The sequence below is a fragment of the Hyperoodon ampullatus genome (genome assembly GCF_949752795.1).
Source record: "Hyperoodon ampullatus genome assembly, chromosome: 7".
Classification (NCBI taxonomy): domain Eukaryota; kingdom Metazoa; phylum Chordata; class Mammalia; order Artiodactyla; family Ziphiidae; genus Hyperoodon; species Hyperoodon ampullatus.
Window position 1 is genome coordinate 8,126,256 of NC_136920.1, and position 132,620 is coordinate 8,258,875.

At 58.8% G+C, this 132,620-nt stretch overlaps 15 protein-coding genes across 28 annotated transcripts; 8 read left to right on the forward strand and 7 right to left on the reverse strand.

The window, feature by feature from the left end:
* Window positions 1-3,199: 3,199 nt before the first annotated feature.
* On the reverse strand, window positions 3,200-5,686 carry LOC307056041 (glutathione S-transferase P-like). Its single transcript, XM_079708458.1, has 6 exons — window positions 5,658-5,686; window positions 5,108-5,214; window positions 4,918-5,005; window positions 3,800-3,903; window positions 3,598-3,702; window positions 3,200-3,434 (listed from the first exon to the last, which is right to left on the reverse strand). The coding sequence occupies exons 2-6, from the start codon at window positions 5,198-5,200 to the stop codon at window positions 3,246-3,248; spliced, it is 579 nt and encodes a 192-aa protein (XP_079564584.1). The 5' UTR covers window positions 5,201-5,214; window positions 5,658-5,686; the 3' UTR covers window positions 3,200-3,245.
* Window positions 5,687-12,055: 6,369 nt separating this feature from the next.
* CABP2 (calcium binding protein 2) lies at window positions 12,056-17,129 on the forward strand (the record flags this gene model as incomplete). 3 transcript variants are annotated; one of them, XM_079709299.1, is made up of 7 exons in its annotated part: window positions 13,049-13,105; window positions 13,664-13,837; window positions 14,414-14,444; window positions 15,302-15,436; window positions 16,140-16,249; window positions 16,363-16,510; window positions 17,104-17,129. In XM_079709299.1, 7 exons carry the CDS (start codon window positions 13,049-13,051, stop codon window positions 17,127-17,129), a joined length of 681 nt encoding a protein of 226 aa, XP_079565425.1. The 3 variants fall into 3 exon arrangements, with proteins under 3 accessions (XP_079565426.1, XP_079565425.1, XP_079565427.1); XM_079709300.1 differs by lacking the exons at window positions 13,049-13,105; window positions 13,664-13,837 and adding an exon at window positions 12,056-12,220; XM_079709301.1 differs by lacking the exon at window positions 13,664-13,837.
* Window positions 17,130-23,643: 6,514 nt separating this feature from the next.
* Window positions 23,644-25,637, forward strand: CDK2AP2 (cyclin dependent kinase 2 associated protein 2). Of its 2 annotated transcripts, XM_079708156.1 has the most exons (4): window positions 23,644-23,967; window positions 24,273-24,373; window positions 24,461-24,593; window positions 25,124-25,637. In XM_079708156.1, the coding sequence occupies exons 1-4, from the start codon at window positions 23,886-23,888 to the stop codon at window positions 25,189-25,191; spliced, it is 384 nt and encodes a 127-aa protein (XP_079564282.1). In that variant the 5' UTR covers window positions 23,644-23,885; the 3' UTR covers window positions 25,192-25,637. The 2 variants fall into 2 exon arrangements, with proteins under 2 accessions (XP_079564282.1, XP_079564281.1); XM_079708155.1 differs by lacking the exon at window positions 23,644-23,967 and having other exon boundaries at window positions 24,147-24,373.
* A 2,315-nt stretch (window positions 25,638-27,952) lies between these two features.
* Window positions 27,953-40,084, forward strand: PITPNM1 (phosphatidylinositol transfer protein membrane associated 1). The gene is made up of 23 exons (XM_079707719.1): window positions 27,953-28,045; window positions 29,534-29,748; window positions 29,834-29,955; window positions 30,161-30,385; window positions 31,861-32,187; window positions 32,265-32,360; window positions 32,442-32,549; window positions 33,267-33,328; window positions 33,424-33,674; window positions 33,992-34,181; window positions 34,281-34,388; window positions 34,625-34,782; window positions 34,871-35,076; window positions 35,533-35,703; window positions 36,373-36,537; window positions 36,766-36,914; window positions 37,034-37,144; window positions 37,582-37,698; window positions 37,912-38,060; window positions 38,147-38,296; window positions 38,376-38,559; window positions 38,850-38,978; window positions 39,608-40,084. The coding sequence occupies exons 1-23, from the start codon at window positions 27,968-27,970 to the stop codon at window positions 39,869-39,871; spliced, it is 3,735 nt and encodes a 1,244-aa protein (XP_079563845.1). The 5' UTR covers window positions 27,953-27,967; the 3' UTR covers window positions 39,872-40,084.
* A 624-nt stretch (window positions 40,085-40,708) lies between these two features.
* Window positions 40,709-46,755, reverse strand: AIP (AHR interacting HSP90 co-chaperone). 2 transcript variants are annotated; one of them, XM_079707641.1, is made up of 6 exons: window positions 46,624-46,755; window positions 43,684-43,863; window positions 42,166-42,444; window positions 41,600-41,776; window positions 41,356-41,497; window positions 40,709-41,023 (listed from the first exon to the last, which is right to left on the reverse strand). In XM_079707641.1, the coding sequence occupies exons 1-6, from the start codon at window positions 46,720-46,722 to the stop codon at window positions 40,818-40,820; spliced, it is 1,083 nt and encodes a 360-aa protein (XP_079563767.1). In that variant the 5' UTR covers window positions 46,723-46,755; the 3' UTR covers window positions 40,709-40,817. The 2 variants fall into 2 exon arrangements, with proteins under 2 accessions (XP_079563767.1, XP_079563766.1); XM_079707640.1 differs by having other exon boundaries at window positions 40,818-41,023; window positions 41,364-41,497; window positions 46,624-46,739.
* Window positions 46,756-52,275: 5,520 nt separating this feature from the next.
* Window positions 52,276-57,593, forward strand: TMEM134 (transmembrane protein 134). Of its 8 annotated transcripts, XM_079708657.1 has the most exons (8): window positions 52,565-52,907; window positions 53,092-53,180; window positions 53,873-53,948; window positions 54,380-54,469; window positions 54,621-54,697; window positions 56,806-56,850; window positions 57,066-57,119; window positions 57,201-57,593. In XM_079708657.1, the coding sequence occupies exons 1-8, from the start codon at window positions 52,734-52,736 to the stop codon at window positions 57,352-57,354; spliced, it is 759 nt and encodes a 252-aa protein (XP_079564783.1). In that variant the 5' UTR covers window positions 52,565-52,733; the 3' UTR covers window positions 57,355-57,593. The 8 variants fall into 8 exon arrangements, with proteins under 8 accessions (XP_079564788.1, XP_079564785.1, XP_079564786.1 ...); XM_079708662.1 differs by lacking the exon at window positions 54,621-54,697 and having other exon boundaries at window positions 52,276-52,907; window positions 53,873-53,937; XM_079708658.1 differs by lacking the exon at window positions 53,092-53,180 and having other exon boundaries at window positions 54,275-54,469.
* Window positions 57,594-63,658: 6,065 nt separating this feature from the next.
* Window positions 63,659-66,462, reverse strand: LOC307056231 (calcium-binding protein 4; the record flags this gene model as incomplete). Its single annotated transcript, XM_079708796.1, has 6 exons — window positions 63,659-63,687; window positions 63,800-63,947; window positions 64,296-64,405; window positions 65,458-65,601; window positions 65,682-65,712; window positions 66,106-66,462. The coding sequence occupies 6 exons, from the start codon at window positions 66,460-66,462 to the stop codon at window positions 63,659-63,661; spliced, it is 819 nt and encodes a 272-aa protein (XP_079564922.1).
* Window positions 66,463-68,524: 2,062 nt separating this feature from the next.
* GPR152 (G protein-coupled receptor 152) lies at window positions 68,525-69,961 on the forward strand (the record flags this gene model as incomplete). Its single annotated transcript, XM_079708405.1, has 1 exon — window positions 68,525-69,961. Exon 1 carries the CDS (start codon window positions 68,576-68,578, stop codon window positions 69,959-69,961), a length of 1,386 nt encoding a protein of 461 aa, XP_079564531.1. The 5' UTR covers window positions 68,525-68,575.
* Window positions 69,962-75,454: 5,493 nt separating this feature from the next.
* On the forward strand, window positions 75,455-79,987 carry CORO1B (coronin 1B; the record flags this gene model as incomplete). The annotated part of the gene is made up of 10 exons (XM_079707700.1): window positions 75,455-75,652; window positions 76,052-76,174; window positions 76,279-76,408; window positions 76,575-76,756; window positions 76,845-76,964; window positions 77,659-77,763; window positions 77,845-77,990; window positions 78,172-78,229; window positions 79,060-79,338; window positions 79,511-79,987. The coding sequence occupies 10 exons, from the start codon at window positions 75,455-75,457 to the stop codon at window positions 79,634-79,636; spliced, it is 1,467 nt and encodes a 488-aa protein (XP_079563826.1). The 3' UTR covers window positions 79,637-79,987.
* A 70-nt stretch (window positions 79,988-80,057) lies between these two features.
* Window positions 80,058-82,949, forward strand: PTPRCAP (protein tyrosine phosphatase receptor type C associated protein; the record flags this gene model as incomplete). Its single annotated transcript, XM_079707720.1, has 5 exons — window positions 80,058-80,091; window positions 80,270-80,327; window positions 80,371-80,414; window positions 80,622-80,758; window positions 82,144-82,949. The coding sequence occupies 5 exons, from the start codon at window positions 80,058-80,060 to the stop codon at window positions 82,759-82,761; spliced, it is 891 nt and encodes a 296-aa protein (XP_079563846.1). The 3' UTR covers window positions 82,762-82,949.
* Window positions 82,950-83,115: 166 nt separating this feature from the next.
* RPS6KB2 (ribosomal protein S6 kinase B2) lies at window positions 83,116-88,688 on the reverse strand (the record flags this gene model as incomplete). Its single annotated transcript, XM_079707988.1, has 15 exons — window positions 83,116-83,538; window positions 83,738-83,850; window positions 83,950-84,057; window positions 84,141-84,218; window positions 84,363-84,425; window positions 84,968-85,075; window positions 85,193-85,283; window positions 85,368-85,458; window positions 85,537-85,637; window positions 85,744-85,801; window positions 86,888-87,035; window positions 87,584-87,652; window positions 88,000-88,120; window positions 88,217-88,431; window positions 88,611-88,688. The coding sequence occupies 15 exons, from the start codon at window positions 88,686-88,688 to the stop codon at window positions 83,346-83,348; spliced, it is 1,635 nt and encodes a 544-aa protein (XP_079564114.1). The 3' UTR covers window positions 83,116-83,345.
* Window positions 88,689-90,823: 2,135 nt separating this feature from the next.
* CARNS1 (carnosine synthase 1) lies at window positions 90,824-98,299 on the reverse strand (the record flags this gene model as incomplete). Of its 2 annotated transcripts, XM_079709210.1 has the most annotated exons (10): window positions 98,276-98,299; window positions 97,801-97,827; window positions 96,202-96,475; window positions 95,311-95,400; window positions 94,573-95,060; window positions 94,167-94,341; window positions 93,996-94,081; window positions 93,066-93,297; window positions 92,692-92,972; window positions 90,824-92,050 (listed from the first exon to the last, which is right to left on the reverse strand). In XM_079709210.1, the coding sequence occupies exons 2-10, from the start codon at window positions 97,801-97,803 to the stop codon at window positions 90,824-90,826; spliced, it is 2,856 nt and encodes a 951-aa protein (XP_079565336.1). In that variant the 5' UTR covers window positions 97,804-97,827; window positions 98,276-98,299. The 2 variants fall into 2 exon arrangements, with proteins under 2 accessions (XP_079565336.1, XP_079565337.1); XM_079709211.1 differs by lacking the exons at window positions 95,311-95,400; window positions 97,801-97,827; window positions 98,276-98,299 and having other exon boundaries at window positions 96,202-96,469.
* A 5,395-nt stretch (window positions 98,300-103,694) lies between these two features.
* On the reverse strand, window positions 103,695-109,238 carry TBC1D10C (TBC1 domain family member 10C; the record flags this gene model as incomplete). 2 transcript variants are annotated; one of them, XM_079707662.1, is made up of 9 exons in its annotated part: window positions 103,695-104,373; window positions 104,671-104,825; window positions 106,338-106,527; window positions 106,652-106,717; window positions 107,412-107,526; window positions 107,731-107,837; window positions 107,925-108,032; window positions 108,258-108,357; window positions 109,090-109,238. In XM_079707662.1, the coding sequence occupies 9 exons, from the start codon at window positions 109,236-109,238 to the stop codon at window positions 104,026-104,028; spliced, it is 1,338 nt and encodes a 445-aa protein (XP_079563788.1). In that variant the 3' UTR covers window positions 103,695-104,025. The 2 variants fall into 2 exon arrangements, with proteins under 2 accessions (XP_079563788.1, XP_079563787.1); XM_079707661.1 differs by having other exon boundaries at window positions 106,652-106,735.
* Window positions 109,239-110,563: 1,325 nt separating this feature from the next.
* On the forward strand, window positions 110,564-113,863 carry PPP1CA (protein phosphatase 1 catalytic subunit alpha). Its single transcript, XM_079708462.1, has 7 exons — window positions 110,564-110,662; window positions 111,188-111,319; window positions 111,476-111,706; window positions 112,346-112,450; window positions 112,896-113,119; window positions 113,202-113,336; window positions 113,416-113,863. The coding sequence occupies exons 1-7, from the start codon at window positions 110,608-110,610 to the stop codon at window positions 113,524-113,526; spliced, it is 993 nt and encodes a 330-aa protein (XP_079564588.1). The 5' UTR covers window positions 110,564-110,607; the 3' UTR covers window positions 113,527-113,863.
* Window positions 113,644-120,084, reverse strand: RAD9A (RAD9 checkpoint clamp component A; the record flags this gene model as incomplete). Its single annotated transcript, XM_079707721.1, has 10 exons — window positions 113,644-114,583; window positions 114,672-114,879; window positions 115,634-115,771; window positions 115,863-115,927; window positions 116,021-116,327; window positions 118,590-118,689; window positions 118,777-118,891; window positions 119,322-119,450; window positions 119,900-119,970; window positions 120,051-120,084. The coding sequence occupies 10 exons, from the start codon at window positions 120,082-120,084 to the stop codon at window positions 114,488-114,490; spliced, it is 1,263 nt and encodes a 420-aa protein (XP_079563847.1). The 3' UTR covers window positions 113,644-114,487.
* Window positions 120,085-132,620: the final 12,536 nt, after the last annotated feature.

The window sequence follows — 132,620 nt, forward strand, 5'->3', positions numbered from 1 at the left end:
AGTCTGTAACTGCCACGTCCCTTCTCCCAAGCTGGGGAGCAAACCCAGTCACCAGTCTTTAAATGTTCCAGCCTTTATACTGGAACCTGTCCCACCTCCACCCTGAGAGGGTGGAAGCCTAACCTTTCTCTTAGGGTTCCTGTCCCCCTATAATTAGGGTGGGGTCACCAGAGTTACCAGCTGCCTGCTGGTAACTGCAGCCACTCTGGACCAGGATATAAAAAAATAGGAGTTCAAGCTGGGAGAGTTGTTACAAGCACAGGCTCTGAGGCCAGAGAGCCTGGGTTCGAAACCTGGCTTGGCCTCCTAACCAGCTGCATGTCCTTGAGGAGGTTACTTCACCTCTCCCTGCCTCGATTTCCTCATCTGTAAAATGGGGATATTAATAGCATCCACTAGGTGGATTCTTTTGTGAGGATTAAATGAATAAATATATGTAAAATGCTTGGGGGCATTGCTTGGAGGAAACTCAGTCCCAGGGTCACTTGTCACCTCTCCAGCTGGAGGGGCTCCCAGTCTCTCCCCCACCTGGTGATCTCATCACCCCCATCCTTGCTGCACCAGCTTACACCAGACACCCAAACTGGGGCCCTGCCAGTCCCCTGAGTCCCTCCTCTCAGCGGCAGGGGCCTCTTCTAGCCACCTTCCTGGGGTCACGGAGCCACACAATCAAAAACACTCAGCCCAGGGGTGGGGAATTAAAAAAAAAAAAAAAAAAAAAAAGCACTCAGCCCAATCACCCCAAAGAACGTGGAAGCAGTTGGCTGCAGGAAGTTTTTTTTCTTTCTTTTTAAATTTATTTTTGGGCCGCACTGCACTGCACGTGGGACTTTAGTTCCCTGACCAAAGAGTGAACCCACGCCCCCTGCAGTGGAAGTGCGGAGTCCTAACCACTGGACCACCAAGGAAGCCCCAGGAAGTTTTCAAAAGAGTAACTTTCCTCCCACTGTCCTGAGACCTGCAGGACGCCCGCGTGTCCCCCAAGCCTGCTCTGTGGCCTCGCTTGGCCACTGTCCCCTCTACCTGTGCCGTGAACCCCCGTGGCCCAATCTCTGCCTCCAAGGCAATGGGGGCTCAGGTTCTATGCTGTCCTCTCTGAGACCAGTGGGCCTTCCTGGGGGTTTCCCACCCAAAGAAACCAAAACTGCCCACCAGCCCCCAAGATCTAATGCACAAAAGACCCTCTTCACCAGGCTTCTGCTGGAGTCTCTCAGGCAGAGGCTCCTTTAAGGGGCAGCCAGGCATCCAGACCAGGAGCATCAGGCCCAGGACATCCCCACGGCCCACCCACTCACCTGCGCATGAACCTGGGAAGTCATTCCGCTCTCCAGGCCTCTGTTTCCCTTTCTGTAAGATGAGTGTGTAGACGTAGGTGGTGCCTGAGGCTCCCTGAGCACTTACAGGCTCAGATTTCTAAAAGTCCTCCTTTCTGCTCAAAAGCCTGCGGTGACCCCTGTGCCCCGGGGTGAACTCCAAGTCCTTGGCCTGGCAGGCAAGGCCTCCACAGTGGCCACCAGTGCCCCTGCCCACCTGCCGGAGCCTCTGGCACCTGCCTGGGCCTAAGTCACTCCTGCTCCTGAAACTGGCCTCCTGCCCACTCCTTCGGCCCCAGCCCCCTCCCTTCTTCCCTTTCCGAGGACCACCTAGGAGTTCCTCAGCCCTGGGTTTGAATTCCAGGTCTCCCGTTGATAAGCTGTGTGGCCTTGGACAAGTTGCCTTCCCTCTCTGAGTTTGGGTTTCCTCCCTTGAGGGGGTTAAGTGCAAGAAGTCCCCAGTATGGGGCCAGAATGGAGCGGGGCCACCAGGTCCGTGAACTGGGACAGGCCTGTGATAGGAGACCCTTATGAAACAGGCTCGGTCGATGGGGGTGAGCAGGGCACTACTGAGGCCCTGCGGCCTCCCCCATGGAGATAGAGTGTCCCAGACACAAAGAGGCAGCTCTTGCTGGTGTTTGCACACCCATTTCCTGACGGGTAAAGGTGAGTCAGCACCTCACCTGGGGGCGGGGGAGACAGAAATTAACCTGATCGGCTCTCTGACCTCAAAGGAGGAGGGTTGGAGCCGAGACCACTGGGCAGGCCAGACCCCACAGGGTGGAGCTACAGGAGAGGGGGAAGTGCCCAGGGCACCTGGCCACAGCGGAGGGGCAGCGAGCTGAGGGCTGAAGGGGCGTGGCCATGGGGGTGGCGGGGAGAGTGGGCGGCCGGAGGAGACCACAGGAACAAAGGCTGGGAGGGGCCGGAGGGCTGGGCTGTCCGGAGAGCTGAGAGCAGCTCTAAGGGTGAACCAGGCAGGGGGGTGGGGAATGTTCTGGAGACAGGAGAGTTCATTTCTAGGAGGGCCTGGCAGGCTCCTCAGGCTGCGGACTTTGCCTGGAGGGCAGCAAGAAGCCATGAGAGCTCTGCACCGGGAGTGCCAGGCATTCTGGAATTATCTGACTCCACGTTGTCCAAAGAGCCAGCGGGAGGGGCCGGACAGGCTGAGGGTGCCACAGGAGGCAGGAGGCGGTCACAGTCTTTTGGGAGGGGAGAGATGGGCTGGGACGGGGCAGGTGGCAGGGTGCTCCAGCCAAGGGCTGACAGAGGCTCCGGGAGCTGGAGGAGACCCTTGACCACGCCCCCACCCACCCACCCCCGCCCCCGGCTTCCCAAGCAGCATGATGCGCCCAGAGCTCCCAGGTCTGCCTTCAGCCATACACCTGGGCCCTGCCTGCGGGTGACTGTGGGGGACACAAGAGAATGGACAACATCAACCCTCACTCGGGTGAAACACCCAAGCAAGCGTGTCACTCCCAAGCGGCATGTGTGCACAGCACCTGAGTGTGCAGAGACCAACCGCCCTGCCTGTGCCGGACGACAGAACTCATCACACAGAGGTCAGGGACTGTCTGTTCCCTACACGGCGGCCCTTCTCCCAGATGGAGATGGTTCCCAGGTTGCCATAACCATGAGTACCCCTGGGGAGGTCAACCCCTTCCTGCAGGAAGTTGTCCAGGGTAGATCTTTGGGGTTTGAGATCTCATCTTCCTCTCTGGACTTGGAACTCCTCTTTGTCTCCCGGCAGCTCTGGGGACCTACGGCTTTTCCAGGGCCCAGCCCAGCCCTCATCTTCCGAGACGCAGCCTGGGAAGGGGTCAGAGGGCCCCCTGTGGCCACCCGGTCCCTCAGTGACCACAGCACAGCGTTCCTCTCACCGTGTTTATTGGTCCCAAGGGCAGCCCGTCTGCCAGGGGAGGCCAAGCGGGCTCATATCTTGCGGCTTCCAAAGACGGGGCGGTTCACGTGCTCCGGGGAGGCCAGGAAGGCCTGGAGCTTGGGCCGGGCGCTGAGGCGGGCCACGTAGGCCGAGAGCAGGGGGAAGGAGTCCAGGCAGCCGGGGACCAGGACCTGGTGACTCAGCAGCAGGTCCAGCAGGTTGTAGTCTGCGAAGGAGATCTGCAGGACAGGGGGTGGGAGGGGGTTTGAATGGGGTCAAGAGAGAGGGGGGCTACTGGGGGCCAGAACTCTGGCTACTCCAGTGAACCAGTCATGGCCCTGCTCTGGTCTCGGTTTGCCCTTCTGAGAAATGGACCTACAATGGGCTGGACCCAGCACTCACCTGGTCGCCCACGATGAAGGCCCGACCCCCTTGGTTCTGGGACAGCAGGGTCTCAAAAGGCTTCAGGTGCCCCGGCAGCTCCAGAACATACTGGGTCTTGTCCGCCTGTTGTGAAAGGGAGCGATGCCCGTGGTGGCCCGTGGCATGTCTGGCCCGGGCGGCCTCCCAGCCCCAGCCCTGAGTGCAAGCCCGGCCTGCTCACATGGCCGTGATGGATGATGTGGCTGCAGTGCCTGCGGAGGTCCTCCACACCGTCATTCACCATGTCCACCAGCGCTGCCTCCCGCTGGTCTTGGCCGTAGAGCCCTGGATCAGCGGCCAGGCAGAGGGTCAGGTTCTGTCCAGGCTGATACCCCGCTGCTCCCCTCTCCCCCAGAAGCCTGCAGGCCTCAGGACTGCAAAACCAGGTCCCCTGCGTTGGAGGGTCCTCTTTGCCCAACTCTGCTGCTCCCATCTCCCCGAGCCCAAGGAACATACCCAGCAGAAGCCCACGCTTGTCTTTGAGACCACACCCTGGGTCCCTGGGAGTCGGAAATTCCCTGCCCACATCGCCCCAAGCCCTTCCTCCAGGTTGTCCCCCTGCAAGTGTGGGCCAAGCCTCTGATCATGCTTCCCTAGGCCAGAGGAGTGGCCGTTTGCGGGGCCTGGACGGAACTCGGCTCTGCAGACTGGTGTGTCCCTCTGAGTGCAGGAGAGCGTGGGACGGGAGACGGGGAAGCGGGCCGCGGCTGGAGGCCTCTGTCCTCTCACCCTGGGGCTGCAGAAGTTAGGGTGGACCTGGGCCTGGCTGATCCCACTGCTCTTCTAGCCTCCTGGGACACCCCCCCGCTCCCCGCAAAGATAGCCAGTGAAGAGGCAGCCACCTCCCTAAGCCACATTCCCGCCACCCTTGAAACAGGCCACAGGCCTGCTCACTGTGTGCATGGGTTTTCCAGATTCAGGTGAGGCCAGAGCAGGAAGAAACGGGCAGGAGGTCTACTCTGAAGCTCCTGGGCACACCCACAGTGGCTCTAGCCTACAGCAGCACGCACGTGGCGGCTGGTGACTGCCTCTGAGCTGTCATCCAGGAAACAGGCACAGTGAACCCATGTGGACCGGCTGGAGGGTAGCCAGAGCTGTATGGCCCCTTCCCCGGGGGGACCGGCAGCCCCAGCCCTATAACCCAGAACCCTCCTAACTCAGGCCCTGCCCCTTCCTCTAGGGCCATGTGGCCTGCCCTCCAGCCACAGGACCGGTGGCAGCAACTCAGGCCCCAGGACATCTTGGCGGGACCCTTCAGGTGCTTTTCTGGACTGGGCTGCCTTCGACCTCAGGACTCACCAAAGGAGCGGCCCAGGTGTCTCAGGATGGCATTGGACTGGTACAGAATGAGGTCTCCATCCTGGAATTTGGGGAGCTGCCCGTACAGCTGGGAGGGGGAAGGGCTCAGTGAGGGACGTTGAGCTCAGCTGCGCTGCACCCTCGTGCTGCCCCGTAAAGGCCCCACTGCTGCCGCAGCACAGTCACTCACACAGGAGGCCTTGAGTGGGCCCTGCAACCAGGACTCCTTGGTCACCACCTCTTCCTTCCAGCTCTGGCCCTGGTCGGCCAGCAGCATGCGCATGGCCTCGCAGCGCCCTGGGGGAGGGGAGGACGGGGTGTGGGGATGGGCAGAGACCCCAGCCTCACAGCGCTCTGGGGAAGTCGGGAGTATGGGAACTGGACTCGGGGACAGGACAAACTCTAGCTTCCGAGCCTGCTGCGGAGCAGATGGACCGTGGAGAAAGGGTGGAGCCCCCCGCGTGTCTTGCGGGGGGCGGGGGAGAGGACAGGGAGGCAGCCCCAGCCCACAGCGCCCCAGGAAAGGACCAGAGACAGATGGATAGAGCGCACCGCCCTGGGCCCCAGAGAGGATGAGGCCCGGGCCCGAGATCCCGGCCCCGCCCCCCGGGGGGTCCCGCCTCCGCCTCGGCCTCGGCCTCCGCCTCCGCCTCCGCCTCCGCCTCGGGCAGTCCAGACTGGAAGTCCTGCTGGGGCCCCTGTCTGTGCCCTTCGCCCTCCTCAAGGAGCAGGGGCCGCACCTCGGGCCGGGAAGTAGACGATGGTGTAGGGCGGCACTAGGAGAGACACAGACAGGACGATGAAGGGGGACCCCCGCAGGCAGGCAGTCTGGGGGTCGGACTGCTAGGATAGGGGGTGGCTCAGCCGGCCCCTCCCCCCACCCGGTCCAGACCGTACTCACTAACGGCGGCGGAGTGCAAGTGCGGCAGGAAGTGGGGAGGACCCGCAGGCCTCATATTTAAGGTCCTGCTCCACCCCGCGCCCCACCCCAGGAATCTGCCAAGTCACCGAGCGGATCTTGATCTCGGTCGGGGCGAGGTGTGGGTGTGGTGAAGCAGGGCCGGAGGAGCGCACCTGCCCTCTGCAGGGGTGCACCCTGCCTGATGCGCAGTGGCTTTACAAGAGGCACCCACACTTAGCAGCACCCAGTCGCTACACCTGCTCACCGCCCCCGAACACACAGCATCCTCAGGGCCCCCAGAGGGCCGGGACTGAGCACCCCAGCACCAGCACACAGTAGGTGCTCCATAAATGCTTTTTGCTTGAATGGATGCTATTTCAATAAACACCCATTTCCGCATCCTCTCTCCTTGATAATAATAGCAAACCCTTAGGGACTGAGGGCTGCCTTGAGAACTTTACACATATTACAACCCTAAGACCTGGTCCTGTTCAGATCCCATTTTACAGAGGATGGAACTGAAGCACAGAGCGACTTTCCCAAGGTCACACAGCTAGTAAACAGGTCTGGTTGGCTTCAGGGGCCTCACTTTTAACCCTCATTCTTTCTTCTGCAAGGCCTTGTAGTCTCCAAACCGTTTTTGGACTGAGTCGAAGTACTCTGTACTCTTCAAATACAGACCGAACCTGGGGATACGGGGGATGGAAAGACAGGCAGACTGGAATGAGCAGGACCTCCTGGACCTGGCAGGGCTGCGTCCTTCCAGGCAGAGCCTGCTCCCGTCTCCCTGCGGGCCCCTCTGCACCCACAGCCCTGTTCTCCTGGCTGCCCCTTCCTGGTACTGGGGGGGGGGGGGGCGGGCAGGGGGCGGTCCTCCTTGGGAACTGGGACCTGACTGAGCCTGGCCCATCTCAGCCTGGTTTTCCCGTCAGAGCCACGAGGAAAGAGGAAGGTGTCCAGGTGTAGAAGTATCCACCGCAGTCAAGGGAAAACACCAAACGCAGTTTATCAGGAACACTTCTTAGCCTCATTGGAGCCCACAGCTGCCTGGGGCTGGGAGGGGATGGGGGAGGTGGCCCAGGAGCCGGGATCTATCCCTGACTCACAGCTGGAGTAACATCTGCCCAGCACTTAGCAGCTTACAAAGAGCTTTTGTATAAATGGTTTCATGTCATCTCCATCACACCCTGGGAGGGAGGGAGGAAGGGAGGGAGTCCTGTTCCCATTATGCAGAAGAGGACCCCAAGGTTCAGAAAGTTTCCGCCACCTGCTTTGCCCTGGAGCACACACGCGCTCCTTTTGTGCACAAGCATCACAGACCTGGGAGCGTGGGAGACACCCTGCCATCCAGCAGGCCGGCCTCCTGCCAGCTCACACACCCTCCAGCCATCATGCTCGGGTCCCCTGGAGAAGCTGTCCCCCAGGCTGGCTTGACCCTCTGCTGTGGTGTTTCAGTGGCTGCTTTTACCCATAGCGCTCTGGCTCCACCGGCCCAGCCTGTGGTCTAGCTCTGTGGCCACCCTACGGCCTCCTCCTTCGGGGCCCAGAAGCACAGCTTGAGAAGCCAAATGGGGCAGGCACCTCCCTGTGTCCATCCCCCACCTCCAGTCCATGTGTATATCAGCACCTGTCTTTGGTGGGTTTTAAAATATATATAAGTGCTTCGTTGCTACATAAAATTCACCCTTATAAAGGGTACATTCTACGGTTTTTAGTATATTCAGTGCTGTGCAATCATCACCACTAATTTCAGAACGTTTCCATCACCCCGAAAAGAAACCCTGTACCCATTAGCCATCACTCCTCATCCCCACTCCCCCATCCCTTGACAACCACTAACCTATTTTGTCACTATGGATTTGCCTCTTCTGGATATTTCATGTAAATGGAATCATACACTATGTGGCCTTTCGTGTCTGGCTGCTTTCACTTAGTAGAGTGTCTGCAAGCTTCATCTGTGTTGTAGCACATGTCAGTACCTCATTCGTTTTTATGGCCAAATAATATTCCATTGGTTGGATATACACATTTTTCTTACCCATTTAAACATTGATGAACATTTGGATTGTTTCATTTTTTGACTATGAGTAACACTGCTATATACATTTGCGTACAAATTTTTGTGTGAACTGATGTTTTCAATTCCCTTGGGTATATACCGAGGACTGAAGTTGCTGAGTCATATGGTAACTCATTTTGAGGAACTGCCAAACTCTTTTCCAAAGTGGCTGCACCATTTTATAAACCCAACAGCAGCATATGAAGGTTCCAACTTCTCCCCATCCTCACCAATTGTTATTGTCTGTCTTTTTTCACTTTAGCTATCCTAGTGAGCGTGAAGTGGTGTCTCAATATGGATCCGTGTATGGTGCTTACCAGGTGCCAAGCCTGGGTTTGGCTTGTAGGGAATGGAGTAGAGAAGGAGACATCGTTTGCCATCAGAGGAATCACAGCTCAGCTCAGAGCAGGAGGAGATAAATAGACACATGTTTTTAAATTTAATTTTATTTTTTTTAGAAATTCTTTTTGGGCTTTGTTTTTATTTTAATTTTATTTTATTTTATTATTATTATTATTTTTTTTGCGGTATGTGGGCCTCTCACTGTTGTGGCCTCTCCTGATGTGGAGCACAGGCTCCGGACACACAGGCTCAGCGGCCATGGCTCACGGGCCTAGCCGCTCCGCGGCATGTGGGATCTTCCCGGACCAGGGCACAAACCCGTGTCCCCTGCATCGGTAGGCGGACTCTCAACCACTGCGCCACCAGGGAAGCCCTGTTTTTATTTTTATTTATTTATTTTTTTGGCTGTGCTGTGCAGCATGTGGGATCTTAGTTTCCCGACCAGGGATCAAACCCGAGCCCCCTGCATTGGAAGCGCAGAGTCTTAACCACTGGACCACCAGGGAAGTCCCCACTTCCTGGGTGGATAGGTGAATAAAGAAAAAATCTTTATTCACACATTAATTAGTGTGTCTCAGCAATGAGTGGGCTGGACATCATGAGAGACACTGAAATAGATAAGATATGGTCTCCACCCTAATGGACTCTTTGAATGAAGACTATAAAGACCTACACCAGCAGTCCATCCACCCAGCCATCTATCCACCTCCACCTATCTATCTGTCCATCCATACACGCATCTACCCGATCATTCAGCCATCCAACAACCAAACATTAGACCAGCAGTCCATCAAAACATCCACCTCTCGGGACTTCCCTGGTGGCGCAATGGTTAAGCATCCGCCTGCCAGTGCAGGGGACACAAGTTTGAGCCCTGGTCCGGGAAGATCCCACATGCCGCAGAGCAACTAAACCCGTGCGCCACAACTACTGAGCCTGCGCTCTAGAGCCGGCAAGCGACAACTGTTGAAGCCCGCGTGCCACAACTACTGAAGCCCACATGCCTAGAGCCCATGCTCTGCAGCAAGAGAAGCCACCGCAAGGAGAAGCCCGCACACTGCAACAAAGACTAGCCCCCTCTCACTGCAACTAGAGAAAGTCCGTGCGCAGCAATGAAGACTCAACGCAGTCATAAATAAATTTAAAAAAATTTTTAAATGAACAAAAGGCATCCACCTCTCCACTTACTCACCTACTACTCATTTACCTACCGAATCATCCTCAACTTGTCTATCCATCCATCTTTTCATTCACCCGCCTATCCATCCAGCCAACTGTCCATCTGTCTATGCAACCGTTTAACCACTAGCCCATCACATCACCTACCTATCCTTCCATCCAGTCATCAACCCAGCTGTCCATCCATTCATCCATCCATCTGTCCATCTATCCATCCAGCTACTCAATCATCCATCCTTCCAAGCACCAACCATTTAAACACCAATCCATCAAGTCATCCTCCCACCCATCCAACCACCCACCTATCCACCCAACCATCCATCCATTCATTTGTCCACCACTGATCCACCTGGTCATCCTGGACACTGGAGCTGGGCACGAAGGCTTTGCTCCTTCACTGAAAATACTTCTACCCTCTATACCCTGACCAGTTATAGTCCCCACTCCTTTGGCTTATACTTTGGGACACACATTTCTCAACACTTCCCACCTTCTTAGATGGTTATTTAGACGTGGAATCTTTCATCACATGTGACATCCACCATTTTTTGAACGCTTCTTATGTGCTGGGAACCTGCTAGGCCTTTTATCATTTAATTTTCACAACGGCACCATGAGACAGATACTAGGTCCACTTCCACTTTCCAGATAAGGAAACTAAGGCTCAGGGAGGTGAAATACCTTGCCTAGGGTCACACAGCAAATGCATGGGGGAACCCAGGCCTGTAGGCCCTTTCTATGACCTTGCAGAAACAGGAGCATTCCTGTCTCTGAGGGATGTTTGTGGTGCTTCCGGGGATGCAGTGCACTCCTGGCCTCGGGGAGGAGATGTGACCCGGGGTGCAGAGGGGCTGCAGGACGCTGAAGCTGAGCCTCCAGATGATCAACGTGAATGGTCACAATGAGTCCTTCCCACCCCCGACCACCGGCCGGCGTCCACTCGCCTCTCAACCCTGGCCTTTCCTTAGGCCCTCAGACCTGCCCAGGGCTTTGTGGAGGATGTTCCCTCTGCCCGCATGGCCACCCCGTCTTCACGTGGTCACTCCCTTCATCCCCCTGACCTTGGCTCACAGGTCACACTGCCTCAGCCCCCGGTCACCGCAGGGTCCCCACGCTCCTCCTCTGACTGCCTGTCAGGCCCTCCCCTGCCCTTGCTCCTCCACAGCCAGTCTGAGGCAGGGACTGGTTCCCAGCACCCGGGAAGGCACACAGCAGGGGCTTCACCAACATTTGCTGAAGACAGTCTCTGAAGTTTCCTCCAGCCTCTTGCCACCATCACCCTTTCCAGGGACTACCACCCCTGCCTCCCTCCTGAGGGCCTCCACCCACAGACCCTGCTGGATGCCGGCGCCCGGAACACTCCACGTTCACAGCTGATCCCTGCCGGGGATGCTGGCACTTGCCCAGGGCCAAGTTAAACATTGGTGAGCGATGCCTAGAAGGCCGCCCCATCCCCCCTTCTCCCCCAGGAAGCCTTCCTGATGCCTGGGTCTGTGCCCCCAAGCACTTGGAGGCTGTCTCTTGGTCCTTTTCTGAATTAGATGTGCCTGAGAGCAGGGCCTTCAGGGCAGACTGGGTCGTTCATGTGGCCCCAGCAGCCGGCCCGGGGCTGGATCCCGGCAGACCTCGGATGTTTGCAAAAGAAATACGTGAATGGATGGCCGTGAGTGGCCGAAAGAGGCCAGAGCCACCAGCTCAGGTGGCAGGTGCCTGGTGGGATCTGGTTCCCTCGGACAAAGGTTGATGCGGGGGGCAGGTGAATAAATCATGAGGGGCCTGGAGCAGGGCCGGGGCAGGACGACTGACCTCATTCGGGGAGGTGAGGGGCAGGCAGCTGCGCGGTAAGTGGGCTGGGGCATAACAAGGGGGCACAAGAGGCCACTGCGGGCTGCCTGGCCTACGAGGTCGGCAGAAGCTAAGTGGGAGGTGCTGGCAGGAGGTGGGGAGGTGCAGAGGTACCCCGGGGCTCTGGGTGGGGGGAAGGGGGGAGGTCTGGGGCAGGGCTTGGGAGGGGTGGTCTTTCCAGAATCCAGGAGCCATCCTGGGAAGGGGGATGGTGGGGAGAACAGGAAGGGCAAGGATGGACAGACACAAAGACAGACCAGTGTGAGAAATAGTCTCACGCAACAGAGGGATGGAAGTGACAAAGAAATGGGGCATGAGTGGGCAGAGAGACCCACAGAGACACAGCTGGACAGATTGTCAGCAGAGGGCAGGGGGTGGAGAGGGGAGGGCAAGTGAGACGGACAAAGAGAGACACCCACGGAGCAGAGGGGGCAGAGCAGGGCAGAGGACAACACAGAATCAGGGGTGGAAGAGGATGTGGGGAGACGCAGAGCCCATGAACCAGAGAGGCCGGTGTGATGCGGAGGGGCCCGGGGGGGCGTAGTCTGTGGCCAGCATGAGGGCGGCAGCTCAGGGGAAGGCTAGGATTTCAGGGAGGGGCTGTGCGAGGGGCCTGGGGAGCTAGGAAAGACAGGAGCCTTGGAGGACCTGGGGGCCATCAGCCCGCAGAGCGAGGAACAGGGAGAAGAGTAGCAGGGGCCCTGTGGGGACCACGTCCACAGCTGCCCACTAAGCTGTCCTTCCGCAGGACCCTGGAGAGTGGAGTGGGGCAGTGCCCCGCAGCCGGCAGGAGGTGCCAAGCCCTTGTCTCCATGGCCTTTCCCCAGGGCCCGGCAGATGGCAGCCTCCCCACGGGGGACCCCAGCCCCTCCGAGGGCACTCCAGGGCCTAGCCGGGCCCCTGCCAGCCCAGCAGCCACCAGACGGCGGGCTCTCCTCCAGGAGCTGGAGACCCAGGTGCAGGCCGCCTATGGGCAGGTAAAGGGGGCCGGGCTATGGGGCCGTCCTCAACAGGGGGCCCGTGAGGGAACAGTGGGGATGCCACACCCCAACCGGGGTCCGCTGGACCAACCCAGGGCTGAGCCCAGGGAGGGGACCTCGGACGTGCACAGTGACAGAGGGGTCAGCAGTCACTCAGCTGCCCAGAAGGGAGGCTGGCATCCCTCCCCCACCTCTGCCTTCACTGAGGCCCGCTTCCAGCCCACAGAGCCCAAAGTCAGCTGCCCTCGGCTCCTTGCCCAAGTACAAGGGGCAGGGGGCAGGTCCAGGCAGGTGTGCCGAGGGCAGGCTGGCTGGGTGGATGCTCTGAGGTGAGAGCAAGGGTCCGGCAGGGAGGGCCAGGGGCTTCCTGGGTCTGCTGTTCTGGGGACAGATGACCCAGCCCGCTCTAGCACAGAAGCCACCTGGTTTCCTCCTCCCAGGTCCGGGCCCTGCTTCTGAAGACATTAAATCCCTCCTGATTAGAAGAGATTAGGGGTGGTGGTGGAGGGAGAGGGTCCTGGAGAGGGGGCGTCTGGAAGACCCTGAGGAGTGAGCATGGGGAGGCTGTGCCTTCCAGGGGGGCCTTATGCCCCGAGTGGCCCCCCTCACCAGCAGGGATGCTCAGAGATAATCCCAGATTAGGACCCAAACCCCTGTGCCCAGGGCTCCCCGCCTGCCCACCCACACCCGATCTCCCCCACAAAACCCTAGGAAAATCCCCTGCAGTGCTCCCAGACTCTCACTGGGAGCGGCTGGGGGCTGGTGGGAGCCCACAGCATCTGCTGAGGCCCAGCCCTGGGCTACCCCCGGGACTCCAGGCCTGGCATGGTTCAAGGGTCCATGGGAAACTGTGCCAAGCGGCCCCGACACCAGGGGCCTAAGGTAGGAGGGTCAAGGGGGAAAGCCAAGGCCAGGAGGCTGGCTGGACCCTGAAAGGCTCTGGTGGGGGGTGGGGGCAGAGCCCTGTGTGAGGCTGAGCTGGGGTTACAGCGCAGCTGGGGCATGGAGGCCTGGGTTCCCACCACCCTAGCCTGAGATTTTCCCTGGCAGCCCCCAGACTCTGGCCCATCCTGGTCTTGGCTCCTGCAGGCCACTGGGCCTCCCCTGCCAAAGCTCGTCAGGCCCCGCAGCTGCCCACTCAACTGCCCCATCCCTGCTGCTACCCTTGCCATCTGCTCGTCAGTCCTGGCCTGGGAGACTCAGCACATGAGCTCAGGGTCTCACTCTGCTATTGGCTCTCTGAGTGACCGTGGCCAAGTCTCTTGCCTTTTCTGGGCCTCGGCTTGCCCAACTGAACAGTGAGGGGGTGGACCCTTCCAGCCTAGAGTGTTGCTGACGGTGAGGGTCCACTGTTCTGTGCTGGGTTCTAACGACGGGAGAGGCTGGTGAGGGAGGGGGGAAAGGGGTCACTGTCCCAGCTCATGGCCGGCTCTGCTGCAGGACTGCTGGCAGTGGCCTGGCTCCCCGCCAAGGGGGTCCCGCCATGGCCTGGGCCCCAGCCCGGAGGAGCAGGGAAGCCCTGGGCCGGGTGTTCAGGGCCACTACTCCATGCTCAGTAGCCTGGTGGGGCCTGCCTGCGTCTTGCTGTGGCCCAGCGTCGCCGCCACCCAGCTCGTATGTACGGTCACCACCTGCCTGCCGCCCGTGCCCACCTTCTCCTTGAGTGGAGGGAGAGGATTGAGTGGGGATCTCAGAGCAAAGCACACAGATCCAGGGGTGTAAGGGGCAGACAGGAATGGAGAAACAGACATGGGATCAAACACAGGGGAGACCCAGGGAAACATGCCAGGAAAGAAAGAAGAGGAGGCAGAGAGCAATCCAGAGAAATGGCAGAGACAGCCACCAAGACGATGGTCAGGGAGGGGACAGGGCTCCCCGGAGAGGGACAGAGAGAACAAGAGAGACACATGCTGACACTGAGGCCCCCATGGCCAAGCCCAGGGTTCTGCCTAACCCCAGATCCATCTCTGGCTAATGGAGCTCCGGCCCTAGAGGAGGGTGGGCACGAGGGACAGGGAAGAGGGGCCAGGTGCCCAGGCCCATCAACAGGAATGGTGGGAGGAATGGGTCGGAGCAGCGTCACTGCTGGCTCTGTGGCTGCATGTTGTAGGGGGCCCCAAAGGACAAGAAGGAAGGGATGCAGGTGCCTGGGGGGTCCAGGGAATTCTTAACCCCTCTGTGTCCCCTCAGGACCGGGAGCTGCGGCCAGAGGAGATTGAAGGTAAAGGGTTGGGGAAAGAACTAGAGTTTCTGGAGTGCGGGGCATTGGGTGGGGGTCTGAGCAGGCTCCAGGAGGAGCAAGAAGGCCGCGGGGGATCCGTGCGAGAATATGGGGACAAGACTGAGCAGGGAGGGGTTGAGAGAACCCCCAGCTGTCAGTTCCCTGGTCCCACTTGCCAGGTGGGTCACAGTCCCCTTTTTTTATTTGTTCATTCAGCGAACACTTCCTGGGTGCCCACTGTGTGCCTGGCCCAGTGCTGAGCACTGGGAAACGTGGCAAACTGGACAGATACGGCCTGTGTCCTCTGGAGTCAGACGTCAATAAGTCAACTACAAGTACAAATGGTGCTAAGTGCTCTCAAGGAAGTGAACAAATGGGCCAGAGGGGACTGAACTGAGAGGGAAGACCTCCTTGAGTAGGTGACTTAAGGACCAAAGAGGAGGGGAGTGTTCCAGAATGTGAACTCCATGAGGTCAAGGATTTGCTTCTCCCTCTCCCTTCCTTCCTTCCTCTTTCCTTCCTTCCTTCCTTTCTTTTTCATTCTTTTCTTTCTTTCTTTCTTTCTTTCTTCTTTCCTTCCTTTCTTCCTCCTTTCTTTCTTTCCTTTTTCTTTCCTTCTTTCTTTTTCTTTCTTCATTGCCATATTCCCAGTACCTAGAGCAGAGCTTGGCACATAGCAGATGTTCCTTAAATATTTGCAGAATGAATTAAAGGAATAGCATGTACAAAGGCCCTGAGGCAGCAAAGAGAAATGGGTGTTTAGAAAGAGGAAATGATTGGACCAAGGGGAGAAGGTCCAATCCAGGATGGGGTCCAGGGGGACGTGGGGGAAGGACTGACTCTTCCCTGCCTGGCAGAGCTGCAGGCCGCCTTCCAGGAGTTTGACCGAGACCGGGACGGCTATATCGGCTGCCAGGAGCTGGGAGCCTGCATGCGGACACTGGGCTACATGCCCACGGAGATGGAGCTCATCGAGATTTCACAGCAAATCAGTATGTGCCTGAGACCTGCCCCACCCCCAGTTCTCCAGAGGCCATGCCCATGGCCAGGGCAGCTGGGCAGCCCAGGGAACAGAGGTGTCTACACAGGTTGGCCCCCAGAGCTCAGGACCTTGGTCATTCTCAAGGCAAGCTCTCTGCCTCCAGAGAATCTCACCATCCCCTAGGATGTGGGTGAGTCAAGGACCATGATGCCCACTTTTAGGATGAGGGCAGAACTCTTATTATCCCCATGAGGAGAAGGAAGTCAGTTCTTAGGGAAGCGTGGGTGCTTAGCAAAGTAAGTGGATGGAGCCAAGATCTGAATGCGGGCAGCCTACCCAGAACCCAGCTCTTTCTCTATGCTTCATTCCCAACAGAGGGAAAACAGGATTAAATAAGAATAGAAAGCCAAGGAAAATCAGTGTGTAGAAATTCTCCACACTGAGGCTCTGAAAGGTTAAGTGACTTGCTTAAGGTCACAAAGATAGATCATTGGAGCCAGGACTTGAGCCCAACTGAACTCTTCAGAAAAATTAAGAAAAGCCCTCAGGAGACACAGATGACCCCGCCTGTGAGACCCAGAGGGAGGGAAAGGCCCATTTAGTGGGGCAGGGGAGAGGGACACAGGCCAGAAGGGGAGGACAAAAGGCAGAGGACGCCAGGGCTGGGCAGGGGTCTCTGATGGTCCCAGGTCTCTGATGGGCGTGGCCCCCAGGTGGCGGGAAGGTGGACTTCGACGACTTTGTGGAGCTGATGGGCCCCAAGGTGCTGGCGGAGACTGCGGACATGATTGGCGTCCGGGAGCTGCGCGACGCCTTCCGGGAGGTGGGGTCACCGGGGCTGCAGGGGGCGGGGCCTGCTTGTCTGCTGTGAGTGAGGGGCTGCGCGAATGAACGGTTTGGTCTGTGACCTGAATGCCGCAACCAACGCCGCCACAGTTCGACACCAACGGGGACGGCTGCATCAGCTTGGGTGAACTCCGGGCGGCCCTGAAGGCCCTGCTGGGAGAGCGGCTCAGCCAACGGGAGGTGGACGAGATCCTCCATGACATTGACCTCAACGGGGACGGCCTGATCGACTTTGAAGGTACCGTCCACCGCTCACCAAGCTCAGCACCGCTCGCCCTGGGAGGGTTTTAACGGAGGAAGAGCCTTAATCCGTGTGTGCCAGGCGCTGTGCTAAGCACGCCTATGTCCTCTCCTAGGTAATCATCACGGAAACCCAGGAGGAAGGAACTCTTGTTATCCCCATAAGCAGGAAAAGAAAGTCGGTTCTTAGGGAAGCGTGAGTGCTTAGCGAAAGAAGTGGATGGAGCCAAGATCTGAATGCGGGCAGCCTACCCAGAACCCAGCTCTTTCTCTATGCTTCATTCCCAACAGAGGGAAAACAGGATTAAATAAGAATAGGAAGCCAAGGAAAATCAGTGTGTAGAAATTCTCCAAGGTAGGCCCCAAAGTGTTCCTGGCTTCCTAGCAGCCAAAGCAAAGAGGAAAATAGGTTCAGTTACAAGATTTGGTTTTTCTCCCTGTAAGACGAAGCCCCTCTTCCTGGCCTATTCCCTACCAGATTCAGGGGACTCCCTTGCACGCCCTGCCTTGACCACACCCCCTCCCACCTCAAGGCCAGTATATTAGCCTCACTCCTGGGGAGTCCAGAAAACATTGGCTTTGTCCTGGCAGAGTTTGTGCGAATGATGTCTCGCTGAGCCTGTACAGAAGCTGGAGGCAGCAGACAGGACTTGGCACCAGAGCCACTGCCTGCCAGTGTGTTCCCGGAGCCCCCCGCCTCCAGCTGGGACCCTCATCCTCTTCTCCCTGCCCCCGCCTGTGTGCAATGCCCTTGCCTACCCTCACCTCCACCCCCACTCGTCCACCAAGCCCCCATGCCCGTCTCTGTTTCTCTGACAATAAAGCATCTTTGAGCAGCTTTCACCACTCGTTCACCCTGCAGGTATTTGGCCCCCAAAAGTGAAGTCCCCTCGACTGTGAACTTTGGGTGGGTAGGGGCCCTCCCCGGATCCTGCACCCAGCCCAGAGCAAGTGTTGGGAAACGTCCCCAGATGAGTAAACCCAACCTGCTTCTCCCAGAGCTGGGTGCGCGGTGGCCCCTCATCCTGTGAAGGGCTCCTGCCAGACCCCGGATGACATGGGAGGAGCACGTGCCTGAGGGCTTTTCCCAAGCTCCATCCCATTTCCTCCTAGAGGGGTGCTGCTCGGTGCTCCCTCTGAGAAAGAACTTGCTGGTCGGCTGGGAGGGGTGAGTGAGCTGACAGGCCTCTTCAGGACACACCTCAGCTTTGGGGCTGATGCCTCGCTCTTCCCGGGAGCCCCCAGCCACTGACCAAGCACATAGGTGGTCTCCGCTCCGAGCTCCCCTCCAGGTTAGCCGAGGTGTGGTCAGGTCAGCCTCGAATCAGAAGCTGTCTGCCCAATCCTGCTTCACCGTGCGTCCTCTTTTTTGCATCCCTAACTTCAGCTTAGTGTCTGCCTCCTGGGGAGACCAAATGACACATCTCCTCACTCCAACCCTGCCACAGTCTTCGTAACCCCATGTGCCATATTGAGGAACCCCAGAGGCCGGGTGTCAGCGACTTGCTAGAGGTCACGCAGCTCCGCTGCCATCTCTCCCCTCCAGGCCATGCAGCGCGTGCTGCCCGATTTTTCTTCCTGAAATGCCATTTGCGTGTTGTCACACTCTATACAGAAAATGGCCATGATCCCTCATTGCCCCCAGGCTGATCTGGCCTCTTTGCCTGGCACCAGAAGGCTCCGGGAGGATGAGGAACTGGCATACAGTCACACAGCTTAGGATGAAGCAGAGGTGGGACTTCACCCAGGCCTGGGGACTCTAAAATCACAGTGCCAACAAGAAAGGGCACCTCCAGGTCAGAGTAGACCCAGGACAGGCCTCGCCCTCTCAAGCACTGCCTGACCAGACGCCGTTCCCACCTGCTGGGAGGGATGATGGGCTTGACATCCAGGTCAAGAAGGGGGAGGGGCTTTCAGTGCCTGTGCCTGGTCCTCAGCATTGCTACTGCCAACAGATGGCCTTCAGACAGAGCAGGCGGGCAGCCACCAGCACTCTGCTCAGCCTGGAGCTTGGAGCCCAAGGTGCCAGGGCTGGCTGCCGCAGCCTCAGACCACTTGCCTGGCAGATCACAATTAATGCTTAATCCTCAATTGGGTGATCTCTCCTGCCAGTCGGGCAGGCTTGGGGCTGAGGAGGAGTTGCCCCAGCCCCGCAGCTTGTCTGGGAGTCATGGCCCACACTCCCTCCCACCACCCTCCACTGGCTGGCACAGATGGCCTTGCTGCCTGAGAGGTCTGTCCCCTCTGCAGGGGCTGGGGAGAGTGATGGACAGGTGCCAGGGGAAGACCAGAGCAGGCTCAAGGTCACCCTCCCACGGGTGGCCCCAGCTTGTCAGGCCTTGTGCCTGGAGTAAGGGAGGGGGGATGGTTGGGGGGGATGACCTTAATTGGCTGCCATGTGTCTGCTGGCATCAGAAGTGCCCACAGTTCCCCCAAATCTCACACTTGCCCTCCCACCCCAGAAAGGCTGTTAGCTCAGAAGTTCCAAACAGACACAGCTGGAGCAGGCAGCAGGGCTGGGAGGAACAGGAAGCAGGCAGCGACTGTGCAAGCCAAGAGCCCCTTCCCTGCCTAAAGTGGGCACCTGACACCCAACTCCACTGACTGTTGCCAGCTGGAGCAGGCCAGAGCTACGGGGTCTTCTGGTTTTCCAAGAGAAGCTGTCAATTGAGATTTTTACCTTAAGTCCACTTTAAATAGTTGGAATATAATATACATTCAGTAACATGTACGAATGTAAAGCTCAGTGGATTTTTACATGTATATGTACCCGGGTAACCATCACCCAGATAAAGATATTACATCCACTTATTTTATTTTAGAGTAGTTCTAGGTTTACAGAATTATTTTGAAGATTGGACAGGGAGCTCCTAAATACCCCACATCGAGCTTCTCCTATGTGTTAGTCAAGGTTCTCCAGAGAAACAGAACCAATAGGAGGGGTGTGTGCGTGTGTGTGTGTGTGTGTGTGTGTGTGTGTGTGAAGATATTTATTGTAAGGAATTGGCTTGGGTAATTATGGGCACAGAGCAGTCCCCAGATCTGCATTCAGCAACCTGGTGACACAGGAGACCTAGTGATACAGTTCCAGCCCAAGTCCGAAGGCCCAAGAACCAGAAAAATCAATGTTGTAAGTTCCAGCCTGAGAGCAGAAGAAGACTGATGACCCTGCTCAAAGGTCAGGCAGGCAAAATTCCCTCTCACTCAGCCTTTTTTTTTCCATTCAGTTCTTCAACCCACATTGGGAAGAGCCATCTGCTTTACTTAGTCCACAGATTCAATGGATGTTAATCTCATCCAGATACACCTTCACAGACACACCCAGAATAATGTTTGACCAAAGGTCTGGGCACCCCATGACTCAGTCAGGTTCACACACAAAATTAACCATGACACTCTATTAACATCTTACGTCAGAATGGTACCTTTGTCACTGCTGATGAACTAATACTGGCACATTAACTGAAGTCCACATTTTATGCAGATTTTATCACTTTTTCCCTTGTTCTGTTCCAGAGTGCCATCCAGGACACCATGTTACATTAGGCATCACGTCTCCTTAGGCTTCTCTTGGTCATGATGGTTTTACAGAATTTCCTTGTTTTTTTAAATTATCTTGACAGTTTTTAAAATTTTTTTATTTATTTGTTTGTTTATTTATTTATGGCCGCATTAGGTCTTCGTTACTGCGCACGGGCTTTTTCTAGTTGCGGCGAGCGGGGGCTACTCTTCGGTGCGGTGCGCGGGCTTCTCATTGCCATGGCTTCTCTTGTTGCAGAGCGTGGGCTCTAGGTGCACGGGCTTCAGTAGTTGTGGCACGCGGGCTCGGTAGTTGTGGCTACTAGCAGGCTCTAGAGAGTAGGCTCAGTAGTTGTGGCGCATGGCTTAGTTGCTCTGCGGCATGTGGGATCTTCCCGGACCAGGGCTCAAACTTGTGTCCCCTGCACTGGCAGATGGATTCTTAAGCACTGCACCACCAGGAATGTCCCTCTTGACAGTTTTGAGGAGGACCAGTCAGGTATTTTATAGAATGTCCCTAAATTGGGATTTTTCTGATGTTTTTCTCACGATTAGAATGGGGTTCTCATCCCAACATATGAAGGGTGCATACTATCAACATGACATCACTGATGATGTTGATCTTGATCACCTGGTTTAAGGTAGTGTTTGTCATGTTTCTGTACTGTAAAATTACTCTTTTTCTTTCTCCTGTTACATACTATACTCTGGAAGGAAGTCACTATACACAGCCCGCGCTTAAGGGGTGGGGTGGAGCATTATAATTCACCTCATTAAGGGCTGAGTTTCTACATAAATTACTTGAAATTCTTCTGTCCAGGAAGTTTGTCTCTTCTCCATTTATTTATTTGTGCAATCATTTTTACATCAATATGGACTCATTTATTTTATACAAGTTATAATCTAGTACTATTTTTTTTATTTTCTTGCTCAAATTGCTCTACCTTTAGCCATTGGGAGCTCTTTCAGTTGGCTCCTGTGTCCCTCTGACATACCACCATTACTGTGGGTGTTTGGGTTTGGGGGGTTTTATTTCATTTTAGCATTTTCTTACTTTCTGGCAATACTAGATGCTTCAGAATCATCTTGTATATTTCCTGCCCCAGTCTTAGAATCTGCCATTTCTCCAAGGAACCCTGCTTCATTTTATTGGAGAATGGTATTCGAAACCAAGATCTGGGTGCAAGCTTGCTTCTAGGCCCTCTCAGCTGATAGAGTGATGAGATATATATGTACACTAACCTGTGAACATAGAAATTTTAAAATATTTCTGTATGTAACCAACTGTATTTATATCAAGCTAAACATGAGTTCCTATTGATACCTCCAACTCTAATCCATTACCACATGGATCATTCTAGCCTCCTCCTCCTCCTCACTTATCTGTAACTTCTCATTCCAACAGTGAGAAATCACCCATTCTACACTGACATAATTTTTGATTCCACTGTACACGTGTAGTGGTTTCCGAATTGTTAACCCACACCCCCATGGAAACCACGTCATCAACTAGGATCCAGTGCTTATGTGCAGTGCTTTTTGTCTTTTTCTTACAGACACCACTCATTTTCAGACTAGCACCTTATTCCCCCACTCCCTTCACTGAAGCTGTTTCATACATTTGTGATACAGTTTGATTCTTTTGTCATATTCTGCATTCCATCTTGGGATCCCCTGACCTCCTAAATGATTTTTTAAATCATTAAAAAGTGTTTGTGGGCTTCCCTGGTGGCGCAGTGGTTGAGAGTCCGCCTGCCGATGCAGGGGATACGGGTTCGTGCCCCGGTCCGGGAGGATCCCACATGCCGCGGAGCGGCTGGGCCCGTGAGCCATGGCCGCTGAGCCTGCGCGTCCGGAGCCTGTGCTCCGCCTCGGGAGAGGCCACAACAGTGAGAGGCCCGCGTACCACAAAAAAAAAAAAAAAAAAAAAAAAATCGTGATTAAAGCTCACTCTTTGACAAATGCTTAACGTCTTGTATTTACCATAACAGTATCATACAGAACCATTTTACTGCCCTAAAAAAAATCCCCTATGCTTCACCTATCCAGTTTTACCCCTCACCAGCCCTTGGCAACCAGTACTTTGTTTGTACCTTCTGTATAAGTTTTCCTTTTCCAGGTTGTCGTACCATTGGAATCATACGGTATGTGGCTTTTTCAGATTGGCTTCTTTCACTTAGCAATATGCCTGTGTCTTTTCATGGCTAAACATTTCCTTTTATTGCTGAATAATAGTGCATTTGATGGAAACATCACAGTTTATTTGTCCATTCACCTATTGAATACCACCTCCTCTGGGAAAATTTCTGTGATGTCACAAGGAAGGCCCCTTACTCTAATTTCCAATGCGCCCTGTCCCAGTCTCCACATTGTCTTACTCTATTGTGTGGCTTTGCTTCCCTGTCTGCCTCTCCTTGAGACTAGGAGCTCCTTGAGGACAGAAGCCATGGCCAGTTCATTTCCATATCAGTGTCCAGCACAAGGCCTGAGATGGAGGATGGAGTCAGAAAATGTTTGTTGGGTGAATGAATAAATAAATGTCCTGGGGATGAGGAAAATCTACAGACCTGGGGGCATGATAGATATACAAGGCCAGAGAGGTTTTGAGAAGTAGCCTGGGAAAAAGGGTTAGTGTTTGGCGGACAGTCTAAGGTCTAGAGTTGTGAGGAATGAGATTTGAGATGAGGGGTCTGGGTGGAGAAATGGATAGGAAAGAGGAGAATGAAACAGTAAGCACTTTATGAATATTCACTTAATCCACACAACCACCCCAAGAGATAGTTATTATTAGCGTTCCCATTTTACAGACGGGGAAGCTGAGGCCTATTGAGGTAACTTGCCCAAGGGCAAATCGCTAGCTGAGGTGGTGTGACATTCGAACAGTCAGTCTGACTCCAGATGGTGCTGTAGTCCATGATCCAGGACGGCGCATGGTACAGGGCCTGGCATGCAGTTAAGTATTCAAGGTTAGCTGTTCCTGCTATTGTCATTATGAGGTACCGGCGTGGGGCCTTGGGTGGGTGGGAGGTGGGGTGCAGGTTGAGGAGTCTTTGAGGTCGCCCTTGGACCTTACACCAGCCTAGACCCGAGATCCAGGCAATTGGGAGGAAGCGGCGCATCAACAGCGTTGGTGACGGACCCGTTGCCATGGGAACAAACGGAGGCCTCAGGAGGGCGCATGCGCCGATCGAGGACAGGTTGCTGAACCGGTGAAAGGTGACGTAAAAGCGCATGGGGTGGGGCGCAGGGTTGGGAACGTCAAAGCCCTGCGTCCTCTGGCACCCAGGGCTGAGGAGAGGCGCGCGCGCGCGCGCGCGCGCGGCGGCGGCGGCGGCGGCGGCGACAGTAGCCCAGCTGGACTGGGACCGGGCAGCGGGAAGCTGACGTACGAAGCAACGTGAGTGAGGAGCGAGGGCGGCACCCGAGCCCGAGAAGCCCGGCTCGGCGCGAACCGCGGCGGACCAGACCCAGGTCCAGGCTTCCGAGGCCCCGCCTCTCGGATTTTGGGACTAATCGGATTGAGAGCGCGCCGGCCTGGGCCGCGAACTCGCCAATTGCGGAGGGCGTCGGCCACCGCCCAATCCGAAGCAGACAGGTGCGAGGTCCGGAAGGCGAAGACCAATCAGCAGCGGTTGCGGCCTGTTGGGGCCGGTCTCGGCCAATGAGAAGGCCCGAGTGACATCTTCGCGCGCCAATCGGGAGTGAAGGAGCGTTCGTGCCCGCCCGCCCTTCCGGCCTGAGCTCTATTTACCAGGGGCGTGCTGCCGGCTTGCCAATCAGAGTGCAGCTGAGTGGCCAGGCAGCCAACCCGGGAGGAGCGGCCGGCCGGCGTCTGCCGCACCCAGGAGTTGGGGATGTCCTACAAACCCATCGCCCCCGCCCCCAGCAGCACCCCCGGCTCCAGCACCCCTGGGCCCGGCACCCCGGTCCCTACAGGTGAGGATCCAGCTCCACCCCTGCTTGCCTGCCCGGGCGGTCGAGGTCTCGAAGAGAAGACGGCCTGAGTTCTGCAATACTGGGCCTGCCGCCTACCCTCGCTGAGCCTCAGTTCGCTGGCCTGTGAAGTGGGCGTGGTCACGTAAGGGCTTGTTGGTGAAGCGCAGGGGGAGGGGTTTGTCCTGAAGTTTAGCAGCCTGGAATGAAGCCCTTTGGAGGGAATCGGGCGAATCTGGTCCGGGGCTTGGAACGTCGGGGCGAGGCGTCCCTGCCCCGCGCTGACCTCTTACTGGCGCATGTTGCAGCCGGAAGTGTCCCATCGCCGTCGGGCTCGGTGCCAGGAGCCGCTGCCCCTTTCAGACCACTGTTTAACGACTTTGGACCGCCCTCCATGGGCTATGTGCAGGTGAGTGGAGCCGAGGGATTGCCTATGGATGGGGACTGGGGGCCCCTTCTTGGCCTGAGCTCACCGCCCTGTTCTCTTTTGACATAGGCAATGAAACCACCTGGCGCCCAGGGCTCCCAGAGCACTTACACCGACCTGCTGTCGGTCATAGAGGAGATGGGCAAAGAGATCCGGCCCACCTATGCTGGCAGCAAGAGCGCCATGGAGCGCCTGAAGAGAGGTAAGTGAGGCCAGGCCCACCGCCCCTGCCCGGGAGACAAACACTGGACAGCCCTTCACTAGGTAGGGAAGGAAAGACATCTGGAGGCCACCTGAGCCAAGCCTAGACTAGGGCCAGGATCACTATCCAGAGAGGCGGGGTTTTTTGGTTTGTTTTTTGTGTTTTTTTTGCCACGCCATGCAGCATGTGGGATCTTAGTTCCCTGACCAGAGATCGAACCCATGCCCCCTGCATTGGGAGCGTGGAGTCTTAACCACAGGACCACCAGGGAAGTCCCCCAGAGACGCGTTTTCAATTGAATTGACACTGAGTTAATTTCCAGGGAAGGACCAGGGAGTTTGTATTTCAACAGGGCAAATTTGAGGATTAATCTCTGAACCCCTAATCTCATCCAGCCCCTCATTAGATTATAGTCCCTTTTACTGAAAGGAAAGGGGGTGGAGAGGGAGGGTGTTTTCCACTGGCGGGTGAACCTGGGACTGTGGAGGGTCGGTGAGATCCTGTATGTTACCTCCACATCCACACCCCAGGCATCATCCATGCCCGGGCCCTAGTCAGAGAGTGCCTGGCAGAGACAGAGCGGAACGCCCGCACGTAACAGGACTCGACTCCGCCTCAGCATCTGGACCTTTCCTGGCCACTGCAGAGCACCTGCTTCTCCCTGGCCTTCACCCCGAGTTGCACTTCCCATCCTGGGCTTCCTGTCCTGTGTCCTTTGGTGGGTGCCCTCCAGGAACCAGTGGGCGGCTCTCCAGTCGGCAGCACTAACTGGAAACCCCCTAAAGAGTTAGCAGCGAGGTCACTGTGAATCCCACCCATGACCTGCCAACAGTGCTGATCCAACTGGAGCTTTCTCCTTTCTGTGGCCCCCACCACTCAGCACTTACCCAGGACTTCTCACCACTTTTCCCAGACCCCTTTTCCCCAGCAGGGCCTCAGAAGGCCTGTCGCCTCCCTGCCCTGTCTCCTGGGCCATGGCGACTCTTTTCTCAGTGTGTCTTTTGCTAAATATGCCCTTTTTGTATAAATAAAAGATAATTTGGAGTTGTTCTCTCAGCTCGTAGTTTTTCTGCGTCTGGTGCTTTTGCTAAGCCTGGATGGGCGGAAGGTGGGGTGCAGTGGGTGGGAGAGAGGCCCACGGAGCCTGGCTTTGCCTTGCCTCCACTGTCCATTGACCTTGAGTGGAACCCTGCCCTTCTCTGGCCCTCAGCCTTCCAGCTGTAAGTAGTGGAAAGGGTTGAGCTCCAGTAGCTGAGCGCCCTGCCCTCCTTCACGTGATGCCACCAGGGGGCAGCGCAGGGCCTTGGCTGCCTCCACAGCTGGAGGGCACTGTCTCCAGCCTGAGCCTAGAGGGTTCTTTCTCTGGACTAGCAGTGCCTAGCTGGTGGAAATGCCAGCTCACTTAAGCCACACCCTCACATGCCTTAATGCCCTAACATCCTAAGCTCGGAATCAGCCCTGGAGGCTCTGAATACACCCCATCTCTGAGTCCTCAGAAAGGGAGCATTGCTGCTTCCCTCCCCACAGGACCTGAGAAACAGTCAAGGAGAGAGAACTGGTTTCCAACATGGGTGAGACCCAGCTCGGTGCTGCCATACACTGTCCCAGTGCCTTGTAGCTGACTGGGTGTGGTCCCAGGAGCCCAACCCTAGGCTGTCTCAGCCTTTGCACAGGACTTGTGGACCCAGAAGATATAGGTGGGGAAAGCCATGGGTCCCCATTCAGGGACTAGTGCAAAGATTTGGAGTGACTGCAGGCCTCTGCCTGTGTGTGTGGCAGAATGACCCTAGAGGTCTGGGGCACTGGAACCCCACCAGCTAGGTAGAGGCAAGTCAGAGACCAGCTTCTGGCTGCACTTTGGACGGCGAGGCATTTCCCCCACCCTGGGCCCCAGGATCCAAGGGCCTGGGAAGTTGGGAATGGGACTCTGTCATATTTCCATAGCACACAGGAGGGCTGGGCCAGGGTGGAGGTGGGAACCCAGAGTGCTTTGGGGATCCCAAAGAATACAGCGGGACTAAGAAGCGCCAGCCTTTGGAGAAGGGCCTCTTCTTCCCCCGTCGCCTAGGGGAAGGAAGAATGGGGCCGCCCTCCTCCGCCGCGGGCGGGGCTGCCCGGACCCGGCCCGGGTTGGGGGGAGGGCCGCCGGGCCCAGGAAGGGGGCGGGGCGGCCGCAGTGACGCGGCGGGCGACGGGGAGGGACAGCAGGGGCACCGGCGGGCAGACCTGGAGGAAGGTCGGGGCCATGGGCCCGCGCTTCGCCTCCAGAGGGTCCGGCCACCGCTGGAATCCGAGGCCGGGGCTCGGGGCGCTGGGGGCTCTGACCCGCCGCCCGTCCGCCCCCGCCCGTACCGGGTGAGGGGCGCCCGCCCTAAACTAGAGGTGAGCCGGGACGTTGGCGGGCGGGCCAAGAGCACGGCGGGGGACGGGGACGCCGGGGAACAGAGGGAAGTGGAGACAACGGGGGCCTCTCGCCTGCTCAGTAGGTGCGAGGTGTAGGTAGGGGCTGCAGCGAAATCGGGGCGCAGGTGGACGGAGGGGGGTCTCTCAGGGCGGGGGCCCGTGGGATACTTCTGCCTCAGCCCAAAGAGGGGTCAGCCCTCGGTAAGGATGATGGGGCGGTTGCGTAGACAAGTGCCGGGGGTCCAGAAAGGATGCTGGGAAGGGGAGAGTTGGGGACTGGGCTGCCGGCCAGGGTGGGGGAAGGCAGGTCTAGGGGGCGGAGGTGTTAGTTATCTGGTCTTTGAAGGTAGGTTCGGGGGCGGGGGGTGGGGAACACTGACAGATGCTGAGAGGAGGGGTGCACGGGGCTGCTCCGCGTAGAGGCACCCCGGGGGACAAGGTTCTAAGTGGACGTCCAAGAGTGGGGGACACGGGACCGGCTCGGGGAAAGGGATGCAGAGGGCGGGCCCCGAGGGGCCGGTTGTGGAAGGCGGGCCCGGAAGGAGGGGCCCGGAGGTTCCTGGGGGCGGGTCCCCGAGGGATGCCGTTCCGAGGGGCTTGGACGCGGACGCGGCCGAAGAGGCGAGGCTGGCCAGCCAGCCCGCCGGCCTGAGCCCGCGGCTCCGGGGGGCCAGCGTCAGCGCGCGGTTGCCGTGGCGATGGGCGGGCGGGGGGCGGGGGGCGGGGGCTGCGCGGAAAAGAGGTCAGCGCTCAGCCTCGCCGAGGCTCCCGGGCCCCCGCGGCGCTGGCTGCAGAGCTGGGCTCGCCTCTGCCTCCCCTGCGGCGAGCCCGGGCATGGGGTCGCCGGGCCCGAGCCCCTCGGCCCTCGCGCAGGGCTCGGGGCCGCGCGCCGCCGCCCCGCACTGACGGCCGCGCGGTGTCCTGCGCCAGCGGGAAAGGAGGCCGCGCACCGCCGGCCGAGCGCCTTCAGGATGCTCATCAAGGAGTACCGCATTCTGCTGCCCATGAGCCTGGACGAGTACCAGGTGGCCCAGCTCTACATGATCCAGGTGAGGGCGGTGGGAAGTAGGCGACCAAGGCGCGGGGTGGGGGGAGGTATGCTTCATGTTGGGTATCCGCAGGAGCGCGCAGGCCGCACCTGGGACCGGGGGCCGGGCCAAGCTCAATCCCCCTCCAGTCCCGCTCTGGGGCTTGGAAGGGCTCAGGCCAGAGGAGGAAAGAGAGCTTCCCCGGTCGGATGTGGGGGAGGGGTGGTGGTGGTTAAAGTCTGTGGGAAGAGCGGCAGGAGGGCCTAGTGGTGCCTCCCCACGCCAAGTGCCCAGCCCCTCCTGTGCGCTCAGCCCCCATCTGACCTCCTTTAATCCTCCTTAGAATGTGTAATCCTTTGGGAGTAAGTAAAGCAACGCATGAGGATGCAAAAGAGCGGGAGGCAGAAAGTGGGGAGCGGTCCCAGGTGGTAGGGAAAGACTGGGAGGGGTTCCCAGAGGGTGAAGGACCTTGGCAGCCCCAGGCGGTCAGGGAGATGGGCCGAGGATCAGGCCCCAAATCTGTCATAGAGAGGAGCAGGCAGGGACCCCAGATGCTGAGGTCTGGGCTAAGAGGAAGGGGGTAGAGGTCTGGCCCTGGACGTCGGGAAGAATGGGCCAGAGCAGGCTCTCAGGGAGGGGAGAGGGTTGGTGCCCGTTCCAGACGTACTCCCCAGAAATGTGGGACCAGAGTCTGAGCAGGCAAGGGGGCTGGGATCTGGCGTCAGAGGGTTAAGTGGGCCAAGTTCAAACTCCAGAGCTACGTAAGGACGGGATCTGAGTGCTCTCCAACTATGAGGGGTGTGGCAGGAGCTGGTGTTGGGGTCCTAGAAAGGTGGGGGCCCCTTTTACTCTCCTGGATTCTTCCAGCCCACCCACCCTGGCCCCGTGCCGGCAGCACACGCAGCATGCGCCCACCTCAGGAGCTTACACTGGCTTCCCCTCTGCCTCAGAATAGTGCCCCCACCTCACACCTGCTCAGCACCCTCCCTTCCCCCAGGTCATCTTCAGATCAAGGTCATGTCTTCTCATTGAGGCCTTCCCTGACCATCCCATCAAAATTGCAACGCCCAGCCCTATCCCCCTTACCCTAGTCTGTGCTTTCTTTTTACCACAGCACTTAGCACCTTCTGATTTGCTTTTTTTTTGTTTTCTGTCTGTTATCTGTCTCCCTCCACTGGACGTAAGTTGCACAGGGGCCTGCAGGGGTCTTTGTTCTGTTACATCAACAGATCCCAATTAACATACTCTGAAACAATGCCTGGAATAGAGCAGACAACAAATACTTGAATGACTGAATGAGTCCTGGCTTGCAGAACCCCATAGGGGACTGGACAGTGGCTGTAATCCTGACCCCAGGAGCTACAGGGGACCAGGGTCGGGTTTCAGAGAGTTAGAACGGCTGGGACTAGGGCCTCAGAGCTGCACAGGGGACCAGGCCTAGCTTGGGATCCCATCCCAGGAGCTGATCTGGGGCTGAGCTGCCCGTTCTACTCTTGCCCTGGGCTGCAGAAAAAGAGCCGAGAAGAGTCAAGTGGTGAGGGCAGTGGCGTGGAGATCCTGGCCAACCGGCCCTACACGGATGGGCCCGGTGGCAGTGGGCAGTACACACACAAGGTGTACCACGTGGGCTCCCACATCCCAGGCTGGTTCCGGGCACTGCTGCCCAAGGCCGCCCTGCAGGTGGAGGAGGAATCCTGGAATGCCTATCCCTACACCCGCACCCGGTGAGTGGGTGGGGCAGGTCTGGGGCCCGGAGGGGAACAGCCCTGGCGGGCACAGCCGTGACCCTCACCCCCACCCTCTGCCCAGGTACACCTGCCCCTTTGTGGAGAAATTCTCCATTGAAATAGAGACCTATTACCTGCCTGATGGGGGGCAGCAGCCGAATGTCTTCAACCTGAGTGGGGCTGAGCGGAGACAGCGCATCCTGGGTGAGGCCTGGAGCCAGCGAGGGGGACCGTGGAGTCCCTCTCAGGACACCTGCCACCTCAACAGGCGGCCTCTGACAAGTCCCAGGGTCTCTCCCGGTCTAGGCTTCCTGTGCATGAAAAGCTGCCCTCCCAATCCCGAGGTGGGGGAGGAATGGCAGGGGCCGGAGGGGGCTGGTGTTGCTCAGTGCTGCCGGAACCCCCCCAGATACCATCGACATCGTGCGGGACGCAGTGGCCCCAGGCGAGTACAAAGCGGAAGAAGACCCCCGGCTGTACCGCTCGGCCAAGACAGGCCGAGGACCGCTGGCTGATGACTGGGCACGCACAGCAGCCCAGACGGGGCCCCTCATGTGCGCCTATAAGCTGTGCAAGGTTGAGTTCCGCTACTGGGGCATGCAGGCCAAGATTGAGCAGTTCATCCACGATGTCGGTGAGCGCCCAGCCTCGGGAGGTTCTATGTACTCAGCATGCACCAGGCCGCGCGTTTGAGCCAGGGATGCTCCCAGTCTACTGGGGACACAGAAACATAAAGCCGTCATTTCCATTTGATGTGGTGGGCACTGAGGCAGAGGGGAGCCGCACAGCCTAGCTAAGGGCTGGGGGAGCCTAGCCTTGAGGTACGGGTGAGAGTCAGGCGGGCAAGAAGCTGACAACGTGATCTCTGAGGTCCACGCTGGTTCTGACATTCAGAGATGCTGCTTCTCATCCATTAAAATTCTAAGACTCTCCAGTGTCCTGTGGGTCAAGCGAGACTTAGAGACCTCAGGAGGGTCACCAGCTCTAACCTGCAACACGCTAAGGAGTGCAGGCCAAAGCTGCGACTCTGTCGTTCTCTCCGAGTCCCATCCTTTGGCCCTGGTATCCAGGAGGCCCTGTTTCATGCCCCCCCTAAAACTAACCCCACCGCTCCTGTGGCTCAGCCCTGTCCCACCTCCCAGGTCTGAGGGTGGACTACCTGCAGGTAGAAGGATGGGGGTGTCCAGGGACCTGGCTTCCATTCCACCACGGACCCTCATGGAACCTCTCCTCCAGGGAGCTACTTCCTATCTTTGTGCCTTAATTTTCCCTTCTGTACGTGAGGAAGAGGTTGGGCCAGATAGTAAAAAGCTAATATTGATCACCACATGCCCAGTTCTCTGCTAATCACTTCCCATGCAAGACCTTCTTTAACACCCCCAACACCCCTCAAGGTAAGGACAATTATTATTCCCATTTTACAGATGAGGAAATTTAGCTCAGAGAGTAATACAGGCACCTTGTCTTAAATTTGGAAAAATGCCAAAAAGCACAAATTAAAAAAATGAAACTCACCCACATATAACCACTATTAAGATTCTGATGTATTTCCTTCCAGAAGTTTATAACAATAATTCAATCATTATGACTTTATTTCCTAGATATTGAAGTCTCTAACTTTATTCCTCTGCTTAGGATGAAAATATCCCAGAATGGGTATCATGTTTTGCTTCATTAAGTGCCAACACTTCCATTAACTCTTAACACCTTCATTACCCATCAACAATTTCATTAGCTATCAACGCCTTAATTGTTAACTCTTCTGAAGAAGTCAGCAGGAAGCCAGCTGAAAGAAGCAAGAACAAACATTGCTCCCAGCTTCCCAGGGTGTCGGGGTGGGCTCAGCGCTCAGAGTTGGGGTGTCCAGAGGGATAAAAGGAGGCAGTGGGCAGGGGGGGAGGCGGGGCAGGAAGACAAATGCCCCAGTTTCCACTCCCGTCTCCCGGACAGTGCTCACCCTGCCCTACTTTGTGGCCCTGGGTGGGTGGTGTGCCCAGGGGAGCCATTACCCGAACTCATGGGCTGGGCATGTGGCTGCAGTGGCAGGGAAACTCAGGGCTGGGGCGTGTGGGTGGGGAGGGCATGGCTTTGATGCCTGGGCGCCTACAGGTCTGCGTCGGGTGATGCTGCGGGCCCACCGCCAGGCCTGGTGCTGGCAGGACGAGTGGACAGAGCTGAGCATGGCTGACATCCGGGCACTGGAGGAAGAGACCGCCCGCATGCTGGCACAGCGCATGGCCAAGTGCAACACAGGCAGTGAGGGGCCCGAGGCCCAGCCCCCCGGGAAGCCAAGCACTGAGGCCCGGGCTGGGGCCAGCCATGCTGGCACCCCCGATGGGCCCGAGGTCCCCCCAGGCCCCGATGCCTCGCCCGATGCCAGCTTCGGCAAGCAGTGGTCCTCATCCTCCCGTTCCTCCTACTCGTCCCAGCATGGAGGTGAGGCTGAGGCACAGGGACGGGAGGGAGCAGCCCTCAGGCTGGACTCCCAGGCTGAGGCCAATGTGGCCCTGCAGGGGGCGTGTCTCCCCAGACTTTGTCCGAGTGGCGCATGCAGAACATCGCCCGAGACTCTGAGAACAGCTCTGAGGAGGAGTTCTTTGATGCCCACGGTCAGCACCCCAGACCTGTTGGGGGAGGGGGGCCCCTGAGCAGCTCCCGCCAGCCCATGACGCAGCCCCTGCTCCCCTCAGAAGGTTTCTCGGACAGTGACGAGGTTTTCCCCAAGGAAATGACCAAGTGGAACTCCAATGACTTCATCGACGCCTTCGCCTGCCCCACGGAGGCAGAAGGGGCCCCAGGTAAAGATCCCGCGTCCATTTGCCAGCCACCAGCACTCCGTATGCGGTGGGGACTTGGAGAACAACTCATTCCTAAGTTTCATGGGGTCCTAAGATGAATGTCAGTCCAGAAAGGGTGCTCATTAAATACACAGACGAATAATGAGCAGATATGGGTGGATGGATGGATGTGTGGCGTGTATTCAGGGTTCAGACACAGCACAAAGAATGGAGGAATTCATTTGGAGTCCAGGAAGGCTTCATGTGGGAGGTGATGTCTAAGCTGGATTTTGAAGGATTGGACAAGCTCTGTCCAAAAGAACTTTCTGAGATGATGGAAATGTTCTAGCCACTAGCCACATGTGGCTAGCAAGTACTTGAAATGTGGCGAATGGGACTGAGGAACTGAATTTTGTATTATATTTTAATTCATTTCCGTTTAAATAGGCACATGTGACTAGTGGCTACCATATTGGACAGGGCAGGATTAGAAGGAATTTTCCAGGCAAACAGGCCTTGTGCGGAGAAGCATGCCTGTCAGCAGCAGGACTGGCCATGTGCAAAACCGCAGAAACGTGAGATGACCTGGGAGGGTCGGGTGAGAGGAGAAGGTCAGAGGAAGATGGGGGGCGAGGGCGGGTGCTCAGGCAGACAGCAGAGCAGGGGTACCTGAAGTACCAGACGAGGGGATCCCCACAGACCCCTCAGTCCCCTTCACTGGCTTTCCCCATCCTGCAGACCCTGGAACCGAGTCCACCAAAGATATCGGGGATGGGGCCCGAGCACCCAGGGACCCGGAAGTGAGTATGGTTGGCCACCCCGCGTCTCATTCTGCCAACCCACCGGCCAGGCCACTGCTCTGACATCCCTGGCACCCACCCCCTGTGCCCCGCAGGGCCCGGATGGAGTGGGGGAACTGGGGGCGGAGACATGCGCAGTCCACGCCCTCTTCCTCATCCTGCACAGCGGCAACATCTTAGACTCAGGCCCTGGAGACACCAGCTCCAAGCAGGCGGATGTGCAGACGCTGAGCCTGGCCTTCGAGGCCATCACCCGCGTCCACTTCCCCGAGGCCCTGGGCCACGTGGCGCTGCGCCTGGTGCCCTGCCCACCCATCTGCGCCGCTGCCTATGCCCTTGTCTCCAAGTACTGGTCAGGGGTGGGAGGGTGGGGGACACACAGGGTCCCCAAGGTGTGGACAGCCGCTTGGGGGCTCCTGGGACCGGAGAGGCCCCATGGGGGGAGGGGGAGGAGGCCAGGAAGCCAAACACCTGGGCTAGTCACCTACCCAGCTGGATTTCAGTTTCTAGTCAATGGCTCCATTACAAAGGCCTCTGGGATACTGATGGTCCCCACAAAGGCCCTCCAGTGCTAGGACTTGCCAACAGGTCAAGGGGACTTAGAGGGGGCAGTGGAGGGCCTGGAGGCCCCCCACCCATCCATTATACCCCCTCCTCCTACAGCCTGAGCCCCTACAGCCATGACGGTGACAGCCTGTCCCGCTCCCAGGACCACATTCCACTGGCTGCCCTGCCGCTGCTGGCCACCTCATCCTCCCGATACCAGGGCGCTGTGGCCACGGTCATTGCCCGCACTAACCAGGCCTACGCCGCCTTCCTGCGCTCATCTGAGGGTGTCGGCTTCTGCGGGCAGGTCAGGAGTTAGGGATGTTCCCGGGGAACTTGCCGCGGGAGCCCCCCATCCTCCTGCCTCTGCTGCAGCCCCTCCTGATGGCGCGGCCCTCCCACCCAGGTGGTGCTGATAGGGGATGGCGTCGGTGGAATCCTGGGCTTTGACGCACTCTGCCACAGTGCCAGCGCGGGCACTGGGAGCCGCAGCAGCAGCCGCCGAGGAAGCACGGTCAGTGTGGCTGGACCCGCCTCCTCAGGAGGCAGGTGTCTCCCCGGCTCTAGTTCTCTGCCCCTGGCATATGACCTCTCTCCGGCCTGTCCCCTGCTGCCTCACTCCACCTCCTCTGGGGCTCTACTCTTTGTTTAAGTCCCTGCCCAACCCCTAAGCCTCTTTCCTCACTTCCAAATAAGTAGAAATCGACTGTCTCCAGTCCTAAGGCTCTTTCTGTCCCCTATTCCGTCTAGAACAATGAGCTGCTCTCCCCGGAGGTTGGCCCAGTGCGGGATCCCCTGGCAGATGGGGTGGAGGGACTGGGCCGGGCCAGCCCAGAGCCCTCAGTGCTGCCTGCCCAGCACACCCACAGCGACATGGCCAGTCCTGAGCCTGAGGGCTCTCAAAACAGGTGACATTCCTGCCCCATCAACCCCAAACTGGGCTTGCGCTGGGCTGCGGAAGCAGCAGCACTGAGCACTCTCCTCCCCCTCCCCCAGCCTGCAGACGGTCCCCCCAGCCACCTCCTCTGGGGAGCCCAGGCGGGCAAGCACAGCCTCCTGTCCACCCGCTGCCGCCTCTGAGGTTCCTGATGGTCTCACCAGTGCCACCCGCCTTGACTTCAAGGTCTCCGGCTTCTTCCTCTTTGGCTCCCCTCTGGGCCTGGTGCTGGCTCTGCGGAAAACCGTGATGCCCACGCTGGAGGGTGAGCCCTCAGGGTGGGGGTGGGCTTCACCTGCCCCTCCCCCATCTCCTCTTTGTTTCACCTGAAATGGGGGTGTTTATACCATTCCCCACTATACAAATAAATGGCTTGGCTAGAGAGGGGAAACCTGAGGCCCAGAAAGAAGGGACTTGCCAAGGCCAAGTGTCCCAAAGTGCACCAGGAGGAACGCATACCCACAGACGCTCTTCATGAGAGGGGCTCCAACAGGCATGGGGAACGCTTCATCGTGAACATCAGCAAATCGAAGGCCCTGATCTCTTTTTAGCCGAGAGACCTGTCTCACTTTTAAGCAGGACCCTGGTGACCTCCCAGGGAGTAGAGTCTGGGAAGTGCTGGTTCAGGGTCACATAGCATGTCAGGGTGCTGCTTCCCACAACCCCTACCTCCCAGTATGCCCAGCTGAATCCCCTCCCCCCTCTATCTTCTGGGTACCAGTGGCCCAGATGCGGCCAGCCTGTGAGCAGATCTACAACCTCTTCCACGCGGCCGACCCCTGCGCCTCCCGCCTTGAGCCCCTGCTGGCCCCCAAGTTCCAGGCCATTGCCCCACTGGCTGTGCCGCGCTACCAGAAGTTCCCCCTGGGAGACGGCTCATCCCTGCTGCTGGGTATGCCGCCAACCAAAGTAAAGGGGGGAAAGAGGAGGGCACGAACGGTGAGAGACGGGTGTGGGCCCCTCTCCCAAGAAGACATGAGGTAGTTCCCACATCGCCGGTACTCTCTCATGTCACCACTCCCAGGACCAGGGAGCCCTCCCCTGGCCCCTTGGGCAGTCTGGATCCCCAAGACCCTCTAACATTCTCTGCCCAGAAGTTGGGGGCAGTGGTGACAACTGGGCTGAAGGGAGGAGGTGGTGACACTGAGAGCAGCCGCCCACCCCCGGGGCGGGGAGAGGGGCTGCTGTGTCTGTGTGTAGGGATGCACTGTGTCTCTGCATGCACCTGTGTTCGTGTATTGGTTTGGGGTGTGTACTCGTGTTCATGCAAGTGAGTAGCCATTTGGCCCCATGAGACAAGTGGGCCTGGGTCCAGGTGGTGGCGGCAGTCATGCCGGCAGGAATGCAGCTGGCTGTTGGGGTGAGCTAACAGGAGAGGATGCCCCCACCCTTCACCTCCACCCAGATGTGGGGCAGTTCAGCCTCAGCCAAGACCCACCCAGGGAGGGCTGGCAGGGGAGATGGTGGAGGGATGGGGGCCGGGCTGTCCTGGAACCTTGGGTGGGAAGGCAGGAGGGCGGCCTGGCCCAGCCCGCCACTGAGGTCGCCCGTCCACCCACAGCTGACACTCTGCAGACCCACTCAGGCCTCTTTCTGGAGGAGCTGGAGATGTTGGTGCCCTCAACACCCACCTCTGCCAGCGGTTCCTTCTGGAAGGGCAGTGAGCTAGGCAATGATCTGCCAGCCCAGCCAGCTGCCCCCAGCACCACCAGTGAGGTGGTTAAGAGTAAGTCGGCCAGCCACCCAGCCTGCGGAGGGAATACTTATTCCACCTTCAAAGCCCAGCTGAAACATCCTTGCCCCCAGCATTTGCTCTGGAATGAGGGTGCCCTAGCACCCAACTCCAGACCCAGCAGGGTTGGCAGAAAAGAGGGAGGGGAGAGCATTAGGGGCCAGACGGGTGGGCGTGGGGTGGGAGACCACCCGTGACTCACTGCCCACCGTGGCCGTACAGTCCTGGAGCGCTGGTGGGGGACCAAGCGGATCGACTACTCGCTGTACTGCCCTGAGGCGCTCACCGCCTTCCCCACCGTCTCGCTGCCCCACCTCTTCCACGCCAGCTACTGGGAGTCGGCGGATGTAGTGGCCTTCATCCTGCGCCAGGTGGGCCCAGGGATGCGGGGTGGGAACCGGACAATGATAGGGAGCCGTGGGCTGGGGGAGGGGCAGCCCCAGGCACCCTTCCCCCCTTCACGTGGCCTTGCTGGTCCGATTCTTCGCAGGTGATTGAGAAGGAGCAGCCACAGCTGACCGAGTGCGAGGAGCCGTCCATCTACAGCCCGGCCTTCCCCAGGGAGAAGTGGCAGCGCAAACGCACCCAAGTCAAGATCCGGGTACGTGCCCTGCCCCTCGAGCCCTCAACAGCGAGGCCCTGCCTACTCTCCCCAGGATCCCCGCCCCTCAAGACCTTCCGGGGTCCAATCCCGCCAGCTGGCCCTGGGTCCTGGGTCCTGGCCCCACCTCCTCATGCCTCGGCCCCGCCCCTGGGTACCAACTGGTCTCCTCCCCTAACCATCCCCCCACCTCCTCATCCTCTGCACCCCATCCTGTCATGCCTCCGCCCCCTCGGAACCGCTCTCCACACAGAGGCCCTCATGACCTCAGATCGGGGTCAGCAAAAGCGCCCACCCCTCGGGCCTCGCCCCTCTCTCGCAGCGACCCCGCCTCCTCCAGGCCGAGCACCCCAGTCTGAGTGCGGGTCCCCCTCACCAGCACCTCCCGCATCCCTGTCACCTCTTTGCTGCGGGCTCACGCCGTCTCCTCCCGCCAGAACGTCACTTCCAACCACCGGGCGAGCGACACGGTGGTGTGCGAGGGCCGCCCCCAGGTGCTGAACGGGCGCTTCATGTACGGGCCCCTGGACGTGGTCACGCTCACCGGAGAGAAGGTCAGGACACAGAGGCCTCAGTCCCGGGTAGACCGGCCGCCCTCGGGCCGCCCTGGCCCCAAGCGGGAGGTCCGGGTGCTGCCTCCTGTCCCACGGATAGCTCCCGGTCACACCAGGTTGAGCCCCCAACCCCGTCCACCCCCAACGACAGGCCCGCCTCGGCCCTCCTCCGCTCAGCGTCAGGGGGACCCTCTCGCCCCCTCTCCCTGCTAGGTGGACATCTACATCATGACGCAGCCGCTGTCAGGCAAGTGGATTCACTTTGGCACCGAGGTCACCAACAGCTCGGGCCGCCTCACCTTCCCGGTGCCCGTGGAGCGTGCGCTGGGTATCGGCGTTTACCCAGTGCGCATGGTGGTCAGGTGAGCGCGGGGCGGGCCGGGCCTCTGCGGGGCGGGGCTCCTCTGGGCCCCGCCCCTATGTCGCTCAAGCAGCCCTTGGGCCCTAGGGGCGACCACACGTACGCTGAGTGCTGCCTGACGGTCGTGGCCCGCAGCACCGAGGCCGTGGTATTCAGCATCGACGGCTCCTTCACCGCCAGCGTCTCCATCATGGGCAGCGACCCCAAGGTGCGCGCCGGCGCCGTGGACGTGGTCAGGTAGGAGCGGCCGCCCGGCTCACCGTGGTGACTGGTCTCCACCCCGGCGCGTGGAGCTGACCGCCGCCCCACCCTGCAGGCACTGGCAGGACGCGGGCTACCTGATCGTGTACGTAACGGGCCGGCCCGACATGCAGAAGCACCGCGTGGTGGCCTGGCTGTCACAGCACAACTTCCCCCACGGCGTAGTCTCCTTCTGCGATGGCCTCACCCACGACCCGCTGCGCCAGAAGGCGGTGTTTCTGCAGAGCCTGGTGCAGGAGGTGCGGCGACTGGGGAGGGTCCCGTCCCCGCCGTTGCCCCGGGAGGAGGCCCATCTGGTCTCACCCCCATCGGCCCCCGAACCTAACAGACCGCCAAGGCCCTCGTGGTCCGGGGCCCCTTGTCCTTGGGGCCAACTAGAGAGATAGGCCGGTCCCGACCCCAGCCGGACCTGGTGAGGTAGATCACATGGCCTCGACCCGAAACATTCTGAACCGGATGCCCGCCAGACCCCACCCCCTGCCTCACGACTCTGCCCCCCGGGGCTGCTGATTGGCCTCTCTGGCCACAGGTGGAACTGAACATCGTGGCCGGCTATGGGTCCCCCAAAGACGTGGCCGTATATGCGGCACTGGGCCTACCCCCGGGCCAGACCTACATCGTGGGCCGCGCCGTGCGGAAGCTCCAGGCGCAGTGCCAGGTGAGGACCAAGTGAAGGTGGGGACTGCGAGCCAGCTGGGGGGTGGGAGCCTGGGTCTGGGCCAGAAGGACCACCCGTGTGTTAAGAAGCACCTAAGGCGGGCGGCTGGGAGAAGGATGCTGGCATCAGGGAACCTGGGCTCCTCCTAGGACGGGGATCACAAGCAGCTTGGAGGTGCCGGGCAGGCCAGGATTGATATGCTCAAGACCTTGAGCACTGGTTCCACTTTGGCACGGTCCTGGGCATAGGCCTTGACCTTTCTGAGCCTCAATTTCTCGTCTGCAAAATGGAAATGATAAGATGGACCAGACCTCAACAGCTATCATGAAGAGCACGTGATTTACTGCATATCAGCATGCACAGGGCTGGGCACAAAGCAAGTGCTTGCTAAGCGTTAACTGCTGTTATTTCCCTCCAAAATCCCATTCTACAGATGAGGAAACTCAAGATGAGGCCAGAGAGGGGCGGAGCCAGGAGTAAAGGTCCCCTGGCTCAGCCTGGGGTTGGTCAGGCTGTGCCAGGCCTATAATGCAGCCAGCACTGCCCAGGGTCCCTGGGGAGGACAGGTGAGGGCAGCACGTGGGCCTGAGACCAGCCATCCCCTCATCCCTGCCCACCTCTGCCCGCAGTTCCTGTCAGATGGCTATGTGGCCCACTTGGGCCAACTGGAGGCCAGCTCCCACCCTCATGCCCCCGTGGGACCCTCGAGGGCTGCCCTGGCCAAGAGCAGCTATGGCGGGGCTGCCCCTGTGGACTTCCTCCGAAAACAGAGCCAGCTGCTTCGCTCGAGGGGCCCCAGCCAGGCAGAGTGGGAGGGCCCAGGGACGCCGCCCACCACCCTGGCGCGAGGCAAGGCCCGAAGCATCAGCCTCAAGCTAGACAGCGAAGAGTGAGGCGCAAACTGTGGCTGGACTTGGGTTATTTACTCACACACTTGAGAGGCCCACGTGGCCGCATGTGGAAGGCTGGGCCCCCAGCCCCACATCCTGCCTCTCTGTTTGCCCCTCGGTGTTAGTTCCCTTTCATGTTGGGGACCCAGCCCTGTGCGGGGGAGGAGGGAGCAGCAAGGACCCAGAGGCTTGTCCAGTGTGTGTAAATCCATGAAAATAAACACCACCTGCATCCCACCTGATTGCCCACCTGCTTGGCATCACAGGGCGGCCCAGCCCCCAGTTTCCAGTTCAAGAGAGATGCTGAAGGGCAAAGCGGGGCCAGGATGTGCCCAGGGTCACGCAAAGGGTCAGAGGACAGGGCCAGGATTGGGGCCTGGAGAGTCAGCCTAGCCCCGCCCTCCCCTCACTACCTGGGCTGGCCTTTCAGTTCCCAGGGGCCCACACTTGGCTTCTCACTGGAACCTCTGCCTGCATTAGCTGAGGCCATGGGATCGGAGGGGAGAGGGCTGCACTGGGATCCCACCTCACCCGGACACTAGGCCCCCTGGCTGGCACTTGCTTCGTCTCCCCCTTAAGACTGAAAGCTCCCAGGCACCTTAGCCCTGGCCAGCAAGAAACACTTCCTTTGTGACAGAGACCACCCTCACTTCTCTGTCAGGGACACTGAGGCCCAAAGAGATCTCAGAGTTGGTGAATGGGGAGCTGGGATTAGAACCCCAATTCTTTGCCTCCCCAAACCACCCAAGGACCAGGAAATGAGGGGTGATGGCCCCAGCTCTCCCAATGGATCAGCTCGGCAGGCCCAGAGAGAGAGAGAGAGAGCGAGAGAGAGAGAGAGAGAGATAAATAAGGCCTTTATATACAGAGAAGCATGATACAGTGGGGGCGGGGGGGCTGCTAGCAGCAGCAGTGAGCTGGGCAGGGTGGCTGGGCCAGCAAGGCCCTGTCAGTGGGAGAAGATGCCCCGGAAGCGGGCCCTGTCCTCCTCGTCCTTCTGCCGGATTCTTGCCTCGAGGGCCCGCAGCTCGCGGCTCACGACGGGCGCCAGGGCGGGGTCCAGCTCCAGCACCTTGGCAAAGTCAGCCTGGGCCTCCTGGGCATTCCACACTGCCGCGTGCGCCTTGCCCCGCTTGAAGTAGGCCTTGACGTTGTCTGCAGGGGGTGCCAGTGGGCAGCAGGCACACAAGGGCATGAAGGGGGGACCAGCCAGCTACTTAGCTTGACTTCTGGCACCAGGGGCCCATCATGGGACGGAGCCCATGAGGATGCCAACCCCACCCCGAACCCCCATTCATGTCTCACTGGCGCAACAGGGCCCATGGCCCTGCCTGGGTAGATGATATTTGGTCGGGTTCCCACGGGACTTCAGAATGGGGGTGATATTAAAGGCCCAGTTTCGTGCCCCGGTGCCCAGTGGTTATGGAGGAGGCTGCTGTACTGACCACCCGCTGGCCTACCCTGGTGGCCCAGTGCCCGGTGCTCACCATCATACTTATTGAGGATGGAGGAGCAGTGGTCCAGCACTTCGTAATACTCTTGGGCCGCCAGCTTGCACTGACAGTAGTTGAGCAGCAGAGGTGTGATCTGCAGATCCAGCTGGATCCAGTCAGGGGACCCAGGCTGTTCCTGGGGGCGTGGGGGGAGGGAGAGGGCAAAAGATGCTGAAACCTGGGCCCCCTGGCCCCACCTCACCCCCTCCACTCACCCACTGCAGCCTCCAGGCGGCACCTTCATCTGAAGGTTCTTGAGGCAGGCGATGGCGTCGTAGTACTTGGCAGCAGCCTCCTTCACGCGGCCCTCGCGGTACAACCGGTTGCCCTCCTGGTGTATGACCGGCACTGCCTTTGCCTTCTCCTCATCCGTCATCGCCCATGGGTCCTGCTGGTACGTGCCAGGATTCTCCACCTGCCGGGGTGTAGGCCAAGTCAGGGCCCAGGGCCAGCCTCTGGGCTGGCCGGGCCTGGGACCTTGGATACTGGAAACAGAATCACTTGTTCATTCACTGACCATTCAACAAACGTTTATGTAGCATCTCCTACGTGCCCAGCACTGTGCCGGGTTCTAGAAATAGAGCAGTGGACAAGCTGGTGAAAATCCCTGCCCTTGCAGAGACCTGAAGGAGGGGGAGGACACTGCCAGGGGTCCCGCAAAGGTGTCCTTGTACCTGCCCCGCCCCAAGCCCAACCAACAGTCAGTGAGCCCATCAACTCTGGGCAGGCAGGTGGGACCAGTACCCGCTCTGAAGCTGGGCAGTGGGAGTTTGGCCAGGTGCCAGGGGCTTGGTGGCCCCTCACCTTAAGCATCTCGATGTCGAAGATGAGAGGCTGGGGGTTCTGCTGCAGGGCGTCCAGATCGGCGTGGCCCAGGGAATTGTGCTCGTGCATCTGGGCGATGCCGCAGCAGTGCCGCTGGCCCTCCAGGGGGTCTTTGCCAGCTGCAATGTTGCGTAGACTCTTGGCCACCAGCGGATACAGGACCACATGCTGCCGGAGGGTGAGTGGGCACCAATGGGCTGGCTGGTCACCAGCCCAAGAGGCCCAGCCCCCTGCCCCATCACCATCTGAGAAAGGACACTGAGGCCCAGAGAGGGGCAGGAACTGGCTCAGCAGAAACACAGGAGGGCGTTTCCCTCGGGACTCCTCCAGCCTCCCAGCCCTCCAGCCCGGTGCGGGCCTCAGCTCCTGCCACACTTTCGGGCCACCAAACCAAGGCAAGCACCTACCCCGCCAACCTCCACACAAACACACACTCCCGCTGTCAACCGGTCTCCCCTGTCCTTGCGAGCCCAGTGGAATTCTTACCTCTTCCCCTCTTCCTCCTCCCAGGCTTGCAGCCCACAAGCTGGGCTCCCCCCATCACTGGGGTCCCTCCACAGTCTGTTCCCAGCATCTCTTCTGTGCTGCCCCATCCCCACCCCTTTCAGGGCCTATCTCCGAGGTGGGTTTAGGGCAGCAACCTCAAAACCCTCATGGGAGACCCTCAGGCATAGGCGACCTAACTTTTTTTTTTTTTTTTTTTTTTTTTTTGGCCACAAGGCTTGTGGGATTTTAGTTCCCCGACCAGGGATTGAACCCGGGGCCACGGCAGTGAAAGCACTGAGTCCTAACCTCTGGAGCGCCAGGGAATTCCTGGGGACCTAGCTTTTGACCTTTCACTAGGAACATCTGCTGGGATGATGGGAGCCAGACCACCCTCACCCCAGTCTAACCAGCTCCTCTCACTGACCCTGCACAGGGCAGACTGCTCAGCTAACATTCATCCAGCCAGCAGATATGTTCTGAGTCTTGGCTCTGGGCTGGCCCACACTGAGCATTTTGAAGGTAAACAGGTCCAATCCCTGCCCTGAAGTAGCTTAGATGCAGACAGAGGACCAGATCCTGGCCATGCAGAGCATGAGGGGCTGGAGAACCCAGAGAAGGGGTTCAAGTCAACCACCAGTAGTCAGGGAAGGCTTCCTGGGGGTGGTGACCCAGGAATTCAGTTTGAAGTGGGAGGAAGGATCTTGGCCAAGAAAGGGATGGAAACACAGGGAGGTGAGTGGGAGGGAGACCCTGCAGGGCCATGTGAGCATCTATGGCTTACACTTTAGCTCGACAGTGACCAGGAGCCAGAGGGGTTTGAAGTAAGGAGTTGTGTGGGTCATTGCATTTGAGAGCCAGTCCCTGGCTGCAGTCCAGCTAAGGGAGAGGAAAAGGTGGAATAGGGGCCAGGACGCCAGTGTCCTGGTGGTGCGGTGCCCTGGAGGTAATTGGTGGTGGCCTAGCCATTGGGCGCGGCCAGACAGATGCAGACAGGCACAGGGCATCAGGTACCTTGATGTCGCAGCAGAACTGGGAGATCTCGCCCTCCCGCATGGTGCACACAATGGTCTCCCACACGGGCAGCTTGAACTTCTTGCCGATGATGAGCTCCATGGGCTTGCCGCGCACCCGGCTGTCGTCCAGCACGGTGCCCTCCTCGTCACTGCGCAGAGTCCGGTAGTGGAACGTGGCCTGTGGGCCGCAAATGGGATCAGACAAGGGTACAGCCTTCCCCCATCCCCCAAGGACAAGCCCAGCTCGCAGCCTGCAGATGGCACAAGGGACAGGGCTCTCCCAGGGGTCACCGCCCAACCTTACACCTGGCTTTACCGCACCACCCAGGTGAGGATACTGTCACTGAGAGGGAAGGGGTCCAAATCACATGGCTAGTGGGTGGACGGGCTGCGACAGGAGCCCAAGCAGTCTGGCACTAATCATTCTTTCAACAAATATTTACTGAGCACCTACTACATGCCTGAGCTCTGTGCTAGGCCCAGCAGTGAACAAAACAGACAAAAGTCCCTGCCCCTGTGGAGCTCACATGGAACTTCTAGAGGAAAGAGATGGGCCTCAAAATGTGCTGTGTGAGGTCGAGCTAAGTGCTATGGATCAGAAAACAAAATGCAGCAGGGTAAGGCAGGGTGAGTTTAGGGGGCAGGAGTCTCTGAGAGGACAACATTTAAGCAGAGATCTGAGGATCTGAGGGAGTTCCCTGGCAGTCCAGTAGTTAGGACTCAGTGCTTTCACTGCCGGGACCCGGTTTCAATCCCTGGTCGGGAAACTAAGATCCCACAAGCTGTGCTGTGTGACCAAAAACCCCTCAGAGATCTGAAGGGAGAAGCAAGCCAGGCAGATGCTGGGGTAGGAAGGGGTGAGAACTTTCTAGGTCAAGAGAATAGCAGGTGCAAAAGCCTTGCAGAGGGACAGTGTGTGGTGTGCTCACAAAACGGGAAGCCAGTGTAGCAGAAGCAGAGTGAACACGGGCGGGGAGTTGTGCATCACGGGGTCACCAGGTCAGCAAGGCTGGACCCCACAGAGCCTGCAGGCAGTGGTGAGGGGTTTGTTTTTTTCACTCTGAGCTGGGAGCCAGCGGGTGGCTCCAAGCAGAGGAGGGACATGATGTGCCGTGGGTTCTGCTGCTGCTGGGATGAGAACAGGCTGGAGCGGGGGGAGGACAGAAGCAGGAAGGTGGTTACTGCAATAACCCAGGAGAGAGACGATGGCGGCCTGGACCAGGGTGGTAGTGGCAGAAGTGGTGAGAAGTGGTCAGATCAGCGGTGTATTATGAGGATCTTCTGTGGGAAGCGAGAGAACAGGAGGAGCCATGGAGACTGGGAGGTTTTGGCCTGAGCAACCAAAAGGCTGGAGGTGCCCTTAACTTAGATGGGAAGGCTTGGGGGGAGCAGGTGAAATTTGAGGTGCCAACCAGACATCCAGGTGGAGGTGGTGAGAAGGGAGCCGGATATCAACTTTAAAGGAGAGGGAAGGCTAGAGACAGACAGCTGGGAGTGGCCCAGGCATGGAGAGTTCTTTAAAAGAGATGAGCCTGGACGAGATCATCTCAGGGCGAGTGAAGAGAGAAGAGGTCTAAAGACGGAACCCTCCACAGGATATGGTTAGAGGAACCCACACTCTTTACCACCACACCTAGCCACTCCTCTGAGCTCTGTTTCCACATCAGTAAAATGGGGTCAACATTAGTACCTATCCCTCTTGTGAGAATGAAAGAAAATAAACTTGTGAAGCATTTAGCACGGTGCTCATGTGAGCCCTCAATCGATGCCGGTGACTGGTTTTTAAATTTACCTGTACCTGTTCCTTCAGGGTCATTGTTCTCAGATCTTCACTATTTTTACACTGTCCTCTCCAGCTGGTGTCTGTTCCATCCAGGATCTCCCTTGCCAGGACCTTCTTCAAGGCCACCAACCCCCCAGCCCATGGGGGGATCCACCCACATCCACGTCCCTTCTTGCATCTTGGTATCACTGATCACTAGGGCTGTGCAGCTCTGCCTCAAATCACTCACACTGAGCGAGGCTAGGATCTTTACCTGCTGGATCTCGGCACAGTAGCTCTTACTTTTGGTGGCCCCAGTATGTTTTAAATGTTAAACTGTTGTAGTCATCAACAAGGTATGTCACTTCAGTTATTTTGGGGGCCAGGATCTTTACTCATTCGCTCAAGATGCGTGTCCTATGTGACTGCTCTGCTGGGCACAGGGGCTGCCCCCAGGAAGCTCCTTACTCTACAGGCAAGTGGCAACAGGGAAAGGCCCTCCAGCAGGAGGGAACTGCATGAGCAGAAGCAGGTAAGCCTGGAGATGTACATTGTTTGGGGGAAGGGGCCGGAGAGGCTGGAGGTGGGGGCCTAGATGTGCAAAGGAGGAAGATGGGAGGCTCTTTATTTCCCAGCCCTTATCTATCCCGAGCAATGCCACGAAGAGCACGCGGAAAGCTGCCAAAAGGATTCTGGTCTGGCAGACCCAACCTCTGGGCCTGTTTGTTCTCTCGGTTGGTGCGTCCCAGGGCCTCAATTTTCCCATCTAAGAAATGGGAGCTGGTCTGTGTTTTCAGAAGGCCCTTCGGTCTATAGATTTTGAGCCTTGCAAACCAAGGGCCCCTCCCAGAGCCCAGGTTTCCGGTTTAGGGTCTTCTCCAGCGCTGGGTCTGTGCAAGCAATAGGGTCAACCCTCCCACCTCCCGCAACCTGTTTATTAATGACTGACGGCCTCCCCAACCAATGTGGCCACACGGCCAAGCCAGGGGGCGGGGCAGACGCATCCGAATTCACCCTCTACTTAAATCCAGACCAATCAGCGTCGAGCTCGGCATGTGAGAGGTAGGGTCACCGACCACTGCTATCTGGGCATGCGCAATCTCTCGCCTACAGCCTCCTCCCGCCTCGCATGCGCACCGCGCCACGGACGGTTAAGGGAAGGGGATAAACACGAACCTTAGTTCCATCCTGAAAGTCAGGGAGCTCTCCTCGGCCCTCCTCTATCACACGCTTTTGGATCCCGTCCTCCCGGAGTCTTGCGATGATATCCGCCATCCTCCTTCCCCGCTGCTCTCTTTCGGCAACTTCCGGACTCGCTCGGCAGCTTCCGGACCTGCTTCGTCAACTTCGGCAACTTCCGAGCTGGCGCCATTTTGGCTAAGGGCAGACGCCGTAAAGGGCCTGAACGTGGAAACGGACAGTGATTGGTTCTCTGCGCTGCGGCTGAGCGCGCGGGTCTGACCAGGGGCGGGGCCTGAGACTGTCTAGGGGAGGTGAGAGAGGCGGGGCCAGAGTCGGCCGGACGGGGCGGGGGCGTCCCTAGCAATTATGTCATTGAACTGATATAGACTGGGCCCTCCCAAGTGGCCGTGTGCCACTCTATTTTAAGTGGTAGGAGCAGTATAACGGCGTTACAGAGCTAGGATGGAGCGGGGGCTGGGGGCCCGTCGGTAACGCCACCCCCTAAAACTACTATTTTTGTGTATTCCTTTCTGGGTTTTTTTCTTTTAGCATACCTAGCACAATAGTCGTGACTTTTGCACCCTGGATTTTTCTCTTTAAATATAAATAAATAAAGAAGTAAACCTAGGAGTAAGAAAGAGAGGAAGGAGGGTTTCTGTGTTCCTGTGGGAACCGTAAACTCCCCAAGAGACTGACAGTCCCTTGTGGGGTCCTGGCTGGGTGTGTCACCATGGAAACCTCCGCGGTGTCTAGCACATAGTAGTTGCCCAGTGAGTATTAGGAAATATAGGAATGGTAGAAGTGAGGCACTTCGGGGGTAGTACAACATTTCTCTCCGCGTCTGGAAACTAGCTGTGAAGAATAGCTGTAAGAGTTTTCTGCTCCCACTTTCGAGGTTTAGGTAACCGAATAAAGGGAATGTCTTGGGACCTGTGCACTGTCTTCATTCCATCCTCATAACTGCGAAGAATTATTGTCCGTCCCCTTTGTCCCACGTGCTAAGGGCTTCAGATATTTATGCTGGTTCATTCCCCCCCGCCAAAAGTCCCCTGAGAGAGGTGGAATCTCTGGGGTGAAAGGGCAACATGCTTTGTTTGTTTTTAGCTTTTTTTTTTTTTTTTTTTTTTTTACCCACACAGGAAGTTTTTCAGGCGACTTCTGCCAAATTCTGAAGCAACAAGTAGTCTGTATCTTATACAGATTGCTCCAGAAAAAGGAAAAAGAGGGAAAGCCAACCAACATATTTTATGAGGCTATTTTAATCTTGATTCTGAACCAGATAACTATACCATAAGGCAAGAAAAATATACACCCATTTTACTAATAAATATAGATATGAAAAATCCTAAATGAATGTTCAGCTAATTAAATCCACTAGTATATATAAAAATACCTCAATATGCTAAATGAATGTCATTCACAAAAAGACAAATAGTACATGATCCCATTTATATGAGGTACCTGGAGTAGTCAGATTTATAGAGACAAAGTTGAATGATAGGTGAGTGGGGAGAGGGAGGGAAATGAAGAGTTGTTGTTTAATGGGTGTAGAATTTTAGTTTTGCAAGATAAAAAAGTCCTGGAGATTGGTTGTACAACAATGTGAATATAGTTTGGTTTTGGGGTGGGTTTTTTTTTTTGGTTTTTGGTTTTTTTTTTTTTTTTTTTTTGGTTTTGTTTTTGGTTTTTGCGGTACGCGGGCTTCTCACTGCTGTGGCCTCTCCCGTTGCGGAGCACAGGCTCCAGACGCGCAGGCTCAGCGGCCATGGCTCACGGGCCCAGCCGCTCCGCGGCATGTGGGATCCTCCCAGACCGGGGCACGAACCCGCGTCCCCTGCATCGGCAGGCGGACTCGCAACCACTGCGCCACCAGGGAAGCCCCCTGGTTTTTGGTTTTTTTGCCACGTGGCTTGTGGGATCTCAGTTCCCCAACCAGGGACTGAACCCAGGCCATGGCAGTGAGAGCCCGGAATCCTAACCACTAGGCCACCAGGGAATTCCCGTGAATATAGTTAACACTACTGAACTATGCACTTAAAAATGTTTAAGATAGTATATTTTATATGTTATGTGTATTTAAGCACAATTAAAATTTTTAATTTTTTTCTAAAAAAATAAAAAGCATAAGATCAAGCAGGGCTCATTCCAAGAATTATGAATGGTTTAACGTTAGAAACATCCATTACTGGACTTCCCTGGTGGTCCAGTGGTTAAGACTCCGGACTTCTAATGCAGGGGGCATGGATTTGATTCCTGATCCAGGAACTAATATCCCACTTGCCACACCACGCGGCCAAAAAAGAAAGAAAGAAATGCCCATTACTGTAATTCATCACATCAGTGAATTAAAGGAGAAAACTCATATGATTATCTCAAAATATGCAGAAAAAGCATTTGATGAAGTTTGCCTTGAGGACTATTTATGATAAAAACTCACAGTTAGGAAAAAAGCGGAACTTTCTCAGGATGACACAAGCCATATGCAATTAAGTATGATGGAATAAGTATTCACATTCCCTTCAACATCAGGAACAAAGTAAGGAATGCTCTCTATAAATGATGCTGTTTAGCAAACTATTAGAAGTCTTGACCAAAGCAATAAACCAAGAAAAAGACATGTGAGTGATTATATCTATATAGAAAATCCAATAGAATCTACAGACAATTTTAATAAATTAGAGAGTCAGCAATGTTACAGGGATATAAAATAAGCTACCCCAAATTAATAACACTCTTAATGCACCACAAAATATAGAAAATAAGTTTCCATTCACAACAGCAATAAAAATCAGAAAGTATTTAGGAAATAAGAACACAGCCCAGGACTTCCCTGGTGGCACAGTGGTTAAGAATCCACCTGCCAATGCAGGGGGCACAGGTTTGAGCCCTGGTATGGGAAGATCCCACATGCCACGGAGCAACTAAGTCCGTGTGCCACAACTACTGAGCCCACACACCACAACTACTGAAGTCTGCTCACCTGGAGCCCATGCTCCGCAACAAGAGAAGCCACTGCAATAACAGGCACGTGCATCGCAACAAAGAGCAGCCCCCACGGACCACAAATACAGAAAGCCTGCGCACAACAACAAAGACACAATGCAGCCAAAAGTAAATAAATAAATTTTAAAAGTTCCCAGTCTCAACAATCCTGGGCATATTTAAAAACCAAACCAAGGGCTTCCCTGGTGGTGCAGTGGTTGAGAGTCCGCCTGCCAATGCAGGGGACGCGGGCTCGTGCCCCGGTCCGGGAAGATCCCATATGCCACGGAGCGGCTGGGCCCGTGAGCTATGGCCACTGAGCCTGCGCATCCGGAGCCTGTGCTCTGCAACGGGAGAGGCCACAACAGTGAGAGGCCCGCGTACCGCAAAAAAAAAAAAAAAAAAAAAAAGACTCAAAGAGCACAAACCTGGTGGACTATATAAAAATGAAGATTGTTCTTGAACTAAGGGCACCTTAGACAGATAAGGAGACAAAGACAAACAGGGAGGAGATATATGCAACAACAAAACCCAGCAGCAGGAAAAAGGTTAGAAACCCAATAGAAAAAAAATGGACAAAGGATAGGAACACACAATTCGCAGAAGAGGAACCACCGTGAACTGACAAGTGGATGAAGAGCTGCTCAAATTCTCCCATCGTCAGAGACCCCAGATGAAAACGAGGCACAATTTTAGATTCATCAGCCATTACAAAGCCGGAATACCGAGTGCCTAGGGAAAACTGGAACCTGCGTGGTGGGTGTACAAATTTGTACAGCCACTCAAGAGACCATCGACGGTACTTTGTGAAGTCAAGTGTGCATGTACCCTATGGCCTGGGAGTCCTACTTCAAGAGGGATTTTCCCACACTTCGTAAGGGGACGGGGTGAAGATGTTCATAACAGCAACTTATGTGTTAGGGGCATTGAGGCCAAGCTAAGTGTATATAATTGAGGGGTGTGGTGGATAATAAAAGGGCTGGACACTTAACACGGTATGCCACATGTAGCCTGTAGAAGCAAAAATGAGATGCAGGTTGGAACAGACAAGGGACACTAGAAGGAAAACCAGCAAAATCCAAATAGAATCCGGTTTAGTTAATAATAATGTGCCAATGTTAGTTTCTTAGTTTTAACAAATGTATCATGATTATTAAAAATGTGCATAGTAGAGGAAACTGGGCAAAGGGTATACGAGAATTCTCCGTACTATCTTTGAATGTTTTCTGTAAATCTAAATTTATGCCAAAATAGTTTTTTTAATAAATTTATTTATTTATATTTTATTTTTGGCTGCATTAGGTCTTCGTTACTGCACGCAGACCTTCTCTAGTTGCGGCGAGCGGGGGCTACTCTTCATTGCGGTGTGCAGGTTTCTCATTGTGGTGGCTTCTCTTGTTGCGGAGCATGGGCTCTAGGCACAGGGGCTTAGGTAGTTGTGGCATGCAGGCTCAGTAGTTGTGGCTCGCGGGTTTAGGTGCTCTGCGGCATGTGGGATCTTCCCAGGCCAGAGATCGAACCTGTGTTCCCTGCATTGGTAGGTGGATTCTTAACCACTGCATCACCAGGGAAGTCCAAAATAAAGTTTATTAGATGTAAAACAAACCAACCAACCAAAAAAAAAAAAAAAAACGAGATGTGGGTGGCAAAGTGTTGAGTGTAAAAATGTAAATAGAATGAGTTTTATACATGATACCATGTTTGTACATTGCAAACACATCCACATACGAGCCAATGCCATGTGAGTAGGGGGCCAGACAGAATGCAAGGCAGCTGACTGAGCACACTGATGTGGGATCTGATGAAAGGGAGGAGGAAAACGGTGGAGAGGAGGGAAAATAAATTAACATAACTCAAGAGGGGCCTTGTTCATAGTGATGATGTGTCATAAACTGAGAAGCAGGATTGACTCAGCTCTGTACACAAGGTCATAAAATGAAGTGGGTTGGGTGAGTGGAGGAGGACGAGCACCCCTAGAGCTAGGTGGACCTGAGTTCAAATCCCAGTTCTCACTTGAAAGCATTTGGGATTTGGGCGAAGTGCTCATTCATGTGGTCCACAAATATTTAGTGAGGATCTACTTAGTGCCAACCACTGTTCTGGGCACAGTGGACACAGTGGTGAATAAGACAGTGTAAAATAAGGTAATTTCAGGTAAGCTGTGTGATGTGAAACTGACTTTAGATTGCATAGTCAGGGACGGCTTCTCTGAGAGGTGACACTGGAGCAGGGACACCGATGATGAAAAGATCCCCCTGTGAAAGAGCAAGGTTACGTTCTTTCCAGGCATAGAAAAAAGCACACACGTGCAAAGACCCTGAGATGGGAACGAGCTTGGCCTGTGTGGCTGAGTGAGATGAAAGAGGGGCAGAGAGGGACTTGATGCGATTGGGAGAGGTAGGCAGGGACCAGAGCTTTGCAGGCCTTAGTCAAGAGTTCACATATTATTCTAACCACAGTGGAAAACCAAGGGATGGTTTTATGCAGAGGAGTGACTTGGCAGCATACTTTAATTAAAAGAAAAAGTTTTATTTAAGACTAACACACAGAGGAAAAGGATCAGATGTTTTAAAAGACCACTTTGCCGTCTGCGTGGAGACAGAATTGGAGGAGAATGCAAGCCACAGAAGCTCTCTGAGCCTTTTTCCACATTTGCACGGTGGCGACAATCCCCCTCCCGTGCAGGGCCGTGGTGAGTAAGGGTGGGGAAACGGTCCCCAGGAGTCTCCTCAGCACTCGAGGAGCGGGCTGGGATGCAGACGGCTCCAACTCGGCCTGAAAGGTTGGCGAGTAGCAGCCCCTCCAAGGCCCTTGTACAGACCCAGGGATTGCTTCCGAGAGAGGAACCCGCTGTCGCTCGCCGAGGCGGCCGCTGGGCGGCGCGGCGAGCCCAGCTCGGTCCGGACGAGAGAAGGCGCGGTCACTAGTCTGCTCGGCGCTCGGCAGCTCTGGCCTGCTGAAGGCGGGCAGGGGGCGGGGCCGTTATGTAAGGGCGGGGCCTCGGCCAGGGCGCCGGACCATCGAGCAACCTAGACGACGGCACGGGGCGGGGGTCTGCGCGCGGGGGTGGGACCGGAGGGCGCGGATGCCGACGGTTCAGGGCGTCTGAGCGGGCCGGGGCCATGAGTGCCGCCCGGCCCCAGTTCAGCATCGATGATGCCTTCGAGCTGTCCCTGGAGGACGCGGGCCCTGGGCCCGAGTCCAGCGGGGTCGCCCGCTTCGGGCCGCTGCACTTCGAGCGCCGGGCCCGGTTCGAGGTGGCCGACGAGGACAAGCAGTCCCGGCTGCGCTACCAGGTGAACCGCCCGGCCCACCTCTCCCCCCGCCTGGGTCTGGGCAGACCCCAGGCCGGACCCTGGAGAACCCCAACTCGGGCGAATCTGACTAGAGGCCTCAGCCGGAGCGGGAGACCGCCCCCCGGAGGTGGCCACTGAGCCAAATCACTGCCCAGACCCTCTCAGCTCTGATTTCGGTCCCCAGCCACTACTGGAGAGCCCAGATCCCAGACCTGGCAGCTCGTCCCTCACCCCCAGCTGGAGATCCCAACCTGGAGTCCCCACCGATCCTGGGTACTGACCCTCCCTCCCCTTAGCACGCAGGGATGGGGAACTCTTCTGTACCTGAACCAGACTTTGTCCATATTCAGAAGGAGTCCCCTGAGCCCCAGGCCAGATAATCCAACGGGAACCAGCACCCCCTCTTCTGTTCTAAGTCCCCACCCCATCCTTCCCTCCAGAGCTGGAGGTCCCCGCTCACATGATGAGTCCTTGCCCATGCCTTGGCTCCCACTAAGCTGGAAATCCCCCTTTCCCAGAAGACCTCCATCAACTCTAGAATCCTTTTCTTGGAAACCTGAACTAGATTCCTATGCCCCAAACCTGGAAACCATTGGCCTGCCCTTCCCTGGCACCGAAAATCCAGGGCCTCCACACTGGGCCCCTGAAATACCATCCTGACAACTCCACCCTGATTCCCAACCTTGGGAGATCTCCTGGCCCTGGGAGCCCTCAACCAGCCCCTGCTGGCTCCTCCCTGCCAAAGCCCCCAGCACCCACCTCCTACCTGGGTTTCAGTTTCTGTGAATCATCAAACCTGTTCTACTGGGAAGGCCGGGGAAGGCCAAGGGAGCAGCTGTCAAGCGGCCAAACAGCTGTGTGTCCAGGCAAACAGCTGTGTGCGCTCGCTTTCTTCCTCTCCACCAGAGGGGAGGGAGGAAGGGCCTGAGCCCAGTAACCCTTCTGAGCCCTGTGTTCTGGAATAGAACCTGGAGAACGATGAGGATGGAGCCCAGACCTCTCCGGAGCCGGATGGGGGAGCCAGCACCAGGTCAGGGCCAGGTGGGGACCCACCCCATACTCCTAGCCCCATGCTTCTGTCTCCCGTCCCCAGGCCCCTGCTCAGTCCTCCACCTCACCTCACTCAGCCCTCTCACATCCTGTCCTACAAGAGACTCCTACACGGGGTCCCCTGTCCTGCACCCTACCCTAGTGCCAGCCTCACCCACCCACCCCACCAGGCTCTTTATCTTGCAGAAACCCCCAGTCTGGTCTGGCCCCTGTCTTCTCACAGGTCACTTGTCCTACAAGAATCCCCAGCTTTCCTCAACCCCCAGTCCTGCAGAAACCCCCATTCTGGAATTCCTCTTCACCCCGTCCCTTCTCAGTTCCAGTCTCTGCACCATCGCCCAGGACGCCATCATGACTCCTGTCCCAAAGGGTCCCCTTGCTCACCTCCCCTTGCCCCCTCGCCGGGCCCATTTGTCCTGCAGGGATTCTGGCCGAACATCCATCCGCAGCTCCCAGTGGTCCTTCAGCACCATCAGCAGCAGCACTCAGCGCTCCTACAACGCCTGCTGCAGGTGAGACCCTGCCCTGCTCCTGCCACCTGGGGCCCCTGCCCCAGGGCAGGCAGCCCTATTTTCCCTCTGCTCTCTGGGTGGGGGATGGTGATGGGAGGGGGTGGGCCTCCTGTCACCTCTTTCACACCCCTCCTGCTCTGCTGCCATCCAGCTGGACTCAACACCCTTTGATCCAGAAGAACCACAGGGTAGTGCTGGCCTCCTTCCTGCTCCTCCTGCTGGGGCTGGGTGAGTGCCCCCGAGGGCCCCCTGCACGCCCTGCCTACCCCCATGAGGGAGGTCCACCCTCCTTTCATTCGGGCTCTGCATCGCATCCCCCTTGGCACAACTGAGCCTCCCAGTATCCTGAGGAGGCAGCTGGCTGCCGTGACCCCACCCCCATTTTACAGGTTAGGAAGCTGAGGCCTTGGGAGGGGCAGGTCCAGCCTCCTGGTCACATAGCCAAGAAATCACACATAGTTGAAAATGGAACCTGATTCCATGCTCCAAACATTCCCCCCCCCGCTTTTTTTAGCCTGTTTAATCCATCAGGGAACAGAGAGTAACAGCTACTGTTTATTCTCTGTCTACTTCGAGCCAGGTGCAGGGCAGGCTTATTTTCCTTCCTTACAGAGGTCACACAGCAAGTGGGAGGTAGGGCCACAACCCAGAACCTATATGTAGGGGCAGTGCTCAGGGATATGCCCAGCCCAGTGGCCAGGACTGCAGAGTGCCCTGCCAGCCCAATCCACAGGGCACCTGTCACTTCCCCTCCTCTGGAGTCTGAGAGCTAACAAGGACCTCTCTCCCACCCCCAAGATACTCAAGATAGGGAAACTGAGGCCCAGAGCAGGCAGAAACCACAGCCAGCTGTTTTCTAACTCCCACGCTCCTCATTCTGTGGGGCTGAGGAGTCAGAGTCCCCAAAAGGGATCCAGGGTTGGGATCAAGGGGAGCCCTTAGGGAGGGCCCAACTGTGGCACCTGCCCCCCCCTCCTCCAGGAAGGTCAGAGTCCCCTAGCTGGAAAGCTGAGCAGCATCCTTGCCTCAGCTCTGGGTGTCTGTGTGCAGGGGAGGGAGCTGCAGCTTCCCCAACACCTGCGAGTTGCACTGGCCACCTGCCTTATCTCAGTTCATCCTCAGCACCTGACAGGGCAAGCATTATTACTATCCCGGTTCAAAAGTAAGGACACAGACTCTGCAGAAGAGCCACAGCTGGCAAGTAGATGAGCTGGGATTTAAACCCACATCAGTGACGTTGCCAGGCCTGTGGGCCACCATAGCCCATAAAGGCCTTTTGCAGGAATTAGAAAAAGATGCCTCCTCTGAGTGGGCGGGGCCCACAGCCCTAAGCCAGGGTACAGGGAGTGCGTGTCAGCCCCCATTGTACCCTTTTTGAGGTGCTCTGTGCAGGGCACAAACCACACAACAGTCCAGGGTGGCCCTTCAAGCCTCTGTGCTGTACGGCCCTCCATCTCCCCCCGCCATCCCATCCTCTAACTGGGGACCCAGGACTCTCTCTGCGTCTGAAAAAACTGATCCGGCTGTGACCACCCCAGCTTCCCCAGTGCCCACTGTCCTTAGCCAAAGTCCACATCCCTCCCCAGGGCCTCCGGATCCTGCCAAACTCCTCAAGCCTGGACTCTTGCCTCTCCTGTCTCGCCAAAAACTGGAAGTTCCTAGAAAGCCCTGAGTTCCCTCCAGTCTCTGGGCCTTTGCCAGGCTGTTCCCTCCATCTGGAATACTCCTCTCCGTTTCTGCCTGTGCCATGCCCATAGCAAAGCCTCTGCAGTCAGATCACCTCCACCTTCTCAATGCAGTCCTGGGCAAGTTACTTCCCCTCTCTGTGTCTCAGTTTCCTCTGCTATGAAATGGGGATGGTAATACCTGTCTCAGTCAAGGTGGCAATTAAACAAGGCACTGCATGTAACACACTTAGCCCAGTGCCTGGCAGCAGCTGGTAGGTGGTCGCTAAAAGGTAACTGCTACTGCTGCTGCTGTCCCTGCTCAGCTTAGATGCTACTGCCTCCAAGAAGCCCTCCCTGATACCCCAGGCTCCCGAGCTGTCTGATCACCAGGGTTGTAGCTTGGAGGTTCTTGTTGCTTGCTCCACTAGGGAAGGGCCGTGGGGGCAGGGACGGACATTTCCCAGGGCCTGCCAGGTGCCCTGCTCTGAAAACACAGAGCTTGGTGAACTTCCCCTGGCGGTTCTCTGCCCAGCGGACCTTCAGCTTAGGTGGGGAACACCATTCCTCAGGCCTAAGCCATGTTGGGGGTTGCGGGTGGAGGTCCCCACCCTGCCACCCGCTGCTGCCCCCTGCTCCTGCCCTCACCCTCGTGGCTCCATCTGTGTGCAGTGCTGATCCTGACCGGCGTGGGACTGGAGGTGGCCCCCTCGCCAGGTGAGCGCCCCCCTCCTACCTCCGCGGGCAGCGGTCACGCCCCTCGTGTGCCCAGAGGTCCTCGGCAAGCCCTTCCACCTCCCCCAGCGCTCAGCACCCTCCCGGCAGGAAACGGCCCCTTTTACCTCGGAGAGTGAGACTTGCCCAGGCAGTGACCCCGCAGTCCCGCCCGGGAGCCTCCCTGCCCTGACCCGGCCCCTCTTCCCCTGTCGTAGGTGTCTCCAGCGCCATCTTCTTCGTGCCCGGCTTCCTGTTGCTGGTCCCGGGAGGTGCGAGTGGGCGCCGGGCGGGGGCGGGGGTGGGGGCGGGCCCTGGGCGGGGCCCCGCCGCTGACAGACCCCGCCCCGCAGTCTACCACGTGACCTTCATCTACTGCGCGGTCAAGGGCCACCGGGGCTTCCAGTTCTTCTACCTGCCCTACTTCGAGAAGTGAGCAGGCGGCGGCGGACGGCGGGATCCATCGTCGGCGCCGAGAGGCCCCGCGCGGCCTTCTCGCGTCCCTAGGGGGCGCCCCTGGGGCCCGCGCCCCGCTTCGGTACCTTCATCTCAAGGAAAAAGACGCTGCGGGACCCTCGAGGCCCCAGTCCCCTCAGGAGTTTGCTCCGGAAGTTTGGGGCAGTGGGCCTCGGGCCACTACCTGGGCCTGGGAAAGTCGCCCCTTCCGTGCTCCGTGCCTTAACTTATTCTTGGGGGGCTGCTGGGTTGGTGGTGTTTTGTGCTAATAAAAGGGGTGCTTAATTCCAGACCACAATTGCTTTTTACTTCCCACTTGCCCTGACCAGCCCATCAGCTTGGCCACAGCCCCCTTTCGGAAAGGCTGAGAAAAGGACTGACCCTGGGGCTGAAGGGCTCTAGGACTGTCCATCTCCCCATGGTACACATGACAGTCCTCATGTGCCATGACTTGCCCAAGGTCACACAGCATGTCAGGGGCAGAGCTGGGCCTGGGGCTCTTCTTCCCTGCAAGCCTGGAGAAGACTCTCCCAGTCCTTAGCAGAGTCAGTCCTGCCCCCGTCTCCACTCAGAGAGGCAACATTGGTGCCTCCCCTGGCGGCCCTGGCCAAGGGCACTCAGATGACACAGGCCTGGGGCCTGGAGGCTGGTATCCTGGTTCCAGCCTGGCTCTGGGGCCCTGGGCTGCCACAGCCGGCTCCGAATGTGGGCCACCAGGACGCAGCAGCCCAGCCTCCTCCACCCACTGCCCTACTTCCCAGGCCCAGAGGTTGGGAGAAGTAGGGGTCAAAGGACATAGGAAGCAGGCCTGTGTAACAGAAAACCTCAGTGAGCAAAGACTCTTAGAACCACAGAACGTTGGAAACAGACCACTGCAGAATTTTGGAAGGTCCAAGCATCTCAGGATCTCAACAACCAGGAAACAGAATCTTTGAGAACCCTGAAATCTGAGGTCATAATAGCTACCATTTATCAGATTCTTAGAAGGCGCCAGGCACTTGACACAGGTTCTTTCTGGTCACCCTCCACAGAAACAGGCCCAGAGATACTGGCTTGGCCGAGGGCAGAGTGAGGAGCACAACCCAGGGCTTCTGTGACTCAGAGGGGGGTGGGGGTCAGCAAGCTGGCCTGGTCCCCAGCTGACCAACCGAGGGGCTGGCCGGATGAATGTGGGCCTCGGAGACCCTGTTCATATACTTCGTGTTTACAGTCTGCCGCCCCCAGTGAAACGCGAGTGCCATTAAGGTGTTTGGCCTCCACTGTATCTGCAGCGGCCAGGACGGTGCCTTTAGATTTCTGTGATTTTGTTGAAAGAATGAGCACCCAGACCCCTGCTCTCGCTCCTCATCTCCTGGCCCAGCCAGACTTCCCACCCTCAGCCACCAATCAAGGCACTTTTTGGGGGCTACCAGATGCAGGAACTCCTAAATGAGTGATTCTCAAATTAGCTGGGGGTAAAGGACCAGTTTTCATTTCTAATGCAACATGGACCAATACTTTTGTAAGGTAAAATGAAAACTAAAAAAGTGTGGGCTTCCCTGGTGGCGCAGTGGTTGAGAGTCCGCCTGCCGATGCAGGGGACACGGGTTTGTGCCCCGGTCCGGGAAGATCCCACATGCCGCGGAGCGGCTGGGCCCGTGAGCCATGGCCCCTGAGCCTGTGCATCCGGAGCCTGTGCTCCGCAACGGGAGAGGCCACAACAGTGAGAGGCCTGCGTACTGCAAAAACAAACACACAAAAAAACACAAAAACTAAAAAAGTGAAATAAAAAAACAAAGATACAGAATATAAGCCCACAGTTTGTATTATCAGATTAATCATAAAATTGCATTTCAATAGATAAAATCAGAACAAACATGGAAAGAAGAAAAATTATGAACACCATTCACTGAAAGTGGGCAAATTAGCAATTAACATAGAGTTGCTACTACGCTCATAACTTTCTGTCACTTCACGATCTTAGCTAAACAGGAAGTGATCCCCAAAGTGGTGATTCTCCATATTATGAGACTATCTCAGGGGTCAGCAAGCTGTACCCCACAGGCCCAATATAGCCACCAAGCTAAGAATGGTTTTCACATTTTAGTAATGGTTGGGATAAAAGTCAAAGGATAATAAGCTTTTGTGACACAAAAAAGTTTATAAAATTCAAATTTTGATGTCAGTAAGTCAAGTTTAATTAAATTATTATTTATCGCATTTCCAACACAGCCACACTCTGTATTGACTTTGGCTGCTCAGCCATACAAACTACTACAGCAGAGCAACAGAAACCATATGGTCCCCAAAGCCTAAAATCTTTACTGTCTGGCCCTTCACAGAAAAAGTTTGCCAACCCTTGGTGCATATGAACATGTTGACAGAACACTGAATCGCAACGTTTAAAGTTTTAATGTGACCAGTGTGCTTGATTTTTGCTGGTTAATTTATGTAATCCAAGTTGGATTGACAGCAACACCATCCTCAGGAAATGATGAATACCCAAATTCTAAATATGATTTATTTTTAGTTGGAAAAGGCATTAATAGTTGCACACAGATTAAGAACATTAGATTTCCTTAGTGAATTGTGACTCAATTTATCCCTGATGCTCTTTGCCCCATAGCCCATTTTGTCTGATATGTCTGTAGTTATACTAGCTTTCTTTTGGTTAATTCTCTCCTAGTAAGTCTTTTTCCAAGTCATCACTTTCAGCCCTTCAGTTATCATCATGCTTTGAATGTGTCCTTTTTTTTTTTTAAGCTGTGTTTTGCTGTACGCGGGCTTTCTCTAGTTGCAGCGGGCGGGGGCTACTCTTCGTTGTGGTGCGCGGGCTTCTCATTGCAGTGGCTTCTCTTGTTGTGGAGCACGGGCTCTAGGCGCGCGGGCTCAGTAGTTGTGGCCCGCGGGCTCTAGAACGCAGGCTCAGTAGTTGTGGCACACAGTCTTAGTTGCTCCGTGGCATGTGGGATCTTCCCGGACCAGGGCTCGAACCCGTGTCCCCTGCATCGGCAGGCAGATTCTTAACCACTGCGCCACCAGGGCAGTCCTAAATGTGTCTCTTATATGTGCACTTAGCTGTGGGGAAGAGCCTGGTATCTGCCTTTATATATATAGATAGATAGATATAGATTTATTTTTTATTTATTTATTTATTGGCTCTATTGGGTCTTCGTTGCTGTGCGTGGGCTTTTCTCTAGTTGCGGCGAGTGGGGGCTACTCTTCATTGCAGTGTGCAGGCTTCTCATTGCGGTGGCTTCCCTTGTTGCGGAGCACAGGCTCTACACGCACAGGCTTCAGTAGTTGTGGCACGTGGGCTCAGTAGTTGTGGCTCACGGGCTCTAGAGTGCAGGCTCAGTAGTTGCAGCACAAGGGCTTAGTTGCTCCGCGGCATGTGGGAGCTTCCCAGACCAGGCCCCAAACCTGTGACCCCTGCATTGGCAGGCGGATTCTTAACCCCTGAGCCACCAGGGAAGCCCTGTTTTGTTTTGTTTTAAGGATTATTTCTACCTTGTGTTTTAATGTTTTCTGTAGACTTTGTTTTTCTTTGCTTTTTTTCCTCTTTCCCAGCCTCCTGCTAGCTTAATGAGGAATTCTTCACTTTCTCCCTTTTCCTCCTCTGTTGATTTGACTATCGAGAATGGAACATTCTATCTCTATTTCTGTTATATTAATGGTTACCCTTACATGATTAACAAAATCTAAAGTTAATCAATGAATCTGTCCTCCTCTAGGAAAAACAAGCATGTCTAGAGTATCCCTTCCCATCTTCCATTTTAGTTTTGTCTATTATTTTTTTTAGTCCCTCCTGGTTTTTAAAATCCCCCAAATTATTTTTTTTATAGTTAATGCTTCTTTAGATCTACCAATATGTTTACTGATTTCTCTCCTATTATTTAGTACATACTCTGCCTTCAATTTCCTTCCCACTGAAGCCATCCCTTCAACAAGAGTTTGTGGGTGGGAAACATTTCAGCCTTTGTTTGCTGAAAAAAGTTTATATTTCATCTTCATTCTTGAATAAGATGAGCTAAGTACAGGCTTCTCAGGTGGCATTTTTTTTCCCTCTGCACGTTGAACAATTTATTCCATTTTCCTCTTGCATCTGTTGTTGTCAATGAAAAAAGTCTTTGGAGAGTCTAATTGCTAATCCTTGGTAAGTAATCTGACTTCTCTCTCGAGCTGTTTACAAGATTTTCCTTTTGTATGCTGCAGTTTCACTGGCACGCATCTAGATATACATTTACTTTTTTAAAAAATTTTATTTATTTATTTATTTATTTATTTTTGGCTGCGTTGGTCTTTGTTGCTGCGCGTGGGCTTTCTCTAGCTGTGGTGAGCGGGGGCTACTCTTCTTCGTTGTGGTGTGCAGGCTTCTCTTTGCAGTGACTTCTCTTGTTGCGAAGCACGCGGGCTTCAGTAGTTTTGGCGCACGGGCTTAGTTGCCCTGTGGTGTGTGGGATCTTCCCGGACCAGGGATCGAACCCATGTCCCCTGCATTGGCAGGCGGATTCTTAACCACTGCACCACCAGAGAAGTCCCTATACATTTACTTTTATATATCCTTCTCTGGCTCCAACGTGCTCCTTCAATCTGGTCTCTTGCCTTTGTGGAATTCTTTTTATTTATTTATTTATTTTGGGCTGTGTTGGGTCTTCGTTGCTGCGCGTGGACTTTCTCTAGTTGCAGAGAGCGGGGGCTACTCTTTGTTGTGGTTCGCGGGCTTCTCATCGTGGTGGCTTCTCTTGTTACGGGCACGGGCTCTAGGTGCGGGGGCTTCAGTAGTTGTGGCACGCAGGCTCAGTAGTTGCGGCATGCAGGCTCCAGAGCGCAGGCTCAGTAGTTGTGGCGCATGGGCTTAGTTGCTCCACAGCATGTGAGATCTTCCTGGACCAGGGATCGAACCCGTGTCCCCTGCATTGGCAGGCAGATTCTTAACCACTGTGCCACCAGGGAAGTCCCTCTTTGTGGAAGTCTTTATGGAAGTTTTTCAATCATCATCTCTTTAAATATTGCCTCATGCCTGTTCTCTACATTGTCTTCTTCTGAGATTCCTAATGACTTTTAACTACTCTTTAATATTTTCTGTCTTTCATTCCTCAATGCTACCTTATGGGTGATTTCTCATATATAGCTTCCAGTTCATTAATCTTTTCTTAAATTGTGTCCAATATGCTGTTTACTTTACCCCTTGATTTTTTTTCATTCCAATGGCTATATCCTCTATTTTTAGAAGTTCTTTTGGGTTATTTTTTGAAATCTTTGTGTTCTGTTTTCGTACCATCCTGTTACTGATAACGGTCTCCTTTCTTTTACCTCAGTTTTTTCTGTTTGTTTGTTTGTTTTTGCGTTTCCTTAATGGCCTCCTTTACACTGTTTTATGATTTACACTTTGGGTGCTGACTCTTCTGTTTACTGCATCTGCCTAGTCTCCCTCATGGTGATTTGTTTCCTTATGTGATTTGTAATTTTTTGTCATGAGTTCATCTTCAGAAGTGACAGGGTTGTTTGGGTTTGGGGTTTTTTTAAGTCCTATGTGCCCTGGGTTGAAAGAGTGCCTTTCTCAGCATTTTTTTCCTATTTCTTCTGCTTTGCGCACCACAGAGATAGACGGCACTCCTGCTTGACATGCAGACCTGAGTTGCAGGATCACTGGGGTAACTTTTTCCACTCAAGGTCCTGAACATCCGTACCTCGTCACTTTCTCAGGCTGGTGGGTGGAGGTATATTTTGGTCGCCTTTTCAAGAACAGGGGAGCCCGCTGAGACGCTGGATCGTACTGACGTCATGTCCTGCTCCCCAGCCTCTTTCAGGTCTTTTGTCCCGCCTGGGTGTCAGAGCCCAGGCCCCTGAACCTCTCCCCCTCTGAAGCCCCCATGGCACCTGCTCCTTCCCACCACCCAGCTTTGGGTTCTCTCTTTGTCTTTGGTACCTGGGGTCATCCCTCTCTTTCACGTTCAGCTTTAAATAAAAACAAAACCCAAAACATTTCCACATATAAAGAGTGGGAGGTGTCCATCCACATTCGCAATTCACCATGTTACCAGAACCAAGCCCTACTGTGCCTCATGTTTGAATGCTGCCAGTGCCAGGGAGCTCCCTACCTCCCAAGGGGCTGGAGAGATTCAAATCTTGCTCACACCGGGGAATGATGGGTGGTTGAGGGCACGTTTCTTCCAGGCAGCTCGGGTGGAAGGGAGGTGAGGATGAGGGTGGGCAGGTGACATCACAAGCCAACTCTCCAGCCAGAGGTTATCAGGAGCAGAAGCCTGGGGCTGCTGGGTTTCTTTCATCCTGGGGCCTTGTAGGGAGGGTGTGCAGCATGAACCCTGCTGGCGTCTGAGGCCAGAGGGGCAACAGTCTCCCTCCTGGAGCCTCAGTGGGTAGAAAGCATCATCACAAACTCTGCGGGGGAGAAGGGGCAGGGCTTGGGCCAGTCCAGGTCAGCCATGCCAGGAGGCACTGAGCTCAGCCTGGGAGCCGGAGGGATGGGCGTTTGTCTAGGTAGGAGACTCACCATCAAAGTCTACGGTGCCGTCCCCATTAAGGTCCACTTCTCGGAGCATCTCGTCCAGCTCAGGACCCACCAGTGGCTCCCCCAGCAGAGCCGGTGCTGCCTGTCGCAGCTCTGCCACCGTGATTCGCCCATCCCTGTCCCTGTCAAACTGAGATTCCAGCAGGGCTCAGCCCTTCCCACCCAAAGCTGCCTCTGCCTGTACCCACCTCCACCTTGCCACATCCTGTGCCTGGACGCCCACACCTTCGTCCGTCCACACACTCCTCCTCCTCCCAGGCTGAGGCCGTTAGCTCCCTGCCCCAGGAGGTCTCCCTGGGTGGACCCCCAGCTGGGAGAGAGCCAAACCCTCTCCGACCCCTCTCCAGCCCTAGTCCCACCAGCTGCAGGGCTCGGGGCCTCCAAGGGCTGAGGCTCTAGTCTCCCCTGGCCTCCTGGGGGGAGGCCAGTAAGGATGCCGCCCAGCCACCCACCCACCGCCCATCTGGACGCTCCACACCTCGCGGAAGGCGATGCGCAGCTCCCGCAGCCCCAGCATGTGCGCCGTCTCCTCCCTCAGCTTCGGGCCCATCATCTCCACAAACTCCTCGAAGTCCACGCGGCCACCCACTGCGGACCCAGGCAGAGGGTCACAGTGGTGAGGGCTGGGGTCCGAGGAAGGGCGTCCCAAGGGCCAGCCCCTCCCCGGCTCTGCATCCAGGAAGGACACCGGTGTCCACGTCCCTGGGCGGGAGCAGGGCGGGGGGGTAGGAGGCTACAGCTCGGGGCTCTGATGGGGGCAAAGTGCTCAGGTGCTCTCAGTGAAGCACCGGGTGTGGGGGAAAGAGACCAGGCTGTGGAACCAGACAGACCCCAGGTTCAAAGCCTCCTGGCTCTGCCACTGATGGTGTGGTCTTGGGTGACCTACTGAGCCTCCCTCGTCATCCGGGGACAGGGTGCTGATGGGGCTGGGGTTCATGGCTGCAAAGTGCCAGAACCCCACAGGTGGCAGCAAAGACCCCTAAGAAGCATCCCCAGGTTGTCCTGGATTCTAAGGTGCCGTCAATCATAAAAAGCACCAATGGTCAACTAACAGCTTTGGGGAGAAGAAAGAAGCATGACACGAAAATAGTCACGTCAATTTTAAATCACATCCCATTTTGGAAACTGTAAAGAAAAAGCAAATGCAAGAGTCCTGGGATGAAAGGAATCTGATATTTGATCAATCGGCTAATGATAATCACACAAGGGCAGCCCATCAGACATTTAATCGCAAGGAATGGCCAGGGTTCTGTCACGCTCGAACTCACAGAACCTCAGGAGGCTCTCTTCCTCGGGAGGGTCAGAGAGAGAGAGACAGAGACAGCCCTGGTGGCTGGTACCAGCACGGACCACTTTACCTCAGTCAGAGACGGGGGTCCTCGACCTGAGCCCCAAGGGGCTCTCTTGGGTCACCCGGTGCCTTCCTTGTCACCCTCGACCCCTGTGCCCCGGGGGCCAGTGTCAAACTGTCCTGGAAACTGTCACCCCCTCACGCCACCGTCACCGGGGCCTCACCCCACAGCCGCCTCCCACCACCTCTCCTTCCCCTGAACCACAAGGCCGGGAGAGGACCCCGGCTGCAAAGCCAGGTGGCTTGGGCACCCCGCCCCGCCCCCAGGCAGGTGTGGTCAAGCACTGACTTCGCATCTTGACATGCTGGGAGACCTCGATGAGCTCCATCTCCGTGGGCATGTAGCCCAGTGTCCGCATGCACTCGCCCAGGTCCCGGTAGCCGATGTAACCATCGCGGTCCGTGTCAAACTCCTCGAAGGCAGCCTGAAGCTCTGCAGGGCAGGGAGGTCAGGCGCAGGCAGCCAGGCTCTGGGGCGCCTCCCACCCGCCGTTGCCAGCACGGGCCACTCACCATCCAGCTCCTCGGGGCCCAGCTCGCGGTCCTGCAGGGGCATAGTCCAGCATGTCCCTGGTGCCGGCCAGGGCTCTGGCCTCCCTTCCTCCTCCAGCCCCAGCCCACGCTGGCCTGGGCAGGGCCCATCCCACAAGGGCAGGAGAAGGCAGCTGAAGTCCCACGGGCCCCAGGAGAAGAGATGAGCCCCTTCCTGCTCCTGGGGACCCACGCTGCCACAGACCCCTGGGTTTGGGGTCTAGCTCTGCCCACTGCCCAGGCCACCCCCAAACTGCAGAAACTCTACCCTCTCAGCCCAGGCTCCTGAGTTTGGAGCAGAAACTGGAGGAGGCCTGAGTATAAGGGGCAGGGTGGGCTGAGCCTGAGCCCATGAGTCCCCAGCCTCACCCCCAGGCCCCCCAGCCCTGCCCCAGCCCCACCTGACCTTCCCAAAGATGCGGTTGAGCAGGGGCCCGTATGTCCTCTGAGCAGGATCGTGCCGGGAGGCAGGACGATGCCGGTGGGACTGGCGACGAGAGGCTGGGCCCTCCTGCCCGTCTCCAGTCCTGGAGGGGTTCTTGCTGCTCCCCAGGGCCTCGGGGCCCTGCGTGAGGGTCTGCTCCCCAGAGCTGCCAGTGCCCTTCCGGGACCCTCGGAGCCCCTTCGCCCTCTTGCTGCTCTTCCTCCTGGTCAAGGGGAGCCCCTCAGCACCACTACTGGAAGCCATGATGCCCACAGGGGGCTTCCGGGGTCCGGGGGGCGGGTCTGGGCCATGCTGCCCCCTCACCTGCTCTGTGGCCATGCGGAGAGGGGCGACAGGGCTCAGAGTGCAGCGCCAGCATGCACCCCGGCCTCTCCGGACCCGTAAAGCTGCTTATGCACCCCCAGCCTGAGAGCTGATGGCCAGGGATCGGGCCCTGAGGGGGATTAGGGTAAGTGAGGCAGGCAGCCCAGGCCCTAATCCCAGCCCTCTGCCTGGGGGTGGCCAAGGCAGAGCCAGATGGGTCAGGGGAACCATCCCCAGCAGCACAGCGTGCCAGGACATGTTGGCTGCAGTGAGCTTTGGACACCAGCTCTGCGGCTTATGAGCTGGGATACCCAGCAAATTCACTTCTCTAAGCCTCAGTTGCCTCATCTATAAAACGAAGGCAATATTGCTGAAGCGTCAAAGACAGCCCAGTTGTATGAGATAGGCAGGATTTAGCTAAGAGAGGACACGGAGAGGCATCTCAAGTAGGAGGAAGAGTGTGGGCAAAGGCTGGGAGGTGGGAAAGGAGAGGATGAGTTGCCCACCGTGGCCCCCACGTGGGCGACATCCTGGCCAGAGCAGAGGGTATGTGAAATTCAGGAAGAGAGGCCAGACCAGAGAGGTGTTGAATCACAGATGATTGAGGGTGACCTCGGAGGAGGTGGACCCTGGGGGAACCCAGAGCCTACCCTGAGCCGGAGGGGCCCAGGGCGAGGGGTTTCAGCCATCTGGCCCTGTCAGGAATAGGGGGGCCTGGCTGGTCACTTGGCCCTACTGGGCCGGGGTTAGGGTTTCCCGGCGAGCAGCCCCATGAATGATTGATGTCCTCCCAGCTTGGGTTTCACACCGGCCGCCTTAGTGCCGCCAGGCGCCATGCAGCAGGCCCCGGCGTGGGGCCGTGCGGACGGCCGGACCTCTGGGCAGGCAGGCACGCACTGCTCCTTCCAGCCAGCAGCCTGCACCTTACAGGTAAGCCAGGCCTCACCAGCCGGGCCCAAGGGGAGCCCAGGGCTCTGATCCAGTAGGGGCTGGAGCTTGCAGAGTGGGGTCTGCCTGAGTAAGGGCCCTGGAGGTGGGGAGACAAGCAGGCTAAAAGGTCAAGTGGCTGGAGCCATGGGCCACGTGGCAGGATCCAGTCTTTCCTGGACATCTAGTTTCTCCACCCTCAGAGGGAACCACCCTCCCCCATCTAGGGAAGGTGGGGTGAGGGCGGCGAGCCTCTTGGGACCCAGCCACCCTCATCCTCATCACATGGCTGAGTCCCCTGCCCCCTTTTCTATTTAGTAGCCCCAGGGGACAGGTGGGGGCCACTCTCTGCCCCAGACTCCCTGTCCACCCTTGGATTCCTATGGGCCCAGGTGCCCTGAGTCCTTCCTTCTTAGAATCTTTTTTCTTTTTTTGGCCGCACCACACGGCATGCGGGATCTTAGTTCCCCGACCAGGGATGGAACCCGTGCCCCCCTGCAGTGGATTCTTAACCACTGGACCGCCAGGGGAGTCCGAATCTTAAACATTTGAACCCAGGATACTGGCTAAAAGGAGCCTGTGATGCTCTGACCAAGTGGGTTTTTTTTGTTTTGTTTTGGTTTGTTTTTTGGGCCACGCCACGCGGCTTGAGGGATCTTAATTCCCCAACCAGGGATGAAGACGGGGCCCATGGCAGTGAAAGTGCGGAGTCCTAACCACTGGACTGCCAGAGAATTCCCAAGTGGTTTTTAGACTGTGTTCCCTGGAGCCCTAAGAGCGCTCTCCCTCCGTTATCCTCAGCACACAGCTTTAGTTCACATAGGAGTTCTGCTACAATATTTTAATTGAAATATAGTTGAAAGCCTCTGGTTTAGTCTGCTTGGACGCAGTGAGAATTCCGTGTAGCAGAATGTTTAGAGTCCTGGTGTCCACATTCCTACCTCTGCCCTTGGGCAAGTCACTGATCCTCTGAACCTTCCTCTCCTTACATGTAGAATGGATCGTATGAGGACTAGGTGAGGTCATCTGTTTCAAGTCCCTGGCAAAGGTCAACTACCCCAAAGGTGATGATGATGGCCCAGAGAGGGACAGCGACTTGCATGGAGATGCACAGCATCCTCTCTCTTCTTTTCAGTCATTCGTGCCTTCATTGATTCACCAGGCACCCACTCCATGACCAGTGGGACACTGGGGACCTCAGATGGACACTGCTATGGAAGTCAACCTGGGTGCCGCTGGCCACGGGCCCCGCACAGAGCTCGATGATGAGGACTACCCCCAGGGTGGCTGGGACACGGTCTTCCTGGTGGCCCTGCTGCTCCTGGGGCTGCCAGCCAACGGGCTCATGGCGTGGCTGGCCGGCTCACAGGCCCGGCAGGGAGCGGGCACGCGGCTCGCCCTGCTCCTGCTCAGCCTGGCCCTCTCTGACTTTTTGTTCCTGGCGGCAGCAGCCTTCCAGATCCTGGAGATCCAGCATGGAGGGCACTGGCCACTGGGGACGGCCGCCTGTCGCTTCTACTACTTCCTGTGGGGCGTGTCCTACTCCTCCGGCCTCTTCCTGCTGACAGCCCTCAGCCTGGACCGCTGCCTGCTTGCGCTGTGCCCTCGCTGGTACCCTGGGCACCGCCCAGCCCGCCTGCCCCTCTGGGTCTGTGCCGGGGTCTGGGTGCTGGCCACCCTCTTCAGTGTGCCCTGGCTGGTCTTCCCCGAGGCCACCGTCTGGTGGTACGACCTGGTCATCTGCCTGGACTTCTGGGACAGCGAGGAGCTGCCGCTGCGGATGCTCGAGATCCTGGGGGGCTTCCTGCCTTTCCTCCTGCTGCTCGTCTGCCACGTGCTCACCCAGGCTGCCACCTGCAGAACCTGCCGCCGCCAGCCCGGCTCCACGGCCTGCCGAGGCTTTGCCCGCGTGGCCAAGACCATTCTGTCAGCCTATGTGGTCCTGAGGCTGCCCTACCAGCTGGCGCAGCTGCTGTACCTGGCCTTCCTGTGGGACATCTACCCCGGCTACCTGCTCTGGGAGGCCCTGGTCTACTCTGACTACCTGATCCTGCTCGACAGCTGCCTCAGCCCCTTCCTCTGCCTCCTGGCCAGCGCCGACCTCCGGGCCCTGCTGCGCGCCGTGCTCTCCTCCTTCGCAGCAGCTCTCTGTGAGGAGCGGCCGGGCAGCTTCACTCCGGCTGAGCCACAGACCCAAGCGGCCTCTGGGGATCAGACTCTACCAGGGCCAGTGGCTGAGGCCCAGCCACAGGTGAACCCCACAGCCCAGCCACTGTTGGAGTCCGTGGCCCAGCCACAGTCAGACTCTCTGGTCCAGCCTCAGCTGAACCCCAGGGCGCAGCCCCAGGAGAACCACGAGGCCCAGCGCCAGCTGGATGCTGGGGCCCAGCCACAGGCAAGCCCTGAGGCCCAGCCCCCTGGAGCCCCGGCCAGCTCAGCCCCCAGCCCCTGTGACGAAGCCTCCTCTGCCCCCTCCACGGATTCCACCCCAGAGGCCCCTGTGAACCCAGCCGAACCTGCTGCCTCTGAGGGAGAAAGCCCCAGCAGCGCCCCCCAGGAGGAGGTCCCGGGTGCAGGCCCCACGTGAGGGTCTGGGAAAGCCGGGGCCGCCAGGGCAGCAGAAGAGCTGGGGGGACAGAGGAACCAGCCGGTCAGAGGACGGCTGCCATGGAGGAAGTCCTCATGGAAAACCCCAGCGAGTCCCTTGGCCTGGCAGACGGACTTGGGCGACGTGAGCACGAAGCAGCCAAAAGTCCCGGACAGTCTGTCCTGAGGGTCATGTCCCCGCCCGGATCCCAGCAAGCTCCTCCGTGCTTGGCCCACACACGGTGCTCCAACAGTCCCCTGAGCTACCACAGCTGATGGTGCCCTGCCGGGCTCTGCCCTCCGATGCCCCCCAGACTCCACGGACAGTCTCCCCTTAGCCTCGGTCCTGCAGGAGAAAGACTGGCAGGGTGACTTCTCCGGGCTTGATCTGACCTCCCCTGATCCCTCCCTCCCTGCCCCCCTTCCTGTCCCAACCTCTAACCTGGATACGAGGAGCCAAAGAGGAAGTCCCTGCAGAGAAGGGAGCCATTCATCAGGAGTCCAGACTCTTAGGAGCCCACAAGCTGGCCTGGCCCGGCCAAGCCCTCTCTGCCAGCCCCCTGCACCCAACAGGCAGTGGGGCTGGGGCAGGATTTCCCTCAGCAAGGTGGTGGGCACAGAGGCGAGAGCTAGCAAGCCTGGATTCAAATCCGGCGCTGGGTGACTCTGGACAAGCTGATGCACCCTCGGAGCTCCTGTTTCATCTGGCATTGTGAGGATTAAGTGAGAAAGTGTGTGAGGTGCCTGGCAGGAAGTGGCACACAGTAGGGACTCAGTGAACAGGTGCTCTTCCTTCATGGACATCCAGGGATGTCCCTGCAGGGGCTGGGGATGGATTGGAGGAGGTGCCACCTGGCCTGAGCATCTGGGATCCTGTGAACTTTGGGGGCAGATCATGGTGCCCATGACCAGCTCTGGGCTGCAGACACCCAGGTGGCCTGAGAGAGCATGGGCCGGCCTCCATGCCTCGGGCAGCTCCAGGGGACTTCAAGATCTGCTACGTTTAAGGGTTCGAGTGCTCACCTACCCATCCCCCACCATGGAGGAGGTACAGAGTGCCCTTGTCCTGCCTCAGCCTGAGCCCCTTCTATACACTCAGCCCAGATGCAGAGATGGGAATATGTCCAAGCAGAGAACTCTGGGGACCAGGGGCTCCAGAGATAGCACAGGCTCCTTGGAGGTCACACGGTGTCTCTAGGGCAGGGCCAACCTCCTCCCTCTTAAGCTGCAGACACTGCTAGAAAAACTAGGAAGTGCTGAAGGTCTATTTTCAGACCCCCCACGCCACTTCCTTTTCATATCCATCACTCTCTACTGGCACTCACCCCACCCAATCCCCAGGGTTCCAAAATCATGAACCCTTTCCCCTTTCACCCCCCGCCCCCCCCCATCCTTTCCCATTAGCTCAGCGTTGTGACCTTTAGAAGCTGAGAGATGCCCTTACCAGTAGGTGTAAATGACAATGACATTTTACGTGCTACCCTTCCCAGGGGTGCTTGCTGTATAGGCAGACTGAAGTGGTGCAGTCAGATTTGGATTCTGGTTCCCAGGTCTCTCTTTGCCTCAGTTTTCTCCTCTGTAAAATGGGGTGATAACATTCCCTTTGCAAGTGTGGCTGTTGTGATCATTAACCAAACCTGGGGATGGAAGCATGCTGGGTGGTGGTGTTGCTGATACCAGCAGCATAATCATAGCATTTCCTGCAATTGTGGGCACCAAGGCTGGTGGGAGAGATTTCTGGACAGGCACAAATTTGTTGAATTCATTCATTCAGCAAATATTTATTGAGCACTTGTTAGGTGCTTTTTCAGCCAGCCTTCATTTTGGGTGGGGTTAGCACATGGCCTCTAGTGCCCCTCAGAGGTTGTTTGAATCCTGGTTCTCCACAGCTCACCAACTGTGTGATCTTCAGCAAGGCTCTTGGCCTCTTTGAGACTCAGTCTCCTCATCTGTAAAATGGGGATCATAATAATGGTTCCATTTTCTAAGAGTGTTAATCCCTGTGAAGTGCTTTGATCCTTGCCCGGCACACAGTGCTTAATCATTGTTAGCCACTAATTCGATTATGCCAGTGGACACCCCCAGGTCTCACTCAGGCCTGGGACAGCACTGACCCCCCAGAGCCCACGTGGCAGCATCCTGCCCACCAGGGGTTGCACCCCGCCCGCCCCACCGCACAGCCTCCTCCTCCACTTTCCAAATGCTTTCACACTCCCCACCCCATTGGACTGCACACTTCCTGAGGGCAGGGTCTGGACTGATGTCCCCCTTGCAGAGTGCCCCTCTTCCTTCTCCCAGGTAGGGCTCCCGAAGCTGTTTCCCATGAGGCAGATCAGGGATTAAATCCTCGGTGCCAGCCACCTGCCTTCAACTCTGGTCCATAATCCTAACCCCACCTCTTGGGGGACCTCCCTGGCGGTCCAGTGGTTAAGACTCTGTGCTTCCACTGCAGGGGGTGTGGGTTCCATCCCTGGGTGGGGGACTAAGATCCCACATGCCATGCGGTGTGCGGCCAAAAGAAAAAAAAGATGCTACTAACACTACCTCTTGGAGAGTGGGCCAGCCCCACCTCCAAGGTCCCAGAAGGGAACTCCACTCATAATGGGTACTTGCCATCCAGGAGAAAGAGCAGTGCCACGAAGGGTTTTGTGAGATAAAGAGGAGTTCTCCTCCCGGCCCACAGGGGAGGGTTTTGTATCGGAGGAAACATGCACACCCAAGGCCAGAGGGGATGAAGGGAGGGCTTACCCCCCACAGTCCACAGTCCCTCCTCTCACCCCTAACACACTCCATGGGGCTGGGCTCCTGTTGCCCTCTGGAAGATTCATCCCTTCTGCAGGTGAGAGACACACTTCCCTCTCCTTCATAGGCACCAGACATTGAGAGCTGTGAATATGAACATTTTTCAATTCCACATGCAGGGCTGCCGTTCATTTATTCATTCAGTATACATTAATTGAACACATACTGTATGCTAGGTCTTGTTCTAGGAACTGAGGGTATGGTGGGAAACAAGGCAAAGTGCAATCCTCAGTTTGCGGACGTCCTAGCGGGACAAGGCAGACAAAAAGCAAATACACAAATAATTAGGGAATTCCCTGGTGGTCCAGTGGTTAGGACTCTGAGCTGTCACTCCTGAGGGCACAGGTTCGATCCCTGGTTGGGGAACTGAGATCCCACAAGCTGTGCAGTGCGGCCAAAAATAAAAAATAAAGCAAATATACAAAATAATTATACAATATAACATAAGGTAGTGATTAAGATCGTACAGGGGGAACAAGTAAGGGCCAGAGAGTGATGGGTGAGGGGGATGGTCAGGGAGGGCCCCCAGAGGAGGTGAGATTTGAGCAGAGACCTGGAGGAAGTGAGGGATGGAGTCTTTTCAAGATCTGGGGGAAGCGCTTCCAGATGGAGGGAACAGGATGTGCCAAAGCCCTGGGGTGGGAAGGGAGGTGGTGTATTTCAGGGATAAGGAGGGTCAGTGTCACTGGGCCACATGTAGAGAGGATGAAGGAAGGTAACAGGTGGGGGCGGGGGCAATGACGGTGGGTCATTGATGTGATGAAGGGCAAAGGGAGAGGGTTCAGGGTAGGGGATCTGGTGTGGGCTTTAGACAGACCCCTGGCTGTTGCCTGTGGGACACAACAGAGAGGGAAGCTTTGTGGCTGCACTTCCTCTTCCAAACCATCCACATTCTGGTCCTGGGCTGGAAGGATTGGCCTGTCCTATAGGGGTTATGGAGCAGTGGGAAAAGCAAGGACTTTGCAGTCAAACAGAATGCCAGATTGGAGGGGGCAGATTCTGCCTGTGGGACCTACAGGGACACCTAAGCCTGCCCGGGTGGGATGGGGATGAGGTAGATCCAGGAGGCCAGCCTGTCTGGCCAGGAGCTGGCCAGGAGGAGGGAGACATCTGTGGACAGACCTCCAGGCCTCGGTGGGAGATGGCTGAGGAAAGCAAGGAAGGTTTGAGGGGTCTGGAGGTCATGGCCTTATTTCTCTTTTTAATAAGGAGGCCAGGCAGGACCCAAAGGTGTTCACCGGGGAGAATGAGAGGGCTGGGCCTTCCACTCGCCCCCTAAAACACCACTGTTTTATTTACATTGTACCAAGAGCACGTACCTTTGTAACTTGAGGCATGTGAATATATCGCCTGTCCTAGTAGACACTATACTTCAGAGTCGAGGTGGACTCGACCGGGAAGTATGCATTGAGGTGTGGGATTGGGAGGGCGGGCTCCACCCAACCCTGGCGACTCCTGAGGACGCCGACAGGAGGAGCAAGATGGGGAAGGGGTCCGGATCTGCCGCCAGGCTGCCGCACTACGGCCCCATCCCGGACCCTGCCCCTGCCCCTGCCCCTTTGCCCCTGCCCCTGCCCCTTTGCCCCAGAAGGACCTGGGGGGCTGCGGGGCGGAGCTCTCTCAGGCCCCGCCCAGGCCCCGCCCCCGAGCCCCGTGAGGCCCCGGCCCCGCACTCCTCAGGCTCCAGCCTGCCAGGCAACAGCTCACAGCCTCCCGCCCCGCCCCTCCGCGCGTGACCTCGGCCCCGCCCCCTTGAGCCCCCGCCCCGACCCCCGCCCCCCGCCCCTGTCTCCTCTGTCACTTCCTGATTCCCGCTTCCTGCTTCCCAGAGACTGGGATACGGAGCCACCCGAGGACAGTGCTACAGCCTCCCGGCGTCCCTGGTGAGCGCGACGGGCCGGGGCTGGGGGCGCAGGCGGGGGGTTGGGCGGGACTTCGGGGGCAGAGCCGCAGGGGGCTGGGGTGGGGGTCGCGAGTCCGAGGAGCCCTTCCCCTCCGCGGCGCCCCACCCTCAGTCCCAACTACCCCTGGCCGCTCAGCGTCTCCCCTGCCAGACCGGGATCCTTGAAGTTGGGCTCCTGCTTCACCTTGGACCCCGCTCTGAGGGCGATCTGGGATGCTCTGTGGCTGGGAGCGGCGTCCCGACCCCCGCCCAGTCCTGCCAGGCCCCCTGGACCGGCTTGGGGCTCCCTGCACATTCCTGCAGGCACTGCACATTCCGTGGGACCCAGAACTGTGGCCTAGCGCGGACCCACAACGGATATCATTCCGGCCTCCTCTGTCTATCCTCCCCATCACCCTGCTTGCAAATCCTGGGCAGGAAGGAGCCTGCTGGGAACTGACTAGGACCCACCAAGGAGCTAAGCTTGCACTGACTCTGGCACCTCCCCCCTCCCCCACACGCATACCAGAGGCCGGGGAGAGGCCCTGGGTAGCGTCCAGCAGAGCCCCTCAGGACTCAGCAGTGGTTCTGCAGGAGGTCAATGCATTTCTGCCTTCAGATCCCCCCTTGGGGAGAGGCAGCCAGGTCAGCCCTATGACCCTATCCTGTAACTTGGGAAACCGAGAGCCAGGCAGGTTATCAGGCCCAGGCGCCCTGTTGCATCCTCCCCACTCCCTTTGTGCAGCCCTGGGAGGCTTGGGGGTTGTTGGGATGGGCAGAGGCTGACATATGCTTCTCCACCCTGCAGTCATGTTCCGCAAAGTGGTTCGGCAGAGCAAATTCCGACATGTATTCGGGCAGCCTGTCAAGAATGACCAGTGCTATGAGGACATTCGAGTGTCCCGTGTCACCTGGGACAGCACCTTCTGCGCCGTCAACCCCAAGTTCCTGGCAGTGATTGTGGAGGCCAGCGGTGGAGGCGCCTTCCTGGTGCTCCCCCTAAGCAAGGTGGGCCCCATCGGGGCTGGGAGGAGACTGGAGCCAGCTTGGTCGCATCTGCCAGGTCTCTCTGCTCCCTTCACAACCCATAATTTGCCCATCCCCACACTGCCGGGCAGGTGTCGTAATCCACATTTACTGCCTGGGAGGTGTTAGCACAGACAGGGAAAGTCTGTTTTTTATTGCCACGGAGTCAGGGTCAGAGGCAACAAACGTCTCCTGCTCACCTGGTGACACCTGTGAGGAAGAGGTGGGTTAGGAGGAGGCAGAGTGAGAGTCACATCTGGGCCACCTGTGGGCCAGGCCAACCGAGTCATTCCCCGTCCACAGAGGGGAGGGCTGAAGTTCTGGGAGGGATGGAGCCTGGGCATCTTGGGCCCCCCTTGACTGCCCCCCTCATGCCTGCAGACCGGCCGCATTGACAAGGCCTACCCGACAGTGTGCGGACACACAGGACCTGTCCTGGACATTGACTGGTGTCCCCACAATGACGAAGTCATCGCCAGCGGCTCGGAGGACTGCACGGTCATGGTGAGGCATGGGGCTGTGATGGGGCGGGGGTCGCAGATGTGGCTCAAGGCTCCTGGCAGTGGGGCTAAGCAGGGGCCTCAGCTGCCCTCCCCACCCCTCCCCAGGTGTGGCAGATCCCGGAGAACGGGCTGGTCTCCCCGCTGACAGAGCCGGTGGTGGTGCTAGAGGGGCACACCAAGCGAGTGGGCATCATCACCTGGCACCCGACGGCCCGCAATGTGCTGCTCAGCGCAGGTCTGCACCGCTGCCCTCTCCCTGCCCCTCGATGCACACAGCTCCGCAGCATCCCACACCCTCTCCCAGGCCCATCTGACACCCAGGAAGGTTGAGGCCCACAGAGGTCGAGTGCCAGGTCGGGTCCCAGGAGGGTGGTCTGAGCTGATGGCCCCCCGCCCGGCAGGCTGCGACAACGTGGTGCTCATCTGGAACGTGGGCACGGCGGAGGAGCTGTACCGCCTGGACAGCCTGCACCCTGACCTCATCTACAACGTCAGCTGGAACCGCAACGGCAGTCTCTTTTGCACCGCCTGCAAGGACAAGAGCGTGCGCATCATTGACCCCCGCCGGGGGACTCTGGTGGCGGTACGTGGCCCTGGAGGGTGAGGATGGCTGCAGACTGGCCGAGGGGCTCTCTTGGGGCTCCACACTGACCGCTCCATCTCCCCGGCAGGAGCGGGAGAAGGCTCACGAGGGGGCCCGGCCCATGCGGGCCATCTTCCTGGCAGACGGCAAGGTGTTCACCACGGGCTTCAGCCGCATGAGCGAGCGGCAGCTGGCGCTCTGGGACCCAGTGAGTAGCCCGGCCGGCCCGAGCAGGCGGCCTCAAGACGGGCTCCACCCTGGGCGAGGAGGGCGGAGGTCACCTGGAGAGGCCTGTCGTTCCCAGGCTCTCAGCCTGGCACCTGAGGCACCCAGGACCCGGAGCCCTGCCAGCCTCTCCTCTCCCTGCCCCCTGCTCTCTGGCCTCCCCCACCGCCTCCACCTGCCTCCGTGTCTGCCCACGGTGTTCTTGCCCCTGAAAGGCCCTTCCCTCCTTTGCTTGTCTGTTAACACTCAGCTGTCCTTCGAGGCCCAGTGCAGGGGTCCCCTTCTCCAGGAAGGCTTCCAGTCTTTCCTGTGAACTGCTCTGTCCCACAGGCTTAACCTTCTGTCTAGTGACCTCCAGGGGCCCCTCTGAGACAGCAGCTGGTGCTGCCCGGCACCCCTGGCTCCCGCGTGGTGGGGACTTTCTTAGTACTTGCTTGGTAGCCTGGGGGTAGTCTGAAGGCCTGGAGTAGGCGTGGAAAATGGGACCGTGGGAGTGGAGGGAGGGGAGCCAGGAGGGCCTGGCCGGGCTACACTGTGTGGGCAAAGGGTGGCCATGGTAGGGGCAGTGCCAGCTGGCTTGTGAGGCTAGCTGGGGCCAGTCCCAGTGAGGGGTTAGGACAGTGAGGGGAGAGGGCAGGTTCTGGCCTGGCCTGACTGCCCCTCAACCCATGTGCCAGGAAAACTTCGGGGAGCCCATGGCCCTGCAGGAGTTGGACTCTAGCAACGGGGCTCTGTTGCCCTTCTACGACCCTGACACCAGCGTGGTCTACGTCTGCGGCAAGGTAGGGCTGGTCAGGGCTGGTGGGGACAGGGAAGAGATAGGCAGGCCCGGGTGCTGACCCCTGCCCCCTCCCACCCTGCAGGGTGACTCCAGCATCCGGTACTTTGAGATCACAGACGAGCCCCCCTACATCCACTTCCTGAACACGTTCACCAGCAAAGAGCCCCAGAGGGGTATGGGCAGCATGCCCAAGAGGGGCTTGGAGGTCAGCAAGTGCGAGATTGCCCGGTAAGAAGGTGGATGTGGGGGGCTGCTCAGGAGCAGGGACCGGCCCAGAGGGGCCCCAGGGTCAGGGGTCAGCCCGGGGGAGGGGCCAGGGTAAGGACTGGAAGGGGAGGGCAGAGGGAGCTGGGAGAGCTGGTGGGGAGCAGGTTCCACCCATGGGTCCTCCCTCCCCGCCCTTTCCCAGGTTCTACAAACTGCACGAGCGCAAGTGTGAGCCCATTGTCATGACTGTGCCACGAAAGGTGAGGCCACCTGGTTCCCTGCCCACCCACTCCCTTTCTAGCAGACAGACCACACAGGGGTGACCAGGGTGAGGCTTGTGAATGGGACATGGCCGAGTGTGGGTGTAGTCAGTGGGCTGGATAGATGCCAGCGTGCCCAGCCAGGGGCAGGCAGGGATGAGACACAGGGTGAACTGAGGCCTCGCTCGGCATGAGCCACAGGAGACAGATACTGGGCAGCCTTGGAGGTCTCCCTGTAGGAGGCAAGGCAGGACCAACAGCATGGCTGGGGCAGAGCCTCCAATGAGGGGTGGGTAGTCAGCCAGGCGAAGGCACAGAGGTGGGAATGGAAAGAGCAGCGGGGAGGCTGGCTGCAGTGGAGGCTCCCGTGAGGTGGGGATTCGGCCACATGTGGCTCGGCCTCAGAGCCCCAGCTGAGAGCCTTGAACGTGCTTCATTTCTCTCCAGCCAGCGTTTACTGAGGGCACAGGGTAGCGTGTCAGGCACGTCCAGGGAGCAGAGCTGAGGACGAGTTCGATGGGGCCAGCCCCAGGAACTCACTGTCCACAGGGCACAGATGTGGCTCCTGGAGTCCCACAGAGCCACGTAGCTGGCCCCTGCTTGGGAAGGTGGGGGGGAATCTTCAGAGGGAGCTGTTGGTGGTGTCCAGAGGGAAGTGAAAGAACAGATTTGAGCTTTAGGAAGGTCACTAGGGGTCAAGCCATGGGAAGATTGGTTGACAGGGTGCAAGCCTGGAGGCCAGGAGAGTGTTGAGGAGGTGGCCAATCAGGGTCCAGACGAGGGGACCCTGCAGGTGGGCCCCAGCTGACCCAGACCTCCCTCCCGCCCAGTCGGACCTCTTCCAGGATGATCTGTACCCCGACACGGCTGGGCCTGAGGCGGCCCTGGAGGCAGAGGAGTGGGTGAGCGGGCGGGATGCCAACCCCATCCTCATCTCCCTGCGGGAAGCCTACGTGCCCAGCAAACAGCGGGACCTGAAGGTCAACCGGCGCAACGTGCTATCAGACAGCCGGCCCGCCGCGGCCCCTGGCTCCCCCCGTCCGGGGGCCTCCACGCCTGCTGCCTTCACCAGTGTTGCCGCCCCTGGCGGCAGCCTTGCCGGAGCCGGGGTAGGTGCCCCTCAGCTCAGGGTGGTGTTGGGAAGCCCAGGTGTTGCCCAGGTCTGCTGTGCCTGCCTGAACCACTCACTGCCCCTCTCTGGGCCTCAGGCCCCTCTGCCTGATAGTAGATTTGGGGAGGGCTGCAGCTCCGAAACCCCTACCCCCGCTCATGTCCCCGCAGGAGGCTGGGAAGCTGGAGGAGGTGATGCAGGAGCTGCGAGCACTAAGAGCGCTGGTCAAGGAGCAGGGGGATCGCATCTGCCGCCTGGAGGAGCAGCTGGGCCGCATGGAAAATGGAGACGCCTAGACCTCGGGCCCAGTGGATGCCGCTCCCCATTCACCTCCTCCTCCCACCCCTTTCTCACTCAGCCTCTGCTGGCAGGTCACACTGACTCCGGCTGGCTGCCCCTGCCCCCGCTGAGGGTTTCTGGGGCAGGTTCAGGGACCAGTCCACACCCTGACCCATCCTGTGGGCCTAGGCTGGAGCCACCGCCTGGCTTTGGGCATTGTTACTGGGGAGGGTTTTTGTACCCAGGAGAGCTTCTACTCTGAGGCACCGTCTCCCCCACCCCCACCCAGCCCCGCTGCTCCCTCCCCTGAGGAAGCAGGAGGGATGGGCTCTATATTTTCATTCCAAATAAAATTCTCTTTCTAAAAGCCAGGTTTGCCCTTCTGCTGCAAGGGTGGGACTGGGAAAGGAAGTCTCGGGGGGGACATAGGGTGCCCCCATGGATCGTAAATGTGGGAAAGGTCTGGGGGACCGTGAGCATCCCCCACCCCGCCCCCCATAGCCCCAGCCTGGCCCGGGGAGAGGCTGGTGAGGATCTGGTGTGGATCAGGGTGGTTCTGAGAGGCCCCGGGGTGGGGGGGGCGACGAGGGTCCTGTTGCAGGGAGGGCTGTGCCTGCCTGAACCACTCACTGCCCCTCTCTGGGCCTCAGAGACCTCAACACCCCGGGGTGTTGTGGGCAGGAAGCGGAAGCGCCGAGTTAACCCCAGGTGCGTCGAGAGCGCAAGCTCATTTCTCGCTCCACACGGCCAGGGCTGGAGGTGGGCGCCCGGCGCTGAGAGGCCAGCAGACCGATGGTGAGCGTGGAGCCTGCTGGGTCCTTGGGGTGGGGGCCGCAGGAGGTCAGGGCTGGAATGTCTAGGCCCCAGGAGCTAAGGAAGGACCCCCCGCGGGCCCGGGGGCACGAGCAGCCAGTCAGGGGGCAGAGGCGAGAGACCCGGGATGAGCCCGGGGCAGAAGCTGGGCCTTCCTCTCACCTCACGTCAGACCTGGGCCTCCCTCAGATTCAGGGGGTGGCCCCCCAGTGCCCCACTCCGTGCCCGAGCCCCCTTCAAGACCCCCAGGTGGACTCTCACCTGCTCTGGTCGGGAACTGGGACTCCGCACAGCCTCTACTTGCATCCCTGGAGCCTGGGCAGACAGTGTGGGGTGGGGGAGAAGCCTTGCTCGCATCTCGGCACCCCTCCCCCCGCGCACCCCCCACCTGCCTTGTTCCGACCGCAGGCTTCCTCTGGCAGCTGCACCCGCCTCCCCCAGCCCCTGGCCCTGCGAGGCCCAAGGCCCCAGGGACGGAGAGTTGAACGGAAATGCTGCAGCTGGGGCAGTCCCCGTGGCTGGAAGGGAGGAAGAGGGGTCTCAGTGACCCCCATCCTGGGACCTGGCCAAATGGAGGCTACACAGTTGCCTTGGGCTCGGTCCCCCCCATTCCTGGGCCTCAGGAAGAGCCAGGTCCAACACTGGCCTTGCAGGTGCCTTCCTTCCCTTCCATCCCCTCCTCCCGGGGGCAGAGTCTTTACAGATATTTCTTTTTTTTTTTTTTTTTTTTAGTTTATTTATTTTTGGCTGCTACTCTTCTTTGCGGTGCGCGGGCTCCTTACTGCGGTGGCTTCTGTTGTTGCGGAGCACAGGCTCTAGGTGTGTGGGCTTCAGTAGTTGTGGCACACGGGCTCTAGAACGCAGGCTCAGTAGTTGTGGCGCACGGGCTTAGTTGCTCCACGGCGTGTGGGATCTTCCCTGACCAGGGCTCGAACCCGCGTCCCCTGCATTGGCAGGCGGATTCTTAACCACTGCGCCACCAGAGAAGTCCCTACAGATATTTCTTGAGCGCCTACTCTGCACTAGGAATTGTTTAGATGCTTAAGCCAAAAAGATCCCCATCTTCCTGGGGGGAAGATAAAAGAATAAGCATACTAGGGCTTCCCTGGTGGCGCAGTGGTTGAGAGTCCGCCTGCCGATGCAGGGGACACGGGTTCGTGCTCTGGTCCGGGAAGATCCCACATGCCGCGGAGCGGCTGGGCCCGTGAGCCATGGCCGCTGAGCCTGCGCGTCCGGAGCCTGTGCTCCCCAACGGGAGGGGCCACAGCAGTGAGAGGCCCGCGTACTGTAAAAAAAAAAAAAAAAGAATAAGCATACTAATCAGGCAGAGTTATCTCCTGTGTCGGGGAGGGGGTAGGAGGGTAAAGCAGGGCTGGGCTTCGGGGATGAATGTCGGGGTACTAATCCAGGCCAGCTTAGGCTGCACTGAGGTGCCTTGAGCCAGGGTGAGCAGGGAGCCATGTGGCTCTCTGGGGGGATGGAGCATTCCAGACAGAGGGGACAGCCGGTGCACAGGCCCCAGGCAGGAGCCGGCTTACATGGTGCAGTGGGAGAGTGGGAGGCAAGAGGGAGGAGGACGCATCGCTGGCGGACATCACAGAGCCAAGAGAGGCCTTACTGACAAGGACTTGGGCTTTTCTGCTTGACTGACCCCATCTTACCCAAGAGGCAACAAACCCCAGGCAGTGAGCCCCTTCCTGTCTCCCCCCAGGACCTGCCCTGCGTCCTAGGGCTCTGGACCCTGCTGGCCCTGCCAGGGGCCCTGGGCTCGGGCCGCGGCGCTGAGGACAGCCCGGGCTCCAGCTCCTCGGTCACTGTGGTCCTGCTGCTGCTGCTGCTGCTGCTGCTGCTGGCCACTGGCCTGGCGCTGGCCTGGCGCCGCCTGAGCCGGGACTCCGGGGGCTACTACCACCCGGCCCGCCTGGGCGCCGCGCTGTGGGGCCGCACTCGCCGCCTGCTCTGGGCCAGCCCGCCAGGCCGCTGGCTCCGGGCTGAGCTGGGGTCGCCAGATGAAGACCCGGAGCGGCAGGAGGACGAGCAGGACGTGGAAGATGACTACGACCTGGGTGGTGGCCAAGAGGAGCGTGAATCCCAGGAAGAAGGGCAGTGTGGACAGGGGCCCAGCCCACAGCAGGCCCCGGAGCCGGCCGAGGAAGCCTATGACGATGACACCAGAGGGGGCCTGGGCCTCAGCTCCCAGGGGCCGGTGGGCTCAAGGGGCAGTGCCGAGGCCCTGCTGAGTGACCTGCACGCCTTTGCTGGCAGCGCGGCCTGGGACGACAGCACTAGGGCAGCTGGGGGCCAGGGCCTCCATGTCACCGCACTGTAGGAGCCAGCCCTCGTGCCACATCCTGGTCACTGTGCCTCTCTCTGCTTCCCGAGCTGCCACGGCTGGACACAGCCTGCCCTGGGCTCATGTCACCCACACCCCCTGCTTGGAGAGCCTCAGACAGTCACTCCCCCCCACGAGTTCTAGTCCCCAGGTCTGTGTATCCCTGGCCCCTCCAGGAAGGCCATCCGTCCCCAGGGGGCACTGGGAAGCCATCTGAAATAAAACCCCTCTGGCCCCGCCCACCGCCGTTCTGTGGTCCTATCACGGCCCCTCCCATCCCTTAGCAGGGACTCCTCCCAGCACGACCCCACCCGCCCCTGCCCCAGAAGTCCAAAGGAGGAGCCAGGTCAGTGCCATGATTGAATACTTTAATAATCCAAGGGCACAGTTCAACTGTGGGAGGTGAGGGGGGCAGCCCCCCTCGACTGGCAGCCGTAGTCTGCAGTCCTTCGTGTTCATGATTCAGGGGCACGGCCACCCCCAGCAGAGACACACGCACACTCGCTCCTGTACCCCTAGGCACAGCCCTAGGTCTCTGGAACTGGCCCGGGGTCCCACTGCCCTCATCTCCACCCACCCTCTTAGCGCCCGGGGCGCCCACGGCCTTTCTTGGACTTCTTGGTCCCTGAGGGGGGTCGGATGGGGAGGGGGGCAGTGCTTGAGGGCGGCGGTGGCGGCCGCGGCGGCCGCAGGAGAGAGGGTAGAGGAGGCTCCAGGGGCTCCGGTGGGCCGGGGCTGGGCCGGAATCCCTCAAAGGGCGAGAACTTCAGGGGGCTGCAGAGGAAACCGAGGCAGAGTCAGCATTTACTGGCACGGGGCCAGGATGCAGTCAAGTGCCCACCCAGGCGGCCCCTGCCATAGAAGTCCCCATGGTAGACGGAGAAACAGAGGCTGAGGCTGGTTCAGAGACGGCCAAGGCAGCCCTGGGGTTGACGGCAGAGCCAAAGCTAGAACGGCCCCCGCCCCGCGGTACCTGATGGGGGTCCTGGGGCTGCTGTTGAGGCGCCTGGGGGAGCGCAGCTTGGGCTGGAAGGAGAAGCCCTCCTTGATGCTGTCCAGGACGGAGGGCGCCACGTACGTGAAGCCCTAGGGGGCAGAGGCGGGGCCAGGCGATGCTCAGGGTCCACCGCTCCTTGGCCACACCCCTGCCCGTGTCCCCGTAACCCTCAGGCCCCCAGACCTCACCAGGAAGGCCTGGTTGGCGCTCTCACTGAGGGCCGTGTCATCTGGACTGTCCACCGGCGTCTGCCTCGTGAAGTGGGAGTCAAACTGGCTCACGTCCTCCTCCGACTGCTGTGGGCACCCCGGGGGGAGAGTCAGGGGTGTCCAGGACAGGGGCCTCCACCCTCCCCCAGGCCAGTGGGACCTCCACTCACCAGGGAGGGCCGGAAAGGGGGGTCCACGCGGTGGGCCAGGAGGTCATCCCAATTAACGTGCCGGAAGAAGGGGTGCCTCTGTGGGCAGAGTGCCCCCAAACGTGCCAACATTTCACCCTCCGTGGCTCCCTCAGAAACACCCTCTGCTCTAGGGCCCTGCCCCCTGTACCCAGACACCCTTGGGGGCTCAGCCCTGCCCCCTCGTAATGGGCCCAGACCCACCTGCACATCAGCAGCGTCCCCGGGGCCACCCCCGATACGTTGGCTGGGATTCCGCTTCAGAAACTGCAGGACAAGGGCAGGGGGTGAGGGTCTCGGGCAGAGGTACCGATTGTTTCCGAGTGGCCCCAGGGGGTGGGGAAAGGTGAGAAAGGGGTCGTGGCTTGCGGTGGGGGCCCTGGAGTGTGGTCTCCACCTACCGACACCCTCAGGATTTCCAAGGGTTGGTCCCATGGCCCCTTCTCCACAAAGCCTTTGCTGGCATCACCCCAGGGCACATTTGTGGGGATCCAGCTCACAACCTGGACGGGGTGCCTAGCCTCCCACTGTGGTCCCCAGTGATCGACTTTTCGAGGAGAGCAGCTAGTGCATGGTGCAGGCTCGCTGATTAGGACTCGACTAGGGGCCTGTCCAAGGTCGGCAGCCAGTCTGCGTCAGAGCTGACATCTCACACCTCACAGCCAGGGCTCCTCATCCCAAAGGCATGTCGTACAGGTGGGGGAAGGGGAGTGGGGAGCTCCAGCAACCCTGGCCCAGGGAGACTCAGGAGCCCATGCAGGGCCTGGGAGAAGAGACGGGGGCCGGACCAAGGGCAAGAGGGAGCCCACCTTTTTGACGAGGTCCCGGGCATCTGGGGTGAGGTAGGGGGGCAGCTCCAGCTTCCCTCTGATGATCTTGTCCATGGTTTTCTTCCGGTTCTCTGCAGTGAAGGGTGGCTGGAGAAGGCAGAGGATGAGAGGAGCCTTGCGGGCCTCCCACCGGGCCTGCCCCCGCCCCGGGAGGGGGCCCTCCTCCCGCCCCCACACCCACCCTCCCGAGGAGGCTGGACTTGCCGATCCAGTGAGCATGTCGTACATCAGGGCCCCCAAGCTCCACCAGTCCACCGCCCGGTTGTGGCCACTGCGCACCAGAATCTCAGGGGCCCTGGGGGCCAGGTGGAACCATCAGTCAGGCCGAGCCCTGCCTGGCTGTCCTCCCGACCCCTGGGCCCAGCCGGCTGCCGCTTACATGTACTCGATGGTGCCGCAGAAGGTGTGGGTGACGGCACCCTCGTGAATCGACTCCTTGCAGAGGCCGAAGTCCGTCAGTTTGATGTGACCTGAGGAAGAATGTTAGGGCGGGTCGGTCAGGACCCCAGGCTACCCCACAGGGCTCAGCCCTCCCCACACATGCGCACCCTGGCTGTTGAGCATGATGTTCTCAGGTTTGAGATCCCGGTAGATGATGCCTTGGGAGTGGAGATGGCCCAGGGCCAGTGTGATCTCTGACAGGTAGAAACTGCAGAGACAGGACAGGGTGAAGGCAAGGTGGGGGTGTGCAGCCAGGCCCTGGTGGGGAGGGGTCCCTGGACCCCCTCAGGAGAGAGGCTGGAGGTAACACCCACCAGGCCGTGTCTTCCAGGAAGATGCCCTCTCGCTCCAGATGTGTGAAGAGCTCGCCGCCTGCGACACAAACATGTCAGCAGCTGTGTGCTGGGACCAAGGTCCTCTGCTCGCCGAGCCTTGGTTTCTTCTTGGGGAGAGTGGGGCTCGTAATTCCCGCCCTACCTGCCTCCCAGAGCTGCCGTGGGGACTCAATTCAATTCAGCAAACGTCTACCGACGCCTACTCGGTGCCTGGCCCTGTGCTGGGTGAAGCTGGGGACAGAGATGAAGAGCCCCAGCCACTGCCCGCAGGACGCTCAGTCTACGGGGGAGACAGACACGCACACAGCTGCTCCAGTGCCAGACTGGGGCAGCGGCCCTGAGAGCCCACCAAAAACCTCACAGAGGAGACAGGAGGACACAGTTAACCCCAGCGTGAGGGGACAGAGAAAGTCCCTGGCGGCGGTGAGACTTAAAGGGGGTGCAGAGATGGAGTGCAGGAAATGAAGCTCCCAGGGCTCATCGGGACAGATGGGGTCAGTAGGAAAAGCAGGCCCGGATCGCTTCATGGCGAGCAGGGGACACCAGGCCAAGGAGGCCAGGCTTGATCCGGGCAGTTGCAAGGAGCCATGGAATTCTGAGTAGGAGTGTTGGGGGCAATCCCGTGCTCTGAGACGATGACCCTGGAAGTTGGTGGAGGAGACACTAGGAAGAGGGTGAGCTGGAGGCTTTGAGGCCAGTTAAGAAACAACTGTGACGCCTCCCCTCCGCCCAAGAGAGTAGAGAGGATAGAGGACACTGCAGAGAATGAACCTTCTGGATTGGGATCTGACTGGATGCAGGGCACACAGGAGAGAGGACCAGGACGTGAAGGGCTACTAGAAATGGACAAAACAACCCTCTGGACATCTATACAAACTCCCACCATTCCCATCCACCCCCAACACCGGTGAGGGATACAAGAGGCACTGGACAGACGTTTGCTGAATGAATGAATGAATGAATGAATGAATGAATGGATGGATGGATGAATGAACAGACAGAGGGATGGATGAGGTGGGGCCCCCCTGGCCATTCTACATACCACGTCTCTCCCAGCTCCCCCCAGAGCTCCCTGTGCTGGTTCCCTGGCCTTGCCCACACCCCGATGGGCCCGCACTCATACCACTGAGGCACTCCAGGATGAGGTAGAGTTTGCCACCAGTCTGGAAGGCATAGGCCAGTTCCACAATGAAGGGGTGCTTCACTGACTCTAGAATGTTCCGCTCAGCCCGCGTGTGTGCCGTGTCCTTGGCGTTGCGCACAATTTTGGCCTGCAGAGGCAGGGATCGGTTAGAAGCTGGGCCCCCAGGACTCCCTCAGTCCCTCCAGCCATTACCCTTCAGCCATTCTCTATCACCCCATTGTATTTCTCCATAATTCTGCAGCTATCAGCAACCATCCTTTCCAGGGACTGGTTTATTCTAGTAGTGCCATGTTTCTCAACCTCCACACTCATGACATTTGGGGCAGATAATTCTTTGCTGTGGGGGGCTGTCTTTTGCATTGAAAGACCTTTAGCAGACCTGCTAAAGACCCTGGGCTCGACCCACTGGATGCTTGTGGCAGCCCCCCTCTAGTCGTGACTCAGAAATGTACACCGACATTGCCAACATTGCCAGACGTTGCCTGGGAGGCAATACTGCCCATGGTTGAGAATATACTGCAAAACAATATAATTGCTACTGACAATAAACCAGCAAGTGCCCAAGATAGAGACCATCTCCTCCACCACGTTCACTGCTGTCTCCCAAAGGCCGCTGTAGTACATTGGGAATGGCAGCCACTGGGTGAGGCTCTGTCAGCTGAACGAATGACTCACCTTCCTCAGGACTTTCATGGCATATATTCTGCCCACATTGGTGCCCTGCACCTTTCGCACCTGGAACACCTGCAGGACAGGGGAGACAGGATCAACCTCCCTCTCCATATCCTATCTTCAAAAAGCCCTACCCTGAAGCTCTGGCGCTGGGACCAAGAGGCCCACCCAAGAGTGGGGCGGTAAAGATTTCAAGTCCGATTCTAAGAGGATTTACAAGTCAAACTTTTTTTTCTTTTAACTTTTTGGCTGCGCGGCATGTGCGATCTTAGTTCCCCGACCAGGGATCGAATCCCCGCCCCCTGCATTGGAAGCACTGGACCGCCACAGAAGTCTCTATAAGTCTAATTTGTTTTGAGACCCTTTGGTGCAGCAAGACTAAGCCTGTGAGGCCAGTGAGGAAGGAGGAGGGCCGGTACCTTGCCATAGTTCCCCTTGCCCAGCACGCGCAGCAGCTCGAAGCAGTGGGGCCCGATGCGCTCAGGGCCCGGGTTCACACTGCTCTCAGTCAGCTCCACCTCTTCATAGTGTCCCACAGGCCTGTGGACCCAAGAAGTTAACGGGCGCAAGCTCCAGTGCTCCTCAGGTCCCCTTCCCCAGCCCATTCCCTCCTCCCCCAACACGACCCTCACTCACTCCAGGCCAGCCGCCCTCAACTCGGCAAGGGGACACACGTCCTGTGAGAAACCGAGGGGTATGAGCCAAGGGAGGTGCCAGGCTCCCTCCCCCCAAGCTGGACTGCTTGGCCCAGGCGTGGAGAGGGTGAGGAATGGGAGCTGGCAGGCGATGGGCCAGGACTGGGGAGGAGAGGCGAGGGCAGGAAAGGGAGACGCAGGGGAAGGGCTGGGGGCCTGCAAGACAGGTGGGGGTGAAGGTAGGGTCAGAGCCTAATAGTGGCTGGGATCTTGGACAGACCGGGGTCTGCAGGAGAGGAGCCCACTCTGGGGGCGGGGGGTGGCGCACGAGCGATCCCACCGCCTGGATGATGGGATCGAGCCGGGATCGAGCCGCGCCCGGGCGGACCACTCACCGCGGGGCTTAACTCTGGCTCGCCCTCGCCCTCGCTGCCTTCCTCCGTCTCCAGGTCCAGGTCAAACACCGCCGCCATGCCTGCGCCGGCCCCGCGGGCCCCCAGGCGCTTACCTAGCAGCGCTCTGACTGACAGGCCGACCCGGGCCTTACGTCATCACTCCGCGACGGCGGCCTCGCGCGCCGATGACGCAAGAGGCTGCCCCTCCCGCGAGCTGGCGGCCAGAAAAGTTGGCGTCCGTCACAAGGCATCTCGGGAATGGTAGTTCCTGAGTGCCGGGGTGCTAAAGCCCGCCGAACCTTCTTCCGCGGGCCCCTCAGTCTTCCCAGCACAGCTTCCTCTGGGGCGGCACAGGACAAGGGCCTCCTGGAAGCCGAGCATTTTGGTTCTGGGGCGACTTTGACCTTGGACGGGGCAGAGTCGAAGTGCATGCAGGTGTAAGTGTAAATGCAATTTCCAGCCCTGTTGGAGCCCTACGCTGCCAGGTTGTCTGGGTGGTGGCGAGAGGCGGGTCGAGTATATCTCTCTGTTCGCCTCTGAGAGGGAGCCGGCTGCTGCATCACGGTCTCTAACGTGCCTCCCGCTCGAGGACCCTCAAGTCAGCATTTACTGCTCCGTGCTCAGCTCACTGCTGGGCTTTGTTGCCAGATTCCTGTCGGAAAGGGTTTGGGTCTCACTGATCCACCCGTAATTATCGCTTGTGCTGTGCGTCAGACACACGGACTTGTGTTCGGTGACACTACAATAATGAACACACCAAACCTAGTCCGTGAGTTTAGATTTGGGGATGGATTCTTGTTGCATGGGACTCTGAGAGTGTGAACTGGGCCAGACCAGGCCTTGGATGAGTTCTGATTTTTGGAAGCTGTCTGGGTGTGCATTCCAGTTGGACAGGGGAAGCTAGATATGAGCTCAAATGGACAGAATTCAGGGTCTCCAGGCTGAAGGAGGGTTATCTGGTTGGGTGTGGCCCTCGTAATTCCACCCTCAGGTTTGGGTCCTGGTGGAGGTGCCCCTGGCAGGCCCCTCGCCAAAGGTCAACCCAGAGGCCTGGTCAGTGTGGCGGTTTATTCTTAGCTCTAGACGCTATGGATATCCCCTAACTACCTCTCCCTTGCCCTTCCCCATCCCCTGTCTACCTGGGCTTGAGAAGTGTTGGCCAAGTCGCAAGAACCTATCCCAGACTCTGGACGTTTCACTAGTCCATAAGACTTTATTTGGAGAGGGACGCTTATGGAGCTGTCCACAACTCCTGTGCAGCACAGAGGCAGAGTTTTTAAAGCAGCCTCCCCTGAATGAGGAAGGGAGTGTAGAGTCTCCTCTGCCAATGCAAGTTAGGTGTGCCTGAGGCCAAAGCACCAAAGCTTGGTGGATAAGGTGCATAGTGCACAGGAGGGGTGTTCACATGTCTCAGGGCCACATACAGGAGGTGAGCAGGGCCTGGAAGCTGAGTGGGCAGGTACAACTTAGTAAAAGCAGAAACCTGGACCTTGCATCTTGTTCCTCGACTCTTCATCCACTGTGGTATGACATCGATGCAGTGGCCTTTCCCCTCTGAGCCTGTTTCCTTTTCTGTAGAATGGGGCAATAGTGTCTGCCTGGAGGGGAGATGGTTACTGCTGACCCCAGGTCACCTGCTTCTACTGCTCAGGCCAAATGAGGCAGGTGGGGCGCTGCCAAACATTGTCAGCAGGCTCCAGAACTATCTAGAATATGTTAAATGAGGGGGTGAGAGTAGGAGGACGAGGGATTTAGTCTCAGGTTTTCTTGGGATTTGTCCAAAGCTGGAGGCCAGGTTCTCTCCTGTAGGCAGCAGGAAGAGACAGACCTGGAGGGGTGGGAAGGATGGGCTGGGTTTGGGCCCACTCGAACTAACCTGGGGGCAGGGTGTGTGTGTGTGTGTGTGTGTGTGTGTGTGTGTGCAACTTCTGTTGCTTCTCCATGACTAGAGTCTTGGGAAGCTATGGGCTGGACTGGGGCCTTCGGGAGGGCAAGCAGCCCACCAGCTACTTCTTTTGTGGCCCCTCAAGTCCAGGAAGCCGTGATGTCAAAATAGCCTTGCCGCTCTGGAACAGACCTGGGGCCTTGGAGAGGACCAGACCTCTCCAACGGTTGGGGCAGGGCCATGGGAAGAGAAGCAGGGAGAGCACCAGGGAGCAGAGGGCACCACCGCGTCCCCTCCAGCACTTTGCCCCTGCCCTCTGGCCCCAGCACTATTTGAAGTGGGACAAGAAGTAGGCAACGGGGTAGTGGGGCCCATCGATGCCCAGGCCCTGGCAGAGGCCCAACAGGCGGAGACGGGCCTCGGCCGGGCTGGACCCAGCACAGGCCACACTGCAGTAGGGCTCCTCGTATTCTCCAGGCACCAGGGTGTCCTCCAGCAGATTGAGACGCAGCAGGCCCTGGTCGTGAAGAGCCTGCAGGGACTCGCGGCTGGCGGTGGAACTCAGCGCCTGCAGGTGCTGGGACACCAGGCACATGACACCCACCAGGTGGCCACGGGCGCGTGGGCGGGCAGGCAAGGCAGGCCGCAGGCCACAGGCCACCATAGTGGCAGCGAGCAGCAGGTCCACACCATAAAGCTCCTGGATCCAGTCTCGCAGGTAGAAGCCACCCATGCGGGGGTTGATCTCGATGAGCCGCGGACCAGCGCTAGTCAGCTTGAGCTCCACGTTGAAGACCCCATCCAGCAGCCCGCAGCCCAGGCAACAGCGGAAGGCTGCCTGCACCAGCTGCGCCTCCTGCTCCGGTGCCAGCCCAGTGGGCATGCAGGCCGCTGTCTCAGTGAAGCCAGGCAGCCGTGTGGGGCCATTGTCGGAGACGAAGGCAGCCAGCAGTCTCCCCCCAAACAACACCAGATCCACGTCGTGTTCGGTGCCCTCGATGAACTCCATCAGCAGCATGGCATTGCCCCAGCCCAGCCCGATGCCGGGGTAGTCGGCCTCGTCCTGCAGGTCTCGGGCGATCCGGGAAAAGTGCTCATGGCACTGCGATGCGTTCTCCACCAGCCGTACACCCACTGCACCCGCCCCAAACTCCAGCTTCATGACACCTGGCAGGGGCACCTGGCGGACAGCCCTGTCCACGTCGGCCTCGCTCTCCAGTGGGCAGCAGGGCACAGCATAGAGGGAGGGTGCGGGCCAGGGTGGGCCATGGCGGCACAACAAGTGCAGCTGGGTGCGGCTCTTCTGCTTAGCCACGTGCATGGCGGCTGGCGGGTTGCAGGGCAGACCCAGCTTCTGGCAGAGCAAGGCCGTGAGCACGAGGCAGTCATCCCAGTAGGAAAAGCAGCCGTCTAGCTGCAGGCCGCGTGCCCGCACCAGCTCCAGCAGCACCCGTGCGCTCTCCTCATCATTCTGGTGGTCTGTTATATTGAAGTGGATGAAGGTCTGCACCAGCTGGGACGCAAAGTGGTTGGGGTCCGACTCCACCAGGTGCAGCTGCAGAAACCACAGGGCGGCAACACACGGAGATCAGCTTGTGCTGGGCGCTGGGCAATAGGATGGGGCCTAGAACATGCTCCTGGCCCTCAGGGGAGACAGCTTCACCAGTGCTACACGCTCAAAACATATTTGTTGATGATTAAGTAGAAGGTACAGAGATGGGACACCTAATCCAGCCAAGAGGGTAGGGAAGGCAACCTAGAGGAGGCAGTGCTTAAGCTGGGAGCTCAGTAAGGTTTAGCCAGAGGAAAGATGGCTGCAGGAGGAGGGGGTGTCATCTAGATGGGAGGGGTGGCAGAGAGGGCTGGTGGACTCTTTCCCACTGGCAGGCTCAGTCTGGCCAGGGTTTGTAGGGAAACCACCAGGGTTAGGGCTTGGGACTGCTGGTCTGGTGTCCCTAGTGGCCTTTTACTCCTAGCAGGGACAAAATTCAGCTAGGGGCGGGGAAAAGTTGAGACTCCTAACCCGGACGGGGCGACAGGCCCCACCCCTATGCTTGGGCTCCAGGCCCCCGGCTAGATCGCCCCGCTCAGACCCCGCCCCAAGGCCAACCCCGCCCCTGGCCCCGCTCCGGGCCCTGCCTCCACCACTCAGGCAGGAACTTTGAGCCCCGCCCCGCCCCGCCCCACCCCGCCCACCTTGATCCCGTAGTCGCGCGCCGCCTCCCACACGAACTTCTTGCTGAAACCGCCCGCGCCGAGCAGCAGCAGCTGTTTCCCCTCCATGAGGTAACGCGCCGAGCGCCGCAGCATCGTCTCCACCAGCGGCGCGGCCGCTGCCTCCTCGTCCGCCAGCCCCGGGCGCGGCGCGGCCCACAGCCCTTCGAGCGCGCCGCACGCCTCCAGACACAGGCCTCCGTTCAGCTCCAGGGCCACGGGGGTCAGCGCGCGGCCGGCCACCGTCAGGGCGAAGTCCACCCCTGGGCCGGGCACGGGGCGCGGGCTCAGTGCGGGCCGCCTTCGGGCCTCGGGCCCCCCTCCTCCCGTCCCCGTCCCGGGCGGCCCGCACTCACCGAGGAAGTCAGTGCGGACCTGGCGCCCGCCGCGCTGCTCAGCGCTCAGGCCGGCCTCCAGGGTCAGCACGGCGGCTAGCGCGGCCTCGGCCGCCGCCTTGACGCGCTGCCGCACGACTGCCACCTGCGAGGCCTCACCCAGGCCGCACTGGGCCAGCGCCGCCTCCAGCGTCCGTGGCAAGGAGCTCTGATGCCGCAGAGGCCGGTCCCCACGGCCCACGCTGCACACCACCTGGGCAAGGTGCGGGTCAGGGGGCTGGTCCAGGAGGAGTCCGCCCGGGACTATCCCCGGCCCCAGCACACCTTCCGCTATGTCACGATCCAGGCCACACCCCTCACTGGACACTCAAGTCCTGTCCTGTAATGTGACTTACACTGCACAAACCACCTTCCCTGCCACTGCTCATCTGGTCCCCCTGGGGGACCAGGCCCAGCTGGGGTCTCTGCTCCCTAAGGGCTCTAAGCATGCTTGTTCCTAGTCCCTACAGCCCTGGGAGCCTGTTTCACCCTGGTGGGCTTTGCCCTAGAGCTCCCTGAGGGCAAGGTTGAGTCTCTCCCTCTCAGCTTGGCCAAGAGCTGTGTACCTAGGCGGGTCCCTAAGCCTCCCTCCTAAAGGGCTCCAGGTCCGGAGGTTTGTCAGGGACCCTGGGTCAGCCTCTTCTGTGGGGAAGAGCTCTCTGGGAAGAGGTTTCAGCCCTGGGCCCTGGTACCCAGCATGGGGTACCAGGTAGGGCTCCGGATGTGGGAGGAGCACAGGAAGGGTTGGAGAGGAGGGAAAGTGTCAGACGGAGTCCTCCCAGAGGCAACCAAAATCCTCCGCCCCCGCACCCCAAGATTTTGTCCTCTCTCTGCCAGGGGCCCTCATCAGCTCAGTGGAACTGGGCTGGGGTGTGGCAGCAGGGGCATGACCTGAACCTGAGCCATGCTCACCTTGCTTAGCAGGGGCTTGTCACCCTGTGTCCGACAGACCACAGCACAGATACGCAGAGCCAGCTCAGGGCCAGGCGGGGGGCTGCCTGGGGGAGGACGGTGAGGCCTGAGCACAGAGCAGCCAGGAGGCCGAGCCAAGTTCCACCTCTGGCTGGCGCAGGTGGCTCTCACCTGGGAGGGGCAGCCGGGCAGGTGGGCATACAGCCTCCACAAGAACACTCTCCTCCTCCTCCAGTTTCTCCAGCAGTGCCAACACTGTGTCCACCACTGGGCCCAGCTCAGCTCGGGGATACAGACGCATCACCTGCCGCCCCCTCCAGCGCCAGCCACTGAGCTTCACGGCTACCTGCAACAGGCAGGGAAAGGGGGCCTCCTCACCACCCCACGTACCTGCAGGGTGGGGCACTCATACCACAGGAGCTAATGAGTAAACTGAGGTAAGAAGGCAGGGGATTACCACAGAGATGGGGCAGTGGTAGGGCTCAAAGTTGGGGACTGCTTCCCAGCAGGACCCGGTAACCCTCCACGGGTCCCCTCCTGCTGGCCTCTGCACAACCTCGGGGGCAGAGCCTGTTACCTGCAGGGCATCACCCAGGGCCTCAGAGTGCAGAAAAGCCCCTACTTCCTCCTTCACCAGTGTCTCCTGGCCCTCTTTGCCATTCAGCTCCACCAGCCGTAGTCTCGGGCTGGCATCCCCTCCCCTCAGCAGTGCCGGCGGCTTGTAGGTGAAAGCCAGGGTAGCTGGTACAGCCACGTCACCCTGCCGAGCTAGCAATCGCCTCGTCAGCAGCCGGTCCTCCAGCAGCTGGGCCAGCTCGGCTGAGGCTCCTGTGGGGCAGGTCAGGTCGCGAGCGAGCTCAGCTGCCTCTCGACCCCGGCCAGGCCCCAGCCCCAGGCCCGCCAGGAAGTAGGTGGCGCGGCGAGGAGGGACAAAATCGTCCAGGAATGTCAGGCCCCCCGGGTGGAAGCTCACGGCCTTGGAGACAAGCAGGGCTGCCTCGCCCGGCTGCCCTGGTGCTGGCACCTTTGTCAGCCAAGCAGGGGACAGGCAAAGGAGCATGTTTCCTGTGGGCAGAGGGAGGAGGGTTGCTGGCCAGGGAAGGCTTAATGCCCCCATATGCCCTCCACCTCCAACCTGGGCCCCTGGGTAGTCGGGGGCAGCTGCTCCCAGAACCACCCCCACTCGGAGTGGGGCAGCTGGCCCGGTGGAATGCAGGCAGTTGCCAGGGTTAGCGGGTATTTTGGGATGTGGCCGGGCCAGGGCAGGGCTGCCCTTTCTGTAGGAGGGGGTGGGGGAACTTGGGCACACACTCACCCGGGCTCTGGACCCCACCCTCCAGCAGCAGAGACAGAAAGGTGCTGGGGGATCCCAGAATGCACAAGGTCACCTCCGCCCCAGGACAGCCTTGAGGAAGAGAACATTGCCAAGCTCACCAGGGGCTCCCCTTGCTCTCTTTCCGCCCACCTTTCCCCACCCCCATAGCCCTGCCCTCACCCTTGGACTCCCAGGTCCTTCCTGGGTATCAGACGAGAAAAGTAAAGGGGACAGAGGAAGCTGGAGAGCAAAGGGGAAGCTGCCTGCCCACCTTGCCCTCTGAGGCTAGCTCCCTTCCCTCTGCAGCTGGCCCAGAAGGCACTGGAGGCTGGGTGACTGGAGACGTGGGTTCTAGCCTGAGCTCTGCCACTGACTTTCTGTGTGACCCTTGGTCCCTGTGCGGTGGGGGGAGGAGTCTCTGCACCTCAGTTTCCCAGTCTGTACAATGGGGCCCAGTCTGTGATGTTCACGCACTCTAGCTGTAAGCCCTCTGTCCACACAAAATCTTTTGTGGCTGCCTGATACATAAAACAGATAAAGCAGAGGAGGAGTCCTGGGTCCCAGCTGCTAGCTGCCTCCACAGCAGCTCCCAAGACACTTCTGTAGAAGCTTTGGCTCCACAGAACATGGATTGCAAATCCCAGGGCTGGATTTTCTGGGGGTGGGAGGGAAGCCTTGATCTCTGACTTTACTGGTGCCAGATGCCCTTTGAAATGCCTGTCTTCCGGAGGTTGACTGGCCTTGTCTCCCTGGCTTCAGACCAAGCCAGAGCCTAGGGGAAGGGGCCGACCTTGACAGAGATGGGAAGCAGGCTGGGCTGAGGGTGCCTCCTTCCTCCTAGGGGTGCCCCCTCCCCCCAGGGGTGCCCCCCTCCGTGGAGCCCTCGGGCACCTGTGCGGGGCACTTGGCTGCGGTCTTGGGTCTCCGGAAGGCCAGCTTGCTGCAGACAGCTCTGTAGGAGACTGTAGTAGTAGACAGTCCAGGCCCGGGCCTCCGCCCCCTCGGGGGAGCCCTTGCAGTCCAGGGCCACGTCATGGCGCCAGGAACCATGGAAGCAGCCTGGGGGTGGCAGGCCAGAGCCCCCACCCCATGGGCCCTCCTCTTCTTCCAGGTCCTTGGAGCCCAGGGGGGAGTCACACTCAGGACCCAGCGGATCCAGGGACAGCTGGGGGAGGCAGAAGTGGTGGGTCTTGGGCAGGGTGGGCAAGAGGCATATTAAGTCACCCAAGGGTATAAGTCCCCCACTCTCCTAACCTTGGGCAGACACTGTCCTAGGAACAAAAGAGGACGGGTTGGGTTGGGGGACGAAGGCCTGTCACCAGGAACATGTAAGTGGGAGTGCTTTGTAAACTGTATGTGCAGTGCCCCAGCGGGTGGGAGCAGAAAGCAATGCGCTGCTGGCTGGACCACTGCCCCCTCATCCCACGCCCAGGTCTGCCCCAGCTTGGTTCAGAGGGGCAGAGGTATTTTGCCGGTTTTGTTTATCGAGGCAGCCCTGGGACCTAAAACAGCCCTGGCACACTGTAGCTGCTCAAAGTCTGATGACTGAAGAATAAGTGAACGAATGAACCAAGTAGTCACTCTTGGGCTGCTCTCTTCTCTCTGGCCTCAGTGACCCATGTACCATCGTGGAGTTCTGCTGAGACCTAAATATGTGGGTGAAGCTGGTCCACGGTCATCTCCAAGTAGGCTGGAGAATCTACCATACGCCCAGTCCTGGGCCAGGCATTAGTAAGGAAGAAGCTGGTGCCCTTCTTTTCAGATGTTCTGAGTCATGGAAATGCTCACTTTAGATGAAATCTTACACCCTGCCCCCTCTCTGAGGCTGGCTGACTCCCAAATGAGGCTGCTCAGAATCTCACTGTGAACACACGTGCAGACACAGGTGTGGGCCTGTCCTCCGGGAGACAGGCTGGGCCTCCTTGGACAAGTCGTGAGGTTTCTTTGGGACTTGTGGGTGCCTGGTGCCTGCCCTGTCCCCCCGCCCCGGGGTGCTGATGAAGCTTGGGCCTAGAGAATCACCGTGGTCATTGCGAGACAGCATACTGCAGGCAGCCGGGAGGGCAGAGTTCTGGGCCTCAGACCTGGCCTGGAATCCCGGTTCGCCAGTGCCAAATTCTGAGGTTTGGTGCCCTTTCTTAGGAGCTGAGTCCCCTAAGAGCCCAGAATGGGTTCACTGCTATGTTCCCAAACTTAGAATGGGGCAGGGCGCATGGTAATAATAAGTTGCAGGTTGAATGAATGCCAAAGGGGACCAAGAGTGCCCGCCTCCCAGAGCTGATGGGGGAGAGAGGCAGTGCCTGGCACACGGCAGCTGCTTGTCCCATGGCACACAGAGTGGGCGGTCAAGGGGTGTGTGCGCAGCTGGTCACGGGTCTGTCCGCACAGGCAGCCCCAGAGCTAGGCTTTTACGTGCCCGATGCCGCCCTCCGGGCCCTCCCTCTGATTAGGGTCTTGGGCTTTGGTGGGGAGGGACCAGAGGAGACTCACCATCTCACAGGTGGAGAGGCTGAGACACTGATGGAAGAGACTGACAGAGAGAGACAGAGGAGGGAGTCAGGGCGGCCGGATCTCTAGCGCAGAGCCCAGCCCCTAAGACTCTGGGGCAGAGAGGTGGCCGCGACCGCGCCGCTCTCCTGTCCCAGCCAGGAGGTGTCCAAGGCTGCCCCACCCCCACCCCAAGGAAGCAGAGGGATTTCTGACGCCCGGACCCCATGGGGCCCGCACCCCGAGCTCACACATCCCAAGCTGCGCGGGGCAGGGCCCGGGGGTCCTGGCTCTCAGCCCTTCCAGCGGGGGGCGCGCCGGGTCCCCGCGCGTGTATGCGCGCGCTTCTGGGAGGGGTGAGCAGGCGGTGTCGCGGGTCCCGCTGAGGGGCGCGGGCGCTCAAGGTCCCGTCCCCGCGGCCCCTGCCCCGCAGCCCCCTCCCTGGCTCTCCCCGGGGCGCGGGCAGCAGCCGGGGTACCTGGCGGGCGGCAGCGGCTCGGCGGGGCTCTGACGGGCTCGGCGGGCGGCGCGGACCCGGCGTGACTCGGCGGCGGCGGCACAGCGCCCGGCCGAGGCGGCGCCGCTTTATATAGAAGCGCCCGGGGCATGCCCAGTGCCAGGCGGGGCGGCGCGGGGCGAAGTGGCCCGGCCCCACCGTCCTCCAGACGGGGGACCCGGCAAAACCTCCGCCACCCATCCTGAACCTGGGGTCCTGGGGGTGGGCGGGCCCGACCCTGCCAGAGGCAAGGCGCCGGGGGGCCAGGGGGAGACAAACAGAGGGACAGGCAGAGGGACAGACAGGAGACACAGTAAGTCGAACAGAGGGCCAGGTTCTAACGGGTAGCGATCGTCAGAGAGGGTCACAGACTTAGGGGCCGCGGTAAAGAAAAGACAGAGGACAGAGGGGGATAAATAGAGAGAGACCCATAATGGAAGAGAGAGGGAAAGAGGGTAGAGGGGGAGGGGAAAGCTGGAGCCGGCAGAGACTGGTACCAGGGCTCGCCCTCAGGGCTGGGGTGGCCAGGAGAGCGGCTGGAGCACACAGTCCGGAGCCCTGACCTTGGATGGAGTCCTGAGCTCCCCAGCACCCCGGGCCGCAGCTGTCTGCCAAGGAGCACTGTGCTGTATGGCAGCAAGCACTCCCAGAAAGACCTTCTTGAACAGGGGTCTCTGTATATCTGCGGGGTCCCCTCCTCATCTCTCCCAGCCCATCCAGAGTACTGGCCACTAGGTAAGACGCCCCCCACAAGGGCAGTCCCAGTTCCCTGGGATACTCTCTGCCCTGCTGGGGGCCAAGAGGGAAGAGGGTGGCCAGGCTGGGAGTTCCAGTGGGTCTGAGCACAGCAAAGGAAGGGGCTTGTCTACACGATCTGCCCTGCCCATCAACACCCAGGTCAGCTGGACATCCATAGTTATACCCACAATCTCCCCAAAACGCACATCCTTACCCCCAGGTGCACCCATCCAAACACCCACAAAAGCACACCTCAAGAGACCTGGATCACAGCCACATATTCACCCCAAGAAACACACCTAGAGATTCATACCCTCGCAAGTGTTGTCGCACTAGGTGGATTCCCATCCTAGATCCAGCTGTGGGGCCTGGGCACCTCCCCTTCCTGGTCTGACTGAACCTCCCTCTCCTCCTGACTTAAATAAATGGGTCTAGTTACCATCTCATAGGACTGCGGTGAAGATTATCACAGCATCCTGAGCCCAGCACACGTAGGCTATTGCTGCAATTCTCCCACCTCACCCCGCAAACTCAGACCCTCTCTCCAGGGACACCCCCGACTGTTCCCTAGAGCCTCCTGGGCTGGGGGAGGGTACTGACGGCCCCGCAGCACTTCTGGAGGCAAAGGTGGCTGCTTTGGCCCCTTTCTACAACCGTACACAGAGCAGCCTGTGAGAAACCACCCTGTCTACCCGTGGAGGGGCTCAGAGAGGAGAAGTGACGTGCCTGGGGCCCCCCAGCCCAGCCCATGTTCCCCACACAGCTTTCCAGGGCTGCTCTGGGCTCCCCAGCACCAGATGCACACTCCACTCCTCCCTGTGGCCAGCCCCGGCTCCTGGAATGAGGTGCGGCCACCCAAGAAGATCCATCCTCTTGCTGAGGGGGTAGCCTCAGCTCCAGGGAGATCCATGGGAGGGAGCAGGGTTGGGGCATGGATGTCACAGAGAGCATGAGATCTGACACTTAACAAATATTAAAACCCCAAATCCAACAGAGTAAATTTTAAAGATCTTATCGGCTTTATCCAGCGGTTCATGAATCGGGCAGCATCCCGTCTAGCAGACAGAAAGGAGCTACAAGAAGTTGTGTAAAATGCAAGACTTTTATAGGCAGAAGGGAGCAGACATGAAGTTATACTTAGGCAAAAAAAATGGGTTGGTTATTGCAAGATCACTTTCTTTTAGGCAACAGCAGGCATCTATCAGGCAGATGAACTTGCTAGTGCTGGTCAGGCAATTCCTGATTGACTGGTTTAAGATACAATTTCCAGGAGAGCTGAAACTGTAATCAAGTTAGCTCCGTTTGGTGACATGGGGCTTAGCATCAGCAACTCCACCTTGGGCCTGCTGTCTTGTTTTTTTTTTTTTAACTCTTTAAAATATTTTTTACTTATTTATGTTGGCTGCACTGCCTTAGTTGTGGCATGCGGGATGTTCAGTTGCGGCATGTGGGATCTTTAGTTGCAGCATGTGGACTCTTAGTTGCAGCATGCATTCGGAATCTATTTCCCCAGCCAGGGATTGAACCCAGGTCCCTGCATTGGGAGCGCAGAGTCTTACTGGACCTCCAGGGAAGTCCCTGCTGTCTTGCTTTTAACACAAGCAGTGTAGCATCTGTGGACTCAGTTTTCTCATCCTCAAATGGGGATTATAGTGCATATTTTAGCCCAGGCTTGGCTGGACAGGGGGCACCTGGCAGAAGGTAGCAGTGCCAGCAAACGTTTTTTGACTTGTCCCAGGCACTGTACAGAGGGCTTTATGTGCCATATCTCACTTAACCCTGTTGGGTAGCAGTTATGAGTCTCTGCCTTTTGCAGATGAGGCAATGGAGGCTCAGAGAGATGATGTGATTTGCCCAAGGTCACACGGCTGGTGAGCGGCAGGGCTGGGGTCTTTCCTCTGCCAGAGTGTGTGCATACATGCACACAGAGCAGTGTGGTTCTGTGCCCACTCCCAGACTGCCCTGGCTGGGCACCGGATGTGATGGCGTTTGCCTTGTGGATGCAGGGAGGAAAATCAGGGTTAGGCAACTGCAGCTCAGCCCAGGGCCCTGGGACTTGGGGCAAGCAGGCTGGCAGGGAAGAGTCTTGCTCTGTTTGTGCCAGGAGAGCCTGGAGGTCACCTGAGGCTGAGCTGAGCCAGGTAGGCGTGGGGTGATGAGAGGCAATCCCTGGGTGACTGCCCAGCTTGACTGAACAATAACCGTCATAAAAATGAGACAGGTAGAGTGCTCTTGGGACTAGGGTGGGAGCTGTTATTATCCTATTATCTGTAGGAGGAGACTGAGGTTCAGAGAGAGTGAGAAGGCCTTTCCCATGCAGGGACTTTGCAGGGAGTCCAAGCCTGGCCTCCGGACAGTGTGGGGATGGGGGGACTCATGGGGTGGGTGGCAGTCGAGATGGAGACCATGGCCCCGCACACGGGGGTCCATTTGCCCTTCCACTTCTTTGCTTGACCCCCACTCCTGTCCCCTGGGCTGACCCAGGCCGATGGACATCGCTGGGTGCCATCCCAGCTTTGGTCCCCACAGGCTGAGTACTCTCAGATGCGTGCCTTGCCTTCTCTGAGCCCCTTTCCAGGCAGGTTTGTAGGGAGCTGGGGCTGCTAGGTTCACTGAGTGTGGTCGTGCAGGTTGCTCACTGCACAAAGGTACCCTGCTGAGTGGTCACTTCCCTTCTGTCCTGCAAGGGATGCATGTACCTGGGGGAGGGGCATCTTTTCCCAACTAGTGCACAGGAGCCATAGGGGGCTAGCGCAGCCCTGTGGGAACAGCGTGTGTAAAAAAGCGTCCCGACAAGGAGGCAGCTGGTCCTCTTTTGGTCTGACCCCTTGGCTCAGGCTTCCCAGATGGATGGTTGATAACGGGACCTGCAGAAGGACTGCCCAGAAAATGCTTCCCTCAGTAGACAAGGCAGTGACTCAGCCCCAGCTAGAGAGGCCCCTGCTGGAGGCCACCTGCCCCAGGGTCTATATCCAGGGGGAACGACTACCACGTGGCCTCTCCTCCAGACTCAGCAGCCCTGGTGCCAAGGCTGCTGCTTTCCTGCTCCTCTACCTTCCCAGCAGAAGAGCTGAGCGCACGGAGGGCAGGGAGTGTAGGGCAAATCCCATAAACTCCCTGCAGGTTCCCCCACCTACGTGCTCCCATGGAGAGTCCAGGAGACACCCGCCCTAAGCCTAAGGCGTGGTCTAGCTGGCTCTGCCCCCCACTGTGGTCCTGGGCTGGGCGCTCAGCCTGGCCATCTCACCCTTCTCTAAAGAGGCTCTCAGTACCACCTGCAGAGAGAGGGTGTGGGGGTCTGAGAAAGGGTCCGTGAACTGCAGGGGACTGTGTCATTAGTAAGCTCCAAGTACGCTAGTGGGGTGGGGAGGGGGGAGGGAGGGCTCAGGAAGCTCTAACTCACAGGAGCCCAGCCCCTGGCCCACACTCAGAACCCAGGCTGGGGCGAGACTGGGGCAGTGGGAGAGAGAGCAGCCCCAGGATGGCAGAGGGAGGTGGGTGTCAGGTTCATGGCTCTTGATGCGGGGGTAGCGGTGACCCTTGGGTCTGCCCTAGGCAGCAAAGCTTTGGCCCAGTTGCCTCTCCTCCTGAGCCTTAGTTTCCCCCCAGGTAAACTTCAGCTCTGGGTCTGGACCTCCGTGAGTCCCTCCTTCAGGGAGTGGGATGGTCTGCCCAGGACCCAGGGCCTGGCCAGTCACACAGTCAGCGCCACAAGAGTATATGTGGACGGAGCGTGTTCCTGCAGCCGCGGCCCCGTCACTAGATCTGAGGGCGCCAACACTCCAGCTCAGCCACTGAGAAGGATGGATCAAACACTCCACCATTGCGACGTCCCTGGCGGCCCAGTGGTTAAGACTCCGCGCTTCCACTGCAGGGGGCTCAGGTTGGATCCCTGGTCAAGGAACTAAGATGCACAGCGCGGCCAAAAAACACCCCACTCCACCATTTAAGCGGGACTGCGGACACTTTCTCCGGGTACTCCCCCTCCCCCTCCCCCTCCCCCCTTCAAGGGAGGGCACCCAAGGAAGCAGGGAGGCAGGGCACGCGGAATGGGCCCTGCAGGAACATAAGCCTACGTCAGAACCAGCCCCGTTGTCCTGGAGATGGCTCCTGTCCCAGGCACCTCAGGCACCCACGGGGGCAATTAGCGAGTGTGGGAGGGGTTTCCACGGTGGCAGTCCCCAGGGGGTGCGGCTGGGGCTTAGGCAGGGGGCAAGGGCTGGCAGGCCCCTTCTCCTTCGTCCAGGCACACTAGGCCTTTGTTCTCAGCTGGCTCTCTCTGAGGACAGGACCAGGACCATGGGTGGGGGGCGGACTTGGCTTAAGAGTGCCCACAGCCCTGGGGGGCATCCTGAACCAGCAGGGAGAGGGAGCAGAAGATGGGACAGGGTCCCACTTCTGGGCCCAGCATCCACTTGGGGAGCCTTCTTCCCCCAGGTACAGAAGCCTTCCCTGACCCCAAGAGGCTGGGCGCTGCAGCCTACCATTGGCTCCTGTTGCTGGTGAAGACCTTCCAGCAGCCAATAGGCAGCCTCGGTGAGCTCTGAGGAGCCGGGGCTGGGCTAGGAGGGGCGGGGCTGTGAGGGGAGTGAGGGCCGGAGGGGAAGGAGCCGCTGGTCCGGGGTTGAGGCCGGAAGGCGTTCCATCTGACTGCATACGGGCTTCTGCTCAGACTTTATTCCAGGCCTCCCCAGGAGCCTTGGGGTCCCCTAAGCCTAGCCTGTGCCCCTAACCTCACCCTCCTTCAGCGCCAGCTCGATGCTTGCAAGGGCCCAGGCACCAGGACAGCACCATGGGCGGATGATGGGCCTGGGTCCCCAGAACCTCACTCTCTCACCTTCCTTCATCCTCGACCCTGACACAGTCCACGGGAAAGAAGCTGAGGCATCCATCCCGGCTGTAAAGTGCGGTGCCTACTTTGAGGCTGGCATCCACCGTTCAGGCAGTTGGGGTTGGGGGACCCTGAGTCTCTGGTACCCTCAGAAGTGGAACCTTCAGAATCGGGTGTCCAGGGAGGAGGTGGAGCCTCGATGGGACCTGGCGGGGCTCTCGATATGGGGGGCCCTGGACCGAGTCAGCAGCCCATGGAAAGTCTTGCCTCGGGTCTGGGGCTTGCGCCGCGGCGGCCTGGGCTCCTCCGGGGGCTGCACCACGATGCGGGGCACCTCGGGCCTGGTGGCTCCCCGGGTTCCTGCCAGCTGCTGGGCCTCAAAGATGGCTTGGGCCCCAGGCAGGCGGGCCTGCGGCCTCGGGGGTGGCCCAGATGCTGACGCGGGCAGCTGGGCCAGCTGGGCCTTGATCTCCCGCTGCAAGTCCTGTTCCGACAGGGCCACGCTGTGCACCTGTGGGGAGAAGTTGATACTGAATCTGCCTGGCCTGGGGGAGGGCAGGAAGCGATGAGATCCCTGTGGGGCGGGCAGGACACAGCCGCAGGAAGTGGCTGAGGGCTGAGGGGCTGACAGACAGAGACTAAAGGAGCCACAGAAAGCCACTTGAGGCCTGGGGTTTCCACATTCTCTGCTGCTCAGAGGATAAGAACTGAGCCCCGGTTCTTACTCTGACTTCCCCCTCTGGGACTCAGTTTCCGCAACTGTGCAGGGGGGCTGGGCCATTGCAGAGGGCAGGCAAGGGGCACCCACCTGGGGCATGAAGACCTCCTCCTGCAGCTGGGTGGGCGGGATGGCTCGAAGGGCACCAAGCGTCTCCAGGAGCCCCGGGCAGGCCAGGCGCTGTTCAGTGGTGCCCAGTGCCAGGCGTACCAGTGTCAGCCCCACGCGGAACAGCACCTTCACACCTGCAGGCCGGGGGCTCACTCAGTTGTGGGGCCAGCCCTGGGCTTCCTCAGTCTGCACCTGAACCTGCCCTCAGCCAGACTCCTTCCACCCTCCTGCAGCTCTGCTGCCGTGACCCAATGACTGAGAGCACGGTGGCAATCTGAGAGCTCTGGCCAGCGTGTCTCAGCGGCCACAGACACTTCTGGGCAGAGCAGCCTGCCAGGAGCCAGGGGCTACCGGACGCCTCACGCCAAGCCTTCTCATTCCGGGCCTCAGCTCCTCGTCCCTCCAAGGAAGGGCTGGGCGGTGACGTGAAGGCCTTTCCAGCTCAGACCTGTGACCTTCTGATTCTAGAAAGATTCTAGCCATAACTCCTCACCTCTAAGCCAAGAGCATAGGACACATGTGCACACAAACACGCACACACGCGCACACACACATGGGTGTGACCTTGGGCCTGTTCCTGGAGCCTCAGAATTCCTTCCTGGTAGCCTCGGGTCTTCTGAGAACAGCAGTCAGGGGACCAGTGAGGTCTGGTGACAACTGTGACTTGTAAAGGGACAGCAGCGACTACTAACGGTGTCACCGTTATGAAAGGGAGCCTGAGGCAGAGGGCAAGGGTAGCTCAGCCACCCTGAGGGGGGGCCCTGTTCTGCCCCACCCTCGAGGTCTGAGTCTGCAGGGGAGGCCATGTAGACAGCAACTTGGACACCCGTGGCCAGAGCTCTAAGCCAGCCTGAAGCCAACTGGGCATACAGCAGGTGCTCAATAGATGTACTGATTGATTTCTACCATTTTTTGGTCCAACCACCCAGCTCTTGGCCTGGCACCTCTCCCACGTCCGCACCCCCAAGTCAGTCGTCTGTAGCCTGGCCTCTCCGCCTCCACACTGGCCCTGCAAGTTTGCCTCTTCCACAGAGCAGCCGCGAGCACCTTTAAACAGCACTCTCCTCCTGCCACCCCCCTACACTCTGGCACATCCTTTGTTTTATTTTCTTCACAGAACTTATGACAATCTATAAATATCTTGTTAATTTAGTACCGTCACCTCCCATCCCCACCTCTACCAGAATGTAGGTCTCACTTACTCAAGTGGCCCAGGCTTCCAGAGCAGCGCTGGCCTCCGAGAGCGCTCACCAAGGGCCCGTGGGGCTCCATCGGCCATGCCCCCACTGTGCCCACCCAGTCCCTGATCTCTGCAGCTCCTGCCCTATCTACCTTGGGGAAGCGCCCCCCGCCTCCAGCCCTCCCCCAAGCAGATGGTGCCCTCTCTGTGGGGGTCTCACTGCTGGGGGTGGGGGCTATCATTAATTACATTGGTGATCCGTGGCCAAGGGCTGGGCCGTTTCCTCAGAGCCACAGGGCGCTGTCACCCTCAGCACACCCCAGCACCCAGACCCCAGGCCAGGACTGGCAGTGGCGGTGGGCAGAGCAGAGCTGGCACCCTCATCCCCTCTGCACACCAGGCACCCGAGGCTCCCGGCCCCAGTTCCCACGCCTGCCCCCACCCACCTGGCCAGCCACCCACTCACCCTCGCTAAGGAAAGCGTCCCAGACACGCAGCACCGTGGGGAAGGGCAAGGAGCGGGCGAAGAGGCACAGGAACCACTCGGGCAGGTAGAGCAGGGGCCCGACGCCCACCTGCTGCAGGTGCTTGTGCACACGCGGGAGCAGCCGCCGCAGCAGGGCCGCGAACACCTCAGCGTCCAGCCGTACAGCCTCCTGTGGCCACGTCCATCAGCACCTCCACTCCCGGTCCCCAGGTCCCCACCCAGTCCCCAGGCCCCTCCCCACCCCCCGCCCAGCCCCTCCCCCTGTGCCCTCTGGCCCCATCCCAGCCTCTCACCATATGGGGCCCGTAGTAGCCAGGGAGGTAAACCTCGCAGATCTGTACCAGGCACCAGAAGGCCTCCTGGGGGCGGGCACAGGCCTTGAGTGCCCACCGCAGAGGAGACCACAGAGGGGACCGCAGGGCAGGGGAAAAAACGGGCGCAGGGGAGGGTCTGGACACCATCTGGGGTGACTCTGGAGCCAGGAGCCTGGACTCAGTGCTGGGGCTGGTGGGGAGGGGCAGGTCTTACCAAAATGCTTCCCGTTGCCCAGAAAGAGGCCCACCAAGGGGCGTAGGGAGTTGGAAGTCACAGGGCTCAGGGTGTTGAATTTGAGGGTCACAGAGTAGGGGCTCACTGGTCAAGGCTAGGGAGGGTCCCAAAGTTCAAGTCTTGGGTTCTTGGGGTCACTGGGGTCAGGGATCATGGTCACAGGGTTCGAATCAGAAGTCATGAGGTCAAGGTAATAACATCCAGACTCCTAGATCATTGGGGCAAATGTCAGGGCTCAGGGTTCCATGTTCCTGCAGTCAAGGTCGTTGGGTTTGAAGGTCGCTGAGGTTGGTGGTCATGAGGCCCTGGGTCACTCACTAGGACAGGTTTGGGTAGAAGTCAAGGATCCCAGGTCCCTGAGGCCAGAGTTCCTGGGGATGGAGGGGTCATGGGTCCAGGGCACAGGATTGCTAAGTCCCTAGGTCACCAGCGTTGGGGGTCACGGATCACTGGGGTTAGGGGGTCAGGGTCTTGGGTCCCCGTAGCAGGGTTGAGGGCACTCACCTCTGGGGGCAGATACATGAGCAGCACGGCAGCCACAGGGCCCTGGGCCTGGCAGTAGCCCTGTTCCGGCCGATATAGGGTGTAGGCCTTGAGTACCTGGAGGAGCCCCTGCTGCCTGTGCCAGAAGACCCCATTAGGGGCCAGTCCTCTGGGCATCCCTTCCCCACCCTCTGGCGGCCCTTGCCCAGGCCTCAGCCCCCCGAGGGCCTTGCTGGGTCCTCTGAGATGCAAAGATATAAAGCTGGGGCTGGGGGGGGACTAGGCCAAAGCACCTGGGGGTTGTGGGGCTGGGGGTCCCTGGGCATCACTGGCCTCGTACCCGTGACCCTGGGGTGACACAAACATCTCATGCAGAGGGAACTGGCGGTGCAGGTCCCTGCCGATGGTCTCCACCCACTGTGGGTCCCCAGGGGCCTCAGCCAATTCCTATGGGTGGACAAAGAGGTGGATGTGAAGGCCCAGAGTGGTGAAGGGCCAAGGGAAGGGAGGTGGGACCCCTGCCATTTCCCTCACCTGATAAGTGTCACGGCTGTTCTGCTGACACACATGGGCCCCGCACAACAGGGGCCAGCACCGGGCCCGCAGGGCCGAGGGGATGCCTTTCCGGCACTGCATCTTTATCTGTGGGTGAGGCCAAGGGACCCCGTTAGGCCAGCCAAGCCAGCTTCCCCTGCTCCTGTTGGCAGGCCCCAAGCACAACCTGTCATCAGGCAAGAGCCACCTTGGGTAGCAGGGAGAAAAGGCAGGAGATACTGGGACACGGGAGGGGTGAATTTTGCCAGGGCATGGGCCGAGGCAAAGGGCGCTGAGCCACAGAGGCCTGGGTGGGACCACTCTCCCCCTCACCTTCTTGTACCGCCGAGACATGGTTTTCTCCCAGTGTGAGGTCATCTCCACCCACTTCATCTCCCGCTGGCGGATAAGGTCTGCAGGAGGGTGACCTGGCCTGGGGACACATGGCACAGGTGTCCAGGCGCTGGGCAGCTGTTACCCAGAGCCCACATCTGCCACCCTTCATGCTACCTGGGTGAGCCTAACTCCTGGCCCTGGAGATCTCTGGGGTGGGGTGGGGACCTGTCACCTAGGATTTGCCAGTGGTTGTCATGGGGACAGGAAAGGATGTGGCTCCGATGTGGGTGGAAGCAGGAGAGACTGAAGGGGGTGTGTAGGTGTGTGTTGAGGGAGGGGCTTGTTGATTGTCCCCCAGGATAGGGACACAGACAAGTCATCAGGGAAGTTGGGTAGACAGAGTCCTGGACTAGAAGCCAGGAGTTGTGAGTTTGATTCTCTCTCTGATCTGCTGTGTGACCTTCCTATCTGTTTCTGGACTTGTCTTCCTGTCTGTACATTGGGAATGCAGAGGCTTGGTGGGGGAAGAAGTGTGGGTTCTGTGATCTGGATCTGGGATTCCCGGGCCAGATTAAAAGGGGAAGAATGTTGGGTCCCAGAGGTGGGTGGAAACCCTCAGAGACTGGGAGTAAAAGAGACATACAGGGACCACCCCCCGCAGCCCTGCTAACCTTAGGATTCCATCTGGAACCCGAGAAGGGATGATACTGGCTGAGTCCCCAGACCTGCCCAGGACCCTCGAGGTTGGACCTCACTCTAGAATTCAGCCCTCAGAGCCCACCCTTATTCCCAGCACCCCACCGCCCCACCCCATCCCTTCCCTACTTACCCTGGCTCTGCTGAGCTGCCCCCAATGAAGCCATAGCGGTCAGCCTGGCGATATGGGCCGGGCCCACTCAGCTCTGAGTCAGACCCCAAAGAGCTGGAGTCATCCTGCTCACCAGGCTGCACCAGGTCCTCCCCCAGGGCCTGGGCCATGGTGCTGCAGACCCCTGATGCCACAGGCTGCAAGATGTGGTGAAAGCCAATGTGAGAGGTGGCTCCTAGCCAGTCTGGGGCCTGGGCTCCTATCCTGCCAGGCCCCAGCCCCAGGACCCGACTGCGTGGTCAGAGGGAGCAGATTTCAGGGTATCTCTCCAAGCCCCTTCTGTCTCCTCTTCTCTTGTGGGGTGGGGGTGGAGCATGGGCCCAGAAGTGGCAGAAAGGCCAGGCCCCTGTCCCCTGCAGCCCGGCTTACCTCCTTGCCGCACCTCACCTCCTCCTCTCACTTCCTCCTCAGCCACAGCTTCGGCAACCAGCCGGCGGGCCCCTCCTAAGTGCGTGGGGGGAGGTAGTTACCCCTTCCTGTCCCGGGCTCTTCCGGCCTGCCCCACGGGCCCTGGGCCATGGGCTCCTCCCACCATGCCGGTGGGCTGGGTGGGTGCAGGCTTGGGTTCCTGTGCTGGGTGTGCCAGGGCCTGCCAGAGGTAGAGAGGGCAGGCTGCCTCCAGATTTGAGGTCACTGGCATGTAAAACACTCGATTGAGGGTCCAACGGGTATCATGGTGTATTTAGTGTTTGCTCTTTACAAAGTAATACTTTCAACATGCACACAAAGTAGCGTTACTATGCTACTCAAAAGGCAAGGATGAGACATTACAAAAAGTAATAATTTAGCATGCACCACAGGCAGTGTGGACCAAAATGAGCTCGGAGGTCTGGATCTACCTAGCCATGTGTCTGGATCTACCTAGCCAGTCGCCCGAGGGCCCCAGACTCAGGAGGTAGAGGTCCTCCGTGAATTTGAGGCTAACTCTTACTATCTCTGAGCCTCAGTTTCCTTTCCTGCACTTCAAGGGCTTAATCTACACTGTTTGGGGAGACCCAGTGAGTTACCAATGAGGTCACACCACCTTCCCAACCAGGACAGAAGTGGGAAGGACTGCTTAGCCCTTCCCTTGAAAGAGAAAAACAACTTCCACAGAACTTCCGACCGCACCACCTCCTCCGAACAGCGGAGGGTAACTCCTCAAGGGCGGAGCTAGGCTTGACCTCGCCCATGAAGCCCCGCCCACCGGTCAGGCTCCGCCCCAGACACACGAGTCCGTCCAAGTCCCGCCCCCCTGACCGAGGCCCCGCCTCCCGGGCCGCCGCGACCCCTGCGCCCGGCGTACGGCGGAGGCGCTAGAGCGCTGGGGCAGCGGGCGGGGCGGGGTGCGGCGGGGCGGGGCAGGCGGCCTAGGAGGCGGGGCGGCGAGCCGGGGCGGGCGGAAGGAGCGCCAGGCCGGAAGGAGGCAGCGGGAGGCAGCGGGAGGGCGGGAGGCAGGAGAGGGCCCGGGGCTGCTGGGGCCAGAGCGGCGGCGCCGCCATGTCCGACAGCGAGAAGCTCAACCTGGACTCTATCATCGGACGCCTGCTGGAAGGTTGGCCGGGGCAGGGGAGGTGGGCGCCGGCCGCGCCCTGGTCCCCTGCCCGGCCCGGAAGTGGCGCGCGAGTCGACTTGCCCCTCCCAGGACCAGCTTAGACTGGGCGGGCACGGGCCGCGAGGTCCCGTGGCCGCAGGTGCCCCCCTTCCCAATCGCGGCGCCCCTGGGAGGTCTGGGGTTGCTCCCCTTGCCAGAGCAGGGCGGGGGCGCACGGGTTGGCCAGGGCTCTTGGGGTGAGAGAGAAATCCGAGAAGCCTAGCCCCCCCAAGCAAGGGGTCCTGTGTTCTGAGGTTTTGGCAGGCCTCCGCGCACAGCAATCCCCTCTCGAGTGTCTTGAGGGTAGTTGGGGGTCTCGTCCCTTGAGGCTTGAGGCGGGGGTCCCAGGAGGCTCAGCAGCAACAGCTGCCTCTGGGCGAGGCGGGGCCCAGGAGGCCCAGGCGCCCCCCAGAAGTGCCTATGGGGCCACCCGTGTCACCCACCCTCTTCTTGCCTGAGGGTCCTGATGCCTCATTCCACTCCCAGTGCAGGGCTCGCGGCCTGGAAAGAATGTACAGCTGACAGAGAACGAGATCCGTGGTCTGTGCCTCAAATCCCGGGAGATTTTCCTGAGCCAACCCATTCTTCTGGAGCTGGAGGCACCCCTCAAGATCTGCGGTGAGACCCCTGCCCAGGCCCCTTTGCTTCCTGAAAGTGGGTACCCCCCCCGCCCCCCAGCCAGAGTCCCTGGATCTCTCCTCCCTTGAGTCCAACCCTGGCCCTGGGTTCAAGTTTAGACTGCATCTAGTGCTGACGTGGTTCTCTGGGTCACAGGCGACATCCATGGCCAGTACTACGACCTTCTGCGGCTGTTCGAGTACGGCGGCTTCCCTCCAGAGAGCAATTACCTGTTTCTGGGGGACTACGTGGACAGGGGCAAGCAGTCTTTGGAGACCATCTGCTTGCTGCTGGCCTATAAGATCAAGTACCCCGAGAACTTCTTCCTGCTCCGTGGGAACCACGAGTGTGCCAGCATCAACCGCATCTACGGCTTCTACGATGAGTGTGAGTGGGCTGAGCCTCTGGGGCTGAGCAGGTCCTGAAGGGCTCTCCCGGCCATTCAGTGCGACCCTCGTGTTGACCTGGTGGCTGGGGTAGCAGTGTTTGACAAACACCTGCTAGACTGAGCTCCGTGAAGACAGGGCCGGGCCAATTCACATCTCTCCACCCTGCCCTCCTGGCATGGGTCCTGGCGCTCAGGAGGGACGTGGTGAATGGTTGCTGACTGAAGGGCTGCCAGCATTCTAATGCAGGGCCTTGCCTGCCGACACTCCCCTCCAGTGCATCCGTTACTTAAGCACTTAGGATGCCTGTCTGGACTGGACTCTGTTGGCCAGAAGCTGAGAGAGACCAGACCCGGTCTTGGCCTGGCTCTGCTCATGTGCCGGGGAGTGGGTGCCAACCCTGAGGTTGTTCCAGAACTGGAACTCTGGGGTTCCTGTGGACTCAGCTGCTTTAGAATTCCTCCTGGGAGGCAGTGGGGTGGGGGTTGGCGGGGGGGGGGGGCGGTTTCCCTTCTTGCCTTCCATTCTCTTCTCCCAGCTATGTCCGAACACCACACAATGTGCCCTGGAAAGCCCAGAGACCCACACTGAGGGTGGGGCAGACAGGCCTTCTCGTGAGCCCTCTCCTTCCTCTGGGCAGGCAAGAGACGCTACAACATCAAACTATGGAAAACCTTCACCGATTGCTTCAACTGCCTGCCTATTGCTGCCATTGTGGATGAAAAGATCTTCTGCTGTCACGGGGGTGAGGGCGGCTCTGGGCCGCATGGCGAGGGAATGCTTGGGCAGGACGAGCCTGGGCACATCCCTGGGGGATTTGGGACAGAAGTGTTGGCTGGAAGGACACATCCTCAGCCACCTGGAACAGCTCTTCCTGGAGTCCTGGTTTGGATATCACTTCTTCCACAAAGTACCCCCGCACCCCAGCGTTAGGCTGCACTCACTGTCATGTCGTGGCCTCGGCTTCTTGCGTGGAGTTTGCTTGTCTTTCTCCAGGGAGCACTGTGCTCCTTGAAGGGACAGGGACTTGAGAAGGCAGAAGGCGATGAGCTCTGCCTGTCTAGGCTCCCAGGAATCCAGGAGAGGGCGGCGGGTTGGGGGAACAGAGGCTGATTGGCAAAGGCTTCCTAGAGAAGGGAGGGCCCTTGTTTTGAGGCTTGAGGAAGTGACCTGCCCCCGGTGCTCCCCAGGCCTGTCCCCGGACCTACAGTCCATGGAGCAGATCCGGCGTATCATGCGGCCTACAGACGTGCCAGACCAGGGCCTGCTGTGTGACCTGCTGTGGTCTGACCCTGACAAGGACGTGCAGGGCTGGGGCGAGAATGACCGTGGCGTCTCCTTTACCTTTGGAGCTGAGGTCGTGGCCAAGTTCCTGCACAAGCACGACCTGGATCTCATCTGCCGGGCACACCAGGTGGGCTGGCAGCTCTGGTCTGGGTGGCAGCGGGGGCCGCGCAGCAGCACCTGCTGAACTAACTGCCCCCACCCTCATCCAGGTGGTAGAAGATGGCTATGAGTTCTTTGCCAAGCGGCAGCTGGTGACACTCTTCTCAGCTCCTAACTACTGTGGCGAGTTTGACAACGCAGGCGCCATGATGAGCGTGGATGAGACGCTCATGTGCTCCTTCCAGGTGGGGGTGGAGATGGGGACGGAAGGGGCGGGGGGCCCATGGCTCAGCCCCATGAGCCTGACCCGCTTCCCTCTTTTAGATCCTCAAGCCCGCCGACAAGAACAAGGGGAAATATGGGCAGTTCAGCGGCCTGAACCCTGGAGGCCGGCCCATCACCCCACCCCGCAACTCCGCCAAAGCCAAGAAATAGCCTCCGTATGCCCGCCCTCTGCCCCAGATGGTGGATTGTACAGAAATCACGTGGCTCTGAGGGTTCGTGCCGGCCCCCTAGGGCCGCCCATCACAGGGAACACAGAGCCTTGGTGTATTTTTCTTTTTTTTATGAATCAATAGCAGCGTCCAAACCCCCAGGGCTCCTTCCACCTGCACCTGCAGTGGCTGCAGGCAGGTTCCTGGGGCTGAGGCTGCAGCTCAGGGCAGAGCAGGGCCAGATTGTGGGTTCCCAGCCTTGCTTGGCCTCAGGGCTGGCAGCCGAATCCTGGGGCAACCCATCTGGTCTCTCGAATAAAGGTCAAAGCTGGATTCTCGCCATGGCGTCTGTCTCCCTTGTCCCAAATGCCACGCCTGGCGACCCTTCTGCCTAGGGCCACTTGGGAGGCTTGCTGGGCACGGGGCCCCAGCCAGGGAAACACCAGCCACATGCTCAGGTCACAGGGGCCCTTGGAATTTCCAAGCCAGGGCCAGAGAGTTGGAAAAGCAAGCAAAACAGCGTGTGCCGGCCACAGGGGATCCCCGAGGTGTACCCAGGATCTGAGGGAGGGACAGGTCCTGATTGGCAGAGAAGGTGGATCAGCAGGGGCCAGCCGCCCCACCGAGATTTTTCTCCTAGGGAGGTGGGCTTAGAGAAGGCAGGCCCCCAACCCTGGCCACATGGTTGGATTAAGAGGTGAGGGACCTCCCAGCAGGTGGCAGCTCAGCACCAAGACTGGGAACAGACATGATCGACTGGGGGCTGAAGGGAGACGACAGGACCCAGGCCAGCCAGATAGCCGAGCAGGGCCTGGGGGAGGCGGCAGGACCAGCCAGCTGAGCTCCAGCACAGCCCACCTCTACCACCCACCCTGGAGGAGAGCTGGCCCCGCCCCTGGTTGGCGCTGGGAGATGGGGAGGCTGGGGCTTCCTCTGGTCCAGTCCTCCAAGGACTCCTCGGCTCAGCCTTCCCCCTCACTGTCTTCAGCCAGCACGGGGCTGGGGCCCTGGGGAGAGTGTGCAGGGGCCAGGATGGAGCCAAAGAACAGCGAGCGGAACTGGCGAGAAAACAGAGGAAGCCGAGTGAGCTCTGGAGGCTGCTGCCTCCGCCTCCCATCCCTGCCTCGGTCTCCAGCCAGCCCCTACCTTCTTGGGTGGGGGAGTCCCAGGCACTGTGCTGGGCTCGGTGTCATCTTCCTCCTCTGAGTGGGAGCCAGGGCTACAGTGGGGCTGGAGGCCAGGTGAAAGGGAGGTGGAGGGCAGTGTCCGTGAGCCCTCACTGCCCACGGTGGTTTCCATGGCGATCATGTATGAGTCAATGTCATCAAGGGCAAAGTCGTCCAGGTGGGGTGTGCTGTAAGCAGAGACGGCTTAGCAACGACAGGGAGAGAAGAGGGGGAACAGAGGCAGGGCCCCACCTTGGAGGGCTCAGCGGGGGGCTGCAAAAGCCCTGTGACCGTTGGTGACCTCTTGGTTTTATTACTTCCTGATTTGGTGGGAGGGGAGAGGACGCCTGGGGTTAAGTGGCTGCTTCCTGGAGGGGGTGGACCTGGAATCCTTTCATCAGAGTTGAGGTAGAGGCCTGAGGGAGGCATCTTGGGGGCCGGTTTAGCTCAGCTGGGGGAGGGGAGCAGCAAGTCCTGTAAGCTGGGTCACCTGGGGCCCAAGCCCGCACCTTCCCCGGGGACAGGAACTGGAGAGCACTGGGGCCCAGGGACATGCTGGGCGGAGGGCCAGGCCAAACTTCCTCCGCTTACACTACACTGGGCCCATCCTCCCCAACCCACCTGCCCTTTCAGCCACCGGCTTCCCGGCAGCCCTCAGCTTCCCGGCAACCCTTTCCCTCCTTGGCCTGGGAGGAGGCTCGGAAGGGAGGCCTCAGCCAGAGAAGGAAGCCAGCCCGACCCTGGGGACACTTCCCTGGGTGGGGGGAGTCTTTGAGTACAGCTGCCCGGTAAGGTTGAGCCTGCAGGGCTGGAAGCTGTGAGCACTGCAGGGGCTGGGGCCCAACAGGAAGTGGGGGCAGGGGGAGGCGCAGACGCTGGAAGCAGCAGGCTCCCCAGGGTGCAGAGGTGGGGAGGGGAGGAGTGGGTGGGCAGCGCTCTCACCTGTGAGCCTGAAGCTGAGGCGCTGGCCGCTGGAGCTCCGGAGCACGCAGGTCCTGGGGGTGCGGGTCCGGCTCTGAGAGCGTGGCCAGGACAAAGTGGCCGTCTAGCAGAGAGTCCTTGATGGCAAAGATGGCTGGCCTGGGCAGGTGACGGGTCCAGGCAAGGTCAAGGCCCTTTGGCTCCCGGCATCCCAGAGCCCTCCCCTCCCTGTCCTGAGGCTGGGAGTTACCTGCCCGGGCCATCGAAGTAAATGCTGAGAGACAAGTTTGCTGACTCAGCGAAGCTCAGGAGCCCCTGGGAAGGGAGAGGCGGAGCAGTGAGGCCCCGGGCGGGGCCGGGAGGAGCGAGCAGTGGACCACGCGGCGAGCAAGTGGGGGGCAGCCTCACCCGGAACTCCTTAAGGCAGAAAGTGATGGCCACCCCTTCTTGGGCCTGCAGCTGCTGGAAATCCTCCCCGCCGATGCTCATCTCGGTCACCATGGCTTTGACGGTGCTGTCTGTGGGGACAGCAACAGGAGGAAACCTGGGCCCTGCCCCATCCCAGCCCATCTCTGCCCCCTGCCCCAGGCCACGTCTGGCTCCCTCACCTGCCTCCTCCTGGTAGCTACGCAGGATGACCCTGTGGCCACGGCCAATCCCCAGTGTCACTTCGGCCAGCGCAGGGGGGAAGGGCAGAACAGCCTCCCCCAGGACCCTGTGAAGAGGGCACAGCATCACCCCAAGACTCAGCCCCACCCAGTGGCTTCGCTCTCAGGACCTGAGGCGGGACGGTGACACACACCCATGTCCAAAGGGAACCAGGCCAGGCCTAGCATGCCCCCAGGGAGGACAGGAGCAGGACATGGTCCCTGCCCCGTCCAAGGCTCCCAGGCTGTCGTGGGAGGAGAAGTCCACTTGCAAGAGACGGGGCAGACAAGAGCAGAGCCCACAGAAGACACCAGGAAGCACGGGCTGTCTGCGCTGAACCAAACCGGGCAGGCGGCACCTGGCCACCCAGGGGTGGGGGACCATCCCCACACTGTCTGCATAAATGCGGCCTTCAGAGAGAGCCCTCAGATCCTTGTCTAGAAAAGACACATGCCGACAAACAGTTACAGGTGAAATAACGTCTGGACTTTGCCTCAAAACACTTGGGACAGGAACTGGCGTCTGCTTTTATATGAATTTAAAATTGTCCATAAGAAAAAGAGAAACAGGGGCTTCCCTGGTGGCGCAGTAGTTAAGAATCCGCCTGCCAACGCAGGGGACACGGGTTCAAGCCCTGGTCTGGGAAGATCCTACATGCCACGGAGCAACTAAGTCCGTGCGCCACAACTACTGAGCCTGCGCTCTAGAGCCCGCGAGCCACAACTACTGAAGCCCCTGCGCCTACAGCCCGTGCTCCACAACAAGAGAAGCCACCGCAATGAGAAGCCCGCACACTGCAACGAAGAGTAGCCTCCGCTCACTGCAACTAGAGAAAGCCCGTGTGCAGCAGCGAAGACCCAATGCAGCCAAAAATAAATAAATAATTAATTAAATTTTTAAAAAGAGAAACAATTGCTTTTTTTTAAGGTTTTTTTTTGTATTATGTGTAACAGAGACAAAATTATTTAAGTCAATAAATTTTTAAGGAATTTCACATGTTCTGATTCTTTCCACTGCCAATCACCTTAGTTCCTCCAAACTCATAATCTTCAAGATAAAATAGCCTTTTCAGAAATAAACTGTCATGTGAGTCAGCCCCTAATTCTCTTAGTTGGGCTTCTTTGATCTCCAATGGAATACGGACACACTTCAGAATTCCCCACCTGTAATTTCTGGGATCCAATTTCCTCAAGCGATTTACTTTAGGACCATGTTTAGGGTCAGGAGGTGGATCTGCCTGGTTCTGAATTTGACACCCTCTACAAATGTATTGGGTTCAAATCACATTCACTCCTAAGCCATCACACCCTAGAACAGTACAGATTGTTGGGATAGGCCAATACCTAAGATAAAAAAAGTCTGACTGTTTTTCCAACGATGTAGGTTTACAGAAAAAGCCCCATCAGGATAGATCTCAACACAACTGCTCTTTTTAAAAAAGAAAGAGAAAGAAAAATCCTCAAAATACAGACCACAGATTGATTCCCTCTTTCTCTACCCAAAGGGATCCTGGGCAGTGCTGTTTCAACAGAACTCAGAAAAACAGAAAGTCAGGACCCAAAGGGACCTTGAGGTTACCATGTCCTTCGGCTACCAAAAGAAAAGAAACACAAGACCTTGGGTTACTTGGATGCACGTGGCACCCAGCGTGTGCGCGAGTGGGAGGGGAGCCACTCCTCTCTGCTCTTGTGTTCACCAGGGACCTTTGCATCTGCTGGAGTCTCCTGGGCCCTGCACAGCCCCTCTGATTCCCCAGAACAGCTCCATCTCTACAGCTGCTTTTTCAGGCAGCCCTCCTGGACCGTGACTTCCCCACCTAGCCTCCTTCCTTGGCCTCCTGCTGGGACCCCTCAAGGCTAGAGCCCAGCCAGGTAGGAAGAGAGGCTGCCCTTGAATGGGGATCATCCCAGAAGGATGACGAGGCCAGAGAAGGGTCATGAGTCCCTGAGCCACAAAAATTAAGGGACCTTCAAAGGTGTTTACGCCAGAGAAGACTTGAGGGCAGGCCAGAGACCCGTTCTCTGACAGAGGAGTCAGAATGGGTCTGAGTGGTCAGAAAACCAAGTCAGACCTTTGAGGTGGAGAATGCAGACTCCAGAAGACAGTGAGGAACATGGAACAAGGGAGCACCCAGCCCCTCCTCACTCCAGCCTCTGCCCTTACAGAGCCAGGCAAGGACCTGAAAGCAAACCAGGTTGGATAAACTCCTTGAGGTCTACAGAAACCCTGTAGGGAAAATGGAGGAGGTGCCTTCTTAAACTGACCCTTGAGGCCCAAAGAAGGAAGAGAGAAACCTATGCCTCAGCTTGCAACCAGGGGGCGTGCTCACCTTGCTGGAGCACGGAGCACATGGGGGCACACGGCTGGGTCGAAGACAGCCTGCAGGGACTCGCAGTCCTGGAAGGACAGGTTGTGAGTCTTCCTCACCCCTGGATGGGCAGACAGGGTCTCAGTGGGCCTCGCCAACCTCCACCCCACGCCGCAAGGACGGCCTGGCCAGCCAGCTGCTCACTCACCGTATTTGCAGTACAGCTGAACTACCAGGCGGCTGCTCCTGCCATTCAGGGAGATGCAGCATCTCTCCACGGTCTTCTCCAGCATCGCCAGCGAGCGGAAGACTGACAGGAACGACTAGGCGATGGAAACACATCAGCCCCGTGCTGCGCCTCCACCAGCCAGCTCTCACGTCCCCTTAGGCTCTGGCCCATCACGGTCACACCAGGAAAGGACCTCCCCCCTCACACAGACATTTACACCCTTCCAGGCCTTCGTTCATGCTGTTCCCCTTGTCTGGAATGCCTTGAAAGACCGGCTTACCTTTCAAGGACCAACTTGAATGTCACCACTCTCTGCAGGTCTCTGGCAGAATCAACTAACCTCTCCATATCTCCCATTACCCCCTGTGGGTGTCCGTACTATGCCCCTGCGCTGCATTTTGCACTGGATTGCTCCTGCATCCATTTCTCTCTCCAGCTGGCACCTACTGTGTGCCTCAGAGCAAACGCACCGTGGTAGAGGTTCCTGGGGGAGTGCACTGCCACTGCTGAGGGAGGGGCCTCACCTTCATCAGGATCTTACAGCGCAGCGGGTCCTGACCAGGGGTGGCCGCCTGGTACTGCTGGAAGAAGAGCGGGGCAAAGAGGAAGCAGGCATAGGCCGAGCGGGAGGAGTTCACGGTCCGGAGGGAGAGCTGGGCCAGGAAAAGCAGGGAGAGGGATGCAGTCACCAGCAATGTCAGGCCCAGCCCTCTGGCCGGCTTTTGCTCACACACTTGCCCTAATGTTCTCCACTTCCACCATCATCTGCTGAATCCCTCCCTCTCCTTCCAATCAGCGGGTATCTTCTCCATGAAGCCTTCCGAGAGTGCCCCTCAGCACCGCCCCCGCAGCAAGGGCCCTACACAGCTTTCAGCGCCGACCCCACCCGCCCCCGGGCACTTCAGGGAGGGCAAATGCTCTCAATTCACACACTGGTCTGGGAAGATGACAGGGCTCAAGGTGACGTCCCAGCAACAGGGGAGGAAACTGTAACTCAGCTGACAAATCTGCCCACCGGCATCCTATCTGATGGGGGCGAGACTCGAGCCCAGGTTAGGGCTCCCTGTGGGAATCTCGCCCCCCCAATACCGTGGCTCCTCACCCCGTCTTCCAGGGGCTCCAAGTAGAGTTCGTCCCCGATACGGGACAGGGAGTGGACGGCCTTGCCGAGAACTGCAAGGAGAAGAGGAGAAAAACACTGGTTTGCTGGCGCCTTGGGCCGTCCCATGTGCCCCCAGCTGGCCCCAGCTCACCCTTCACGTTGCTGCCCGTAACCAGACACTTCATGCTGCTCCCCGCGGCCGGGCTGTGACAGGCGGCGGGCCCCGGACTGCACGCCAGCTCGCTGCTCCCCTCCGGGTCTCCCCGGCCGCCGCGGATGCCCCGGTTCTCTTCCCGCGCACCGCCCCCGGCAGCCCAGCCCCCGCCTCCTCATTGGGCCACACGCCTGCACCTCCGTCACGTGAGAAAACGCTCGCCGGCTGCGCCGTCACGTGACAGAGTCCTGCCGGGGGCGTTCACGTGATCCGGGAGCGCCGCGCGCCTTCCGGGCTTGTCTCTTCGCGGGGTCCCGGGCCTTCTTCGGCCCTTCAGCGCCCCGGGTGAGCCGGGCCTGTCAGCGGGGCCCAGCCCCGAACGCAAGGCGCTGAAAGGGTGTGGGGGAGCGAATCCGGAGATGTGCGGGCGAGCCCGCCTGGGTCACTAATTTAGAACGGATTTTCTGGACGTCTGTCGGGGGTACGGGGTCGAAGGCAGACCGTCGCACCCAATCCGAGCCGGGGACACGCACAGAAGCAGCAACCACTGGCACTAAAAAGAAATTAAAGCACGTTGCGTCAGGATCCCGGGGTGGGAAGGCTTCGAGGATCCTGCGTTGATCCCGAAGAAAAGATTCTCCGGACAGAATGGGGTAGAAGGGTGTGGCTGGCAGGGGAAGGCGAGAGTAAAGGCTCCGCGGTGCAAGGGGCTTTGCCCCCGTTGGGAGGGAAGTGGGTCTGTGAGAGGAGGGGCGAGCGCTGCCAAATGATGAGGGTCACTAACGGGAAGGGCTGGAAACGTTTTCTGAGGGTAGACGCATGCGTATGTGGCCCTTTGAAAAACGACCAAGGGACTGTGCCAAAGGAGGGGTTTCATCGGCGGGCAGGTCTTCCCCCTAGTCCTGGGCCTCGGTCCTCCGCTGCGTGAACTGGAAGGGAAGTCCTGGAGGGGCTCCCTGACCTCTAGTTCCCTGCAGCACCCAGTGTGCTTTGAAGGGCCTTGGGCACCACTGTGTTCCTTTAGGGCCCATCTGGACTTGCCTCTCCGATACTGTCCCCAGTGAGGAGGCCATGTTTGTCTGTGGGCCCCTTGCCCTCCTGCTCCTGGCCTGCAGTTCTGGACCCCACTTGGTTTCTTCCTCTCCTTGCCCTCAGCTCCGCTCCCTCACCAAGTTTCCCTGGAGCACTGGGGGAGGTTATTCTTGCGTTTTAGGGGGGTCCGTGTAAATGGTACTACCTCTACCCAGGCATTTAGGTCAGTAAACCTGGAGTCATCCTTGACCCCACGCTCTCCCGCACCCTACATACTACAAGCCTCCAGCACGCCCTGACTGCTCTGCCTCTCAAACGGATGGCAACTTCGTCCTTCTCTCCCATGTCCACGGCCATCGTCCTGGCTCAGGCCACCATCATCTCTCACCCGAATGACTGTGGGAGCTCCCTGGGTGGTTCCCTGTCTCCTCCAGTCCACTCTCCAAGCAGCATCAATGTGACCTTCCTAAAATGTCACTTGGGTCACGCCTCTCCCTGGTGTAGACCCTGCAGTGGTTCCCAACTACTGTACTTGCCATCAAATCTAAACCCCTTGGGGATTCCCTGGCAGTCGGTGGTTAGGACATCGTGCTTTCACTGCTGAGGGCATGGGTTCGATCCCTGGCGGGGGAACTAAGATCCAGCAAGCCGTGAGTCCTGGCCGCCCCCCCCCCCAAATTCTAAACCCCTTACCCCAAACCTGCAGGAAGGAGCTGGCCCCACCCATCTCTCCACCTGTCTGTGGCCTTCCTGTGCAGCAGAACTGGCCCCATCAGCTCCCTGAACGAACCACATCCTTTTCCATCTTGGGATCTCTGTAAAGCTGTTCCCACCGCTTGGAATGCTCCTTCCCCTTCTCACATGCTGGTGCCTTCTCTTCCTAGGGCTCAGCTTCAGTTGCCCATCCTCAGATAGGCCTTCTCTGCTTCCCCCTCCACCCGCCACCCCCCACCCCGCATTGTCTAGCTAAGCCCTTGCTCTGGGTTATCCACAGCACTTATCCCAACTCAACATTATTTCATAGTGTCTACTTCTTTAATGCCCCTAGTTATGTCAGCCCCATGAGGGCAGGGACCTAGTCTGTTCTGTTTGTTACTGTATCCCTCTACCTCCCACAGGGCCTGGCCCTCAGCAGGTGATCAGTAAGTATGCGTTCAGTGAATAGGTGTGTGACCCAAGTGTACCTGAGTTGCCTCTAGTTCCCTCGTAGCATGTAGCATGGTGCTGTGATGAAAGGAACAAAACTTCCAACCTCTGCCCACAGTCCAACGCTTTCGTGGACAGTAGCTGTCCCCCCACATTCTGTGCAAACCCCTGCCCCCCAAGGAACCTAGCATTCGTTATTCTCTTCCTTACGTTCCTCCTTCTCTCTGGATCTCGCCCTCTCTCTTTTTATTCCAGTGAAAAGCAGCAGAGCCTTCATGGCTTCTCCACCTCGTCCCCACAGCCATTGCCAGAGCAGCGCAGCTGGAACAGAAGATAGATGCCAAAGCTCCCTGGAAGGCAGGGAGGGGAAGGTGTGACTAATCGCACACCCGTGTCTCTGCCCCTGACACCTATGGGACCAGTAGGGTCCTGTGGCGTCGAGGTCTTTGGAGCAGGGCCCCGGGGGAAGGGAGAGGGAGACATGAACGCTTTAGGACTTTCTTTTTTTAAAATATTTATTTATTTGGTTGCACCAGGTCTTAGTTGCGGCAGGCGGGCTCCTTAGTTGAGGCATGTGAACTCTTAGTTGCGGCGTGCACGTGGGATCTAGTTCCCTGACCAGGGATCGAACCCGGGCGCCCTGCATTGGGAGCGCGGAGTCTAATCCACGGCACCACCAGGGAATTCCCAACACTTTAGGACCTTTGATGAGTCTTTCTTCCGCTGCACACACACACCTGCCAAAAGTTGGGAATCACCTGACCCTTCTGAAGGGTTCAGACACGAGAAAAGAGCCTAGAGCCAGGACTCAGGAGTCCTGGGTCTCTGGTCTGTGCTTCAACGCTGACTTGCTGTGTGACTTTGGGCGAGTCCCTCCTGTCTCTGCGGCTGTACAGTGTGGTTGTTGGCACGAGATACTCATTGAGGTCCCTTCCCACCGTGACGTGCTGTGGTCCCGAGGGGGCCCTTCGGCTTCCCTGAACCCCTCACCTAGCCACAGCTCTGGAGAGGAGCTGGAATTGGCAGGCCTGCTTCCCCCAGGCTGTGGGGCTGGAAGGGAGCTTTCCAATCGGAGGCCAAGCAGCCTCTCCAGGCTTGCAGTTGGCATAGCCAAAAAGGCCTTTCAGGTCCAGAAGGGAGAACACACAACGGGGGACAAGGACCTTGCAACTCTAGCCCTGCTACAGACAGCCTCAAGCTAGTCGAGGCCCTTCTCTGAGCCTGTTTCCTCCTTGGTAAAATGAGGGGATTGGATGAGATGCTCTCTCAAGATCCTTTCAAACCCCACATTCTTACAGTTTTCGCCATACCCCACGGTAGAGGTGGTCTCCGGCAAGTACACAAGTATGTGATTGTGTGGGAGTGTGTGTGTGTGTGTGATGAAAATCCCTGCCCTCGTGGGCTTCCACTCGACTGGGGAGAGACAAACCAGAGGGCCTGACTGTGCCAAAGCCTCTAGCAGAGCCTGCTGGGCTGCTCACACGGGAGACGGGATTTGCCTGGTGACTCTGAGGTTGCCGAGCGGGCAAGGGAGCTCTGAGTTGCTGGGGCACTGAGCTGCTGGGGGCACTGAGCTGGCGGGGGCACTGAGCTGGCGGGGGCACTGAGCTGCTGGGGGCACTGAGCTGGCGGGGCTCTACTTGCCCACCTATCATGCCTTTGTGGCACACCAGGTGCCTCGAGCCCCCAGAGGCAAGCCCTGCCCGGGCCTTTCTTGTTCACTGGCATTTCTCCCAGCAACCAGAACAAGCCTGGCACATAGCAGTGGTTTAATAAACATAGGTCAGATGCCCCAAGAGTATAGGGTTCAGAGAGGTTACAAGACTTGAAGCCAGGGACTTCCCTGGTGGTGAAGTGGTTAAGAATCCACCTGCCAGTGCAGGGGACACGGGTTCGAGCCCTGGTCTGGGAAGATCCCACATGACGCGGAGCAACTAGGCCCGTGCGCCACAGCTACTGAGCCTGCGCTCTAGAGCCCATGCTCCGCAACAAGAGAAGCCACCCCAAGGAGAAGCCCGTGCATCGCAACCAGGAGTAGCCCCTGCTCGCCACAACTAGAGAAAGCCCGCGCGCAGCAACGAAGACCCAACACAGCCAAAAAAAAAAAAGTTATTAAAAAAAAATAAAGCCCTTAGTTCACACGGTCAGTGTTGCCGTTACTGTGATTGCTGTGTCCTAGCACCCCTATCTCTGGAGTGACCCCCTCATGGTATTCTGGGGTCAGGACCGGGGACAAAATACATCATCAGCACGGACGAAGCCAGGGTGAATCCATACTAGAAACTGAGAGGGAAATCCCCCCACAGAAACATTACAGAGGAAAGTTCTGGAGGCCAGGAACTGGAAAATACTCAGAGAATTAGGGTTGGGGTAAAAGTCAGCCCCAAGAAGAGGCGTAGGTGTAGGCGGGGCTGCGTGCCCCCCTTTGATTCTACGCCCCTTGATTCTGGGCCCTCGGTGTGCCCTCTGACCCATTAGCTGCTGGAGGCTGGCATGAGGTCATGGCTGTGCCCGCACTGCCAGGCTCCAGGCACAGGTCAGAGACCAGGTCCCTTCAGACTGCAGGGCTGAAGGTGGAAGGAGATGGGATGGAATTTTTAAACCTGCAGATGGGAAGGGGAAGCTCAGGCTTGTTCACCAAAACCTGGCCTGCTGGAGTTACAGGGCCCCCTTGGAGCACAAGTGAGGTAAGTTTAGGACAAATCAAAGGCAGCGTGCTTCACCCAGCAGGGGAGGACTCCGATGGAACTCATTACCCCAAGATGTGGTCTCGGCTGGAAGTATAAATAGCTTCACAAAAGGTTTAGATAAATCTGTGGATGACAGCTCCATTCATGGGTTAGAAGGGAAGGAAGCTGTTTGTGGCCTGCGGGCCCGTGGGGAAAGCATCAGGGAGGCACCCTGGCCTCCCTGAGACCACCCCTCGGGGCCCCTGTTCGAGGCCAGCTTTGGGCCGAGGGGGCCCGGGCGGCAGTGTGGTATTCCTACAGCCTGGAGCCCAGCCTGAGTCCCCAGGCCCTTTCCTCAGTGCCCCCATCCCTCGCCAACCGCTGTTTCGGGAGCCATGGGACCACCCGCTCTGGGGAAAGCGCCCTGTCCTGGCTGTCCCCTAAGGGACCAGCAGAGGGAGACAGACACCGTGTCCAGTCCCAGCTTCCAGCACAGAGACCAGGCTAGCCTGCCCTGGGGAGGGCAAGCAGGCACCCGAGGGTCCCAGCTCGGTGTCCAACACGGGGCTAGGCGCCCAAGGAGGGAGGGGCCCAGAAGGCATCCTCCCTGGCCAAGGTGGGCTTCCTACAGTGCCGGGGGCGGTGAGGAGGAGAGACTTCAGAGAACTGGGGGCAGGGCGGGGATGAGGCCACTAAGAGCGGGGCGGCTCTGGAGCCATCTTCCCTCCGTCCCCGCAGACCCCCAGCCCCTGGCGGGCAGGGTATGGTCTCCGTAGGACCACGCTGTTCCGCGGGCACATACAGAAGATGTTTCAGAAATCCCTGAGGGGGGTGACTGAGCCCCACAGGCCCGAGTGCCAGCTCCTCCCGGCCCAGGAACCGGTTCCAGGCCAGGTGTGGTTCCCCAACTTTGGCTGCTCGGCTTGTCCCCAGCCACCCTCAAAGTCTCCCTTGACATGCCCCTGACCTCTGACCTCTCCCTTCTCGGCACTACAGCTGTTCTCACACCTGTCGGAGCTCTTGAGTCCCTGTTTCACTTAACAATGAAATTTTCACTGTGCAGCCGTCAGTGGCTGAAACTGACACGTGCTCAGGGTGCTCTGCTGAGGATCACGAGGTGGACCTCGGAAAGGAGCCTTTGGGGCCCGGTGAGCTCCTCACAGACAGATGGGGGCTGGCGCCCGGCACAGCCAGGGTGGGCTGTCTCCCCAGGTCACTTCAGAGCTCACTGTGCCCTGTGTCCCTCCTCCCCGCTCCGGCCAGCCCTCCTCCAAGACACTGACCCCCTAAGAGGAGGCTGTCTGGGATGCCGAAGCAGGTGCTCAGGATCATTTATCGTTGGAGGAAAGCTGAGCAGCGGCCCAATTCCAGAGCTCTCAAGAGTTCTGTGTCTGTGCCCAGTGCGGGGAGTCAGCATGGGGGTGCTGGGGACAGGCCTCAGGAAGAAGGCAGAATGGAAAGAACAGAGTAGGTACAGACAGACAGACTTGTAGACACGGAGGCTTGCAGGGGTCGGGGCACATCATTAGCAGAGATGGAAGGATAGGGCATGAAGGGAGGATAATAATAATATTTAACCTTGTCGAGCGTTAAGTGCCAGAGGTTTGACTTGTGTTAACTGAGGAAGGCACCATTATCATCTCCCCTGTCTTATGCAAGAGAAAACTGAGGTGTAGAAGGGTCAAGTGGCTCGCCCAAGGTCACACAGCTCGTGAAGGCGGAGCGGCACCCTCATGTGCTGTCAAGCTCCCAGCAGTGCTGGGACAGCCCCCCAGAGGTGCCAAGTGCAGGGACCCCCCCCCCCCCCAGGGCCCCTGTGGAACGCAGACAGTCTGGAGAAAGGCTGAGAAGGCTGAAGGAGGAAGGCCGGCGGGAAGGAGGGGTCAGAGCCGAGGAGCGGCAGTGACTCAGCAGGGCAGGATAAGGATCTTCCTGCAGGATAAGGGAGAGGTAACCCCGCTCCTCTGCCGGGGTGCCGGAGTCCCAGAGCCGGAGGCATGGGTCGTCCAGGGCAATGGAACATCCCGGAGAATGGCGGGGGAGCTCCTGGCAGACTGGGGTGGCGGTGGAGCCCCTGAGGGTATCCCTCCTGCCCCTGTCCTCCTCACACAGCCATCACCCTGACATCCTTGCAGACGGGGAGCGAGCCCAGGTAGGGCAGGGGAGAGGCAGGCGGCACGACCTGGTTCCTCTCCTCGGCTGGGAGGCAGGGGCTGTGGGCGCCGTTTCTCTCGGGAGGCCTGAGCTGGGCCAGGTGTAGGTGGGGGATGCAGGGCTATTGCTAAGGTAGGAGGAGGCCTTTGGCCCTGGGGTTTCCGCTGACATCACAGCCAGCTCAGGGTGAGGCAGGGCCCTCTGGGCTCCTGCCCCAGGAAGAAAGGGGAAAGTGCACTCCCCGCCGCCTTTCCTCCCCCTGCTGCCCTCGGTGGCCCCTGCGCCTGCACAGTCACGCTGGAGCACGCGTGCGCAGCGGCGGAGGGGCGCCCCTCCCGGGGTGCAAGTCCCCGGCGGCTCGCTTTGCAGGCCACACGGTCGGTTGGGCCCTCAAGAGGTACAGCCTTGTCCTGGCTCTGTGCGCAGGCAGCCCTCTGCCTTCCAGCTCAGTGCTCATTCCATGATTCAGACTCACTGCTCTGCTCTCGGGATCTACACTTCCAGCTGAGGGGACTGAGTGCTCCCGGGCTGGCACCTCTCACCGACCCAGGAGGGCCACGTGGCATGGCTGGCCCCGTCAGTCGCGTGTGGGGGGTCGCGGGCAGGAGAGCCCAGGTCTCCTGCTCCAGGCACATGGGGACTCTCTGTCCCAGAGAACATGCTCGTGTCCTGAAGAGAGAGACCAGGCGTGCCCCAGGTTAGATGCCTCACAGCCAGGGGGTGCTCAGCACGCGCTGCTGTCTCCACATCCAGCCTCTTCCCCTTTCAAGAGTCCCTGCGCGCCTGCGCCGCCGTGGGGGCAGTTAAGAGGGCGAGGTGGACGCGGGGGCAGTTAAGAGGACGAGGTGCTGAAGACAAATGGTCCTCAGTTCCAGCCCTGGTTCTACCTCCTGGTGTGACCTTAGACAAGTGACTTCATCTTACCAAGCCTCAGTCCCCTCGTGTGTAACATGGGGAAACAGCAGTTCTTATTTTCTTGAGTTATTGTAAGAACGGAATGAAATCATTCACATAAAGCCTTAGCACAGAACCTGACTCGTGGTGAGAGCTCAGTACGTTTCAATCAACGCCTGTCATGAGTTAAGCCTGAGAGGCGCAAAGGAGCAGCGTGTCGCCAAGGAATGCCAGGCGTTGCAGCAGGCTGGCGGAGTCTCTGGGGCCGGCCGCTGCCTCTCGACCCCAGGGCCTCTTAGGCCTCCTCTCTGTGTCCCTGGCACCTGGCACAGAGTAGGAACTCAAGGAATGTTTGGTGAACAAATGAGTGAATGTCCTTACTCATCTCTGTGGGCTTCTCCAATACCACACTCCTGCTCACCCACCAGGAGGGGACCGGACCAGAGGCTTCCCTGGACACCCCAGGGGTCAGGGCCCCTTCAATGCCAGTTCTGCATCTGCGTGGGACATGGGGCCTTTTGGGCATATAGAGAGCCTTCCCTGGGGATGCCAGTTATGGGGGGAGGAGGGGAGGCAGGAGGGAGGGGTGGAACCCTAGCCTGTCCCTGAGCCAACACTGACTCACCCCCAGCCCCTTGGAGGGCAGCTCAGTCGTCTCTGGGTGCCAGCCCTGCCCCCTACCCAGACACACCCTTTGAGGCCTGACCTGCTACCCCCTGCGGATGGTAAGGACTGAAGTCTGGAAGGCCAGAGAGGGCATCAAAACAGCATCCTCCTCATCAGCTCACTGATACTCCCACCATCCCGTGGGAAGGGAGGCAGAGGTGGTCATAGCGCATTCCGCCGAGGGGTGGTGGGCTTGTCCCAAGGCCCACCGCCCAATTGGAGGCCTGGCATCCTGACTCCCAGTCCTGCCCTCTGCCCTCTGCCCACTGCAGGCAGCCCCGTGAGCTACACCCAGTGCAACCGACCGTGGGGCTTCGGCCTGTGGCTGGCTGCCGCTGCCCCTCCTGCCATCCAGCCACATTTCCACCCAGAAGCTCCACCTCCTCCCAGAGCTCGCCTTCCCTCATCATCCTCTGATCTCAGTTTAGTGAGTGTCCCTTGTCACAAGACTGTGAAATTCTTGCAGGCAGGGGTGGGTTTTCCTTGTCTCTCTGTCCTTTACAGGACCTGGCACCCAGCAGGGGCTCAGGAAATACCTGGATCTGGAGCTCAGGGGGCCGGAGCTCAGGGGGCCAGTGTCTCCTCTAACCTCTGCCCTGCCCCCAGCAGCAATCCCAGATCGTGAGAGCTGGCAGGGCCCCGAACAAACATCCCTTTCTGAGAGCCACAGGGGTGCAGGAACTTCCCCAAGGTCCCCAGCTGGAAATCAGAGGGCAGCCACCTGCGCCCGCCACCCCACAGAAAGGCTGGAGGGGCTCTCGCTGCTCTGCTGCTCCCTTCTCCCCGAAACTCCCTCAGCCCAGCCCCCTCTGGGATTTGGCAGAATAAAGGCACAGTCTTTATTCTAGCCCCTACCCCAAACCAACTGGCAGCTCCTAGCCTGCTGCCTTTGCCCAGACGTGGCAGAGGGGCACTGGCAGCTTGGAGACGGAGTTGATTTTCCCTTTGGCAGTGGGGAAGATGGGGGAGGGGAGAGGCTTGCCCCCCACCCCCAACCCCGTCCCCGCCAGGTGAGGGGAGAGGGCAGGGATGCAAGTCCAGACAAGAGGCAGAGGGAGAACACGACTTCCCCAGCTTGTAGGGTCACGGCATCAAGCCCGGGGCTGTGTGGAAAGCCAGTTGTCCCTGCACCCAGCTGGCCCGGGTCCCCACTTCAGAGCTGCAGCCTTCGGTTCCTGCAGACCGAGGCTTTCTCTCTCGACTCCCGAGGTGAACATTTGCTGGCGGGGGTGAGGGCATGGGAAGCTTTCCTCCCATTCCACTGCAGTCCGCTCCTCCCTGTGTCTCCTGCCCCGTCCCTTCTTTTCTCCCTCCTCTTCCCTCAGCACCCCCCCCCCCTTCCTTCGGCTCCCCTCTCCCTCTTTCCCCTTTCTCCCCTGGCCCCTCCTCCTCTCCCGTGTTGGGGCTGCTTTCTCCCTGACTCAGCAAGGTGCTTTATAAGGTGCTGAGGGGCTCAGCCAAATCCAAACCACATTGTCTGTGCAGACACTCTCCACAAGCAGCAGGCTGCACACCAGGGGAGAAGGACTTGAGAGGCTCCCTTCTCCCCCTCCCGCTCCCCTTCCTTCTGTGGCTCCCTCCCTCTCAAAGGGTGGCTGCTAGGGGACCTCCTGGCCAGCCTCAGGGCCAGTCACCCACTGGGCATCTGCCTCCTTGACCTTGGCCTGGGCATCAGAAGATCTTCGGGCTCACTGACCAAGAATGTCATTGAGACTCCACGGCATTCTGGCTGGGGGAGGGGCGGGAGGGAGGCCACCCCCCAGCACTTTTGCAAAGGGCCCCTCCACGGCAGGTTTCATCAGAGCTGCTCCTGACGCCCCAGAAAATCCCCTGCCCCCAACCCTCCGCCAGCTCCCCTTTCTCAGCTCATTTTCTCCTCGTTTAGGAAATGAAAGAAAGCGGGGGAAAAAAAAAAACCCCAAACAAACCCAACAACAAAGTCTGTCCCACTCCAGTGAGGTAATTGAAAACAAACTTCTTCCCCACCCCCCCACCCCCCCATCCCAGTTCTCGAAGTGCAGAAAAGGGAAGAGCTGCCCTGGGAACCCAGCGCTGGTCATGCCCACGCTGCCTGCTCTGACCCACAGGCTGGAGGGGCTATGGCAGGGCGGGCAGGGTGCCCTTCCTTCTCGGGGAGGGGCGGAGAGGGGGCCCAGGGCAGGAGTGGTGAGCGCAGGCTCTGATGCTATTCCAGAGAGGAATCACCTCTCAGGTCTGGCCCACCACCTCTCCCTCCTTGAAACAGAAATAAACAACAACAAAAGCAACTTATTACCAAGTGATTTAATTGGCCATCCGGTTCTAGGGCACTCAAGCCTTGGAGACCAGATGACCGTCCCCCAAGAAAAGTCACAGAGTGGGGATGTCTGCAGGCCCCCAGAGGAGAGCCGTTTCCTTTGCACGCTCCTTGGCAGCCCTCTGTACAGGGAGGAAGGGAGACCCTCCAGGGAGGGTCTAGGCTACGGGTCCCCTAGGGATCCTGCCGGGCAAGTCCCAACCCAGGCCTGAGGGAAGGACGGAGGGAGAGCACTCCACACTCAAACCACCCCTACCCCAGCACCGGAAAACAACCTATAACCCAAACCCCAAAGGCAGGAGATAGCCAAATGGCTTCTTGGGGAAGCATTTCACAAGTGGGGACTCTTGGTCTGTCCATCGCCTTGAATTCGAGCGGTCCCGCTGAGTCACCCCTGAAGCCTCTGGTGTTGAAACTGGTCCGGTGCCTCGTGCTGATTAATGAATTACAAATCCCCCACCCATGAGCACTCTCCTGGCGGCTGGGAAGAAGAATGAAGAACCCTGTGAACTTGAGGGAGAAACCCTCAGCCAAGTGCCCTCTTCTCTCCTCCACGCTGGGCAGTGGGCCTGTGTTGCGCTCTTCCTGCCCCCCACGGGGCATTGTGAGCCGGTTAGTCACCTGCCCCAGCCCCGGAGCCTCGCTTAGCCTCAGCTTTTGGAAATGGGACAGGCGGCGGGACAATAGGCAAGGGGGGCGGTCAGCCCAGACAAAGGGCAGCAGGAAAAACACCATCACTTGCTTCGAAGCCAGCTCGCTGGCATTTGGGAGGATGTGTCATTGCATTTACTCAGGGGGAGGGGGAGGGGGGGGAGGGAAGGTTAGAGACGTGGAGGCAGAGGTAGGGTGAGAGCTGGGACCCCGCCGGGCAGGGGGCAGGCGCGCCGGGCCGACACCGAGGGAGAAGAAAAGGAGCGGCCGGCTCACTCCCCTGGCTCTTGGGAGTTTGCAGAAGCACTGATGCCCTCGCGCCCCCTCCCCCAGGAGGCCCAGGGTGGTACCGCCGCAGCCTCGCCTCACCTCACCCCCCCTCGGTGTTGTGGGAGGGAGAGGAGCCCCAGAAGCCCTCCCTTCCCTCCTCCCCCCTCCTCCCCCCACCCCGGGGAGGGCCGCTACAATTTGTGGTTACAGCTTTACACGTCAGAAAAAAAAAGTTTGCAGAATGTCCCACACCGAAAAAAAAAAAAAAAATCCGAAACCGAGCGAAAAAAACCTGCGAGTGGGCCTGGCGGATGGGATTATTAAAGCTTCGCCGGGGCCGCGGCTCGCCCTCCCACTCCGCCAGCCTCCGGGAGAGGAGCCGCGCCCGGCCCGCCCGGCCCCCAGCCCCATGGACCTCCGAGCAGGTAGGAGCCAGGCGTCCGAGGCCCTGGCCCCCGCCCCCGCCCGGGAGCCGCGAGATCCGGTTCCAGTCCTTCCCCCCGGGAGTCCCGAGCCGGGGCCCGGCCTGGGAGCCGGGCGCTGCCCCCGCCAGCGGGGCTCGGGCCAGGGGAGGCACGGCCGGGCGCCTTCGAGAGGGGCCGGGCGGGGACGCGGCATTCCTTGAGTCCGCTCGGCGGGGAGCCCCGGCGACCCGCAGACCTGGGAGGCGGCCACCTGGAGCCCGGCGAGGCGGGGTCGCGGGATCCCGGAGGAGAGAGCCCCGCGCAAGAGTCGGGGAGAGCGCGTCCGAGGAGGGAGCGGGGCTGCGGGAGGGAGACGCGGCGCGCG

Excerpts from the sequence above, each read along its gene's own strand:
- TMEM134 (XM_079708657.1), top strand. The coding sequence starts at position 52,734 with ATGAGTGCCGCCCGGCCCCAGTTCAGCATCGATGATGCCTTCGAGCTG. Across the intron at positions 53,181-53,872 it reads GGAGTCCCCACCGATCCTGG|AACCTGGAGAACGATGAGGA; the intron begins GTACTGACCCTC and ends GTTCTGGAATAG. Across the intron at positions 57,120-57,200 it reads CCTGTTGCTGGTCCCGGGAG|TCTACCACGTGACCTTCATC; the intron begins GTGCGAGTGGGC and ends CCCGCCCCGCAG.
- PITPNM1 (XM_079707719.1), top strand. The coding sequence starts at position 27,968 with ATGCTCATCAAGGAGTACCGCATTCTGCTGCCCATGAGCCTGGACGAG. Across the intron at positions 29,749-29,833 it reads TATCCCTACACCCGCACCCG|GTACACCTGCCCCTTTGTGG; the intron begins GTGAGTGGGTGG and ends CCCTCTGCCCAG. Across the intron at positions 37,145-37,581 it reads GCACCCAAGTCAAGATCCGG|AACGTCACTTCCAACCACCG; the intron begins GTACGTGCCCTG and ends TCCTCCCGCCAG.
- LOC307056041 (XM_079708458.1), bottom strand. The coding sequence starts at position 5,200 with ATGCGCATGCTGCTGGCCGACCAGGGCCAGAGCTGGAAGGAAGAGGTG. Across the intron at positions 3,703-3,799 it reads ACATCATCCATCACGGCCAT|GCGGACAAGACCCAGTATGT; the intron begins GTGAGCAGGCCG and ends CTTTCACAACAG. Across the intron at positions 3,435-3,597 it reads CCTTCATCGTGGGCGACCAG|ATCTCCTTCGCAGACTACAA; the intron begins GTGAGTGCTGGG and ends CCTGTCCTGCAG.
- AIP (XM_079707641.1), bottom strand. The coding sequence starts at position 46,722 with ATGGCGGATATCATCGCAAGACTCCGGGAGGACGGGATCCAAAAGCGT. Across the intron at positions 41,777-42,165 it reads TCGACATCGAGATGCTTAAG|GTGGAGAATCCTGGCACGTA; the intron begins GTGAGGGGCCAC and ends ACACCCCGGCAG. Across the intron at positions 41,024-41,355 it reads CATCCTCAATAAGTATGATG|ACAACGTCAAGGCCTACTTC; the intron begins GTGAGCACCGGG and ends CACCCCCTGCAG.
- CDK2AP2 (XM_079708155.1), top strand. The coding sequence starts at position 24,170 with ATGAAGCCCTTTGGAGGGAATCGGGCGAATCTGGTCCGGGGCTTGGAA. Across the intron at positions 24,374-24,460 it reads CCTCCATGGGCTATGTGCAG|GCAATGAAACCACCTGGCGC; the intron begins GTGAGTGGAGCC and ends CTTTTGACATAG. Across the intron at positions 24,594-25,123 it reads CATGGAGCGCCTGAAGAGAG|GCATCATCCATGCCCGGGCC; the intron begins GTAAGTGAGGCC and ends TCCACACCCCAG.
- PPP1CA (XM_079708462.1), top strand. The coding sequence starts at position 110,608 with ATGTCCGACAGCGAGAAGCTCAACCTGGACTCTATCATCGGACGCCTG. Across the intron at positions 110,663-111,187 it reads CATCGGACGCCTGCTGGAAG|TGCAGGGCTCGCGGCCTGGA; the intron begins GTTGGCCGGGGC and ends TTCCACTCCCAG. Across the intron at positions 111,320-111,475 it reads GGCACCCCTCAAGATCTGCG|GCGACATCCATGGCCAGTAC; the intron begins GTGAGACCCCTG and ends TCTGGGTCACAG.